The 143,614-nt window shown below is 35.6% G+C and overlaps 8 protein-coding genes across 9 annotated transcripts in view; 3 read left to right on the forward strand and 5 right to left on the reverse strand.

Annotated features, from left to right (window-relative positions):
* Positions 1-341: 341 nt before the first annotated feature.
* LOC136797534 (DPH4 homolog) lies at positions 342-1,558 on the forward strand. The gene is made up of 2 exons (XM_067054114.1): positions 342-505; positions 832-1,558. The coding sequence occupies exons 1-2, from the start codon at positions 394-396 to the stop codon at positions 1,143-1,145; spliced, it is 426 nt and encodes a 141-aa protein (XP_066910215.1). The 5' UTR covers positions 342-393; the 3' UTR covers positions 1,146-1,558.
* Positions 1,559-12,149: 10,591 nt separating this feature from the next.
* LOC136797536 (uncharacterized) lies at positions 12,150-20,719 on the forward strand. Its single transcript, XM_067054115.1, has 18 exons — positions 12,150-12,300; positions 12,624-12,698; positions 12,919-13,004; positions 13,391-13,452; positions 13,575-13,602; positions 14,489-14,558; positions 14,903-14,976; positions 15,152-15,188; positions 15,521-15,571; positions 16,365-16,427; positions 16,645-16,758; positions 16,882-16,940; positions 17,836-17,920; positions 18,293-18,399; positions 19,230-19,317; positions 19,456-19,530; positions 19,763-19,836; positions 20,217-20,719. Coding segments are annotated over exons 1-18 (1,269 nt in total). The 5' UTR covers positions 12,150-12,180; the 3' UTR covers positions 20,218-20,719.
* A 276-nt stretch (positions 20,720-20,995) lies between these two features.
* LOC136797537 (HAUS augmin-like complex subunit 6) lies at positions 20,996-39,255 on the forward strand. Its single transcript, XM_067054116.1, has 26 exons — positions 20,996-21,172; positions 21,469-21,564; positions 23,878-23,959; positions 24,376-24,433; positions 24,681-24,752; positions 25,845-25,953; positions 26,286-26,345; positions 26,751-26,852; positions 27,123-27,174; positions 27,612-27,734; positions 28,071-28,165; positions 28,478-28,533; positions 28,845-28,929; positions 29,277-29,400; positions 29,841-29,958; positions 30,364-30,435; positions 30,669-30,705; positions 31,092-31,392; positions 31,652-31,714; positions 32,125-32,173; positions 34,394-34,465; positions 35,958-36,098; positions 36,604-36,711; positions 37,195-38,091; positions 38,633-38,797; positions 39,048-39,255. The coding sequence occupies exons 1-26, from the start codon at positions 21,048-21,050 to the stop codon at positions 39,080-39,082; spliced, it is 3,297 nt and encodes a 1,098-aa protein (XP_066910217.1). The 5' UTR covers positions 20,996-21,047; the 3' UTR covers positions 39,083-39,255.
* A 2,779-nt stretch (positions 39,256-42,034) lies between these two features.
* Positions 42,035-79,974, reverse strand: LOC136797538 (uncharacterized). Its single transcript, XM_067054117.1, has 47 exons — positions 79,903-79,974; positions 79,112-79,218; positions 78,461-78,537; positions 78,059-78,125; positions 77,493-77,578; positions 76,932-76,977; positions 76,413-76,488; positions 76,116-76,151; positions 75,385-75,458; positions 74,743-74,841; positions 73,837-73,908; positions 73,120-73,298; positions 72,685-72,766; positions 71,963-72,038; positions 71,412-71,466; positions 70,895-70,979; positions 70,046-70,114; positions 69,434-69,541; positions 68,143-68,223; positions 67,596-67,649; positions 66,992-67,145; positions 66,441-66,733; positions 60,987-61,128; positions 59,975-60,141; positions 59,276-59,404; positions 58,937-59,012; positions 57,787-57,886; positions 57,061-57,168; positions 56,744-56,819; positions 56,028-56,117; positions 55,399-55,465; positions 53,742-53,924; positions 52,772-53,089; positions 52,201-52,404; positions 51,495-51,567; positions 50,880-51,183; positions 50,037-50,264; positions 49,509-49,618; positions 48,773-48,950; positions 48,249-48,415; positions 47,935-48,087; positions 47,423-47,571; positions 46,559-46,732; positions 45,217-45,477; positions 44,600-44,713; positions 43,126-43,441; positions 42,035-42,496 (listed from the first exon to the last, which is right to left on the reverse strand). Exons 1-47 carry the CDS (start codon positions 79,940-79,942, stop codon positions 42,322-42,324), a joined length of 6,078 nt encoding a protein of 2,025 aa, XP_066910218.1. The 5' UTR covers positions 79,943-79,974; the 3' UTR covers positions 42,035-42,321.
* Positions 79,975-84,570: 4,596 nt separating this feature from the next.
* LOC136797479 (uncharacterized) lies at positions 84,571-86,763 on the reverse strand. Its single transcript, XM_067054052.1, has 2 exons — positions 86,226-86,763; positions 84,571-85,052 (listed from the first exon to the last, which is right to left on the reverse strand). The coding sequence occupies exons 1-2, from the start codon at positions 86,706-86,708 to the stop codon at positions 84,636-84,638; spliced, it is 900 nt and encodes a 299-aa protein (XP_066910153.1). The 5' UTR covers positions 86,709-86,763; the 3' UTR covers positions 84,571-84,635.
* A 5,403-nt stretch (positions 86,764-92,166) lies between these two features.
* LOC136797539 (allatostatin-A receptor-like) lies at positions 92,167-95,982 on the reverse strand. The gene is made up of 3 exons (XM_067054119.1): positions 94,959-95,982; positions 94,094-94,301; positions 92,167-92,861 (listed from the first exon to the last, which is right to left on the reverse strand). The coding sequence occupies exons 1-3, from the start codon at positions 95,721-95,723 to the stop codon at positions 92,584-92,586; spliced, it is 1,251 nt and encodes a 416-aa protein (XP_066910220.1). The 5' UTR covers positions 95,724-95,982; the 3' UTR covers positions 92,167-92,583.
* Positions 95,983-102,771: 6,789 nt separating this feature from the next.
* LOC136797540 (matrix metalloproteinase-18-like) lies at positions 102,772-107,367 on the reverse strand. Its single transcript, XM_067054120.1, has 5 exons — positions 106,944-107,367; positions 105,912-106,428; positions 105,389-105,700; positions 103,926-104,140; positions 102,772-103,365 (listed from the first exon to the last, which is right to left on the reverse strand). The coding sequence occupies exons 1-5, from the start codon at positions 107,166-107,168 to the stop codon at positions 102,814-102,816; spliced, it is 1,821 nt and encodes a 606-aa protein (XP_066910221.1). The 5' UTR covers positions 107,169-107,367; the 3' UTR covers positions 102,772-102,813.
* Positions 107,368-134,081: 26,714 nt separating this feature from the next.
* Positions 134,082-143,614, reverse strand: part of LOC136797541 (ATP-dependent translocase ABCB1-like) — a 31,048-nt gene continuing 21,515 nt past the window's right edge. Inside the window, exons 15-25 of one of the 2 annotated variants that reach the window (XM_067054122.1) lie at positions 143,157-143,339; positions 142,764-142,868; positions 142,190-142,267; positions 141,085-141,372; positions 140,486-140,586; positions 140,039-140,179; positions 139,166-139,322; positions 138,259-138,456; positions 137,207-137,422; positions 135,703-135,849; positions 134,082-134,482 (exon numbers count right to left, since the gene is read on the reverse strand). In XM_067054122.1, coding sequence (XP_066910223.1) covers positions 134,291-134,482; positions 135,703-135,849; positions 137,207-137,422; positions 138,259-138,456; positions 139,166-139,322; positions 140,039-140,179; positions 140,486-140,586; positions 141,085-141,372; positions 142,190-142,267; positions 142,764-142,868; positions 143,157-143,339 — 1,806 coding nt within the window. In that variant the 3' untranslated portion in view covers positions 134,082-134,290. The remainder of the gene's footprint in view (positions 134,483-135,702; positions 135,850-137,206; positions 137,423-138,258; positions 138,457-139,165; positions 139,323-140,038; positions 140,180-140,485; positions 140,587-141,084; positions 141,373-142,189; positions 142,268-142,763; positions 142,869-143,156; positions 143,340-143,614) is intronic. The other variant, XM_067054121.1, reaches the window with a different exon arrangement.

Consider the following 143,614-nt stretch of genomic DNA (forward strand, 5'->3'; position numbering starts at 1 on the left):
AACTTTGAAAACCCTTCGAAAGTTCAATAAGATCTTGGGCTTTGCCAATATTTTCCCGCCAGATAAAACTTTGTCCCTAAAATATATATACAGATGACTGTCGAATTACAGAGAGATTCGAATTATAGAAATTATTTTAAGAGAGTTTCTCCTTGACGGGTACTGGGAATTTGTTCGAGTTATAGAAAGATTCGAATGATAGAAGTTCGAATAAGCGAGAGTGTAGTACAGTAGTGTACATACGATTCTTTCGAAATTTCTTTCGAATTGTTTTTAGTTCGAATTTAAAAAAGATTCAAAGAATTGTAAAAAATAGAATAAAAGAATTGACTGTGATTTATTTTTAGGAAGATAAGATAAAAATGAAATTTGAATTTGGATAAATATTGCATCATGGTGGAGAATTTTTATAAATTGTTGGGTATATCTTCAGATGCCACTCAAGAAGAGATCAAAAAGTCTTACCAGAAATCTGTACTGAAATGTCACCCAGATAAAGTCAAAGGTAAAATCTCCTTCTCAAGGTTTCACCATCAGGGGAATCTTTGCTTAGGCTTTTGGGGAAGAAAAATTATAGAATAATAATTACCCTACATAAAATTAGCCTCTTGGTATCAGGCTAAAAAATTGATTGCTTGACCTCTTAACCCCATCCTCAAACACTTGGGAACCCAGGACTTGCAAAGTAAAAATTTTTAAATTTATTACTTTGAAAAAAGGATCCAATCAAAGAATTGATAATTTGTCTCAGGACCAAAGAAGGCCTCAGTAGACCAAATATCAAATCTTGTTACCATATTCATTTCAATTGTTTGATTTCATATTCTTTAGATGATGATCAACAAGGAGATACAGATATGTTCATGAAACTTCAAGAAGCAAAAGAAATTCTTTTAGATTCCGATAAAAGAAAAGAATATGATCGAAAACTCAAAGAAAGCGAAGTTAAGAAATTCAAAGGGCCTTTATTTTCATCTGAAACACTCGACAGCTTGGAATATGAGGACACGGAAAATTATTATTATATGGAGTGCCGATGTAGTGGACTGTATGTTCTTGAAGAAAGTGAAGTTGACCAGACGAAAGATTTGCTGTACGTGCAATGTGATAATTGTACTTTCTATATTGAGGTCCAACCAACTTGATGTGATGTTGTGTCGCGGGATAAATTGGTGTGGAGTTAGAAGGTTTTAAAATATAAACCGTCACTCCCAAGAAACGAGGAAGTAACTGGTGACTGGTGATTTGCGTGTGATGATGGTATATAGGACCAAGGAACTTTAATAAAACAGTATAAAACATTTAAGTTTCTTGGTAGGACATTACCCAGCTGGCAAACGACGTTTTTTCAACGTTCATATTATAACGTTTTATGGAAGTTGTTTTGTAGATTTTTTCGATTAGGAATGGACTCTGGTGATTGTGGATGCGGTTTCGTCGTTGGATCCCGCTTGGCCGTCATTGGACCCCGCTTGGCCGTCATTGGACATTGTAAAGCAAAAAAAGCTTACTTGAAGACTGTTTTAATTTTATAAAATGAAAAATAAAATAAGAAATACGAATGCTCACAGGCGAATTTTTGAATTTTAAGTAACTTTATACTCTGCCTGCTACAGGTACTCATTCCCGATAAATTATATGACTATTTGCTTGATTTTCGGTAAGATTTTCGGTGAGATTTTTTGATAAGGCTACTATTTTTTTAATCTTAATTAAATAAAATTTTATACCGTTGGGAAGATATTTTAGAGCACTATAGTATTCGAGGAAAGAAAACCACAGAAGTTGTTGTAATATTTGTTAAATCCAAGTCTGCTAAAAATTACTTTTAAAAATTAGCTTGCTGGTCGAATTGGGGGGCAGTCACATGACATTTTTTTAACCCGTTGACTTTTATTACCAAATTTGTAGGGTTTCTTATTTGTAATTTTTTTCCTAATCGTTCTAAACTTGTCAGGCCGATTTTCTAGCTTACAAAGTTCCTGTGTTACCACATCCCATTTTGCTTATTATGGCGTCCAATAGACACCACTTCAAAACCATATCTAACCCAATACACAGACTACCTTCCCTGCTCCAATGGTTTTGTATGGACTATTAATCTGCAAAGGCGTTATTCTGGTACCAAATGTGAAAATTTGCAACACCATGCTTAGCTTTGCTCTGACGATCGGGCAAATTTTAACATCTGTTAATTGGACCGCTACTTTAGAGCTTTGGGTGTGTGCAGGGTGGCTGGCTATCTTGGTGTCCTATTTCGGAAATAGTCCCGTTCCTTGCTAGTCTTGCTGTGTTTTAAAACTTTAACTTGGTCGACTTGGGCGATCGAACAAACACTAAAACGCCGACTCTGTGTAATAAACCAGCCTTTTCACTGGTTGTTTAATAAAAATAGTAATGCCGTACTTTGCCTGAGAGTGTGGAGTAAAGGAATTATCCTAAAAGTCAGCAGGCAGGTAGGGCAGGGGCGGGATATTCTGAACTGTTTTCTTAACTTGTCCTCGTTTTTAAGACTATTATACACTTTTTATGTACATCTTTGCTCTTTCCGATTGCCGGAACAGCGGAACACTTTTTCGTCCTTTTTCCCGCGCAAAATCTAGGAATCCGATTTCCCGAAATCAAAAGTGTCTTTATTAATCCCGATTCGGGTCAAAGTTCCCCGCGAAAAAACTTCAGATTTCGTTTCAAAATTTTCAAACCATGTCAAGTTTTTGAAAAACCCATTCAACTTTCTGTCAAACCATAAGTGTATTGTTGGTAAGTTTCTTTTAACTGTCAGAAGACTGCTAGTTACTTTAATGATTTTCTGAGAAATCAACATAAAAGGGCTTGCGGAACGAGCGTTCTGTATAAGAAATCACAACGACTCCATTATTAATAGAGAATTTAAAAAACAAACTAATGGGCTCTTCCAGAAAAAAATTGTATATGGGGGTAGAGGATATAACAATTTTCAGTGATTTACCCCCGGACAAAGTGACTTTTGGCCCCCCGGACAACGGGTTTTACCCCTGGTCAAGCATCAGTTGACCCCACAGACAACCCAAATTACCCCCGGACAAGGCAAATTTTGATGGTTTTTCGCGACCCCCCCGGACAATATATCCTCCACCCGGGGTGTACGAACATTTTCTGGAAGAGCCCAATAAGAACTTTACAATTCACCAAGAATTTATCGCCAGTGAGTCATAACAATAATGTCAAAGAAGAGGATGTTGGAAAAATTAAAAGACAGATAAAAAGTCATTTGTTTATACTCGATTTTGTAATACTTTTGTAGCAGTTTCAAAAAATCTTCCTGGAAAAAGTATATAGATATCTGCTCAATACAACTTTTCGCATGGACTTAATAACATAAACATAAGGGGTTACAGTACAGTGGTATTTAAAAGGGTAACACAGAGTATTTCATACAGGGCTTTTAAACTGAAAATAATTTAATGAGTTTTAAAATATCCTTCTAGAATTTTTCAACAAACATATCCTGTGAAAAAAAGACTCTATTCAATCATGAAGTAATAAAAACAATAACACATTGATATGTAGTTTTAGTATAATGTAGTCTTTTTCGTCATTGTTTTGATTCTGTAGTTTTAAATATTACAGTAAATGTGACATTGTAATATGGACTTTTTGATAGTTTTGGATGTCATAACTAAAAGTGTTAAATAATAAAATCCATTTTTACAAAAATATCACTAATATATTCAGGGTTTTCAGTAAATTTTAGGAAGGTAGGAGACTGAAGGTCTGAGGTCGGCTACTATTTTAGTGATACAGCTATGTGAGAGTCACCTGAGGGCCCACCATGGTTGGGCCCGAAGCGAAGGGCAAGAAAATTTTGAAATCAGGCGGTTTTAAGTACTGAAAAATCTTTTTTTAGCAATAAAACTATAGAAAAATCTAAACAAGAAATAATACTTTTTAGGTAAAAGTGTAATATTAAAGTATACATCTAATATGTGATTAGATTATATACCTAAATATATTTATAGATTTTCCTTCAAGAGCCAACCATGTACGGCAACAATCCGCTTCGCCTTAGCATGGATAAAGAAAACGAAGGTAAATAAATGTTAACCTAAATAACTACACTACTGAATACACTACGGTAATTACACCAAATTACCTTCAATATTAGCTTCAAGTTATAAAACCGTTGAGGATGCAGTTACTAAAAAGCATGGCCCAATGTCGGGAGAGGTTATTGAAGAAGTCCATACCGGACCGGGCCGAAAACCTCATGGATCCTTGCATGGACCTATAACCATACTAATAAGTCTTTTAATCTATCTAAATCATAAGAAAATATATAAAATAGATAAAGAAGTTAAGTGCTTATAAAATGAGTATGCTAGCAGACGCTAGGCATGTTTAAAAGTAAACAAAGAGAGTGAATGAGAAAATATTACACTACTGTAAAAGATAGCAATATACTTCAAGTGATGTTTTAAGCTTCTGCACTTCAAAGTTTGTTATAATCATGATTCTTTTAAATATAAGAAGCCTGTGATTTTATTTGAAGAAACACTCAAGAGAATGATGTAAATGAAGTCTTTCATTAACAAGAAGATGTGATCACAAAAAATAAATTTTCAGAAACAAAATCATACATCAAGGATATCTAGAAAAGACTTTATGGCCAGCGACTTTGAACTCATATTGGGCTTTGAGGTCGGCGAAAATCGCCGGTCCCCGGCCTCAAACAAAACCCCTGATAATTCACTACTAGTTTTCATACATTCATGCAATCAAAAAAGCAAATCATGCAATGACTTCAAACCCCTTGAAACATTTCAATATTATAAGGCAGCGATCACAAACTTCTTCGGATGCATTTCATTTTGCCAGTATACATGTCCAAGAATTTTGAGGAAAATGCTGTGAAAGAGCTTACTTTATTTGGAAATTATTTAAAGTGTCTTAAACTGAATAATGACCACCAGCAGCAGTGAATTTGAAATTTTCTACTACTACTGACTTAAAAAGATTAAAAATAAAATGGAAGTGTATTTTCTGATTGCTGCCTTAACATGTAAAAGTTAATGTCATTAAGCATCACATGTCACACACAAAACATCCCATGTACCACCAAAACATTCACAATTTGTCCCCCCTTCTGTGTTGCATTATATTATACGTAGCTACATAATATTAATATTGAATCTTGATGGGAATCTGGTAATGTTTGTGTTTGCTTGATCTCAAACTACAACAAAGTCTTTCTTATGAAAAGCGATGTGTATTACAGTAGAATTCCCTCGAGGAGTTCCTAAGAGATATTATTTGTAATAGTTAATACACTTGAAACAATCCCACAATGCATCGCTTTTTTAGAAAAGTAAAAAACTCTGATAAGGTCCATTAAAAAATAACGTGTCTGTTCTTCGCAGCATACCTCCTCAACAAATGTTACTGACCACAATCACCCAATATTTGATAGCGTATTATGATCTTTTTCGTAGTAAAAGCGTTTACTCAAATACGTTGAACCGTGTTTTGACAACATGACAAAAAAATCATTGTTCGGCTGAATGTAAAGTTTAACCATTACATGACATTTCCAATAAAATTATAAAGTCTAAATGTTAAATTATTTCGAAATCCAAATGTTGCTTTAAATCTGACTTGACTGTTGCAGATATTTGGTTCGATCTCAAGCCATAAAAATAGTTTTCAATGAGATCAATTGATGTAATAGGAATGGTTACTCCAATCAATTGTCACAAAAATGTGCCATGCAGTATGGATGCCACAAGGTAAACAACCATCTGTCAGACCATTTATCGAAAATTTCAGTTGACAACAAAAAAAACAGCCACACACATTATTGTCACATTAGCAAGTGGATGGTAGGACAGCTCTCCTCTCCCAGAGGAAGTGGTAAAAACCTCAAGAATGATACTCGAGTAAAATTTACAATAAGTGTGAACAGCAGCAACGCTATTTTACAAGCAAATGATGCCTTCCAGCTTAAAAAATCAGCAGGATCATGCCTTGACAAAAATCGCCATTTTTGTTTTGCAAGTGTGCAAAAGTGAAAGTAGCAGCAACGACACAAAAACAAACATCTCGCACTTGATTGGATAGTCAAACTCGATATAATTTAAAAAACACTTTTATTTTATAAAAAAAAGAAAAGTCTACTTTGCTCGGGGTTTTTTCGTGAGCCAAATCGGTAGCATTTCTCGAACATATATACAAATTTACGTCCCGCGTACGCAGATCGTGCCAAAGGATGCGGAACGCGCGTTTGAGCGCGCTGCGCGCGCTCAAACGCACGTTCCGCAAAAAGAAGCCTTTCAAGTTTCAAGTGTTCACTGGTCTTTTAGAGCTCCCCCACTGAGGTGGAGAGCGACCATTTTTGGTGGAAATGATACTTAGGAATAGTGCCTAACATCTTTACTGCAACAGCAAGCAAGAGTAGGACCCTGCCGACGCACCGGACTGTCCAGTGTATTTGTCCGGTGGCAAAAAGTATCCTTTCGCTACACCGGACGCAATAAGTCCGGTGTTGCATACAGGGAATTTTGGACGCCGGACATTTATGAAACAAAAAATTAAGAAACACCGGACGCACCGGACTGGTCATGTCCGGTGTTTTGATTGTCCGGTGGAAATAAATATCCTTCTCCGACACCGGACATACGACTTCCTTAAGTCCGGTCTAGAGATTGTCCGGTGGTAAAAAGAATTCTCATTTTACACCGGACTTTCGTGTGTCCGGTGCGTCGGCAGGGTCCTGCAAGAGTACAAACTTGTCAACGCACTAGACAGTCTGGTGTTTTGTCCGGTGCCAAAAAGTATCCCTTAGCCACACCTTTTGAAACCTTTTGTCCGGTGTTAGTCTGGTGGTCTCAAAATTTGAGGTTTTCAGGTGCAAGTGCAGAGTTATTATAGTTATTTATTATTACAGCCAAAGTTTTCCTCGAGAGAGCAGCCTTCATGCCATACTCTGCAAACTGGCCAGATGATGCACTGAGATTGTACGGACTACGGTGTTAAAAAGTATCCTCATCTGACACCGGACTTTACGTGTCCGGTGCTTCGGCAGGGTCGTGCAGCAAGAGCTTCAAAAGTTTAAAATGACGTAAAATACCAATGGTTGGAGCTCAAAAAAACCCAGGCTCCAAACATTTGAAAATATTACAATACCCTAAACTTTGTGCAATGCCGACATACTTTGTTTATTTCCGTCATAGCAACTATCTACCGTAACTTGGTTTATTAATGTCGACACCCCTCCTCTAATTCCGACACCCTTTTTATTATCAGCTGAAATTGATAGAAAGGTTTAAACTGTTTTTCTTGGCTTAGTGGTCATAGAGGAATAATCCTTTTTCAATCAGTGATTCAAGCTTTCATATTATTCCTGTCTCTAAAGAAGGGTGTCGGAATTAGACAAGGGATGTCGATATTAGACCAACTTACGGTAGTTGTTTAAAATGTTTACAGCTTCTGAGTAAACTGTTTAAAAATAACTCTTAACTACTTTGCAGATCAGATAGAGACAACGCTATGATGGAATTAGAAAAAGTTGGCGTAGTTGGCATTACAAGTAGGGAGGTCAGTCAGATTTTCAAACATCATAAAGAAAAATAAAACTAGGCTCATCTGATAGTCCTAAGCCAGTAAACATAAGAGAAAAAATGAGGGGTTAGTTTCTAGAAATGGTTCAGTATTTCAAAAGATATAAGAAATATGGATAGTGAAAATCTTACCTTTTTGGTAAAAACGCGTCCTTACCATCCAAAGCCAAATCGCATATATCTAGAGCGCACCAAAAAGACTCAAAATGGCGCGAAAAATTAGCCTACAAGGATTACGTCATACTCATGCGGTCTGCTTGCGTGAGGTTGAAAATCTCTCAACCAACATTTTTAGAATTGCAATCGATAGTGAATCCCTTAAAATTAGGGAAAACAAACTTTATTTTAGAAAAGCTAGTGCTTGAAATCATCTAAAAAATCTAGTGGGTAAATAAAAAAACAATTCTAAGCCCTTGAAAAATCAAGATTTTCACCTAAGTTTGAAATATTGTAATGATCTACGCAAGGGCCAGCAAGGGCCCCTAGACCCACGGGTATCAAAAGACAGCTTATTCTCTTGCACGTCTTCTCCAAAAAAATCAGCCCGAACAATCGCTTCAAGCACGACGGCCGTTTGGAGACGACCCGTTGGAACATTTTTCGGTGCCGTCATCTTTTTTGTTTACAATTTTTACCTCAGGTCAAAGGAAATGTGATAACTGTAGTTGTAGAAGAGCAATTGACTTCATTTTTTTTATTGATTGTGTTCTCTGATAAATTTTCTACTGATTTGAAAAAAGAATGAACCTTTTTGATTGAATTATGGTAAAGATATGAAGAGAGGAAAACAAGAAGTCTCTTTTTTTCTTTTTTCTCTTTTCGCGCACGCAATAATCGTGAGTTTTGACCTCCCTATTACAAGTCAGCAAGTTACTGTATGGAATTAGACGTCACTGCGTAGAGAAAATATATGTATATAAAGCAGGCTGCATCATTTGAAAATTCCAGCTATCGCACCCCTCAAAATCTTAGGAAAAAACCTCCCTTTTTTGAGAAAAGTAGCCTTCTGTCAAGAATGATTGTGAGAAATCTCTTGGTAGGAAATTAAGATCCTAAATTGAAAAGTTTACAAAGTTTTTTGGTTGTTTACAAAATGCACATGATTTTGTTGAGACCCTGTCATCACCCAGTGAGCCTGTTATAGTTTCAAAGACAAGCGTTGTGAAATTTGGCAAAGGAAAATGCACTGAGAAATTTGTCAACGTTGCAGAGTTTCACAATGAACGCTTAAATTACAGAATTTTGCAGCACTGTAATTTTATGCAATTTTCCGCACTGGGGCAGGTGGGGCATTAGATTCGATTGCATTTGTGATTATGTTTAAACATTAGAATTTCTTCTTGATCATTAGTGAGGTTTTCACCTTAGCTTTCCCTTTTTTTCATTCAAAAATATTGATTATCCAGACCTGACCAATTAAACTTGTCGAACAAATCGAATAATCAAACAATCTAACAATCTAACTATTTGAACTCCATTGAACAATAAACCCAATTTTTCCCAAGTTTGTGCTACCCTGCGGAATATCAGCTTGTTTTCAAAGACAAATTCAAAATGTAAATTGAATATTACTTCCAATAAGGGATCACCCACTTTCCCTGTATCTTTTCAACACCATCATCAGGGCAGTAGTAGGGGTGTAGTATTCTGTGTGGTCGCAGAGCAAAATCTCAACAGAGGGGGCTACAGACTTTATTACAGATATATAGATATTAAGATCTGGTGGGATAAACCGTAAGTTTGGGAACTATCAAAATGATAACTATCTAAATCATATTACTTCAAAATTTAGAATTTATTTTTCTTTTAAAAAATCAAAAATATTACAGACTGTTTCACGCCAGAGACGATCATCAGCTGTATGAATTAAAAAAAAACCAAAAAAAACCCTCTACCTTGGTATAGAGCACTTTGTCACCACAAATTACTAAGGCGAGACCAATTTAATTTGTTGTTCTACGGGCCCAACCGACCCTATTTTTGCTAAAATCAAAAAAAAATAATAATATTGAATTTCCAATACAATATATATTTTACACACTACTTATTTGTAATAATCAAATTTGAATAAAGCTGAAAATTAATTCAAGAAATTGAAAAATTTAGAAATTCAAGCATTCCATACTAAGATTTTATTATGATCTTCATCGAAGATAAAAAAAGTGAATTTTTGAACCAGATATATTTTGGAAAACATTTTCGGTACTTTACCAACGGGCAGGTCTAAAATGCCTAATACCTACTACCTAATACTTACTACCTAATACTTATATTTACTGTACTGTATACATCAAAATTGCTCGAAAATACCTTTAAAATAATCAGCATGCCCAATTCGACCTAATTTGAAAATTTGGTGTTAAAAAAATTTCAACTTTTTGTCTTATAGCATTTTGAAGACATGAAAAAATTTTCTCCCTTTTTTTCTCCTCACTTTATTTTTCCGCACTTTTTCTATAAAGTTTACAGACCACACAGATTTTGTCAAGACACACTTTTTCGTGTAGGAAAAAAATATTTCGTTTGCTCATTCATATAGCTTTATTTATAAGAATCAGTCGATTTGAAAATTTAAGATAAGTGAGTATGCCCCTGTTTCATTGGAGCAGGTAACTGAAGTAGATGGCCGAGAATATTTTGACATGACTTGATTTTATTACAAACCTGATTACAAATGACCCTTTCGAGCCAGAATATTGACAGGGTCATTTAATATGACCTTTTTAAACTTCATCATAGTAAGAATTATCAATGTGCTGAATAAGATGCTTTGAATTCTCACTAAATTTCTAGTAGAAAATGCTAAAGGAGAGATTTTTGAAGGTGCCAATTGAACTTTTGCCTATTATTGATAAAGTGACATTATTTGACAAAAATATTATTATAGTTATTGAATATAAATCCTTACGAACCAATCTCAAGAAGTATTATGACACTACTCGATATGATGCAGATAATACAAAAGGATATAGTTAATGACCTATATTTAATCTCGAAGAGCGTTTAAATAACGTTTTAGCCAATTGGATCTTTATAAAGGAGACATAGATGTGTAAGAATAACTGATTTGAATATTTACATATGTTTTCTTATAATTAAATCAAAGTAACAAGAGAAAAAAAACTAAGATGATGACCTTTTGCTTTATACTTATATGGGGCGAAGAAAATATTTACTTTAATGCAAATATTTCTTTTAGATAACACATTGAAAGACTTTAGGTAAAAATATAAAGCAAAGACTTATGTGTTAGCATTCAAATTCCACGAAACTTAGTTAGAATAGAGATTTTGAATATTCGAAGGAGAGTCAGGGCCTGGAAGTTCTGGTCTGTAAAGTATCCAAACGGATTAGGTAGTCATTATTAAGTAGTAGGTATTAGGCGTTTTAGACCTTCCCCTTTACCAACCCTGATAAATGAAAAATTAATTTTTATTTTACCGACCGACCGACCCATATTTTGCTAACGATCTGCCCATGTAGAACAACAAATTAAATTGGTCTCGCCTAATGTTGTTGTTAAATCCTATTGCTTTGAAGATTTTAATTGTTTTATTAGGCTCAATTATTTTTTAAAATTGAACTTTAATTATTTGGTGGAGTTTGATTGGTTTGACAAGTTTGATAATCGAGTCTGGGCTAATACCCAGCAAGACAAGATTTACCTTTGTTTTTTTTGTCTTTTTTGATAAATTTCTTACCACAAACACACCTATTTATCCCAAGGGCTGTACATTTTGAAACAAATTCTCTATATACCTTTTGTAAGCCATTCAATTCAAGATTTCATTGTCCCAATACCTCCATAGTCTAGTTTTGAACCTGTTTGAACTAGATTATGCAGAAATGACATTGTCAGTTATGATTGAAAAAAAAGATTTGAGACATGAGTTGAACCCCATCAACAGACAGCCATTAGTAGGCCTGATACTCCCTGGAAGATGGTCAAATTTGAAAATCAAATTTAATTAATTCTGGAAGTACAAAGAGAGCAAGGCAGAAAGAACAACTTCAACAGAGGCAAGGAAGGCAATATTGACTTTACCAAAATTACAAGAAAAAGTAGTCAAAAAAAATCCTATATATAACATCTCACTAAATGATGAATCCATGAAAGTTTTTTGGGCTGGCAAAAATAAAATGCGAAGAAGAAAGACTGACAAAGGCTTTGGCTTGTTAGATGAAGGCAAATTAAAGGAAAAATCGGTAGGAAAGAAAAAAAGACAAAAACATTGTATTATATGGATATAAAATGGAATGGCCCAATCATCAGGCCAAAAGTATCAGAAGGTTTTCTCAAAATATTTTCAGAACCTTTCAAAACCATCATCTTCAGCAAGGACTCAAGAATTTACAAAAAAAAACAAAAAACTTATAATATACTTTTGGGATGGAATTTATCAAAAATCTTCTTTTTGAATTTTTTTTTTGTAAATTATATTTGGTACCAAAAAATTGATAACAGGAAAGAAAAATTAAGAGGAATTAAAAAGTTATTGGCAATTACCTGTTACATGCACTGCCCGTTTTAATCCCCCTCCTCATACTGCTGTTTCTAGAAAGATAATAGAAAATATAAAAAATAAAAATGGCATCAAACTATCATCAAATTGCTATCCCAAAGAATATATCTGACGATACTATTTTGTATTGTATTGAAACTGTGGCCAATATGAAATTGAGTCCAAATGATCTGAAGAATCCTACTGTGAGTATGTTTTTATGGCAAGACAAATAATCAGAAAATTTTAGATAAAAAAAAAAATTGACATTTTTTCTTGAGATTTTTATTTTCATCAACTCATGCATCGAAATAAGGGTTGGAAAGTGCATAACACTTTTTTTGGCAAGCATGGTTTTTGCATCCTGAAATGGATAAAAAAAATGGATTTTAAATTTTTAGCTTGTATAAAGTAATCCAAAAACGCATCGCAAATTGCAAAATGCGATACGCTAATTTGATTCCTGCAACTCTTGATAAACTTTAGACCAAATTTGTTTAGCTTAAATAACTTTTTGTTGTTTTGATAGTCTGAAATGGTGACAACAATATACAATAGTTTTGCGTGCAATATCCTCAATGTTTCAGTGGAACAAATCACACAGGTAATCCATATTTTGTTATTCAGAAAACTGAAAACATTCTTTATTAGAGCTTGGTAAAACTTCTGATAGAAAATTGAAAAAAACTTTTTATTAGGGCTTGGCAAAACTTCTGATAGAGGAATAGCAATTAAATATATGTTTGTACATCTATCTGTTCATATTTTGTCACTTATTAAGTTTTATTACACAGATTGGATAGCTTGTTCAAATTTATTTATAGGTTCCACTCCACATTTTGGAGACCATTTCCAATCCAGATCTTATCACTGAAGAAGCCATTGGTCCATTGATGTGCATGAAAGCACTGTAAGCTAATTCATGTGTTTTGTTCATCTTAAAAGTATTTTGTATTTTGCTTCTACAGTTTTAATAACACAATAGGTTTAGTTCAACATCTTTCTAGCCACAGAACATCAACGAAATTACCTGCAATGCAAATGTTCTTTTTTTATCACCTATTCCTTTTTGCCTACCAGGGACATTTAGAATTGATCAAAATTTTTCTTATTTTAAAATTAAAGGCCAGAAACTTTTCAATGATTTGCGATCATCTTTTACTGACCCTGGTTGAAGGGTGGGTTGACCCCACTACGTCACTAGTCTTATATATCATGTTTTAATTTATGGTTATATTTTATTTGGAAAGCTAAATTTCAATGCTATTTTGATTATACTGATTTTTATTATTTTAGGGAATTGTTATTCAGACTTTGTGGAGTAGGTGACTTTTGTATGGCAGATCTACGAGAGCCATGTTAGTATAGCTTTTCTTATTTGGAAGATACTGTTTTGTTGTTTTAATGCTTAGGTTGTATGGACAAGCTTCATAATTCAGTTTTTTTTTAATCTAAATATTTTGACTTTTTTACTTTCAAGCTAAGAAGAGAACAAGGAAATTACTCAGGTATGAGATGATTTAAAAGGAAAAATTTATCAAAATAATCTTTTCCATTCTTTTTCATGCAATACAATTTTTCTCAATTATGATATTTAGAAATAGCTAAATATGTATTTTCCAAAAATCAAAATGTTAAAAACATAACTAAAAGTTTCATGCACTTACGTACAATCATCAGATGTGACTAAAAACAGTGTTGAAAAGAAATTTATGTACAAGAAAAAAATTCTGATTCATTAAAAAGTGATTAAAACATGTGATGGGTAATTATTAAAAGATCGTTAAAAGATAAAAAAGACAAAGGTAGTAAAACTGTAAAATTCTCAAGGGTCTGGTGGGACCTCTTTGAAGTTTTTTAATAAATACTTTGCCGCATGGCGACACGTAGAAATTAATTCAGATCGTTTATTTAATAGTTTTTCCTTTGACGAAATAATGTGGTACTTTTCCGTAAGGCATAGGTCACATGATTTGCTTCCATTTTTGTACGGTTGGGCGTGGTCGATAACTTTCCACTTCAGAATTGGTTCGATGTTCTTATTCTGTAGAGACCATACATATTTTGAGAGCTCCGTGGAATTTGACTTGTCTTCGTGACGAAAAGTGTGTTTGTGTTGGTACCATCTTGTTTTGAACGTGTTTTCCGTCAAACCGATATACTGAGGTGTAAACACTTTTTAGAAATTTAGAAATAGCATAAAAACTGTTTCAAAATTTTGATGAAAGAAACCACCTCATTCTAGCTAAGCAAGGTGGATGCTTGGAAATACTTTTTACTTCATTTCTTTATAGCCTTCAAGCCTAAAACACAGTGTTGAGGGAAGCAATGTCAAGCTTGTTTCCTATTATTGGTTTGTTTGAAATCTAAATTATCATTTTTATCCTTTTTTAGTGCACTTATAAATTTCTACCAATTTTGCGTTCAAAATGAAAAAGATAAAAATGATGTCCTTAGCAAACTGGTAAGTGTTTTGTTATATATCAAGGACAATCCATACCTATAATTGTTTTCATAAAGAATCCTCTATATTGTTGGGCCTATAGTGAGCTCAACCTGGCCCAAATTTTGTCTTCAATACTTTCCACCAATGGCATTCTTATTACTTCTCCTTTTCAGTTCTGGCCCTTTTTCACCTTTTTCTACATAGGAAACTCTACTACTCTCAACCATGTATGTAAATGTGAAAGATTGTCATTGTTTACACCTATCATACATACTATCTCACACTTTGATGCTGCAAAGTTTGTCTTGAGATTTTGTCAAATATTGATTTTTTCATTGTTTTAAAAAATTTCTTGTGTCCAGGAACACCTATCAAAAGGAATTGAAGTATACACTGATAAAAGAAGAATGCTAAAAGAAAGAATTACACTATTAAAGTAAATATTTTTCTTCCTTTTACATCAAACTGCCTCTTTAAGATAGGTTTTTCAATAATAATGGTTCAATCATTAATGTTATAATATTAAGAAATGTTCAACAAAAATTTCTGTTGTATTTGAAATGCTACTAATAGTAAAATATTCTTACCTTTTTTATTTTGAAATATTTTAGGGCTGAACGAATGGAAAAACAAAAGGCAGTACAAGAGGTGATTTATTTATTAATTCAAGTATTCTTTTTGTTATTTTTGTCTCTGAAGGATACTAATCAAGGTTTCTTTTCTGTCTAGTTATTGAACCGCTTTTTCAATAAATGAGATCACCTGCGTGATGGCATAATTGACCCCTTCTTTTCGTGTGCCACAATGATCTTTGATTTCTAAAAGCGTGATGTGTGATTGATAGGATGATTATAAAATGTCGAGAGAATATTTTCGGCTTGTTTTTGGCATGTTTACAATTACTATTTTTGGTCTGATGTTGTCATTAAAATTTTCCACTAGGGGCCTTATAAAATTTCACAACCATTGTTTGATTTTAGATGAATCTTAGTGCTTTGAGAGGAAGACAAGAAGAAGTAGCAGCGTACAAGGTTTCCTTCTATCTACTTTTATTGGAATTTACAATTAGGTCTAACTAAACTTCTTTTCTACTATCATTTCTAATATTATCCATAAGACAAGTTCCAGGTACTATGTTGATGTTATTGTAATTAATCGCACGATGGGTTATTTTTTCTTATTTGGCACGCCCTCAAAGAGAACAATTAATCGTTAATTGCATCCTGTAGAGAGCAATTAATCGTTAATCACATTCTCCAATGCGGTGCCAATGTTTACAAAATTGATTTTAATGTTTTTTCTTACATTTTTTTTGCATCGAACGCTTTAATTGCATTCGAATTTTATTTTGTGAGAAAAAAAATCAATAAACAACAATAAAAGAAAGACATAAAGACAAGAGAAAAATATAAAACTGTCAGTGTAATTTCTGTAATTTACTTTCCTAACTGGGAAAAAGTAGTGAAAGCCATTGTGCGATTAGCTCGTAATCACATAATAACTCGTACAATTCGAAAATTGCACTCGTGATTTTTTTGTTTCGAATTTTCCTCGTCCTTTCGGACTCGGAAAATTAATAACAAAAAAACCACTCGTGCAATTATATTCGAATTGCACTCGTTATCATGTGATTACATATACTTATCATATTACTCTAAGCCATGAAATATTTGTGCTGTGTTTAATCCTCATCTTGGGTTAGGACCAATTATGAAGGTTATCAGGGACTGCTGATCAACAAGGTATTCCAACCTAAATATTTATCAGGCTTGGCTTGGCACTTGGCACGTATTACAGGATACTGTAATTTGGATTTATTTATAGGAACAAAATATACAAAAAAACAAGAAAATTATGCAAGAAACAGATGAACTTCAATGCCTTGTGGTAAGTGAGAAAAAATTTGAATAAATTCTATTATTCTATTTTTGTTGCATGGTAAGTGAACTGTTCACTCTATCCCATTTTCATTTTTCAAGTTTTTATTCATTTCAATTAAAAGTTTGTATAGAAATTGTAGAAATTTAACTGAATCAGCTAGCTACTATTTGTTTCATTTTACCGATTTACCTTGATTTACCAATACTTTTATTTCAAATTATAGACCGTCACCAAATCATCACGTCTCATCAAACAAGCTCAAGAGATTTTAGAAGAACGTATCAGTCGTGAAAATGCACTTAGAATAAAAGAGAACACTTTTACCAAATTTGGTGATGTATGTATCATTTGAAACGGTCAAGGAAACACTTACTTTTATTTTCTTATTCTTATTATTTCCAAATCCTTCGGAATTGGCTAACTAATTGTGTAACTAACAAGTGTGTTTGATTTTCCTTAGATTGCCCCATCAGCACTAAAAACAGTCCAAAATATCAAAGAAGATTTGAACAGATTGTCGTAAGAATCAAACTATCTTCACTTTCTTTCTATTCTAAATCTATCAAATAAGTTTAAAATGATTGTCAACAAAAACTATTCTAAATCTATTCAAGTAATTTACTTTTACTTTTTGTTACATAACAGACAACTTTCTTCTCTATCTATTCCTTGAAGGGATTTATTCTAATGGACAAAATAAAACACTCAATATCGCTGTGATTGGATAGCAAAATATTGGTGCTTTCACCAGTGCTTGCGAATGAACAAAATAAAGCCATTCACATATTTTCCCAGATGTAAATTTCAATTAATAAATCTAGTTTGAATCAATTCCAAGAGGTCTTCATTCATTCTCAGATAGTTAGCAGTGGCGTTGTGGCACTCCCCCAGTGGAGCTTTTTTGAACGCCCCAATCTTAAAAATCATACTTTATGCGCCTTAAATGGTGCCCCAAGATCAATTTTACTGAGATAATTTTGAATTACTTGAATTTTTTCGCTCCCAATAAAGTTAATTGGTAATTTCTTCGCAATCTAGCTAATTTACAAGTTTTTTGTGTACAATATAGCATTATTAAATGAAAATCTAACTGCGCCCCAAGACCAATTTGCTGACACTTATCCACTAAATTTTTCCTTCCTCATTATGCCTAGGCAAATGAATTAGTAAAAGTTTAGAAACTGGTGGGTGGGGGCGCCACTTTGGAAAATTGGGGGCAACATTAAAAAAAATTTACATTGGCCCCTCCTCCTTCCACAGCGCCACTGACAGTTAGGCTGCAGTTTTAAGGCTTTTTTATCGCTCTGGAAATTTCAAACACAACTTTGAGTACTTAGCAGCTGCCCTTATCTTTTTACCTTCAGACTGGAATGGTTAGTTTGTTGAAATTTTGCTTTTCTTTTGAAATTTTCAGGATCAATCACAAAAGAAAAGAAGAAATAACAGATTTGTCCATGGATCTGAAAAGAGAAGCTAAAGATGTTGCGGCTCAAATCGAGGTGAAGGCCTATTTTTCTATTAATAACTGTATGTGTGTGTCATCAATCATTTTCATTTTCAGAATGTATTCGATTTGTCTGCTTTGGCTGTTAAAATCTGGTTTATACTTTATTCACATTAGCCTTTCTTTTTTAAATTGAAAGCCTGTCTACATTGTTTTGCAAAAGAGCTAAAAAACAATAAAGATAACTTTGACTAAGCAATAATTCTCGACACACGTAATTGACCATGCAGATACTAAACGAGAGTAAAAATGGGTCAAACTCTTTTAATTCATTTTCAAGCATAAAATATTTCTAGATTTTTTTCTGATTCAATGAGGTATCATCACAGAAATAATTGTTTAAGTTTATTTTAACATTAATTTTTAGATTAAAAGAAAACTGATAGAATCAAAGGAAGAGTCTTTGGCACGGCTGGACACCAAATTAGACAATAAAGTTGAAGAGGAAAAGGAAAATATCGAAAAGTTCAAACAGTAAGAAATACCAAAATATCCTTTTAGTAGGGGGAATTTTGTTCGATTTTTTGGAATCGCTCGAATGTTTTGTTAGAAGCACTTGTTATACATTTTTGGAAAGCTAAGGGGTAGGGGAATCGAAATTACAATGTTTCCAATTTTTTTTCGGACACTTTGGTGTGATTTTCGGACAAATATGACGGTCTCAGGCAAAAATCATAGGGTTAAAAATTAATGAAAATTTTAGCTCGAGAAAACGGGTACCTGTTGTATATTTTTGGAAAGCTCTCAAAAAATTAAGATTACAGATATATTGCAAGTATAGGTGATTTCAGTACCTAACTCGAGATATTGAGCTTCAAAAAGCGCAAAAACTGGACAAAATAGCTGTTTCTGGCTGAAAAACACGGTTTTCAAGGGTTAATATCTACACAGAAATCACCTATACTTGCAATATATCTTTAATCTTAATTTTTTGAGAGCTTTCCAAAAATATACAACAGGTCTCCGTTTTCTCGAGCTAAAATTTTCATTAATTTTTAACCCTATGATTTTTGCCTGAGACCGTCATATTTGTCCGAAAATCACACCAAAGTGTCCGAAAAAAATTGGAAACATCGTAATTTCAATTCCCTTACCCCTCAGCTTTCCAAAAATGTATAACAAGTGCTTTGATCAAAACATTCGAGCGATTTTACAAAATGCCCTCTACTATTTCTTGCTTTAATTTATTTCATACCTTTTACCATTAGGTCATTGAATTTTTCTCATTATTGACTTGGCATTGGACATTTTTGTATAATTTGTAATTTTTTCCCTTTCCCTTAATTATCATTTATAAATTTTAGGAAAAGGTTTGAGGTGCAGAAAAATATTGCGGAAACACAAGAACTGCTTGATGCAACTCGGTTGGAACTCAAAGCTGAAACAGAAAAAGTATTTTTTTTGAAAATCTTGGTTTTGTCAGTATGGAATTTTGAAATTATCAGAAAAAGTTTTGAAATTGTTTGTGTAACTTTTATTTTAGAATTGTCCACTGAGTCTGAAATATTGATATTGAATTTTATTTTTCAGGAACTATTACAAAAAGAAACTCATTCAAAGAATATGAAGGTTTATGATGAACAGTTCAAATTAATAAAGGACAAGGTACTTCCACTAATTTAAATACTGTTGGGTCAATGCTTCTTGCTTTATATTATTTGTCTCTTCGTTTATGAACCACTACGAAGTTTTAAGTGACTTCTAAAATTACTGGCATCAAATATTTCTCAATGAAAAGCTTGGTAACTTGGTAACATTTTATGGAAATTATTAGTTTTTTTTACTTGTCTACTGTTAGAAAGATATCAATCCAATAACTGATTATTATTTTTTTTAGGCTGAAAAATTTGAAAAATATGTCGAAAATAATTGCAACAAACTTGACCAGAAGTTTGAACAACTGAGGAATTGGTGAGTTTGAGAATTAATTTATTTGCATTTGTTTAAACCTGTATAACACAGCAGATGTAACATCTCTGACTCTGTATTTATAAAATTTTCAGATTTCTTTCCATTATTGACTTCAATTATATCGGTCGAGCCTCTATAACTCGAATTTCTCCTTAACTCGAACAAGTATTCTTATCCCTTCAGTTAACTATGCTTTATAAACCTTTCCATAACTCCATAATAATAATTTCACAACTCGAAATTTTCTTTACTCGAACTTATTTCTGTTCCCTACTTGAACATTATTAAGTAGATTCCACTGTATTATATTTTTCTTACGTAGTTCTTCGTTTTATCCTTTTCTCTTATATAACATTTCTTGTCGCATTCTTCCATTTCAGAATGGCGTGGAAAAATCAACCAATTTTTTTGTAGATATCGATTTTGTACATAGTATTCCAAATTCGAGTGGATTCAAGGTACTCTAAGTAATTCGTAAATATTTTATCCTAATTGGATTGAAATATTTTCTAATTGGAATGAGTAACCTTTAAAGGTATTCTTGATTAAAATTTTGGCTGCGACCGCAGTCGGAGGCGACCCAAAGGCTCGTCTTTCAATAGCTATCTACCCAAAGGTAGGAGAGGTCGCCACTTTTTCTCCCTGGATTTCTCCACTTACCCTTGATCCTTCTCTTAATTGCTGAGTATCGAGCAGAGAGGCATCAAGTACCATTTTGAGAATCTTTGGTATGACCCAGCTGGGGGTTGAACCCACAACCTTGCAACCTTTTCATTATAATTATAAAGCATCTTTCCAGCTTCGTCTCTGTGTTTTGTATATTTATATTTATCCAACATGTAATTAGACTATATTGAACGAGCAAAAGAAATTTATAACCTTTTGAGCTAATCGTTAATTTCTGGCAAAAAAACTGTCAACAGCATCATGGGTTGCTTTGTCACCATTTTCATCCTGATTCTAATTTTATTCTTTCAATCTAAATGTAAATAATTGTAAATTTTACTTCCATACTTATCAGTATCTGGTTTAAGTGATGTATTATCAATTTCAAAAAATGACTTCATGGCTTTATGTTTTTCGTTTTTTTACTCTTTCAGCTGAATATGAAGCTTTCCTCATAACTTACTGACGCATTTGTTTTTCTTTCTTCAGAAATATCATATAATAAAATACACAATTCAAAACAATTAAGTCCATAATATTTCTCTATGATGGCTAATTTCAAGTTGATGCCGGATCCGTTGGATATTCGAGAGATCACATTCTCCAATTTGCTGTTACTTGGATTCGATGTGGAGGAAAAAGAAGCTCAATACAGGATACCTTTCACTAGGTCAGAATAAACTTCCGATTAACTATATACCCCAGGTCGCAACAACGTCCATGAAACTTCCACAATACTTTTATAACGTTATATAAATGTTTAACAACATTCTGCATGAGCTCTGATATAGTAGTGAAATCGGTAATTGTAAGTTTGATAGTCATTTTTAAATTTGTGATAGACTAGGGTAAAAATTTTTATACAGCATTCCAAAAAGCATATCGCAAATTTGAAATATTATAAAAATATCTTGCCCTAGTCTATTTTCTTGGTCTTTCTTAGTCTTGGTATATTTTTTGTTTCAGGGATATGTTTTCTGTTCCCAACAGAAAAGCCATGGAAGTTGTGTTTCATTTTCTTTTCTGCAAATTAAATGCTGACTCAGCAAAAGAAAGTTTCAGGTATCTAATCTTGGGGTATTTTTTTGTTTAATTTATATTTACCGGGTGCACCAAAAAAAAGTATACAGGTTTGTGGAGATATTTTGAGCTTCAGGATTTATATTTTTTGTTCATTCTTTTTTTATTGTATAGAGGATGCTCTAACTTGAATTTTGAGCTATTATACATTAAATTTGAAAAAGAAGTTCGAAAGTTATTTCCAAAAAACTGACTTTTTTTCCATGTCGAAATTTCAAAAAATCATTAAAAATAGCAATCACGCTATAAATAAGACAAAATGACAAAAACACAATTTCATTGTCTTTTTTATTCTTTTTCTCCTATCTTATATTTTGCCAACGGTTTGTCCATCTTATTTACACGTCATGAATATTTCCAACACCAGCAAACTCAATGCAGACCCAAGTTCTTTGAGCAACTAGTTGAGAAATGATGGTTTATTTTTTCAAAAATTTTCTCACGTAGCACACCACACCTCTCTTGGAGATTTCCAAAAAGAAATTTTCAGTTTTACTAAAAATATTTTTCCACATGGGAATAGCTTGTTTTACCATATTCTTAAATTCCGTAACGAGTTTTGACGAACACAGTTGCATTTTTCGGTATTTTTATGTGTAAAGTAGGTAAGTGCCAAGAGAAAAGTTTGCTCGCTGTTTTTGATGATTTTTTGAAATTTCGACATTAAAAAAAAGTCAGTTTTTTTGAAATAATTTTCGAATTACTTTTTCAAACCTAATGTATGATAGCTCAAAATTCAAGTTAGAGCATCCTCTATGCGATAAAAAAAGAATGAACAAAAAATTTAAATCCTGAAGCTCACAATATCTCGACAAAGTTGTATACTTTTTTTTGGTGCACCCGGTATATTGTCAGTTTTGTTTCATTATTTCATAACTAACCCTAATAAAATTGGACTATTCCAGAATTAGGGGGACCCTTTGTTGAGGAGGTGTGACGTCCAGGGTGTTCTGTAAATCAAGGTAGAAAATCCAGGGTGGCCCAAAAAGTCAGAAAAAAATGTTCCACCTTTCCAAGAAGAGACCTCCTCAACATATAGGGGATACAAATTTTTCTCCATTTCGAATTTTTGGACCTACCTGGAGGTCCTATAAATTAACCTCTGTTCGTCCGTCCGTCTGTCCGTCCGTCCGTCTGTTACCAACTTTTCTCAGGATTGAATCATAGGAATCTTTTGATTTTTGATGCAAAGATACAAAATGGTAGTGGCCAAAATGTGACGGAGCCCGATTTTCGAAAAAAAAATTTTTTGGGCAAATTTGGGCTAAAAAACGGCTAAAAAACGGGTTTTTTGGACTTTGTGAAAAATTGGATCATTAATTTTTTCTGATTTTTTGCATGAAAGTAGGCTAACATCATTGGTGAAAGATGGCTCAAGCAGATTTTTGCAAAAAAATTTTGTTGGCTCAAAAAACGCATGTTTATCTATAAGAATCACTATTAATAAGCATATATCAATGTTCTTAGTCAAATTACTCAATTTTTTTATGAGATAGATGTTTTTTTTTGCTCATGAGGGCTTACTTTTGAAGAATATGTGTGTTTAGACAGGAAATTTTGGTTGTTTGGCGTGTTTTTATAAAAAAACTGACCAAATTCGATATTTTTTTATAAGCACATTATCAATTACTTAGGTATAAGCTTTTCTCGAGATTGGCTCTTTCATTCTTTATGATTTTTTGCACAAAGATGCACATAACTATAAACCCCTGAATGTGACGGAGCTCGATTTTTGAAAAAAAAATTTTTGGGTAAATTTCAGCTAAAAAACGGCTAAAAAAGGGTTTTTTGGACTATGTGAAATATTGGATCATTGTATTTTTCTGATTTTTTGCATGAAAGTAGGTAAAAGATGGCTCAGGCAGATTTTTGTAAAACAAAGAATTTTTCAACTCAAAAAACGCATCTTTATCTATAAGAATCACTATTAAAAAGCATACATTAATGATCTTAGCCAAATTACTCAATTCTTTGATGAGACAGATGTCTTTTTTGCTCACGAAGTCTTGAATATGAAAGAATATTTCAAGAGCATGAAATTTTGGTTTCTAAACGTTTTTTTTATAAGAAACAAACGACTAATTTTAATAGATTGTCACTATTTGTGTTCTGAATGATTGCTTAATGGTCACGTCACGTAGATATCAATTATATGTGTTAAATGCATAACCAGGTAGGTCCATAAAAGTATCACTTGTTAACTCTAAATTCAAACTCTTCAAATATTTCTACAAACTAGAAAAGGCTCATTAATTTTGAAATTCAACATTGTAACGTAGGAAGTTTTCTTTTCAGACATTGTTGGCCCATAGTAGACAAAAAGAAAGAACAGGATTTTCGAAAGGTTTGCTCTGAATGGTTGACACGGATCAAAAGGGTAAATTCATCCATGTTAATTTTTGATTGATTTTTCATACCTATGAATTTCTCTGACGACCTAATTATTTCTTTTTTCTCAAGTTTGGTTACACCCATTAGTCTTTACCTTACTTACCTATAACAATCCAAAAGTTCCCTTAACAATCAAAAGCGCTGAAATCGCAAACTCGGATAATGCTGTGGTATAGCAACTTTTGGCGATTTTGGTGCTTTTGATTGTTAAAGCAACTTTTTGATTGATATAGGTATAAAAGAACGGTATGCTGCAAGCTGTGAGCATCCCTTGTTCGAATTTACTAGGATCATTTCATTAGTGGTATTAAATGGCTTGATTTTTATTCATGTCAATGCAATCCAGCGTAAGGAGATTCTGTTAGGCTTCACATCGGTTTAATGAAATGTTACTTCTTGTAGGATGATAGTGAAAGTCGTTTACCAACCATGGCTTCCTCGCTTCTTCTTTCGCCAACTGGTAAGCTTTTGAATCAGATTCGAATTACAACTGATTTATAATCAAACGAACTTTAAACTTAGGTCTCTTAGTCATGGGACCTTTGCCACACTGTAAGTGGATAAAATTTCTCCGAGACGAAGTTGAATGTCGTCAAAGTTAAGCTCAATTTGCCGATAAAAATGTTGAACATGAAATAGTTAGTCTCTCTCCTCAAGCGTTTGTAATGTATTGAACTAATCTGTTGTATATTTTCTTTCATTTTCAGGTGACAGATTCTATCAATTCCTGTTTTATTTTTCAACATACGTTTTAAGGCAACGAATCTCTGCACTTCCAAGTAAGTTACAAGTTTGATCATATTTCTTGTCTTGTCATTTCAAAAATCGACCTGTTAGAAAGCGAGAGATTGAGAGGAGCATCTATGTTTTTTTTCTTCTGTAATTTATATTCTGTCCCCTCTTTCTTACCTTACAAAGTATCTTTACGCTCGAAATTGCTCTTTTTGTAATCTTTCATTTCATTGTAATCTTTTATTTCATTGTTGGACCTACCCCGGTGGGCTGTAGGTCCTATAAATTAACCTCTGTTCGTTCGTTCGTCCGTTCGTCCGTTCGTTACTAGCTTTTCTCGGGATTGGCTCATTAGTTTTTCCTAATTTTTGGCACAAAGATGCAAAGTGGTAATGCCCAAAATGTGACGGAGCCCGATTTTCGAAAAAAATTCATTTCCGGCCGAAAATGCCGGAAATATGCCGGAAAAACCGGTTTTTTGGCATTTTCTCGAGATTTCATCATTAGTTTTTTCTGATTTTTTGCACAAAGATGCGTATTAGCAATGCCTAAAACATGGATTAGTCCGATTTTTGAGAAAAAATTCTATTCCGGCTGAAAATGCCGGAACTATCCCGGAAATCGCCGTTTTTTTTGCAGATTTTCATTGGACTTTTTCCTTATATTTCGTTGTTTTTTTTCACACAAAAAAACATTATTTGTAGCAATGCCCACCATCAAGCATGGTTTAATTGTCAATAAAAGTGATTTTTGAAGCCGGAACTTTCTAAAAATCGCCGGAACAGCCTATTTTCGCCGGAAAAACGGTATTTCTTGGATTTCTCGAGCTTACTTTTATTGTTACTTTATTTTTTTTATTTTTTCATGAAATTTTGCACACTGATGCAAAATGACAATACCTAAACTTTCCACCAGAACTTTCTATTAATTTTTCCCTACAACCCTTCCCTCTCCCCCCATCAACAATCAATGATGAATTTATTGCGTTATGCATTTTCGCTAAACGATATATTTTCTGACTGATTTTTTTCTCCTCGCATTGCTATCTAACTTTCATCATCAGGTAGGTCCATTCAGCATCTAGCTTGTAATCTTTCATTTCATTGTACTGTTTAAAACTTTCTGATTTTCTTTCTAAGGTAAATATGGAGCTTTGTCAGCCTGGCCCTCTCTGACGACCACTAATCGTAAATATATACCTCAAATTTTGCGAGCTCTCATCGTCACCTCCATTAACAAGAAAGCAAGGTAAATCATTTACTTCGTGTATTTTTTTCAACTTATGTTAGAATAGTATATTTATTTTCTTCCTATCGGCTATCGCGTTTAAATTTTTGAGTTCTGTTTTGTAGGAATCGTCTTAACATAATACATTATTACAATTTGCAGGGATGAATGCATGTAATGAACCTCTCTTAAAATACTGTAAAATGTTTATCTCTTGTGTACTCTTTCAAACCAAACAAATTGACAGTATATTTTAAGTTGCCGATAAGAATGATCAAAGAAACACTGAATCTCTATAATGGTAAAAATTATTTTTAATTTAGTTGATCATCCATTATCTTTCTATCTTTTAGTCTGATTGACTTTATGGAAACGATTGTAAACACTAAAGAAGAATGGTCGACATTTTCAAGGTGCTTTATACATTCTTCTTATTCTACTTCTTTCAATGCCGGGTAATGGTAGAGCATTAGCCTTACAAGCCAAGAGTTGGTGGGTACGATTCTCAGTCACTGCAAACTTAGCGAACGAGTAACTTGACTTGGGGAATCTGATCTAGTGGTAAAATACTGGGATCTGAGCGTAGGTATAGCGCTCCTCCTCAGTATTCGATCTAGCACAAATAGAATAGGGAATAGACTCCCTCACTCTCGGCTCCGCCGATAGCCATTAGATGAATATACTTGCATACGTACTTCTTTTCATTCGAACTTGAAACTAAATGTCTCTCTCGTACACTATTTAAATAGTAGAAAATTTGAACTTATAGAGTTACAGAGAAATTTCTGATATTTCATCTTCTGTTACCCTTTTTTCAGAGAACTGTCAAAAGAGCAGAGGAAACTAAGCAAAACGAAAAGAGAATACGAAAAACAACAAAAACAACTGCAACAATTCCACGAAGATGTTTTCGGAAAAGGGTGAGCGAAAATAAGAGTTTAACCTAGACGATTTTTCTGATATGCTGAATTTTTCCTCTCCACTTCTCATTTTAAAACGAGAGCAAGTCCAGGTCTAGGTCTAGGCTCATCCTATTTAACTTTATTTAACTATTTATTGGGGAATTTTTAGATAATATGATAAGTTCTCGAAAGATTATCATCTCATTAGTACGATTGCTCGACTTTCTCAATTTGTAGATGGTTAACAATTATGAACGCATGAGAATTCTCTTTCATTTTTCTTTTCAGGAACTTCATTTCTTCGAAAGATGCTCTTAGACGTACACAAAATCTACAAAAGGTTTGGTTACAGTTTGCTCTCTCTAATTCGATTCAAGGGACCAACAATTTTCTTCGGATCAGAGAAAGATTCGAATTACAGAGAATATTTTAAACCACGTTCTAGCTGAGGGGACCAATATCTTAGTTCAAATTACAGAAAGATTCAAATAATAGAAGTTCGAATTAGAGAAAAAATTAATGAAGAATCGTTTTATTTAGTTGAAAGGAATTATTTTATTTCATTTAATTTATTTAATGAAAGCTCTAATCGGATAAATCAGGCATATATTGTTTAAGATGGACTTTATTATTGAATCAAAGACATTTTTGGGTTCGTAAAGCTTTTCCTGTGCATTTTGACTCAAAGAACTTCACTCCAAAGATGAAGCTTTTGTATACATCTACACTAGGTTAGGTAATAAAAATCAGTGTTATCTTTGTTTCCTTCTACCTTAGATCACCGAGTTTTGGAAGACGATTTCTACTTTATTTGAGGCAGGCAAATCTTTAGAAGAGATCCTAGAAAGCGTGCTAAATTCTTCTAATAAATCTCTTAAAGGAGAGGACATTCATTTCAAGGTAAGATTTTTTCAAATTAACATGGCGTTAGAACGAATATATAACAATTTTTCAAGATTGTATAGATTGTTAAAAAGTCCACGTGGAAAAACGTGCCCTTAGCGTAACGCGTGAAGGGCTCGGTTTACGTACAAAATGCAAAACTTTACACCGTAGGCCCTGTTAAAAACACTGAATTTACTTCTGATTATGAAAATATTAGATTTAGAGTTCAAGCAGTCTACATAAGGTAAATATGAGCTCCAAAAGTGTTGTGGAAGCTCGGGTTAGGTACAAAATGTCGTTTTTTGCACCCAAGATGTTTTTCAAAATGTTTCTCTTCTCTTCTCCTTATAGATTCCAGACATTTTACTACGAGAATGTGAAAGAAAACTACAAACTGGGAAACGTTACAAGAATGTTTATGAGGGTGGTAAAATCAACCTGAACAGGTAAAATTTTCCTGAATTAATTGCTAAAAGATGATGTTCAAACTTGCTGATAAAAAAAAATCTTGCTCGTTCGTGTACAACAATTGTCAGGCTAATGATCAACTGGATAATAAATTTGGCTATGTCAGAGGAACGTCTATTTTTGAAAAATGAATAAAATTTTTGGACAAAGTCGAATCCAATATGCAAAAATTGAGCCTGTCAGTAAAGATTTTGGACGAGGCTTAACCTTAGTCGATTTTTATCAATATTCTTAGCCAGAAGTATAATAATCAATTGTGTTTTTCGAAATCCTGATTTTTTGCATTTTAGCTTGATTCAATTATGGAATTTATCTCTACACTTGATCAAAGAAGCTTATGGCCAGTGTAAGTATTTGCTTAATTATACCCAAAATTTCGTTGAATTACTTTTCTGTAAGCATTTACTTGACTTAATGATGATTTTAATCATGATTTGGTTAAATTAGGTTTCTAAAGTACCTTTAAAGCATCAATTATACCCAGAAATCTATATAGGGCCATTATTTACTCTGAGGTCAGTTCCATCTTTAGAATTCTCATTTTCTACTACTCGTGAATATTGTTAAAAATACTGTGTAAATAGATGGTTACTTTAAATAATGTCCTTTAAGTGACAGTAAATTCACTGGCATCGACTTCATATTATTGTTCTTTAGACCCTCTACCAAACGTAGAACACGACGAAGGATACATCAGAGCACACAATCATGCTAATAGTTTGAACAGGACAGTAACCTTTAAGTAAGCTATATTATCGAATATTACCCAGGATTTCCTTTTCAAAAATCTTTTTCTAGTTGCTCGATTTTTATAAGAACAAACTATATGAGAACATAAAGATTCGATGGCCTACAGTGCTCAATTGGTGAAATTAATAACAATTTTAAGAACATTTTTAGGATTAAAACTCAAGCCAAGATAATTGGAAGGCTTCAAAAAATTTGGATGTTCTGATAAAACTTGGTGATTGTAAAAAAGAATAGTAGTAATACGCACTCCGTGTCAGGTGCTTGATTTTTTAAGTAAGCATGTTAAAGTTCGAAAATTATATCTTTAAGCAGTGAAAATAATCGGTATTTCCTTCTTAGCAATACACTCGGCCAAAAAGTGTTACCAGATTTGAAGATGTCAATAGAAGAGTTAAAAGAACGAATCGCTGAGTCAGCAGAAATATCTTCAAACCAAAAACCCAAAACACCAGGATTTCCGAACGTGAGTTAGTCTTTTCATCCTTTACTTAATAGTCTTGATACCTAAAGTGTTTCTTTAACCAAGAACCCTTTGTTTGACCATCGACCTCTTTCGCCTTCTTTTTATCCCACTCCCATTCCTCGTAATAGATCTTCATTTCTAAATAAAATATTTAACTCCACACTCGAACACATATTACTCGGCTGGTTTTCTTAGGTAATCTGGCTACGGTGCGCAAGCTCGTTCGATCCCCTGCCCGGTCATACCAAAGACTTCATACTTAGTACCAAAATGGTACTTCATTTCCCTCTCAACTTGATGCTCAGCAATTAAGAGAAGGATCAAGGGTAAGTGGAGAAATCCAGGGCGCCCTCCCTGCCTTCAGGTAGATAGCTATAGAAAGAGGAGCCCTCTCTTTAAAAGACCAATCCTAAAATGACAAATATTCTCCTTCTTTTCAGAAGTTCAACTTAGACTTCCTCCCTGCAACACCTCCTGTTCGGTTTCAATTCAATTCGCAATCAGCACAACGTAGTGCTACCACGGATGGTGCTAAATTTTCTTCAAGAAATTTTCAAGGTATACCGGCCGTCTTTTCGGTTTGTTTAACTGTAATAACCCCTGAACTGCAAAACTCCTCAAATTTAGTTTCTGCATAAATTAGTCCCGTGAGGTTGTCAAAATTGCAGACAGCTTTCTTTGTGTAATTCTTATGAGTCGCTGTTTGTTTATTAACCTGTGCTAAAGTTCTAAAGTTGTGCTCAGCACAACTTTAGAAGTTGAAGGCCAAATCTTCCTGAGAAACTTTTTGCTTTAACAAAGTCAATAGTGTAACATAGTCGGGTAACTTAACCAAAGCAAATCATATTATATTTTAAAACCTGTTTCGATATTTTATATCATCATCAGTAATACTCAGTGACTAAATGGAATGAGTATTTTTTTTTAAATCATACTCATTTCTTTTTGTGTTCGTTCTTTCAGAAACTCCTGCAGCAGTTGACATGCTTTTACACCAGTTCAAAAAGAACACAAGCATGAATATGGACCAACAAGGTTTGTCATTTTTTCGAAGTTTTTTTATCTAAAATAGCTGGGTATAATAAAGAGCAAAATCAATGACGATTTGACCAATTTTTACCAGGCCTAAAAAGCGGACCCTCTCTCGATAAATGATTTCGAGATAGAATCTGTATAGTAATTCATATTCATTAGAAGGTCTGCTGGTTAGGCCAGTGGCACTTGATGGGTTAGACGCCTAGATATATTTTATTTATTTGGTATTATAGATGACACACCAGTTCGTGGTTTACCTCACAAAAGAACGTAAGTTAATTTGTTTTATTTGCGTAAAGCAGTATTTCTTTCACACTCTTGAATATAACTTCCTCTAGTTTGGCAATACACGTTTTTTATAAGAATAAACCATATAAGAAAATAACGCTTCGATGGCCAAAATAGTAAGAACAAGTTGAGAGCATTTTCAGGCTTTATGGACTCTAAAACACCAAATTTTTTTTAGGAAAAATGGACAAAGATACTCTCAAAATGGTGAAAACAAGCACGTTTTAAGAAACATCTTTGCTCAAAAAGTTTAGAACATCTGAGGCTGGAAAAATTTTGGATGGTCTTAAAAAAGCTTGTGGCATCACAGTATTGAATAAAGATTGATAATCGGGTTATTATGGATTGTAGGTTTTTTTTTCTTTTAGGAGTCAAACAGCTCAGAAGAAGAAAGATGGTGCTTTCACTCAAGAAAAAGTAATGACAACCCAGAAGGCGCCTCGCTCCACTCGAAAAGCAGTTGTCAATAAAGAAAATAAAGCCCCATTCACACGAGCGCCGGTTTCGGAAGTTAAACCTCCATCTTCACGTCAATCAACTAGTTCAAAAATCCCCATTCCGAAGCAAGTACCACCACCCACAAAGACACCGTCTAAACCTAAACAGATTACTGAATTAGACGGACTGCTAGCAAAAACACCGAAAGCTCAACAACTGCTTATTGATGAGGTATCGGTTGAGTTAGTGTTCATTCTTTGGATTCCCCTGGCGGTTTAATTGCGTTTTTAAAGAAAATTGTTTTTTGAAAACTTTACTGTATTGGAAAGCTTAAGCATATATAATTGTTCCGACGTTATTTCGACGTTCCTGCAGCTTAAGTGTACATGAATATGATCCGACGTTCTTTGCCAATTTTGCCACTTTATTTTCATTATTTTCAAAAATTAAGACAAAATTCAAATGCAACTTATATTTTATACGATTTCAGATTGCACAATCAGTTCTGAACAACACTCAGCCGGATGATTTATCCAGTAGTGATACTGAGGAAGTGAGTCATGTTAATTGATTTAATGAACTTTTGCATTAAACAAATTCTTGATATGCACCACTACAATGACTTCACGAAAAATTATGCAACTTTTCTGTTTTTGTTCCACCCAATACTTTTTCTATTGTTTAAGTGACGTATTGGGTGGAAATTTTCAAAAGTTCTCAGAAGACTCTCCAGTGGTGCATATCATGAATAAAACAGTACCCTGGACCTTCTGAGAGTTTTTCTTTTATTCAAAGTGAGTTGCAGGCTATTTTCGAACCCAAGTCTCACGATTAACTTTAAATACCTTAAGGAAAAACTCTCATCTTTTTGGGGCTCGAATCACAATTTCATTTTATTTTAATAGAAAAAAGTTTTATTTTCAAAAAATTTTCGAATCTGGAATTTGATTTATTGTTTTTCAGAACCAAAGTCAAAATGTCCACGCTTTAGATGAGCCAATGGAAGCTTTTAGTAAGTGAAAAATCTTTTTTATTGGTCAGTTAAATTTCATAGAAACACGTTATATAAGTGGCTGGTTAACATTACCCCTTTAAAAGTGGTGGCTTTTAGCAATTCGGTATTGGGCTTTTCCAGAAAAAAACCGTGCACCCCCTGTTGAGGAGGTCCAACCTTTTGTGACCTACCCCCTTGGAATTCCAGGCAATTTTAGGATCATACCCCTCTGGAATTCCGAATTTTTACAAATTTTCAACCATTATCCCCTTGGAATTCCGCTTATTTTTGACAGATTTTCGTCTACCCTTATGGAATTCCACTGCATTTCACTGCATTTCAAACCTTACCCCCTTGGAACGGAAATGGACCTCCTCAACAGGGGGTGTACGATTTTTTTCTGGAAAAGCCCATTTGGTGAAAAAAGAAAATCTTGACTTCTAGTATTTTTGAAGATCAGGCTTACTACAATCGTTGCCAATATATTATGGCACATTTCCGGTGGTCAAGGTTAGAAATAAGGCAATATTCTCTCTTGTCCCTCTGAGCAATGTTGGCGGGAAAGAAAATTTTCTTCGCCGGTCCTTATCCCTCCCGGACAACACTGTCTGGGGGGAGTGGGTGGACTTGCAATTTCAAGGCATTGTGCCATGAGTATTGGCAACGATTGTAAAAATTAAAGGTTTCAAAATCTTTATGCCTTTGTTTTGTATCGACATTTATTCTGTTTAGTCTTAGTGGTGACTCCCCAAGCGATTTGAAGTACCTGAAAAGACCGGTTCAGACCGATCGGCCAAAAAGCGGTAGAAAAGCGGCTTTTTAGCGTCCAAGATTTTACTTTTACCGGTCACGCCTCTATTTCTATCGGCTATGGATCGGCCACTCTCGTTTCACTTTAAAGCGGCTTTCTAAGCGGCCTCTGTTTTTCACGTCCGCGGCCAGCCGCTACCGATCGGGCTAAAGTTTGGTAAAAAGACCGGTCAATGCATTTGCCGGCAACCGAAAGAAACAAAACAAAATTTTTGGAAGCTTCCTTGACGAACAATCTCCAACAGTTTTCCCCAGGGATCTACCACCTTTTTTGAGTTCTTCCTTTCTTTCTTTCTTGCTTTCATTCATAAAGTTTTAAAGACCTGAATAATGTTTTAATAAAATTAGACAACTGTAATAATAGGGCTGCCCCAACTCAATTTATTTTGTTTTTACTCTTTTCGTTTTAACAAAAAGACTCCCTGCCCCAATACGACTTCCTCTAATTGTATTTTTCTCGTAAAAAAAGACAACCCTGCCTCAGTTTGACTTCTTCTATAATTGCGTCTCCTCTGTGACTAAGCACATGCCCCTGTCTCAATTTGACCTTCGTGACCTCCTCCAATTTTGATTTTTCTCGTAACAGAAAGGCACCCCTGTCTCTCTTTGACCTCCTTTATATTCTCAATATTTCGTGTGACTTTCGAAACTATAAGTTACCCCTGCTCAGTTTGACCCGCCTGTTTAACCCTCTTCTGTTTTACCAACTCTGCTTTTATTTTATATACTGTTTGCTTACAGCCTTCTTTCCTCCTAACCAAAACAATATAGAATAAAAATTATTATCTTACCTTTCTTCTTGTCTTTGAAAGGATCTTATAAAATAATCTAAATTTGCAACTAGTTTTTAACTGATGTTTTCTAAAAGGCCTTATATAATATAAAACAAAAAAAGAAAACCTTCATACTTTTCGGAAATTTTCTTTTTACCTCTTTTCATCAGTTTAATCTTTCCGCTGTCCAAGATTTTTAAAATTTCAAATGCTTTTTGTCTTATTGAACGTTTTGAAGAGAAAATTCGAATGTTTAAAACATTCGATCGTCAAGGATCATTCTGTGACAAATTTCATGCTCAATACATCTGAAGATTTTTTGTGCTAACAGCTTTTTGCAGTATACATAAAGCCGGCAAACGAAAACAGGATAAAAGCGGCAAGCAAAAACAGCAAACCGGTAACTTGGCCGATTTATTAAGCCGCTAAGGCCACTTTAGTAAGCCGCTTTCTGTAGCGGACTTTTATCGGCCTTTAATATGGCCCGAACGGCCTAAGCGGGCAAAAAGCCGGTCACGAACCGGTAAAAGAAAGTGCGGTCTTTGGGCCGATCGGCTTTTCATGTACTTAAAATCGCTTGGGGAATCACAGTTCTATCTACTGATCTACTCGATTTAGTCAACCATTTATGATTCTGTTCCTTTCCTTGTTTCAGGTACAGGAGCGTTTGAATCACGTGATAAAGTTCCTAGAACACCGGCCTTTAAATCAAAAATTCACAATCGAAGTAAGGATTCACACGATTATGATGATTCTTGAAGGCTCTCTTTGTAAAAATATGAAATTCATTTTCAGAAAGTGTACCCTTTCGGTCACAAATTCCATTGGAAATTCTTGAACAAATGGTCCATAGCTCAGTAGCGTAGACAGGAGGGACGCAAAATTTGTGTAGGAGAGCAGATTTTTATGGCACAATAATTATCTTTTTGGACCTACCCCGGTGGGGTGGAGGTCCTATAAATTAACCTTTGTCCGTTCGTTCGTTCGTTCGTTCGTTCGTTCGTTCGTTCGTTCGTTCGTTCGTTCGTTCGTTCGTTCGTTCGTTCGTTCGTTCGTTCGTTCGTTCGTTCGTTCGTTCGTCGTTCGTTCGTTCGTTCGTTCGTTCGTTCGTTCGTTCGTTCGTTCGTTCGTCGTTCGTTCGTTCGTTCGTTCGTTCGTTCGTTCGTTCGTTCGTCGTTCGTTCGTTCGTTCGTTCGTTCGTTCGTTCGTTCGTTCGTTCGTTCGTTCGTTTCGTTCGTTCGTTCGTTCGTTCGTTCGTTCGTTCGTTCGTTCGTTCGTTCGTTCGTTCGTCGTTCGTTCGTTCGTTCGTTCGTTCGTTCGTTCGTTTTCGTTCGTTCGTTCGTTCGTTCGTTCGTTCGTTCGTTCGTTCGTTCGTTCGTTCGTTGTTCGTTCGTTTGTTCGTTCGTTCGTTCGTTATTAGCTTTCCTCGTGATTGGCTCATTAGTTTTTTCTGATTTTTTGCACAAAGATGTTTAACTATAAACCCTCGAATGTGACGGAGCTCGATTTTTGAAAAACAAAATTTTTGGGCAAATTTGGGCCAAAAAACGGCTAAAAAACGGGTTATTTCTTTTGGACTTTGTGAAAAATTGGATCATTAACTTTTTCTGATTTTTTGTGTGAAAGTAGGGTACCATCATAGGTAGAAGATGGCTCAAGCAGATTTTTTCAAAAAAATTTTGTTGGCTCAGAAAACGCATGTTTATCTATAAGAATCACTATTAATAAGCATACATCAATGTTCATAGCCAAATTACTCAATTTTTTGATGAGATAGATGTTTTTTTTGCTCACAAAGTCTTGAATATGAAAGAATATTTCAAGAGCATGAAAATTTTGGTTTCTAAACGTTTTTTTATAAGGAACAAACAACTAATTTTAATAGATCGTCACTATTTTTGTTCTGAATGATTGTTTAATGGTCACGCTCACGTATATACCAATTATATGTGTTAAATGCATAACCAGGTAGGTCCATAAAAGTATCACTTGTTATATTATGAATAGACAATTACAATGTCATAAAAATCTGCTTTCCTACACAAATTTTGCGCCCCTCCTGTCTACGCTACTGATAGCTTGCGAATTCTTAGGTTCATTTTTTCATTTCGGGCACATTTGCCTTGCAAAGCCTAGAACCTCTGGATTGTATTTGTATTTAGTTTAGTTTGTGAAACGCATTCTTCACAAGCATTTCAATTTTTACGACACATCTTTAGGATCTCCTTCAAGGACGTCACCACGAAACATTGAAGAATCACCTATGCGTACTAAAGAGTCACCCGTATACACCAAGGAGTCGCCTTCTTTGTCACCTACCGAGCATACACAACATCACGGATATAGTGAGCCTACAATCGGTAAGAGTTTACTACACTGGTCTTTATGTAAAACTGTAGACTAAGCTTTATTTGTTGTCTTTAATCGAAGTTTTCAGAGTTGCACTAATGTATTACTCGATGTGGCTCAATTTATAATACAATGATGTTGTCAGTTATAATTAGTGATGACTCACATCGAGAAGTGGCACCATTAAAGAACCACTTACCACTACCACGAAAAACCCGATCAAATATTTGATTTACTTTGATTGGTGCTCCAGCATTCGGGGGTACGCCAAGGCTAAGCGCATTCCCGAAATTGTTTTTAATATTATATATATTATCCGAGAGTTATCCCCGTCTTTCTGTTTTTGAGGGGTTTATTTTACCGAACAGACGAAACGCTTCCCCTCTATAAAAATGCGTACGAGGGGATGCGAAGAGCCTGGGGTACATCCCTGAAAAGAATTGTTACTAAGGTTTGTTGAGTCTACTTTAGACAGTCTTTCAGTTGAAATGACTTTGAATTTGATGTGTCTAATAGCGGAAGACGAAAAAGACTTGCTGCAAAACCTGTCATCTGTTGTATCGGAGAATGTCTTCAACTTGAAAGCGTTGCAAGAGAGATTACGAAATATCACTGCAGTCAAAGGTTTGTCTCGCGATATTTGTTCGGTTCAGGTAACATTTGAAATTTGGAATCATTAATTCAGGATATGCATCGTTGCAATGTCTTATGACATTTATACATCACCGTGATGTTGACGTGACCGTTTAATGCATGGACCCAACAGCTGATTGGTTGCTAGTGAAGTATTAACTGGTTTTGCGTCACTTACAACGGGCTTATAACCAATCAGCTGTAAGGTCTATAATGCAATGTCAGATAAAACATTGCATTAGTGCTTGTCATGATTAGGATTAGATTCAGGTTTCATGGATTAGAAATGTGGAAGGTCAATGCAACGGCTTTTAGAAATTAAATTCGACTAGATCCAACCCTGGTAAAATTGATGAATTGAATAGAATTAATGCTGCTTTTGATGCAAGATAGATTGCTACGAATGATATTCAATTTGACTGAAATATGAGTCTCATATGAGTATATAACCAATATGAGTCTTCTTTATCATAGAAACGACGCCAAGGCAAGAAAGCGAACAACTCGATAATTCAACGTTCGAAAATCTCACTACCAACCTACAATCAATGAACATTAATTCAACCACCACACCGTATCATGGTAAACCCAATACCTTAGCTGGATTTATCGATATCAACCCGATAACACCTTCAAACGTTCAATCAGTATTAACCGACTATAATCCAATTACACCCCTACGCCTCCCGTCATCTTCTTCAGATGAAGAAACGCCATCGAACCACCATCGAAGCGCCCACACGCCCTCGATTTCAAACGATGTTGATTTCACGCCCATTAAAACACCTTGGCGTAAAGAACCAAATGGCCTTAACACGCCAACTGATTCTGTTCGCAATACTTTCTCGATAACGGGCGAGGTTGATTTTACGCCCTTAAAAACACCATGGCGTAAGGATTCCCCTAACCCAAAATCAAGAACAGATCTCAATTCTCCGGTTTCCATCAGCAGTCAAACGACGGAGGATCTATTATCCTTCACTCCCTTTGCTAAGAACGAAACCAGCGTGAAACCGAAATCGAAACTCGATTTGTTTCTCGAAAACAATAGAAACGTGTTAAAGGACATTGGCACAGTGGAGCTTACAAAAAAGAATATTCAAAAAGTGGATGCAATGCAGTCTTTATTAGATGATTCTACTCCCGTCAACTCAAAGACGAACCGCAATAACAAAGCCGATATAGATGAATTTAAGAGAAACAACATGATAGACTTTTTGACACCTTTTAAAAGCCCTGTAGACCAGGGGCATACCAAGAAAATGACGTCACCATCTGGTTCGATGACGTCACCTCGTTTAAATATTTCGTCACAAGACGTGGATGATTTTATCGATGAAGTAATGATCAATACGAGTCGCACGCCTAAAGGTTAACGAAACATTTTTATTTTCATAAGGTTGGACTTAAAAAAATGTTGGTTTGCCGTCAGCCGATCGACTCTTCTCTAAACTTTTATTGCTATTTCGACAAAGAAAGTTTTTTTTTTCAAAAATTACAAAATGCAAACGAAAATTCTATGAATGACCAAAATAAAAATTTTTTTCCGACTCACCTCCAAAATCTAGGGTCGGGTGACGGCAAACCAAGAATTTTTTAAGTCCATCCTAAAGTGAAGAAATTTTGGTGGAGAAAATTTTTTTTTTATATCCTTCAGTTAAAATAGGTTTTTAATGCCCAATTGCTATCACAATTGTCCACAGTCAGCCATTCACTCCAGACTTTTTTTAAATTTTAATTGTAGGTGGCTAAGTAAGGCTCCTCGAAAATCTCAATAGCATACATTAAAAATCCCTAATACCTGTATAATTAAGACAATAAATCCCGGCTTGTTTGCTATTCAATGACAAGGCATAATGTTTTCATAATAGTTTTGCTAGTATTCCATTAAACCAACATTTTTATGTTTTAGCGTTTTCATCTTTAACGAAATCAATGGGCGGTTTTCAATCAACCTCAAAAACACCGGGTTTTCTCGCCAAAACACCTGGATTGTTTGATGACGATGAAGGTCCAAGTTTCAATACTAATGACTACACACTGATGACTCCGGGATATAAATCGGCTGGACCATTCAGTAAGTAAAAAAATATATCGATTGCTAACAAAAAAAGATATCTACCTTCATCAGGAATGCCTCCCTGACTGGTTGCAAAATGATAAGGGTTACCTCATTTGCAATTAACTAAGCTTTAGCGTACAATACATTAGTCAATTAATAGGTTTACTTAATTAGTGAAAGGTTTATTGGAAGCCGAAGCTATATTATCCTTAGCTCTTCTTGACTTTTTATCATCCAGTCCCGACATTTTCTGCTTTTTTTTCAGAATTGGATTTCAGTGACGAAGATGATGAGCTTTAGAAGAAAAAGTTGACAAAATGCTGGTCACTTTCATAATTACTGCCAGGTCAAATGAAATAGAAGCAACTCCAGGTTTTATCTAATTTTCTATTTATCCTTTGTAAATAACATAATAGGAAGGGCTACCAGCTTGTTTTTAGGAGAGAACATGATTATAAAGCTGAAACATTGCACAGACCCTCTCTATGGTGTTTTCATGCCTCCGAAAAAAACATCTGCCTGAATTTAATCTCTGATAACTCAGCTCATGACACGCTTTCACTCTAAAGGCCATGTCAATACTATTGTACCGAAACAAACCCTTTTCCTTTTAAGTCAAAAAGTAACGCGGTTTTGAATTTTTGTTTGAAGAAGCAGTAAGAACATCACATTCGCCACATTTTGTTAGAGCAGAGCTTGGTGTGCGCAGAATGAATGATCTGTTATGAAATTACCTATAATCCCAATTGTAGACGCTTTTCAGGTTTATATTATTTTCCCTACAGACAGTCCTTTTTTCACTAGCAAGACCCTACCATACTTTTAGGTTCCAAATAAACGGGGGGGGGGGGGGTGGGGGTTGGAAAACGTTTGAGATTTCACATCTGAAAACCCAAAATAAGGGGCCTTCTCTTTGACAGCTGAAAATATTCTTAAGGTGGGAGTCACATGAAGGATTGAGAAAATTGAAATTTTACATTTTTCATCATATCTTTTGAAGCAGGAAAGATTTCTATATGAAACTTTCCAGAAATGTAATATAACTATAGAGAATGTGAAAAATTAAAAAAAAATTCTAAAAATAGCCAAGACGGGGGTAATATCAGCCAGGGGGTAATGCACTATCAAAATACTATGGCAGCCTTTTAGAAAAATCTATGAAAGCTATTCCAAAAATTTTTTTTGGAGGTTGCTAGTATTTGGATAAGCTGTGGAATGAATGGAAATTTTTTTCAAAATTTCATTCCAGGGGGTCTGGAACCTAAAAAATGGAAAATTTAAGTTTTTTCGAGTTTTGAAATTGAAAAGTGATTTTTTCAAAAATCTACTCCATTCATTCCATAGCAAACCATAAATGGAGCAACTCCTGAAAATTTCATGATCATAGCTCTTTCCAATCCTGAAAAAACGTTGCCAAGGTGTGCTAAAACCCCCTGAAACCTATTTTGAGAAAATGGTCCGTAAAGTCAGAATTGAGATATATATCTCTATTTCTCTGTAATAAATCAACTGTTTTACAAAATTCTTTCCGTGTTTGACTAAAATGGAATAAAGTACTACTTTATATACTTTAGAAAGGGCTCTGAAATACCAAAATAGTCCAGAAATTCCAAATTATCACTTTCACGTGATGCGCGCCAATCCTTAAAATTTTGCGCCAAACTCCACGTCAACATCGATTTAAGTCAATTTTAATGTGTTTTCACAACAAAAACCACATTTTCAATGTAATAGATCATCCTAGTATATTTTCCTCACTGCATCTGTCAGTTATAAGTTAATTTAAAGTTTATCTGTAGTAATACAAGAATCCACTTGGACGTTGGACATCACGCCGTGCACAATTTCTCCTCGACCTCGTGAATGTAAATAATCCAGAGGGTGTCCCAGACCTTCCATAATTCATCACACACAATTGTTAAACCAGCCTCCAGGCTTTCAATATCTTTAACACATGGATCTTTGAATAGATACATCATTAAATATGCCTTCGGTCCATTAAAGTTTGTTCTTCGAAGTTTTTCGGTGTTCATCAGAAACGTTGAGTTTGGGAGTCAAGCCTTTGGTTTCACCTAGCTCAAGCTTCCTTAGTTGAGAAGAATGACATTAAAGAGCTAAAAATGTCATCAGTCAGTCCAACATTTCCAAATTAAAACAGCTTTCATAGTCAAAAACACTGCTGACAGCCTACAAATTTGTGTGTTTTTTTAAAATATTACTTTTTTGGCTACCATCTTTAATCACGTCATATTAGGAAATCCCGCGGAAAAAAGGCGGTATTGACTTAGACGCCCGAAAAGGGCGTAAAAAGATCTTTCGTTTGGTGGTATGCAATGATCTTATGTTTAGATCAGCGATAAAGAAATTGGGCCCTAGCAACGGGTATGATTTTTCGTTGCTAAGGAAAATACTTCAGATCAGGGTCTAGAAAAAACCTTATATCTCAGGAAATATAAATGCTACGGCCTTAAAATTTTCAAGGTGTGTTCAGAAAGGGTATAGGGTCATGAAACGCGCAAAATCTAGAAATCGATAATTTTTTCACCAAATCTCAAAGCTTCATGTGACTCCCACCTTAAAGATTAATAAACGGGGGGTCCTAATAAGGTCCGGGGGGTTGGATAATTTTCGAAAAATTAACAAGCGAGGGGGACCCGTTTATTTGGAACCTAAGAAGAGGTACATAATGGATGTATACAATACTGTAAATAGCGCAAATATTGTTTGGCTTGATATTTTGTAGGCTCTGACAATCAAATATTTATCACTTTAGAGTATTTAAATTTTGCCGCAAGTAATGGGCTTTTCCAGAAAAAAATCGTATACCCCCTGTTGAGGAGGTCCATCATTTTGTGGCTGGAAATGCTGTAAACCCCTGGAATTCCAGGCAATTTCCGGTTTAAACCCCTCTGGAATTCTGAATTTTAGTAAGATTTAAATAGCTACCCCCATGGAATTCCAGTTATTTTTGACAGATTTTTGTAATTCCGCCACATATCAAACTTTACCCCTTGGAACGGAAATGGACCTCCTCAACAGGGGGTATACGGTTTTTTTCTGGACAAGCCCAATTATTGTCTGGAATAATCTTTTTTTTAATTTTAGGTTTAGTTCTTTACTCGAATTATTTTTTGTTCTAAAAGTTTCAACAAATTTTTAATTAATTACAATGTTTCGTTATTTCAACTGAAAAAAATTAGTTATAAATTAAATGAATAACAAAAAAAATAGATAAATACATAAAATGCATCATATATCATAGATAAAAATTTGCCTTAGAATTAACATGCCAAAATGAAATAATGAATCTCATAGAAGTAAAATTTAAAAAGTGTAAAAGACTTGTACAGTCAGTGCGTTGAAATTTCGAGCTGAGATTGATGCCACAGTAACAATAAGAAGTAATAAAAGTCTCAAGCGTGATTTTGCTTTATAAATGCACTGCTTAGACGGGCTGTGATTTGGTTCATTTCGCATAGCTGTCTGTTTATTGAATCTCATTGTTTAATATAGACTGGCTTCTTTCTCAAATAGAATTTTTATTCACTGTTGCTATGGAGATAGTTTGTTGTGATCGGTCCGACGAATTTTCCATCGGGGAACTTAACAGCGACTGTGAAATGGTCAGCACCTTTGATTTCGCCTGCAATCATCTCCATATAGTATTTCTGTCCTGCGATCAAGTTGATCGGGTGTGAGGTCTGTGAGGGATGTCTATGATTGAAAAGAAAGATTGGTAGAGTTAATTTCAAGACAATAAAGCGACCGTAGTGCAGAGGTAGATGATCCGGTGTGCAAGGATATGGGTTCAGCCCCAATCCGGGTTATACCAAAGATTGCCAAAATGGTACTTGCCTCTCTGCTTGATGCTCAGCATTTAAGAAAAGGATCAAGGGTAAGTGGAGCATTGCAGGGAGAAAGAGTGGCACCCTACCCTACCTTCGGGTAGATAGCTATAGGAAGAGGAGCCTTCGGGTCGCCTCCGACTGTGGTCGCAGACTTACTTACTTAAGAAAATGATCTAACAAGCTATTTTTCTTACAATACCATCAGAAAGTCAAAAAGAAAGAACTATTTTACATGATATACTCAAAATATTGGTAAAGTTGAATATAGATAGGATTGTACCAAAATTGTTAGTTCTTTGGCTTAGCATAGAAATGCATCGCTTCAAAGGATAATATCAGTTCTTGTATAATTAGATGGTTTTAGATCATTGGCTTGATCCCTTCAACGGTCCTGAACAAAACCTCCAAATCTTTTTAGTGAAGAAATTATATTATTGAAGACAAATTATTATATATTAATTTTAGATAAAAAGGCTCCGTGTTTGTCGCACATACCTGTTCCAAACATAAAGTGGCACCCATGAAGTAAAAGTGACAATTTCTTCTGTTGATTCTTGATTTTCACCCAAAAACAAGCTACAAAAATCATCACATGATACTGAGAATCTATATTCCCCTGTCTCCGGCGCTTTGAAGTAGGTCCACGTTTTGAGGGCGTAGTAGGAGCCAATATCATGTGGAGCGTCAAAGTTATCTAAGTGTGTCGAGAATGATGGAAAAGCTGGATACTTCGGTAGAGCTTTGATTTGTGCAATGTTTTTAATGTTTGTTGGCATATTCAAGAAGAAATCGGAATTGACCGGACCATTTGCTGGAAAGATGAATAGAAAGAAATAAGCTCTTCTACATTATTCAAATCTTTAATCTATAGTTAAGTATGCAAAATTTGGCTGTTTTTGATAGAGTCTAAACAGAGTTACCTACCGGGTGCACCAAAAAAAAGTATACAGGTTTGTCGAGATATTGTGAGCTTCAGGATTTATATTTTTTGTTCATTCTTTTTTTATTATATAGAGGATGCTCTAACTTGAATTTTGAGCTATTATACATTAAATTTGAAAAAGTAGTTCGAAAGTTATTTCCAAAAAACTGACTTTTTTTCCATGTCGAAATCTCAAAAAATCATTGAAAACATTAAAAACATCAATCACGCTATAAATAAGACAAAATGACAAAAACATTGTCTTTTTTATTCTTTTTTCTCCTATCTTATATTTTGCCAACGGTTTGTCCATCTTATTTACACGTCATGAATATTTCCAACACCAGCAAACTCAATGCAGACCCAAGTTCTTTGAGCAACTAGTTGAGGAATGGTGATTTATTTTTTCAAAAATTTTCTCACGCAGCACACCACACCTCTCTTGGAGATTTCCAAAAAACTTTTTCAGCTTTACCAAAAACATTTTTCCACACGGGAATAGCTTGTTTTACCATATTCTTAAATTCCGTAACGAGTTTTGATGAACACAGTTGCATTTTTTGGTATTTTTATGTGTAAAGAAGGTGAGTGCCAAGAGAAAAGTTTGCTCGCTGTTTTTGATAATTTTTTGAAATAATTTTCGAATTACTTTTTCAAACCTAATGTATGATAACTCAAAATTCAAGTTAGAGCATCCTCTATGCGATAAAAAAAGAATGAACAAAAAATTTAAATCCTGAAGCTCACAATATCTCGACAAAGTTGTATACTTTTTTTTGGTGCACCCGGTATAAATTTAAGATAAGATTTGGAGTATAGATTCTTAATACTGTCAAGTAAGAAAAAGTCTTTCTATCAAATAAAGTCATGAAATAACCCGAGTTTCCAAATTACTACATGGATTATCTCAGTTTGCGCAAGTTACAAAAGATTTGCTGGGAGCGATCGGTCTGAAACAAAAAATTTAACTTGTTAGTTTAACTTGTATTCATTTGTTATTCTGTTTTCCATGTGGAGCTATTAAGGATAATAAAGACCCGTACGTACCTATTTCTGGAAATCGCAAAATATCTTTACAACTCGAATGAACTTTGATTTTCGAATCTTCAGTTTCACCGTTCGAAAGGCCAATACAACGTTTGTTACTCGCTCGTAGAAAGTCTAAAAAAATGAGACGATTAGTTGGGTAGTAGTTCAGTATAATCTTTTATTGAAATAACTGTCAGCTCCAAAAAATCAATAAAATATAATTTTCAGGATGTGAATGTACAACTACATTCACATCTAGAGGTAGATTTGAGAGATTAAATCTCAGAAATTATCGCGATCAATTTTAATTTGTACGAATTCATGATATTCATGACGTAATGTTTTCTACGGAAATATCCCGGTTTTGGCCAGTAGTGGCAAATTTAAACTAGACGAAACTTGTATAAAATTTGCCACTACTGGCAAAACCGGGGTCTTTCCGTAGAAAACATTACGTCATGAATTGTATGTTATCAACCTATTTCTGAAACCTTGAATTTTGGAGACCAACAATCCAACTGAAGTGATCTCAATTCTTCCTTATTTCAGAGAAAAAAATTATGAAAGAGAAACACTAATAATATTATGATAGTACGTTAAAACAACGTTATAAACTGGCATGAAATCCTACTTACCAAACATTCTACTAAACTGTGCACCAGATGAACCATGTTGGCAATTAACATCAATCCCAACCGTCCAATCTTTCTCACAAACTAATTGTTGACTACACTGATGTCTCAATTCACCATTTGACGGATTGTAAATAAACTTTGCTTCTGGTTGGTCACATCTCGATGAACTTAAGATGAGATCTGTCTTGGTGGTGATTTCATCACAGCCGTTTGTTTTTGGTACCACACAATATTCGTCACTCTTCGTTCGGATGATACTTGCTACATAAAGATGAAGAGGCATGTATTGGGCTTTTCCAGAAAAAATTAAATATTGGGGTGGAGGATATAACATTTTTTGGAAATTTACTCCCTGGGCATGATGACTTTTGACCCCCCGGACAAGCATCAGTTGACCCCCTGGACATTCAAAATTACCCTCAAACGGAGCAAAATTACTCCAAAACAGAGGAAGTTTACCCCTCGGACAAAGCAAACTTTGCAGATTTTTCAATACCCCCGGACACTATATCCTCCACCCCCATGTACGAACATTTTCTGGAAGAGCCCATTTTTAGCTACTTGACATGATTAAATTGTAACATTATCGCTCAGAGATTTGAATATACACTCTGTTTTATAATATATAAGCATAACATTTTTAAGTATATTGAGGCTCAAATTCTCAAAAAAGAAATAGCATAGCTCGAAGCTGGTAAAATCCATACCATTCAAACTTTGTTTTGAAAATGAGACAGGATCAATGAGACAAGGAGGTGGACGACCAATGTTGCCAAAATTGACAACTTTTCTCATATGCAAAAAGAGTTCGAATCTTATAAATCGAATATTTACACCTCAGGCGTTGAATACATTTTCCTTATTTTCCAAGTTACAAACTTGACTGTTAGAAGTAAGTTTTAACAAAGTTTATATGGTTCTAATTTTTCGAAGAAAAATAATTTTGCATACCGTACATGAACGTCAAGGTAACTTCTTTTTATAATTTTTTTTTCTTTTTTAAAAGAATCAGATCGTTGGACGAAGCTCTCGATGTACAAGACAGGGTACCGTTATTGGATTAATCGAAGTAAGTGTAATGTTATTTTTATAATTGGTTTTGTCCTGCTTCTATTTAATGAAGCTTTAAAGATTAACTTGGCGGTTAACTTGAAAAATTAAATTTGGCGGGAATTAAATTTGGCGGACGAAGGACATTTTGGTCCAGGAAATGCCATTAAAAAGGAAAAACTGTTTTAAAGCGTGAAATAGCACACATTTGGGGGAATAAATGAAGCAACTTAAATTTGGCGGATTTTGACCAAATCCACCAAATTTTCTTCCTTTAATGTATTAAACTTACTGGAGCATTCTCCTTGGCATTCTCGTTCTTGAAGCCTTTTCTCTTTTGGATCGCAAGGATCTCCGCCACATTTTGGTAAGGGCGTGTTACAAAGTCTCCGCCTTACTTGTTTCCCAACGCCACAGAAAACAGAACATTGAGACCATTCACTCCATGGCTCAAAACCACCATGTACTAAAATTGATGACAAATAATGTTGGTGAAAAGGCTCTCCGGAGCTTTGTCTTGATCGTGAACTAGACGTTTTATTTATAAGAACATAAGGATTTGATGACCAAAATATTAAGAACAAGGTGAGAACTTTTTAATGCTCTGTGGGCTTTAAAATTTCGCAGGAAAATGGTGACATTATAAGAATGAGAACATGTTAAGAATATTTTTAGGTTTAAAACTCAAAAAGTTAAGAACAACCAAAGGCTTCAAAATTATTGGATGTTCTTATAAAAAAACGTGTAGTCAGCATGACTGTTAACAGATTCATTTTGTAATTCGAACAATCCTAACAATTTAAACTAGCCGTTCAGTCCAGTTCAGAACACTCTTCATAATTCGAACTTTTCTCTAATTTGAAGAAAATATCATTTGATCTCATGAAAATCGAATCGTGGAGAAAGAGTTAATGAGCCTTATTCCGTATCCGCTCTGACTCTGTAGTAGTAAACGTTGTCAGATTTGGAGGCTTCATCCTTCTGCTGCCTACCGCCACTGAAAACCAAAGTGAAAAGTGCGCCATCCTAAAAAGATGTCCTTACAAACACGGAGTTTTTAGCGCAGTGAGCGGAGCAGCAGCGGATACAGAATTCGGCTAATTATCCCTTTGCCGTTATTCGATCGGTCCGAACAAACACAGATTTAGTAACATACCTGGTTTATAATCATCTTCACAATCATTCTCATTGATCCAGTACCAGATAACACCTGGGCTTTCTTTTTGTGGCGTGATCCACTTAGCCGGTACATAACCTTGTGAGTCATTCGCTACGATGCTTCCCCACTCAGTATAATAGGTATACCTTAATGGAGACAAATACAGTGCGTTCGATAAATGCAGAACAGAATGTTTAAAGTAGAGAGTCATCGTAAATTTTGGAATAATAATAATGCGAAAAAGAGTTTCTTTTCAAAAGAAATGTACTCAACAATTTTCACGTTGGAAATATAATTTTGCGCGGACGAATTCAAGACCTTAAAATTTTTCGCTGATATAATAATTGGCAGCAAACCCAACTATTGTAATTATATGTAGTACTTAAGCTTTATACTCAAAAAGCAATCATCACCTGCGAAATGTTGAAAAATCGATTGATAGTTACCAATAATAAATGCAGTTCATCAAACTACTCAAGGTCAGAGCTAATATAAATTAAAAGACATACGTTGCAGTAGTTAAGAGAGCTTTCTCTCTATTTCCCGATGCCATGTAAGGCATACGTTGACGGGGGTTTTGATACCATCTTTTCTCGTAATCCCATTGGCCAAATTGCTCCACCATGGTTACTTCATAACGAGCTGACGATGTTGATGCCAAACTAGAAAAAAAGATTTTTCGTCAATTTTGGACTATTTTGAAGGTTTTTTTTCAACTTTGACCTCACTTACACATCGAAACTTTGATTTTAAATTGACTAAATATTCGATGTCTTTCGTTTCGAATTCACTCATTCATTTATTCACTAGCAAAGCAGCTTACGGATAGTTAATAGGAGCTCTCCAAATACCACCCCAATCGGCTCGTGCTGTTGCATCTAACATGTATTTAAAGAAATCAGACTGGCTTAGTTTCTTGATCTTCTCTGCTTGATTAAGAATGGAATAATCATCATGTAGAGATGGCCGATTTGCGTTCCTTGATTTGACCTGAAAGAAGATATATTTTTAGTTTACCTTGCCAAGCTAGAAATTTTTAAATTTTGATTGTCGACCGCAGAGAACCGGCAAAGGACCTCCATATTTTATTCCTTTTTTACAATATTTTATAACCAGATTGGCCTTAAAAAGTCAAGTTTGAAAGCTGCTACGCCAACATCACACATTTGGTCGTGGCTATATCATTCTCCGATGCATGTATGAAAGGAAATTGACTTTCAGTTAACTGGAGTTAGATGGCGTCTTAAATCTAATACACATTGGTATATTTTCAATTAGTGTCAGGGATGAAAGACGTGTTTATAAGTGTTTAACCAACTTATTCCAACTTTTACCGATTCTACTGACCTGATCCATATTCCATCCCGACGTTTTAGAAGTCAACACTAAAGTCCATCCTTCATTAGGTGTTGTAGTCATATCACAATACACGATTTGTGAATTTTCGATGCGATAATATCCATCTTCGTAATCAAGTTTTCCTTTATGATAGCCATGGACTTTAATGTCGTTACAAGATTTCCGGCTTAAATAAAAAAGATATAACGTGTTGAGGTTGCAAGTGTCAGCTAAAATATGGGGAAGATAAATTTTTTAGTGCCTTGATACGTTTGTTGATCTGTCCAAAATTAGAAGTGTGGTAGATTGATTGAGGTGTACTTAAATGTTAATGAGACTTTGGGAATGGGATTGAAACCAGCACTTTCTTGAATAAGATTTCACGCTTTTTTATAATCATCATGGATATTCTTAACTTTTTGGTCGAAATCATCTCAAAATATTCTTACAGTATTCTTAGAATAAGATCAAAACCTAAAATGTATACTATGCATGTTATGATGTGACCAGTTTTATGGATTACATGAAATAACTCACTTAGTAGAGATTTCATATTGACGTTTTAACATATATATCGTCGATACTTATTTCCGTCACAAAACCCCGACAGTTTCAGTATTAAAAGTCCGTCATATTCAAGACACCATATATTGCAACCTAGCCGCTTTTTAGCCGAATTTAAGCTTCATTTTCTCATAAAATAACTTTGATAATTAAGAAAACTTTAATATGGGCAAGAAAATACCTTCCACCCTCGCGTATCCACACTTTGACAACTTCAGCGCTTGGCAATGACTTCATAAATACGCCATTGTTATTATCAGAAATGATTGTACCCAATGTGTCGGAAGGTTTCTAGAATAAAGTTATTCCATAGCTTTTTCTAATTTTTCTCGGGCACACCTGAAGTCTACCAGTTCAACAAATTGGCTAAGAAGTTGATTTTCTAAAAGAAATATTATTTTCCTAATGTATACACCTTTTCGACCGTAGCCGCCAAGGATTGGATCGAGTTTGAGGTGGTAAATTAAATAATAAAGCGGCACACGCCTGACCGCGCGACTACGGTCGAAAAGGTGTATTAGTTTGTGATTTTTCAGATCAAAGTGTTTAGAAGCCTATCTGTGGTGAATATAGGAAAAAGATATTATGATGCGATGACACATTTTTTTTCGGGCACAACTACTGCAGACTAGCTAAGATTGCAGTGCAACATTGTTTCAACACCAAACAAAAAGTTTTTAAGTTTTTATATTTCAACTCGATTACTTACATCAGAGCTAGCGGTGATGAAAATCTTGTTATCTTTGTTCGCAAAATAGACTGGATACTTTGCAATATTCTCTTCTGTTTCATTCCAAACGCCAATCTTTTGAATAAGTTTTGGCGTACTTCCATGTGGAGGGCAGGTTAACAAGCTATATTTCGTAGATGACGTGAAAATTCCACCATGTTTATTTCCCTTGCTGTCTTCAGCTTCAATGATGTACTCAAATTCAATCTGGAATAAAGTAACATTTTTTCAATTCATTGTTTAATTTTCACGCCGAAAGATTTATTCGGCTTTAAATCTTTATGAATTATTAACTTTTAGCCAGGTAAAGATTGATATTAGTAAGGTTAAGTATCGATAGATAAATCACGACGACGGACGAATTTTCTCTAGCCTTCATTCGCGCCACGGCACTTTTTTACAGGCTGATCGGAAAGTTAACTAGACTTATCCCGTGTATCCCACTTTGCTTCTAGAACGGAAAATCAAGCGGAAAGGGGACCCTTTTATTTGGAACCTAAGAGTACACGTTTTTTTTTTTTTTAAGAAACTAGTTTTACCAAGCAGCCTCAATGTTTCTTAAGAAATCGGCCTTTTGAGCCTTAAATGTTTCTTATATGTTTCTAAACTTTTTGACATAATCAGCCTCATGGAAGGCTGGACTGGAAGGTTCTTAAGACAAACCTAATAAAAAAATGTTATTTTCTCATTCTCAGCCTCAGCATGTTTCTTAGATGTTTCTTAGTTTTTAGGCATTCTGAGCCTCATGTTTCTTAAAAGTGTGTTTCTTAAAAAAAAAAAAACGTGTAATGCGTTAAATTGGAGTTGGGAAACGACACTAACCTCGGCTGGGTCTCTTTGCTTCAAATGGTCTACCAACCCAAATAAAGAAAATTTGTCTCCTAACGGATCAGTTCCATTAGCTAATGATTCATCTTTTGTCCATCGTGAGCCTCTTTTTGAAACCGCCAATAACGCCCATCCGCCACCATGGCGTTCGAAATCACAATAAGTTTTGACGGTTTGGTCTCGTTTTGGTTGGATGTTGTAGACACCTGATTTGTACGGTGTTTTAAAGTTCATACCACGAAGCATGATCTCCAAACATGAGCCAGGGATGTCGACATCACTCTCTCGGACCCAGTACCTTTTCGGAATAAGGAAAGAGAGGAATCGAATTATTGCATCCGTTCTCCCTCTTCTATTAGAGAAATCTATGACGCAATGAGAATCTGAAAGTAGCTGATCAATGTCATCATTGTATGTCATCCCTAAATATTTTGATTTACGAGCCTTTCTATTTCTTCCTATACAGCCTTCAAAATTATTTAAATTTCCTTTTTTTGCTCTCGGGCCAGAAAGTGCTTGATTAATAAAGACCACATCATTCAGCTTTGGTATGTATAAAATGATTTTCATCTCAGATAGTTATTTCTCTACGTAAAAAAGTGTACAAACCATATTTTGTTTGGTGCTTCCATTTTTTGTTTGCCTTGAATCCAACTTGCTGGTACAACATCTGTTCTGTTATCTATGAGTGAGCATGGGTATGGTTTATAATGATTGGGTTGGCCGGTTTCTATTAATTCCTGTCCTGAAAGTGTCCTATTATTAAGTTTCTTATTTACCATCGTAAAGTTACTTAGAAAGCTCCGTGAATTTTTTCAGACAATGTTTAACGGAAGAGTTGGTTGGTCGTATATTCATGATGTTCATGACGTAATTTTCCTAAAGAAAACGCCTGTTTTTGCCAGTATTGGCAAATTTAAGCTAGAGAATATTTTTTTTTAAATTGCCAATACTGGCAAAAACCGGGGTGTTGCCGTAGAAAACAGAACGTCATGGATATCATGAATTGATAGATAGTGCCGCTACGGAGAAAAAAGTTTTGTATCTTATTTGTACCTTACCTAATCTACTAGAATCAGATTCTGGCATTTTGGTTAGGTTGAAAATTTATTGAAATGTCTTCCGTCTCTTTGATTTCTGTCTCGGTGAAGTACATATAAAGAGGCTTTCCCGTCACAAAACTCAGCATCTTTCAGCAAAAGTTTAAGAATTATGTGTTAAATTGATGTTTAAATTACATTTTCCGTCTCATACGAAAAATCTTGCTTTGACCACTGAATGATGTGGAAACCACAAACAAAAAGACAATTCTCACCTGTTATAGTTCCCCAAAATACTTTATCGGGTTTCTCAGACATGGTCAAACGCTGATGATATAAATAAGGGACACGCTGCACGATTCCTTTGTTTGAGTATGACCAATCACTGAACTTCTTTAACAGACGAACGTTTGATTGGTAACGGTCTGTTGATTTTAATGAGTAATCACCATCCGCCCTCCATATACCGCCCCATTCGTCTGATAGAAAAATATTGTTTCGTCAATAATAAATAAATAAACGGAAGTAATTGTGGCGAGAACTTACTCTGGCGAATTTGGCGAAAATAAGTTCTCGCCAAAATTACCTTATAAGAGAAGAAATTTTGTCGAGAATTAATTTTGGCGAATGAGCCCATTCACCAATTTTGTTGAAATTTTGCGAGAATTAATTTTGGCGAACGACCTATTTTTGTTCAATATTTTATTTCCAAAAGTTAAATATTTGATTTTGAAAACAATAGAAATCAAAGGTCCGTCCAAAGTTTCAATTTTATACAACAGTTGTAGCTTAACTTTGGGAAACACGTTATTATTTGGTTTAAGAAATTATTCACAGAGTACGAACCTGGGTTATGCGCTTCCAACATGTATTCAAAATGTGGTTTCATCATATACGAAGATTTCTTAATCGCATCGCCATATTTCAAAATTGAATAATCCTTAGATAAAGATGGCTCCTTAATATTTCTTTCCAAAACATTCTCAGGTGTCCATCTATTGTTTAAAGAGGTGATAAGTAGTGTCCAGCCTCCTCCATGCCGCGTCATATCGCAGTATGCTTTGATCTTGATACCGTCTGATGGTTGTATAAGGTAGATACCATCAAATGCATGTTTCCCTTTTGATTCGAGTTGACTTTTCATTTGTTTACATGAACGAGCGGCTAAAAGGTTTGAATATCAAAAATATAGTATTGTTAAACTGATTATATTTAACTACAATTGACTTAGAAAAATGCAATGTCTGTCTGTCTGTTTCTCTGTCTGTCTGTCTGTCCGTCTGTCTGTTTACCCCTGCATTATTACCTGTACCTATTTATTCATTATTTAATAATTCTTCGTTTTTTGATTCCTCAGGGCTACGGTTTGAATCAACAAGAAAACTGAAAGCACCGACTGTAATAGTGTTGCAGCTCGGGGAAATATATTTTTTGATAATGGTAACCACAGTAGAAAAATCATTAGAAAATCACCGTCACTTTCTAGGTAGGTCATTTATAGATGGTCGATTTTTTTCACCGGTAATTCCCCTATAATTCATATTTTTCCTGTATTACGCATCTACATCTTTTTTTAAGGCTCTGACTATAGTAAAAAAATCAGTTATGAGCTATGAAGATAAAGTTGTGTTTTGAGTTCCTTAACAGACTCGGCGGAACAACCGTAAAAGTTGGGGAGGCTGAAGGCTCAAAATGAGATAAAATTTGCTACATCAGTCAGAAAAACACATTTTATATACGATAAATAAGAAAAATTCACTATGGTCAGAGCCCTTAAAAACATAAGATAAGTTGAGAAATTTATTTGAATATTTACCAGGACATGGTTCTTTATTACACCCTTCATATTCTTTCCAATCTCCTTCACATTGTTTGCCACCGTGTTTTGCGATTGGTTGATTACAATATCGATGTCGTATATGTTGACCACTACCACACGCTTTGTTACACAAACCCCACGATGACCAGGCTGACCAACCACCGTTGACAGGAATTAATGCTGTAAACAGAACGAGGTGCTGTCAACTCCTAATTCGAAACATGTCGGGAAAAATCAAATTATAATAGCCGCATTCTTTTTCACCGTTCAAAATAATTCGAACTTCTATAATTTGAATCTTTCTGTACCTCGAACTAATATATTGGTGGTCCCTTGAGCTGGAAAGTGGCCCTTAAAGTACTCTTTGTCATTAGAAGTTTTCTCTAATTCGAAGAAGGTTTTTGGTCCCAGAAGTTTGGATTAGAGGGGGTCAACGGTATTAGCAAAGTTAAGTATCGGTAGATATTTCTCGACTGTGAGCGTGTTCACGCCACGGTTGTATATCCGCTTTGTTTCTAGAACGAAAATCAAGCGGGAATTCGTTCTAGAAACAAAGTTTATTTCTTAATGGGAGAAGTCTGTCTTGCTCTCGTGCTGTAGCCTGTAGAAAAGTGCCGTAGGTGAATGAAGGCTAAAGGAAAAACACGTTCGTCGTCACAAAATGTCTATATCAATACTTAACCTGTCTTTTATGAGATAGAATTCTGTAAAGATTTAAGAAATTGACAGTTATTGCCATGGACATGTTATTCAATTACATTGAAATCGAAACTGCACCTCGGTTTGATTCTGATAAATCCTATCTGACTTCTTATATGGACCATGTTGTTTTCTTTTAATGAGGACTTGCAACCCCCTGGGGGGGGGGGTACTTTGGCAAAATGGGTGCCAGGTATGTGCGAGCCATAAGGGTCCCTTTTTCACATCCTCGAAAGTCTCTCAAAGGGGTACAAAACTCATTAAAAAGCAAATCTCTATAAGGGTCCAAAATTCACGGAATCGAGAATCTCCCCTCTCAAAGGGTCGTGGTTTCAAAAATCAAGACAAAAATCGAGTGAAAATCGACAAAAACTTTAAGAAAGGTCTCTCTAAGGGTCCCAAAAACGCCAATTTTTTCTCTCTCTAAGGGTCGATTTGTGACTCGGACATACCCGTCACCTCGCAAACCTAGTACCCCCAGGGCCCACGAACCGATAGGAACATCAAAGAAGCAGAACACCATTGTTTGATTATCACACGCTTTTTTTATAGGAATATCTTCTATAAGAATATCAGGGTGAAAATTAGCCAAATCGTAAGAATACCCTAAGAATACCCTCTAGGGTGAGTTTCACAGAATTTGATAAGAATACAGTGATTTTGTATTTGGTCAACAGAAAAAACTGCTTTCATTGCTAGACTTGAATTTAAACTTTGAGGCAGAAATGTAATTTTAGCTCCAAATGTTCATTCAAAAGTCCAAAACTCTCAAATTGATCATTTCTCATGTTTGTAAAAAATCAAGTCTAAAAAAGTAAGAATACGTCAATTTTTGCGATTTCTTAAGAATACTTGACCCTCATCCAAAGTACACTATTCTTATAAAAAAAGCGTGTATGATCCTATTATCGTTTATAAAGTTGAAAGCAAAGTTGAAATCTAGTACAATCCTTACGTGTTTTGCAGCCAGTTGATGGATCATATCCACCATGACAAAAGCATTTACCATCTGAACGGCAGATCTAAAGCGAGGATAAGCAATCTTGATAGAAATCTTTATTGATCTTGTAAAAAGTGAGCAAGATAAAAAATGAAGTGGATTCCCCGTATTACCTTTTAAACCCATGATTCTTGAGTTCTCTTGGTCAAGCTTTTAGTAGCAGCCAATTCATGATATGCACCACTGTAATGACTTCACGAAATTATGCAACTTCTCTGTTTGTTTTTTTTCACCCAATACTTCACTTTTTCTATTGTTTAAGTGACGTATTGGGTGGAAATTTTTAAAAGTTCTCAGAAGACTCTCCAGTGGTGCATATCATGTGAATCAGTGTGAATAGTTTTACCGAGTTAAACACAAACAAGGTCTTCTTGGGATTTAATGGTAGATAGATGTATTTCAAATTAATCCCACTGGTCAGTATTAAAACGCTAGGCTACGAAACCTACTTTTGGTTTCTCGAGATTGAGTAAGAGTTTCTTTTATATAATATCATCATTTTTGATTCGTTTTCAGAGTAAAGTGTATCGGATGTAGATGCTAAAACATCAAATCTTCCCAAGAAACATCACTTGATAACTCACCCCTTTACCGTTGCATTCAGTACCATTGATGAACGGACAATGTTTGATACCGTGCTCCTCAGATGTTAGACATTTCTGGTTCATGCACATCTAAAGTCATAGAAGGAAAAGGTGATACAACTTTTAATGAATTTTTCGATCAGATAGGGGCTCTGACTTCCGGGGGGAGCACTCATATGGACCAACCCACTGCATGTGTCGTTCCGAAATCCTTATGCACTGTAAGGGCGTACTTTTGATAGAGTGCACTACAAGGGTGTTCTCTTAGCTGGATACGCTGCAAAGGTGTGTTTGGAACTGCAATTGCAAGTCTGAAAGTAAAAATCTGATGTTTTGACTTGCATCCATTTTGATTTGTTTTGTACACAGTGTCAACATATCAGGCTCATTTCCAGGTGGCTTTAGCAAAATAAGATATGAAATCAAGCTACACTGTAAGAGTCAGAATTGTTCAATAAAATGCACTGTATGTAAGGGTACCTTTCACTGAACAACGGCTGCACTGTAAGAGTCCGATTTAGAAATTTATTTTTTGGGATCTGACCAGTCAGAAAATTAGTTTAAAATATCTTGAATGTTTTGAAATTTCCACCAGTAAAAAGCTTTTAACTTTTCCGGGTATATAGAGTGAAAAGCCGAAGTTTTTTTGATTAATTGCAGCTTTTTCACCGTGAGTATATCCAATAATTCATCGTATGATATTTTTCTCTATTTACCTTTCCCTGTCCACATTTTGTGCCATCTGACACCATCCCAAATCCTGATTGTTCACTTTTCATAATCGATGCCGCACTTCAAAAAAAAAGAAAAAATAGCGTTATGAAGAAGTTTTGATTTTATTGTATTTTTTTCATGTCATTACCGAAACATTCATTATATCAGCGATTTCGTTATAAGTAAGTTGCAAAGAAATTTGTAATTCCCCTTTTGGAAATCTGAATTTAACTTGATAAGAAATTTTGCTTTCCTTTTCAGGCTTTCTTTAGTCATTCAAGGGGAGATTTGACACATAAGGAAATACATCTTAAATTACCTGCACTTTGAAGAATTGATCATTTGAGTGGTGTAACTGGAGCCATAATTAACATAATAAGGTACTTGATATTTTGATTCACACTGTATTTGACCACAATACATATCTCTGTGCAAAATTGAATATTAGGTAGGATTAAAATCTTTACTACGGAATGGTCTGGGATGAAGGTTTTAGAAGCCTCGTGATATCCATAAATATATTTAAGTGAAGAGAAGATTAAATTATCATAAGGTAGTCAATTTATCTTTAATAATGTCATCAAGATGAGACAAGCATCATAGTAGGACGGATCACAAAATGATACAAGTCATCTGGATGATAGCCGGTCATGCATATCAGGAGTTGTGATAACAGAGGTTATATGATTATTAGTAGAGTGTTAGTGGGTCGATTTATCCAGTATGATAAAGTAAGCTCTATTTATTTTCCTGCTTAGCGAGTGCAGTGTACCGGTGTTTTCTATGACGAAGACGGTTAGCTCTTGATTTTTCTAGAACCTGACTGACTAAGGGCGACGGTAAATCAGAAATCTTTTACCGTTACGTCATAAAAATTAGCGCGCGCTCGAAAAAATAGTTGAATACATTTCAACTTTTTTTCAACCGTTCCGTCAGATCGCGCCAATGGAATTGCTTCATTTTTCTTTTGACCAATAGCGTGGAAGCTTTGCTAGATAAAGTGCGATCGCAGTGCGTGCAAGTGGAGACCGGCCCTAAAGCATACCTTTCTTTACAGTATTCATGTTTGAATGGATCACAGGTACCAAAGGTTTCATTTTTCACGTTCATTTCTTTCCAACATGGCTCCTTTGCTTTCTTTGATGCTAAAATTGAATGTTCAAACTTGACGAATTAAATCCCCGCTAATTATGATTTTATATGTTATCACACCTTTTTAATGTACTTTACATTCAATTTCCTGAATTTTGTGTTTCGAAATTTCCAAACGCAAAGTTAAATCCGTCTAAATTTTGCAAATTCAAAAAAGCATTTCAGGCAATGGCAAATCAAATTCAAGTCAGAATCGATCAACTCAGAGGAATGTAAGGAGATGGAAAAACAGCTATTCTGATTACTCAAAGTTCAACGATCACTTCTATTGAAAATTCTATTGTAAAAACGTTGATTAGGTCATTAATGAAAGTCCAGAAAAGACGGCTCGCCATACAAATCGGACGGTTTCTACATGATTTGACGATAAAAATGAAAATTTGTTTTTCCTTTTTTGCCGATTACTAGTTCAATTTTTAAGAATAAGGAGCAATATTTTTACCAATGTATAGCAAAAGAAATTCTTAACGCAATGATATTAAATTGGTTCTTGTAAAACTGTCAGAAGTCAAGTAAAATCAAGATAAAGTTATAATTTTCTCGAGCTCTAGCTTTCCATATTATGGTGCGGTCATGTTGCAGTTATATTGGTAGAATCGCTAGGAAATTCTGAGCAAGAAGATATAGGTACCTTCTCGTATAGGAGAGGTGTACCCAAAATATAAGCCCTAAAAGTTTGCGCATAATCAGTCTTGAAACAAAAGAATTTTGTCACAACACGCTAATTATGCAGATTTTTTATAGCGACAACAAAAGAAACCTATTTACTCGACATAAACTCCCTTAAGGGCAAGAGACCTGGTATATGACGAGCCGTTTTTCCATTGTTTTCAAGAAGCTGTTTTTCCATCTCTTTACATCTTTCCTCTGGTCAACTTAAGACTGATCATCTTCTGTCTGTTTACATTGGATCCAGTCTCTTCAGCTTTCTATGATAGATATGGTTTTAAGCCGAATTCCACAACTCGTGATAGACTGACTCATCACATCACCAGACCATTTGAGTACGTTCTAAAACTATTTTTGTTTGTTAAGGAAGTTACCTGCAGACCATAGTTGTTGACATTGATGGTCGTATGTTTTGATGCAATTCCCTCGGTAACAAAAACTGTTCATGTCCTAAAACAAGAGATGCAGAATTCATGCTCTAAGGTTATAACAGGAGTAGCTTTGAGAAGAGCCCACCAGAGAGATAATGAGATTTCGATAATGTATTGGTATTGCATTTGATAAATTGGATTTGATTTATATTATAAAAGACCTTTCCAGATAAGACTTTTTTGGTGTTGGTATTTACAATTCGATAAACTGCTTGGTAAATGAGAATTAATACATAAGAAAAGCTTCCAAGACAAGCTGGTCGAATTAGAGAGAGGCCTTACCTTCCATGAAGTAGCGTGTGATTCTTTGTAAGCATCCCAATGGACACCATCGTTGGAGAACATCAAATAATATGACATGACGAATCCAAAGTAACAACCTTTCACAATGATGGATGAGACCTTCACCTCCTGTCGAAAAAGAAAAAACTCGAAAAAGTTTTCTCGTCCCTTCAGTTAACAATGCTTTGTGAAGTTATGGACTTGAAATTTCTTTAACTCAAACAAATATTTGTTCCCGTGCGTGTTCGAGTTATGGAGACTCCATTGCAATTGAATTTAACGAGTGATTAGATTTTAAGAGGATAAGAGCTTGTAATTTTTTTTCATCACCCGGTACCCCCAAACCCCCGTGACAGTTAGTTTTGTCATGTTAAGATTAATTCCTTTCAAACAACCTTTTTCCTTTAAAGCGTGGTGAGACTGGATTCGAGTTTACAGCAAGGAATGACGTCAAAATGTCTGAAGTCGTTGCATTTGATATGATATGCACCACTGGAGAGCCTTCCAAAAAATTTCAAAATTTTCAAAATTTTCTATTTTCTAAGTGACGTATTGGTTGGAAGTTCTCAGACTCTCCAGTGATGCATATCATGAATAGAGAATTAATTTTGATGTCATTTCCTTGTAAATTCCTCACCAGACCCCTTAAAAGCTGACCGCGCCGTTAAGGGTTGATATGTGTTTAGTAACAATCTCTACCTTTCCCAAATCAACTTGAAGCCATGTTTCATCTTTTTTTGATTCTCCACACCATGTTCGCCTAGAGTATCTGGCTTCGTGTGCACTATGTATTCCCATGTGTGTTTTTGATGTGAATGCTGTATCAGGTAATTTCCCGTTGGTAAAATTCATCGGTAATACGCAGTCTAATATGAAAAGGAAAAAAATATTTCTCTTGGGGTTTATTGGGCTATATTGGACCCAAGAATTCCTGTTAGTGGAAAGGGGTGTGTTTTCTAATTTTTAGTTTAGACCGAAGTTTGTATTCTTATATGACACGAGGCGCTGTAGTGTAGGTTCAATTTCCACTCGGTGCTGTGATTCACTTGGCATGTGAATGTACCTTCGCCCGGGAAAACCCATGCCATGTGAAGGGAATTGGGTAGACAGAAACTCAAGAAGCTTGTCGGTGACTGTGCTAGGTATCATTTTCACAATGCATTCTGGATGAGGCGAGAGTGCGCAAGCCTTGTCCTCTAGTGGTTTACGTCGGATTAACGCACTTGACCCGAACACGTGTGTCAGTGTCTCGCAACTTCAGCGTAAGGCGGTTCTAACGAAACGACTCATAGACTGCTCAATGCAGAACTGGGCATCCTCTGTAAGGAAAAGCCAGACATCATGACATTCAGTAGTAGAGACAAAGGTGTATGGTCAGAATGACAGGGGTATGTATACGTATCTGTCAGTAAACAGGGCCGCGTCTACTTGTTTAATATCTTGTCTCTAGCAATAGATAATGTATACATTTTTTATAAGAACATCCAAAATTTTTGAAGCCTTCGGATGTTAACTTTTACAGATTTAAGCCTAAAAATGTTCTTAACATTTTCTTAGTTTCGCCATTTTGTGGGTATTTTGTGCGTTTTTCTAAGTCCCCAAAGCCTTAAAACGTTGGCCATCGAAGCCTTATGTTCTTTTATAGTTTGTTCTTATAAGAAAAAACGTGTAATGTACGAATTTACATGATGTTTGATAATCTAATGCTTACCAGTGTTCAGGAAAATCAGTTCAGTTCTTTTTGTTTCGACTTCATCACATATTCCACGCAATGCCATTATGTCGTTCGAATGCGGCCAATGGTCTTCTGACAGTGCACACTTGTTACTCTGGACATGTTTCAGAGATTTTTTCTATGAGAGGAGTGGGTGCTGTGTTAAGATGGAAAGATAAACGTTACACATGATGCCATTTTACTTGAGCTAAAGTCTCCTCCAAAAAATTGGTAGTTTGTACCTTTTCAAACATTGCTCTTAATTCTCAACTTCAGTTGAGCTAGAATCTGAGAATGTCTGTGTGTATGTCCCAAAACTTTGGGCAGCCCGGAGACTTCAAAAATTGTCGGATTTGACTGAAATTTGTCAGACTTATTCCTTGAGTGAATATCTGGCGGTGTTTTTTTTTCATTTTCCAAAAATTTAGATTTTTGGGGCCTGGGACGAGTTTTTCGCCAAAACGAGGCCAAAACGAGGCAACCTGGAGACTTCAAAAATAGTCGGATTTGGCTGAAATTTGGCACACTTGTTCCTTGGTTGAATATCTGGGGATATTTTTTTTTTCATTTTTCAATGAATTTGATGTTCGGGGCCTGGCTACGAGTTTTTCGTCAAAGCGAGGCTGAAACTTTGGGGCAGCCTGGAGACTTCAAAAAAAATTTTGGATTTTGGCTATTCAAAGATATCTTAGTTCTTGGGAAAATAAGTTCTCTTAAGGTTCTGAGTAACATTGATTTTAAATTTGGAGTTACATGTAAATTTCCCGAAAGTATACCAGCCATTCATTTTGGTTTTCTCCGTCGCATATTCTTTCAGCTCGGATTTTATACACTTAAAACTAGCATCGAAATCGAAATGTTTACTGCTATAATCTTTTTTGGAATTGACTGATCTTTATTAAATAAAGGATTATATCTTTTTTGACTTCAATAATAAGCTTTAAAGTTAGTTTGTTTTGCTACAATCGGGCTTTGAATAATTAAAGCTACTGATAGCTACTAGGCTCAACCAGTACGTTGCGCATGTTCGATGTTGAAACTAACGAGGAGAATATAACCTTGCCAGTCCAAGGAACTGATGTTCTCTTGACCTATTACCGAGTTTATGTATCGGAGGATATCGAGGGCGACGGTAAGTGAAATCGATACAAAAAAAAGTCGATAGTTGATGTACGGCTCTACATCTTCTTTGCTCACCTAAACAGACGACATTTTTACCGTCGTCGAGCAAAGTGGACGGTGATTTTGGAGACATGTCAACTTTGCTTTATACCGTCCTCCTCGATTTATCTCGAATACATAAACTCGTTTCTCACACCCCTCGCTCTTTTCCGTGACTGGATTAAGTTACACAACGCCCCTTAACATCTGTAAATTGAAAATTAAAAATCTACGGTGTAATAACTTCAAGCAAATGCTATTCGAAAATCGTAATAAAAGTTCGAGTTTCTCTTCCAGGTCTATATGTTCATAATCAGCAGGAAAAATTGTTATACGCGAATAGAAATTTGAGCAAAACCAGAAAAGCTAGCAAATTTTCGCTCTAAAAATTTGAGAAAAAATGTACTGTAAGGGTATGAATTTCACCAATTTTTTGCTACACTGTAAGGGTGCGATTCTAAAAGCAATTATTTCGCCGCACATACTGTCAGTTGCTAAACCCACTGCCCCTCCCCTGGCCGTTTTTACAATAGAATACTCTTTCGGAGTATACAATGTTATATTTTTTAATATTTACACTTGGGTTACGGATAAAATGAAAAAAAATTAAAAAGAAAATAAATTTGACAAATATTCTGATCAAATTATTTGCGTCATCAAGATCTAACGTCAAAATAATAGGCGAAAAAATTGACAAACTTTTTGAAAATCTTTAGGTAGGAACTAGTTTCTGAAGAGTGAAGACCCTTTCTGAAAGCTCTCACTCATTTCATCGATATTATCGATTTGAATCGCGCGAATCGAGTCGAAATCGGTGAAAATTTTATTGGTAAACAAAGGATGGAATCCCCTTTAGCAATGGATTCAAACGAAATTATTTTTGATAATCAAAAACACAAACAACGCTCCATTATGCAACCCTTTGATTGCAAAGACACGTGGGCTGATCTACACAAACAAATGAATGATTCTGTTGAATACACAGACTTCTTCCGATTCAGTCAAAGTATTTACAAGAATAGAATCAACAATGATGTCAACTTTCTGGATATCATGGAAAATCCGAACGAAATGAAAAGCGGATTCAGATATCTCCAATCTAGGTAAGCAAAAGTCGACAAATATTTCAGAAAACCGTTTAATAAAGGGTTAGTATAAACCGTTACGAGGCTTCTTTGGCCTGTCAAGACCAAAAGGCAGCCTTCGCATGTTCTTGTTTGAGTGTAAGCTCTTCTGACTTTATTGAACTATAAAGAACTAAAATTATAACTTCAGATACAACGAACTTTACAACTATGTCACAGAATTGGAGAGTGATGTTGACCAATCAATTCATCGAATCAAACAATTGAAAAAAAATGACTTCAAGCAAATGTCTTCAGTCGAGAAGAAACTTTTGAGCAACATGTTCAACATTTCATCAGAGTCGAAATATTTGCGGGAGAATTTTCACGGTCATCAGTTTGTTTACATCGATAATTTGGTGTTACTTGATGAACGATTGGATGATGTTGAGGATGTTGACGTTTTGAAGAAAATGTACACTTATCTTAAACACAGGTGAGGAACGTTTGGGAGGAAATATCTTTCATTTTCATGCTTTTAATATACCTCTCCATAAGGGAACCGGTGAAGTTAAAGGCGGCTACATCTTAAATTCCGGGGTTTAAATTCAAAATCTCCTTGTAGTGATCGCAAAGAAACCTTATTAACCTCATTTGCAAGTGATGGCATCAAATCAATGTCTTAAAATTGATGTTATTAAATTAACAACATCTTTCTCTTTCTTGTCAGATTCGTTGAATTGCAGAAATATTCATTGATTCAAGAATCGAAAATTGAAGATTACAAAAATCTTATGGATGAGTTGTTTGGGAAAATCGATGGAGAAAATGACGATGATACATCTCAATTTCTTAACTCTCCTGAAGATCGAGTTTTTCACTCTCTCAAAGCAGAAAGACGAGTTGTTCACTCTGCCAAAGCAAAAGAACAAGTTGTTCGTTCTCCCGTAGCAGAAATACGAGTTGTTAACTATCCCGAAGCAGAAAGACGAGTTGTTCACTCTCCCGTAGCAGAAGGACGAGTGGTACACTCTGCCAAAGCAATAGGACAAGTTGTTTGTTCTCCCGAAGCAGAAGGACGAGTTGTACACTCTGCCAAAGCAATAGGACAAGTTGTTCGTTCTCCCGAGGCAGAAGGACGAGTTGTACACTCTCCCGAAGCAGAAGGACGAGTTGTTCACTCTGCCAAAGCAAAACGACAAGTTGTTCGTTCTCCCGTAGCAGAAGGACGAGTTGTTTACTCTCCCAAAGCAGAAGGACAAGTTGTACACTCTCCCGAAGTAAAAGGCCGAGTAGTTCACTCTCCAGTTTCTTACCAACGAAGAACACCAGTGGATGTCGAACAAAGGAAAGTGACGTCACCAGAACACGTTATGAGATACACACCACATGATGAAGATGATGACTCATCATTTTTTGAAGATCAACGAGCCTACGAAGAATATGAAGAATACGAAAATGAAAACGAGTTTGACGATGAGCAGACGTACTATGATAACCGTTCTGTGATTCGAAAACCACAAAGAGCTGTCATGCCGGAAGCTGTCGCTCCAAAGGGATTACCACCAATCCCAACTCACGTCTTTTCAGCCAAGAGAGCTGCTCCTGAATCCAAAGTTAAAATCTTCAACGAGAAAGTCAAATCTTACAACAATATTGGATCTACTGGTTATGGGAAATCTAAACCAAGACGAAACGAATTCAACAAGGCCACTGTTTTGCCACCTGTTCAAAACAGAGTCGTCAAACGCCAGCCAAATGTTGCTGAACCACAACAATACATACATTCTGAATACGAACTTGCCATCAAACGTACATCCATCAAAGGAATCGTCAAACCAAGCCTTTTGAACAAAGATATTTTCCGTTTACGTGATCCGACAGTTCGTCTACGTGGTGCACCAAAACAACAAGACGTTCGCCAAGAGTTGAATAAAACTCCAGTTTTACCATCTATCCCTCAACAAAGAGATCTGATTCAATCCACCTCTCCACAAAACCAGATTCGCCGGAGCTGTGTTGCTTCACAAAACCAAGTTCGCCAAAGCTGTATTGCTCCACAAAACCAAGCTCCTCAAACCTTAGCATTGCCAAGGATTCCTCAACCACCAACTCAACCAAAACAATCCATCAAACAAACTGGCTCTAGAATTCCACGACTGCCAAACATCCAACAAACACAACCACTACAAGGACAAATACAAGGCCGTATTCCACAGCCACCAAAAGGCGAAAGCATGAGACATACAGCAAACAAATTCATGAAACGCAGAATCGCAAGATTCCAATGAACACAAAAACAATAAAAACACTACAAAAAGCTAAAAAAAAACTTTCGTAAATAATTTTTGATAAAAATTTCAACACCGGGTCTTTTCTTATCTTACAATATATATCTTTCTCCGTATAAATATATCTTGTGCTTTATTCCCAGATTCCTTGATATAATTAAAACTAATATCTCTTTGGAGGTAAGATCATTTTTAGTGCGTTTGATGTATTTTGAAGAATCTTCTGAATTTGAAAATGAAGATTGAAAAGGTGTACTCTTAAGTTCCAAATAAACGGGGGGGGTGACCTAAATGCCGGGGGGTTTGGAAATTGTACTTCTAAAAACCCAAAAATAAGGTAATTATAGGCTAAAATCACGCTATTTAGAGAAAAATAAGGGGCCTTCTCTTTGAAAGCTGAAAATAATCTTAAAAATTAATAGACGGGGGGGTTCCTAATAAGGTCCAGGGGGGTTTGAAATTTTTTTGAACAATTAACAAGCGGGGGGGGGGGTTTATTTGGAACCTAAGAGTAAACGTACGGACTGCCAATTTTTTTTCACCTTCCGCAAATTTATGAAGACCTTGTTGTAGTGAACCCGTTTTTCGAAAATATACCTTATCGGGGAAAACTTCGTCGGGGAAAAGTGACGAAATTTTGGCCAAGTGACGAATATTTTTCCCCGACGACATTTTCCCCGACGACATTTTCCCCGACGAAGGGATGATGATGATAGCCTTGGATAGATAGATACATTAATCATTAACGTTTGCCGTCGAATGTTCTTAACTTTTTGAGTTTTAAGCCTAAAATGTTCTTAAAGTTCTTTTTTTTAAACATAGGTGTTTTAGAGTCCGAAAAGTCTTAAATTGTTTTTAAGTTGTTCTTAATATTCTGGCCATATCGAAGCCTTTTCGTTATATGATTCGTTTTTATAAAAAAAGGGTATTCTTACCTTTGTTCTTGTAAATTTTGAAACTTCAAGTTCACATTGACTTGAAACGACCAACTGTCCTTTATCATTGGGACACACTCTCTTCTGACTACAGTGATGAGTTAAAGTACCATCCACACCATGAACAAATAACATATGTTCATGATTGCAATCGTGGTGTTCTGTTGTTTTGTATATGAGAAGTGTACCATCTGCAACGTGTTGACATGTGTCTATAGCCTTAAGTTTGATACACATTGGTGAGTGGTAGTATAAGGCTTTGGTAGTGATTGGTGTAGGTGTGACGAATTGATCTGCGAAAAAAATAAAGGGTAAAGTCTTATGACATTTTGCCATCACAAGCGACTTTTAATACAAATGAAATATAGCTTTCAGTTTTAAGGAACGATACAGACGTCCTGGGACACTAGAGAACTTCCTCGAAAGTTAAAAGCCTCATTTTCCGTTACAATATACATAACCGATAACTGATTTTTTCAAATCTTCTAAAAAAAACATTTTCACGGAAATTTCATTTTTGCAAACATCCCCAACGTAATAAATCCACTAACCATCATCTTTTCCGCAACCAAACATTTCAATTGCCATGCATGGGTAATCTTTTTTGCCCCAATATTTGGGGATAAATTTGAAATATCTGCCATAGACACGTGGTGAGAGTTGACTGAGGTGACCTTTATATCGTTCCTCTGTACCGGCTATCAGCTATTGAAATGAAGAAAAATAAACGAAATATGTAGGGATATTGAGTTAAATAAATCCACCCGTCCCAACCTCGACGAAAATCATCCAGGTGCAGTTTTTAATGAGCTCTGTGATTAGTTCGTATCAGTTACAAACCGTTATTACTCCCTCGATTTTCTGATTCAAATCTAATAACCACTACTCGAACCCATAGCCACTATGAGTACTATGTTGGAATGGCCCTAAATCAAGATTTAGGCTATATATTGGACGGAGGATCGAGACGAAAATACCATTAGATGCTAGGAATTCCCAACATGTTTCGGCCAGGGCCGTTTTCAAGTTCAAGATTTTAGCTATATGTTTATGAAGTTATTTTGATATTTGATGAACAGTGGTATATTAGTAGCAGAGAATTTTGTTGAAACACAGAATGGTCAATGAAAGAGAGAGGAAATCTTCCAGTGAAACCTTTTTGCTATCACCACAACTTGATCCATCTCTCATAACTTCGTCTTTTGGACACTAAAAAGCAAGGAGATAATCAATATTTTAACAGATATAATTATTGAAATTTGTTTATCTTACAAGAATAAGTTTTGGCAAACGGATAAATTTTCAAATTTTCGTACAAATTTTTAAGGAAATTCGGCAAAACTTCTTCTCGCCAAAAACTTCTACCTTAAATGTAAGCATTTATTTTGATCGCGTAAACATTGATAAAACCCCTAATCTACCTTAAGTGGATAAATTTTGGCGGGGATTAAATTTGGCGAATTTGGCCAAAATTTGGCCAAAATTTGCCAAATTAAATCCTCGCCAAAATTTCCAAATTCGGCAATTCGCCAAATTAAATCCCCGCAAAATTTAACAAAAAGAGAATTATGTGAAAAATCACAACTTTTTAGTATATTTCAGTGTAACAAAATTTCCAATTCGCCAAATTAAATCCCCACCAAAAATCGTATTCTGGCCGATCGCCAAAATTTATCCACCTAAAAATTCTATGTTTACTTACTTTTGCTGAGTCACCTGTACAAAACTCTGGAAGATCACAATTACTCTCGGATGAGCGACATAGTTCGCCTTGCTTTTTGAACTGAAAAGAGAAAATTGACAAGAAGTAGAATTGAAGTTTAACATTTAAACTGAAAATTTAAAACAAACAAAATGCTTCCGTCAATTTTTTGCAATGACAACGCCCGTTAAATGAACTTAACAAGTACTGGGAAGGGGTTAAGGCTCATGGAATCCTTATGGCTAAAAGAGCCCCTCCCCACCGCCCTTTAGTAACGCCATCATGTCAAAATGTTCGATCATAAAAATCAGGAAAGCTAAGCATGGCCGAAGTAATGCATTATTTGGCATCACGCCATCACGCCAACCCCCCGAGGGTTTCAATATCTTAATATACTAAATGAGTTTATGAAAAATGTCTGTAACGCTAGCCCAGTAACATATTAAGGTTTCTAAAATTTGAACGCCGCGGCTGGAAAACCTATCCTCCTTCGATACAAAAAGTCTCGCGCTAAGTTTGACAAGCGTAGAAAACTCGGATAGAGAAGACTCGACACTGCTATTTGTAAACGAAAAAAGTTCTGACGTCAATTTCATGAAAAACTACTGTGACGTCACAAAGTTTCAAATAAAAAGGTGTGGCATTTTTGTTGCACGATTTCGAATTATTTTATATCAACACACGCAACGAAATCCAACATTGTTGTTTGATGATTAAACTTCGTCTAACATTATTTAAAAAGGTTTCAATGTTGGTTGCATTGCATATGCGTCGGTCTTAAGCTGTCCGCATGTGAAGCCAACAAACGGAAAAACCTTCAGTGCTCAATCGCAAAGCGCGAGCCTCTCCTTCACAACTAAGGCTTTTTCTTTCCTAGAAGCAACCCTCTCATCAACTCAGACACCTTTGGGCGTCTGCAACGACGGGTACCCTCGATAATTTTGACAGGGTCACTATGGCATTTCATTGAACACAAACTTCCGTTATCTTAAAAAGACATATCATCGAGGGTTACAGACACAAAATTTTGACTAATGTAGAAAGTTTAGAAGTATAATTTTTATTATTGTATTCGGCGGCATTTTAAGCCAAAACTATGTCAGGAATTAACCCACATTATAGTATTTTAAAGGCTTTTGATGTGCAAGCAAAACCGTTAACCGGCGTTTGCGACGACGGGAACCGTCTAGTTAGAACTAATGATATTTCACTGAATAGAGGCAATAATTGCAACGTTATTCTTATAAATTTCAAATTGAAGTAAAGTAAGTTGTTATAAAAAGCATCCTACCAGGCACTTTTGACTACAGCACGTGGGTGAGTTTTGATAGCTGCACTGCGCATGTGCTTTGAGTCGACAATGGTGTGGTTGACAACACGGATCGATCTTTGAACACATCTGAATAGAGAAAGAAATATTCATATTTATATCGTATCGTTAAGTCTGGAAATTTTTTAATAGGTCTGCTAAAATAAGATGCTTGGTCAATGTTTTTTTGCAAGGAAACTGAAATTTGTTGGCTACTTCTTCCTTTGTTATGTAAACTATAAGTTATATTTTTTTTCTCAATCTAGGATACTCTAGGGTCTCTAGGGTGGAGCCTGGAGGTTACTATCTTCCCAATTTCGGCCCAATCTAGTATATCTCTTGTTCTCAGCACATATACGTCTAATTACAGTGGCTTTCGTTAATTCGAGCTTCTATTATCCGAACCTTTCTTTAATTCGAACTAAATCTCAGATCCCGTCAAAACATTAACAAGAATGACACAAGTGATGTAAAAACGTCTAGTTAGAATTAGGCTCCATTTGATTTTTGATTCGGTGAATTGTTGTCCTGCCGATCCTGACTGGATCCAAAATGTTTCACAATATGAAGCGTGTTATATCAAATTCTGTATACCTCGGGTGTTCCGCAGTCACATTCTTCGTTCCCTTCGATGATTCCATTGCCACATACTGCTACTACAGTCTATGTGTAAAGAGATAATGATAATCTATCGTCTCCGCATCAAAATTTAAATAAATCAAAAACGGTTACAGTCAGAACCATCAAGCAGATTCCTTTGTGTCAGAACCAACCTAGCTGGCACACAACGTTGTTTCAACGTTCATCTAACGTTATATGGACGTTATGAACATTAGATAAACGTTGAAACAACGTTGTGTGCCAGCTGGGAGCAAGTAGACTTTCTTTGTTTTGCTTATTTGAGAGAATGAGGAAGCACACCAGTGCTGAGTACGTCGTTTCACTGGCATAACTCATACTCCTTTTTGGTTTTAATGCAATTAAAGTGTATCAGAGGAAGCACAAAACTGTGGGCTGTATACATTAGGAGTCTGAACCTTTCATGTCGATTTTTATCTGATTGGTTCAGACAAGACACTGCAAGAGCTTCAAAATCGTCCTTGAAAAACACCTTGAACACCAGAGAAAAGACTGAATGGTTCAGAAACTTGCCGGTGTTTGAGGTAATGCATTTTGCCTTGGATTTTGTGGAGAAAATTGATAGTTGATTTATGGAAATCCCAGAAACAAAAGAAATGCTTAAAACACATCACTTCGGGAGGTGAGGTGTTTTTGAGAAAAAGTTTTTGCCAAAAACACCCGACAAATCACGAAAGGTTCAGAAAAAGTGTTTCAGACAAAGTGTTTTCAGGGTTTTTGGGACTTTTTGACATGACGAAAGGTTCAGGCTCTACCTCTAGTTGTGTACTTTGTTTTGATGTTTTTGATTTGGACGAGACTTACTGATTTTGGATAATTTGATAGACACGCGTAATCCTTTTTGGCGAAATACTTTAAACTGCAATCGGAGAACCCTGGTTTACTTGATCTAAATAAATAATAGTTAGAATTAGTCTCCCGAGTAATTTGATTTATTTGACTTCTCTGATATTACTTCGAATGCTGATAATTTATTCAAAGCATTGACTGTATTCTAGACGACGTCATATTTTCCTTCGTTTTGAGTGTAAAACTCAGACTCTTCAAGAATGAGGCCTAAAAGCCTGGAGCTGTCTACCTTATCGGCCAAAACTTAGTCGACCCTAAGTGACTAAATTTTGGCTTGGTGAGTAAAATTAGGGCCGACTAAGTTTTGGCCGATAAGGTATTGTAGATTAGTGTTGATGTCACAAAATGGATCAACATAAAAAGTGCTAAAAGTTGAGTTTAATAAATCAGAAGACCATTGTGATCATAAGAAATTCAGTATTATTTCTTCACAGATGATCGTAAATACAAAAAATTTCATTTTTTGACTTACTTAGATCCTTTCATGAAGCACCCTCTTTCTGATAAACATCGACATGTATCACCATCTGAAACATAAAGTTCCGTGTTCTGTTTATAATCTACATTTTTTTTCTGGAATAGCCCAAAAGTAACGCTAATTGCAGGACGGGATGCCACCGTTGATAACCACAGAGGGAATGAGTGATTTAGACGATTTAGCAAATGATTTAAAACTATTGATATGCTGTTCCAGAAAAAAACTTGTACCCCTTATGTTCAGTAGGACTTGTTTGGGAAAGGTGACCCACCCTGGATTTTTTGTTCAATTTTTAAGGACCCCCTTTGGATTTTTTTTTCTTCTTTTGGACCACCCTCGATTTTCCTCCTCATTTTATTAACCACCCTGGATTTTTTCACTCGAAAAATCAGACTACCCTGGATTTCGGATTTACACCTCCTCAACATGGAGGTACAGACTATTTCTGGAATAGCCCAATGTATGAGCAAACTCAATAAAAAGTCATCCTACGCTTAAATTTTATGGACCGAAATGACAAAGAAAAGTCAAAGCTACTAGCTTACCATGAGGAAAGTTTAGGGTATGACCAATTTCATGTCCCAACACAAATACTGGTCCACTGATATCGTAAAATGACCACTAGAAACACGAAAAGAAGGATACTCAAAGTTTGAACCGGGAATATAAGCGAGTGAATATTATTTATTTATATAAAGTAATAAGTTTCCTGTTAGGAATTTCACCCAAAATCGGTGAAGTAGAATTCAATTCCCCAAATCAGGATAAAATTCTGATAATGTTTGATTATCGGTATTAATAACGGAGGTTTCCGGACTAGCAGTTACCAGTAATTTCATTAATCAGACTAACAAAGAAATCTTGCCGCTTAAAGTGATCAGATTCAAAGACAATCCTACATTCGAACATTTGCAAATATCAACCTTTCCATCTTTTGGACAAATGGAATTTCCCAAACAACATTTCAGTTTGACATTTTTGCTGACCCAACATTAGAGTCAGATAAATATTGTTGTACTGGGGTTTTGCTTTGTTTTTGATAGACTGGTGAATGAAAAATTAACTCAAATTCTCAAATTCTTGTTTCTAGGCCGGCGAATTCATAGCAAGGCAAGTGTATTGATTAGCATAAAAATATACTTGAGGTGGCAAACCACCAAATTTTTAAACCGGCAAATGGTAATTTTTTTCGTGCCTTGGACTGGGCGAAATTCGCCAATAAAACCCCTGGTTTTAACATGTTGTATCAGCTTTATAATTCACTTACTCCGACAATGGAAGTAGCGAGTGATGAACAAGTTGCTCCAACAAATGCTAAACCGATCACTCCATTATGCCATGAGCGATGACTAAAAAGTTAAAATACAGTAGCATTCATTTTTAGAAAACCCTAATTTCATACTTCAGTTGGGCTTTCTAACTTCTAACAGTCTTTTCTAAAGAGTCACCAAAATCATAAATTTCAAAATTACATTCATCGACGTTATTAAGGTTAGAATTGAGAAAAATGGTCTATTTTTTTAAGGATCAAGTAAAAATATATTTTGTATTGCTTTTTGCAAGAGCAGCAAACAGCTTCATATGTATAGATTGGCTTTAAAGCATCAAGATATTGTAGATGCCGTTGATATCGGGTCTGTGTACAGACTAGGTACATCTATGGCTAGAATATTTAGGACTTACTTATTTAGGACAACCTTACCTTAGGAAAACTGCATTATCGATGGATAAAAAAGACAAATCTTTCATGATGACATCTTTGTAATATTTCGAGAAAGCTCCCAATTCTTCGTGAGCCCATAAAGAACGTGTAAAATGTGGACCCTCTTTTTGAATCTCTATGGCAACCAAAACCAGCCTTATATTGATGGCTTGATATGACTGAAATGGAAATTATTTGGAGGAATTTAAATGAGTTTTAACTAGTTCAAAATATTGGTTTAAGGTTTATTCGGTCAAGGTTTAAACACTACACGAGCACGACAATGCTTGTTTTAAGTCTCATGGGTATTCCTAAAATTTGGAGTTTTTGGCTAAAAGTATTAGATTAGATTAGAATTAGAATATAGAATTATTGCAGGCTAAGCTGAAAATCCCACCAAAAGAGCCATAAGGGCCCCTTTTCACACCCTCGAAAGTCCCTCAAAGGGAAACAAAAACCAATGAAAAGCAAATCGATTCTCTGTAAGGGTTCCAAAATTACGAAAATCTAAAATTGACTCCCTCAAAGGGTCATAAATTCTTGAAATTTTGGCTGAAATTTTTGGGAAATAGTCCTACAAAGGTTGGCAGAAACACAAAAAATGGACAAAATTTTCGAAATTCAGTCTCTCTGGGTCTATTTCCAAACTTTGGCTCGGACATACCCCTCAATCTCTCAAACCTAGTACCCCCCCTGGGATTAAAAGTTATTCCTTACCATATCAAGTTGTGAAACAGTATGTAGAGCTTTTTCAATGACCAACTTTTCATCTCGACCATAATATTCAAACTGGAAATTTAGAAAAATTAGAAATCGATAATATACCAAGCGCTTTTTTTGATTCGATTTTGACGTTGTAGAACCATTCGCTGGAAAACTGCCAACATACTTAAAAAGACAGTCATCAAGTCACGAGTTAACCTTAGAAGATTAGGCTGTTCTATTTACAATTCATACTCTTAGGTGCCGAATAAACGTACCCCCGCTTTTTTCCAACCCCCCGGACTTTATTAGGACCCCCCCCCTAAATTTAGTCTATTTTGACCCTTTTTAGGCTTTTTAAAGGTCCATTTTCCAGCCCCCCGGTAATTGGGTCCCCCCGTTTATTTAATTTAAAAATTTTTTCCAACCAACCCCCCCCCCCCCGCTTTATTTTGACCCCCCAGTTTATTCGGCACCTGAGAGTACAAGGGGAAGACGAACCTTTTCAAGTAAAAAATAATAATTATTGAAAATGTGTAGATACCTCCTGCAAAATAGCCCTAGGTAAAAATTCTTTTTCATACCTTAAAAGGAGGGTGGACGAACTAAAACCAGTGTTTTACCCGCTAGAAGTTTTAAAATATTTTTTACCCCCTGGAAAGTAAAAAAAAGCTTTCCTTAGACCTCATGGATAATTCTTCAAAAAATAATTTTTTGCTTCAGACTGCAATAGATTTACCGGGTGTCCCAAAAAAAGCTTTACATGATTTCAAACGGGTATTAACTGACGTTTTGACTTCCAATCAACACAAAATTTTACGCAAAGTAGATTTAGGCCATTTTACTTATTGTGTTAAAATCTTAGACATCAGTACATAATTTGCTTTTTACGCAAGTATGTTTGTATTATTTTTAACTTACAATTTGCCTGTCAATGCTGACAAAGATCTCAACGAACTTAGTTACATTGCTTTTGAGATATGGCATGTAAACGTTTTCTGTATTCGCCAGGTGCACTGTCTATAAATAAAAGAAAGAATTGGATTTTATATTAAAATTGATTACTGGCCCTTTAAAATGACATCAGCCTGAAAATTCGTAAAATAAACTTTCTTTATCAAACTTGTTACCTGTTATTGTCTAAGACAATGCAGTTTTTCCCTAAAACAATCAACCGTAAAACTGCGACCGAGCAAATAACGTCACTTATTTTCTAATGTGAACGCACTAGACCAATTAACCGGGGAAGTTTAACCCAGATTGCTTGTGATTCTAAGCATTGATTAGAGGGTTTGTTTGTTTGTAATTGTTATTTATCGTTGACATAAAAACAAATAGCTACGAATCTAATACAAGTCAACCTATTTACAACTTATAGTTCTTAAATGAAGCCGACACCATCAATGTACACTTTACATATTCTACACGGACATAACGTTGGTTTCCAATGCTTAATTTTGTCTTTAAATTCTTTAAGGTCATTAAGATGTCGAAGTTCTTTGGGAACTAATTCCCATATTTTTGGGCCTTAAAAATAAATAAACTACTATCTTGAAATCTTACATTGTCTTTAGTTACTTTGTGTGTGGTTATGATTTTGTCTGGATGCTCATCAAGTGCTGGTGCATCCTCAGAATCTGGAATGAAAGGTTGTCACGTGTCAAACCTTTTTTACTGTAAATTATACCTTATTACACGAATATTACTAGGCAAGTATTCAACGGCCTTGAAATTGAAACTGTTTTTTCAAGAACACCATGGCTGGTTTTGATTAAAGGGGTTTTTATTAATACAAAATTTTTCACTTCATGTTAATAAAATGACTAGTAATCTTCGTGTATAATAAGGTAGATAGTACCGTAACTTTGTGTAATGCCGACTTACCTTGTCTAATTTCGTCATAACAACTATCTGGTCTTTAAAATGTTTAGATGAAACCTTCTGAAGAAGCTGTTTAAAAAAATCACTTAAACTACTTGTAAATACTTTGCAGACCAGATAGTGGCTAATGTGCGTGGAAGGTATGTCGACATTACACGAAGCTACGGTAAATTAATAGTGGTTATAGGATAGTCCATAAATAATGATACTTGGTTTTTGATTATTCGAGAACTGTTCTGTCACTACAGAATAACCTTTCTTACATTCACTCTCAGCGATAAAGTCGGTTCTTATTTGGCCGTCATCTAGGGCAATTATTATACAAAGAGACCTTTTTACGATGATCTAATGACGTGGTGTTTGAACCCAAATATCTTTCCTATCAGATCCAAACAACAAAATTTAAATCTTACCGAATCTTTGGTCTTCTGGATGAAAAATCTCATGATCTAAAGTAATAGATATTTAAGTAGCAGGTTATGACAAAATTTCTTAAATATGTAGAGAGATTTCATTGAATATAAAAGGGTTAAAACTGTCACTGAATCTCTACATATATTTAAGAGACAATGGACTTTTACAGAAATACAGTACATCATGTAATCACAATCTTCAGGTGAACAGAGTTGAAATTCCCTTAGATTCCCATTCAATTCCTCTATGCTCTGAGAATAGCCAAACTTCGTTTTGTGAAAATAGACTAGCTTCACCTTTATTGACTTGATGGCTTGCTTTTTTGATGATATCTGCTGCCTTGATAAATTTGTGATCTCCTTTTTCATTGTCCTGTTTACAGTAAAGAAGAAGTGAGATTTTTGAAATGAATCTACAGTTGACGCTCTCTAATTCGACGTTCTACTATTCGATAAGCTCCCTTGTTCGATAATATTGAAAGTCCCCGTCAACAAAATACTTGCATAAACGACGCTCTACTATTCAACACGCTCCCTTATTCGATGAAAATCCAATTCCCCTTGAATATCGAATTAGAGAGTGTCAACTGTATATATGTTTTCTAGGTGTTTTGAAAGGAATAGTTTTACCTTTTTGTAAAATGAAAATTCAGAAATAAAATTGTTGTGTGACTAGTTGAACGTGAATTGTGTTCTTTTTCATTTTAAATCCTCGTTCCAGTTCTTTGATCGAACTTAGGCCCGACGTACTGACCCAATTGAACATCATTTCCGACCACTATTACGTATTGCGAGCTGGCGTAAACATAAACTTACGTGCGGCAATATGTCGTACGTCTCTTCTCCATCTTGTATTGTTCCCCTGAAGACATAGAGACGTTTGAAATACATTCTTACGATTCTATTCTATTTGAACTTCAAGTGTATTGAAAATTAGTTAATATCTAAAGCATAATAATCTTGAAATATCTCGATACCTATTTCACTAGCTAGCACCTGACAACCATTGCTTTTTATTGAGCAGTGAACAAATACATTCGAGTTCAAAGCCCTGAAGGGGCTAGAGAGGAATCTTCAACTTTTCTCAACCAAGAAAAGTGAAGCTTTAAGATTTGCCTGCTGATTGAATCTAGCACTTTCTTTGTTTTCACGCGGTACATTTCTCGAAACCCTGCGAGAGGATTTCATTTCCTATCCGACGTTTGTGTGAAAACCACTTGGGTCACGCGTTTTGGAAGGGAAAAAAAGTGGCTTCATTCTCCCAAGAGTTTCCTCACTAGACCCTTCGGGGTTTTTAAACTCAATTAACAAATAGATACAAGCTGCAGTGGTGCAATGGCTATTCGTTTTAAGCCTTTTTAAAGCAAGTTTTCTTACGTGACACCGTGACAGGTGCTGATATGTGCGTGTGAATTTGGATGATCTTTGACCACTCCAATGTAGTGACAATCTTCTGGAACTGTCTATAAAATATATACATAGAGTTTTTATCACAATTTTGTTGCTAATACATTTTAAAGGATCCAGGCTGTTAAAATTGGCGTGGAAAAAAGCATCCCAATTAGAAAAATAAGAAAACTAGTCATAACTGCGGACTCCTGGCGAAAAGAACCGCGCAAAAATGAATTCACGGAAATGCGGGATACTTGCTCGAATACTGCCCTATCCAGTCAGTTTTAGAGCTCCGTGAGAGGCCTGCTTTTACCCTGATATGATAAACCTTACAATACACATTTCACTGGGTCTAAAGAAAAGTAAATTAAGCAAAAATTCTAAATGGTAGCAAACTTTCCGATAAGGGGTATATAAAATATTTTCAATTTACAACGAAACCAACCTCGTTCCCTGCGTATTATCAGTTTTTTTATGCTTATTGAATGGCGTTCATCAGTAACGTAAATAAAGCCTGAAATACACGGGGACGAGGTTGTAACGAAGCTTACTGTTTTATGTTGAGATTTTCCATTTTCATCAAAGGTTCGAACAGTGATCCCTCCGTCGCTGAAAGTCCTGAAAATTACCAAACAAAGAACCAGTAAAATTTTTCTGAGGCTCGACTGTCTTTATTCTTTTTAGCACTTTGAGCCTCAAATTGCTCCATCCTGTTTTTATTTATGGGGTGTAATTCTAATTGAGGTATTTTAGACGTTTTACCTAATTTTTACTACTTTGACCCCTAAATTGCTTGAAATTGAGTAATTTTAGGCTCAGCATTGTTCTTTAAATTGTTCTTATTTTTTAGCAATTTTGAGCCTCATTGTTCTTATAAAATTGTTCTTATAAGAACAGTGTAGCAACTAAAGCCGGATTTATGTCATCTTTTTGACGCGATATTTTCTTCATACCTTTTTTTCTTCAGATCAAGAACGAAGTCTTTTTGTTGTGTGGGAATCTTCAATGTCAACTTGTCCACGTGTTTATCCTGCTCAAGTAAAGGAAGAGAAGAATTGCTTATTTAAAGGTTTGTGTTTGTGTTTTTATTAACACTAAAAGCCTGGTTACCGCAAATTGGGGCAGAGTTGGAGAGCAGTACAGTATTCAGTGTCTGTAATAAAAGCGACGTAGCGGAGGGGGGGGGTGGGGGATGTGGTGAACATTGAATTGTTTAACTGAAAACTCAAGTTTGGGTGGGGTGGGGTGGGAGCATTAAAGTGAAATTAACGAAGCGAATATACTTTTCTCGGCGACCTTTGCACCCCTCCAAAAATTGGACACGGGGGAAGGGACAGGCTTGAAGAACTTTGATTCAGGGCCTTCCGTCTGCTTGCCCCAAATTACTTATAATACTAGCTAAAAGACGATCTTCAATGGAATAAGTATTGGAGCTAGGGAAGCTTAAAATCAATATGTTTGATCACTACAAGGAGGTTTCCGACGTGATGGCTGTTGGTACTGTTGTTTTCTATTGACCAGTATCTCGGTAATTGGCGTTAGAACTACGGGTTTTCCGATTTTGCACCTTCAGAAGCCCTACAAGGGATATTATACAGACTCACCTCGTCTGGTAACTTGGTATAAATGCTTCTCCTCATTCGGTTGTGTTGATGATCTAACATTTCTGGACGCACTATTTCGTAGTCATGTGTTGCTGGTACTGGCAGCACTGAAAATATTCAGTAAAACTTGAGAAAATGATCTTGCGGAACAGGTTTAATGGTATTTTAATTGTCTTATTAAGTCATTGAGTTTGAAGAAATGAATCTTCAAACTTTCTCAAGCAAGAAAAAATGAAGCTTTAATTTTTCCCAACATTTAAAGAAAAATACACGGGTCACGTGTTCTGGACGAGAAATGAGTGGCTTCATTTCCCATCCTGGAGTTTCGGATCTAGCCCTTTGGAGCTTTGAGATCAATGTATTAAGTAGCTTTAGCCGAGTGAAACCTGGAGAAACTTATGATTTGACAGATTTGATGGATTTGACATAATATTTTAGGATTGTATTGAGTAGCTTACTACAATCTGTGACTAAATATTGTAACAAGAAAGTTTCCTTCCCCCAATAGTAATGTTGATGAGTGGAAAGGCTGCCACCATGCTCAGAAGAAGCTCACATCAACACTGATATTAGGGGGGAAGGGAGTTTTCAAGAAATTGCAACATGTTTTGTCACCGATTGTAGATATCAACAATTAAAGATTCAGCTGCCAAGAGAACTTCAAGGATGCCTAAACTTTAAAAATAAACCCTTTACAAATCTGGCCAATTAAAGTTTACGGGGGTCGTGATTATATGATAAAAGCCAGCTTTTTAGTTCTCTTTAAATCTTGAAATTAAAGCTATACATACCTTTTATACACAACACCAGTAGAAAAACATTGAACTCCATGACCAACCTACCAAATTTATCTAACTGAATTTTCTTCTATGGAATAATGGAAGTTTTGATTTTGAAATGCTTCCTTATAAAACATGGTTATAATATAAAGAAAGCCAATCGGGCTAGTTACAAGTGCCTTTTATCATTTAACTTAACACGGAATACTGCGAAAAATTCTTTATTTCATCTTTTGCGCGTAAACTTTTTTTGATTTTTTGTTTTTTGACGGAAGAGTGTTAATTAAGAATTCAATTGTTTTGAATTTGCTTTTACTAAACTCTTGGCGAATACTACCAAAATAGTTTGTAATACTGTATGTATTACATGCAAGATTTAAGCTGGGTTGGGCCCTAACCTAAGAATACCGTAAGAATATTTTAGGATGATTTTCTCTAAAAAGTTAAGAATATTCATAATGAGTTGAAAAAAAAAACCATTCTTATAAAAAAAAGCGAGTTTAACTTTTTTTCTTTTATAAGAACAATGAGGCTCAAAATCACCAAAAGTAAAAACAATTTAAAAATAATGCTGAACCTGAAATTACTCAACTTCAAGCAGTTCAGGGTTTAAAGGGCAAAAAATCGAGTATAACGCCTAAAATACATCAATTACTCCCTATAAATAAGAACAGGATAAGAACAATTTAAGGCTCATAGTGCCAAAAGATAAGAACAGCCGAACCTCAGCAAAATTTTACTGGTTCTTAAAATAAAACAAAGTAACGGTTCACGACATTTGATTAACGGTGATCGGTACACCTCCTCCGTTTTATCGCCTATGAAAAATTGCCAAGAAAGAAAAACAAAACGTTTTCCTGCACTATATCTGCATTGATGATACAAAAAAATTCTAAATACCACTGAGTCTCTCTAACTCGAACAACTTGTTTCGTCGTTACAGCAAAAACCTTATTTTATAACTCGAATGGTTCTTTAACTCGGACAAATTTGTGTTTCCCTTGCGTGCTCGAATTATGGATACTCCATTGTATAAATTAGTTTGTACATACAACGAGATTAAAGCCCCCCATACATCTCAGAGCGCTCTCAGCACTAACAAATCTAAAAGTTGAAAGACCATTTCTTTCTCAGGGTTTGTTTTGATATTTAAGGCCGAGATCGTGTGAACTTAACATCAATAAGCCCCCTTATTTTGTCACTTTTATTTTGCTAGCGAAAAATCACTTTTCTTCCTTCAAATTAATGACGGAAATTTTGGCCAGTCATCTCCCAAAGGACATCGGGTTCATGAATCATGGAAAGAAAAAAATTACGAGCTTAGATTCCAACTAATTATAAAGGGCGGAAATTTGTAAAAAAGAAGGCGTTTTTTAAAGTGGAGGAAAAGTTGACGAAGTTAAGGTCATTTTAAGATTGGATCCCTGATTGCCTTATTTCAAAAGTTCAATCTATGCAAACAAAACACATAATTCAAGTTCCTCGCAATTATGTCCTTACAGCCTCAACCATTGCCGATATGTTTATTAAAGATTTCACCATTAATTATAGAATGTCGAATTTCGAAAATCTAGAAACAATAGTTAGGAACCTTAACTTCAAATATAACCTGAAGGCTTGTTTCATAACTTTGTCTATGATGATTGTGTGAGTTTTGAGTAAAAGGGGGCAGTCTTAATATTATTAATAGAATATCGCCTAAAAATTTACTTATTTATCACACTTTCCAATATAGTCGTTTGAATTTTTCGCTAATTATTTTCAACTCAAAAACCTTTTTAACTTGAAATATTTGATAGACAATATTTTGTTCTCAAAAGAAAATGCCAACAGGACAAAATAATCTACGAAAAAAAAAAAGTCATGTTACGAATCCTATCTGAAGCTGAAATTGTTCTTATTTTTCGGTTTTGGATTCCAGGCTTTTATTTAAAATATTCTAGGCTACGTCATATCTTCCTTCGTTTCGATCGTAAGTCTCCTACTCTTCGGGTTATGCGCACTGATCTTGTTTTGAATATTGAATTTCTCCGGATACATTGCATGCGCACTAGAGAGTTTCGAAACCTTAGCCAATCAGCTGTGTTTTAAACATTTTTTTTATTTTAAACCTCTATTGATAAACTTCTTTTGTTTAAAATTTCTATTATGTTTAATCCTATTTCCTATTTTAAAAGCGATTTCCCGATGGGGGTCACTAGTGGCCGCCCATAGCAGTGCCTATAAACCAAGAGTAAGGCGTAAAAGCCTGGAGCTGTCTATTATGGAGTCTGCTAAATCACGGGCCTTACGCGCCCTATATTTTGAACACGCGCCCACGCGCCTCGCGCGCCTCGCGCGCCTTGCTTTTTCACGCGCCCAAATTTTTTTCACGCGCCCTTAACTTTTCACGCGCCCATATTTTTCACGTGTCTTAATTTTTTTCACGCGCCCTTAACTTTTCACGCGCCCCTATTTTTTCACGCGCCCTTAAAATTTTCACGCGCTTATAATTTAATTGCTTTTTGGCCCATTCTCACCTTGAAAACAAAAAGATGTACATCTCCTTTTTCTAAGCGTTGTGAATCAATAATATCTGGGTTGTTCTAGATTTTATCTTAAGATTTTCCAAAATTTTCGGTTTTCCAAATTTATTCCATTTACATAAGGGGGTTGCCACTTAAGGGGGTTTTTGCAGTAAATAAAAGTAAATAAAATACGCCACTGTCCACCTGTCCATGCAAATGGTGCAGAGCTTCTTGATAAAGTTTTTTGTAAGCAGACAAAACATTAGACTATACACGTGTCTTATATTTTGTTCTTTCATTTTGAGCTACGAAATTTTCTGACTCGTCTATTATGTAGACTAAAATATTCTTGATATGTTGCTTTATTCACTTATGTCTCAACAGGGGTTTAAAATCATATAATTTTAATTTTGTGATGCCCTTGACCTAAGCTGAACATTTTTTCACTATTGGAAACTGGTTAAATCCAGTAAGAAATATTTCCCTGTCTTGTCCCCAGCCTTTTTACGAGAATATTTCCTTTTTATTACTTGTTGTGAACAAAGGGTTAATCTTTCTCGATAACTTACACACAAAATGATAATTAATGTCTACTTAGCTCCTCCTTTTTTAACAGATTGTAATATCGCAAAATTACGAGTTTCGTAATATAATAACCTGAGATCTACGGACCGAGAACACATATAATGAGTTTATAGAGCCCGTCACAGAAAACCTCAGTGGCGGTGCAGCGCAACGCATAGAATTATTTGGCCTTTGTCCAGTCAAAGACTAAAGGATCCTATCCTGCCCTATCTTAAACATAAAGCTGCTAAGAGCTGGTAGTTTTTAGACTCGACTTTTATTGTATTTTTTGGTACTTTAGACCTCAAATTTTTATTATCATGTACCAAATTCAAACTATCAAAAGTTATTCCTCTAAATACACGTATTTACTTTTTTTATGAGAACATTAAGGGATTTTTAATGAGAACATTTAAGGCATTGCGGGCTCTTAAAAGTTGAGAACATCTGAAGGCCTCAAAAACTTTGGATGTACTTATAAATTTTGAAAACGTGTATATGTTTTACTAACAGCTAATCTGGAAAGAAATTTACTCGTAAACATATATTTCTCAGTTGCTAGGTGTGTTCTGATTTACTTGGGTGGCCACCGCACAATTATTAGAAAAATTCTTTAAAAAGTAAAAAGTTTAACCATCATAATCATTATGTAGTACTGGGTTATAACAAGATGTGGTTTTTTAGAAGAACTTAGAAATCGAATGAGTTAATATATCAATCAATTGTAGCTTATTTACTGTTTATTGAATAGCGCTTTTTTTTCTCAAGCATTCTTTAACAAATAATTCCGATAATTTTTCTTATCGCTGAAGTTGTGAAAAATAAATTTTTCTTCTTTTGCGCTTTTTTCTGATTCATAAACGGCTTGGCGACTCACTGTCGCCATGTTACATTGCAGAAAATAAGTCTTATTTGCTGCCAATCGTGTTATAGACAGTTACGGTCATGTCTTTTTCAATGTTGCTAGTCGGCAGAGTTATACACGTTTACATGGGCATATGGGTTATAATATAATTCCGATGAGATGGTAGCCAATATAAACCACTGACCTTTATATATCCCTGGACCAAAGCTATATCCGCCATCTTTGACCGAAGTTTTTTTGAAAGTTGGTACCCGCAAAAAAGCCATTATAGTTTTTGAAACTTTGCCTAACGACAAACGGCGCTACATCATTAGTGTACAAGCGAAACTAGATCTAGCGCTCTCTCCACGAGTACCGATTTCAGAAAAAGCTCCGATCATAATATTTTGCTTGACCGGCATTGAGAAACTTGGTCCAGGGATATATAAAGGACAGTGATATATAAAGGTCAGTGATTATAACTGATAAAAATGATTATTTCTGTTTTTACGCACTCATTAATCGACAAATTAAACTGCGAACATTTCTATGAAGATTTTTTTGCTAAAAAGTAAAATTGAATTCAAAATGAGTGAAATGATAATGAAATTGTATTTATACAAAAAGATGTAAAGTAAAAAAATAAAATTAGGCAAAAATAAAAAGATTTAGTGTTTCCGGAATGCTGGTGAAGGAAAAAAGCTCTCATGTGACCGGCCGGAAAATTTTGTTGTTGCTATTTTTGATAACTTAAGATCATTGAAATAAAACTTTCTAAAAAGCTATCCTTAAATTATAATTTTGAAAAATTTGTATTTGTACTTTTGTTTTTATTTACCACCATCAGCTGGTCTACCGTTATTTGCATACTTTTTGCAGATTTCCGGAATACGGAATTGATTAACATCAGGTTTGCCAGTATAAAAATAATGATATCGCAACTCTAAACTTGTTGTTGTTTTGGAAATCGGACTTCCTTGTTGGAACCTTCGAAAGGAGACTGGAACATAGGGTTGTGTGAAATGTGTCTTTCCAAAGCGCCATCGTTTCTCAGTGAAACCGCCTTGCGGGAAACTAGGGCCGTTACGTAGAACGTATTCGTCTTTACGTGAAGAATCTTTTACGGCGAAGCGTCGTAAATCGTAGAATGTGATTGCTTCGTTTATGGTGACAGTGGATTGTGTGCATAGTTGATTGATTACTTGTTCTTGAGGTGAACTCTCGTTGAAGCGTTGAGTGAAAGTGTACTGAAAAATTATTGACTAAGCATAAGAGGTTTTGTAGATGGATGATTTTTACTTCTCAAAGAACACGGATAATCTTTATATACCTTTCTCGACAAACGCAACCTCGTTTAATAGTGATAAACGAGGGAGTCCTAATAAAATCTAGCCTGTTAGACGAAAACCGCTTTTTTATCGTGATTTAACAGAGAAAAAATTTGGTTTGTGGGAAGGTACTGGCTAAATAAAACCTGGATATTTCACCAGTTTGGAAGGCTTCGGAAGTTTGAAGTGACGTCAAAAATCTTTGGAAAACCTTTGCTACAAACATTCGAAAAAGACGCAAAATGAAACAGACGTCACAATGAAGAAATATAGCTTTGACGCCGAGTATAGGCTACAGTAGTAAAACCCAGGGAACCTAGTACAACCTGGAATACTTCAGTATAGTTCATAAATACGTTCTGAGCATTCTCGTTTGAGTATCTTAAAAGCTTTTCTGTGCTTCAATATCTTGACTATTGTCACTGACCTTTATATATCCCTGGACCAAGCTATATCCGCTATCTTTGATCGAAGTTTTTTTTGAATTGGTACCCGTAAAGAAGCCATTGCAGTGTTAAAAATTAACGTCTAACCACAGATATCTAAGCCCGAAGGGCTAGATTTGCAGCTTTAAGCTTTCTCCAGCAAAAAAAAGTGAAGCTAAAATTTGACTTTTTAAATTTCGTGCCGATGGATAGGATCTAGCATTTTGATTGTTTTCGGAGCGCGATATCAAAAAAATTAGGCGGCAAACGCTATTTCACATCTCTCAAACCGGTGAAATTGCATATTTTAGTCACGTGACTCTGGTAGGAAATCCTTCCACAGATGAGCTTCACTTTTTGAACAAAGCTGCAAATCTAGCCCTTCGGGCTTTACAGATATCTGTGCGTCTAACGGCGCTACATCATCAAAATTTTTCGAGGAAAAGTAGATCTAGTGTGCTCTCGATGCATTTGATTACACCGCTATTGATAAGGATACCACTTTTCAAAAAACTCCAATCAAAGATTTTGCTTCGCCGGGATTGAGAAATTTGGTCCAGGGTATATAAAGGTGAGTGACTATTGTGAATAAGTGGTTTTGAACACTGAATGGTAGCCAGCTTACTGCATGATAAAAAACAGTCGGCGAAAATACGTCAAATCTTACCAGAACGAAGATGCCATCCTTCCTGATCGTGATTCGTGATTGTCTTTCGAATTCTTTCCCATTCATTCGTTTACGTGACACTAAAACTCTTTGTTTCTCATCACCTTCTGTGGAGTCCATCCAAATAGCACCGGAGAGAATCTCCCGGTTGAATCCTTGCGGGAATGAAGTGTTTACAACTCCATTGAAACTGACTGTAAAGTCTGACGGCACCTGCTGCGACGTGAAATGAGACCGGTCCACACAAAATGGCTTACCATCAGAACATTTTCGATCAAACCCACATGAACAGATTTGTTTGGGTCCGCATGCGCTGAAAGCACCGAAAGAGTCAGTTCCGTCACATTCGTAATATCCAATCAGATTTTGTTCCTCACAAACGACTCCTTTACCAAAGAAATCGCATCTTCTCGGTTCTGATACAGCGCATGCGTAAAAAATAAGACACGCAAAAATAGTCAGCGTGAAGTGTTTGCCCATCATTGTTGCTACCTCTGATCAAAATTCCCAGCCCTTTGATTATATGTCCTACTTTCTGCAGAATTCGTCTCCCTTTTTATACACCCATCAGGAAGTTCGGAAATTGCCGTCCAATTTCCAATTTAGTTATTTCTTGATTACATTTTTGCAAATAGGAAATTACTTAATTTGCTTGTAATTTTAACTAACCAGTTTAGACAAGATGTTGATCACTTTTTAATTTGTTACCATTTGAAATTCTTGTTCATTACTTGTGGAGCTTAAAATCGATAAACATCTGTTTTAAATACGTGCAACATGATGGGAAATGTTTAAAGGGAGGGTAGCAATCAACTAATCTTTTAGTGTTCATGGTTACTCAGGCTAATCTTGTTTTTTTTTTTCCTCATTTCCACTTGTTCACTTGGAAGGGTGTGGGAAAGCGCATTAAAATCATGCAAGCTTTATTTAAAAACCGCTCGAATAGGTTTTGACTGAGATCAAATTTATCACTTAAGGCTCCCACTTAACCCTTTAAGTGCCAATGTCGTATATATCAGACATGGGCTATGTAGCTGTAATGCCCAGTTTGAGTTAGAAATCGTCATTTTTAGTCTAACTGGTAGGAATTGGATTGTGCTTCATGGTCAAGCAAAATTAAAATCAAAAGTGAATCTTTCTAGTGAGATTTTAAGCCAAAAAGTTAAAAAAATGTAAAAATTTGACAAAAATCCACTTTTTAAGATTTTGTTTATTTAACAATAAGTAGTTAAATCGTAGTTTAATTTTAAATCGTCTAAATCACTTATTCCGCCTGCGGTACTACCGGGGCGTCCCGCCTGCAAGTAGCCTTACTTCTCACTTGGTTCCGTGCGATATTGGCTATACTCTCAAAGCACAAACAAGGTTTAAGATGGCGGTGTTCAAGTCCCAGAAATTTTTTATTGTGCTTCAAGAATCGTATTATATCCTTCGCTATCGATTCGAAAACATCATGTAATTGAGAGCAGTGGATACTTTGAGCATGGAAGTTCGTAGAGAGTAAAGTATTTTGTGCATTGGACCGTTTACTTTGCACAATAAGACACTGTTTTGTAGTGCAGTATAATGGGCTTTAACAATCTCGTATTCATGTTGAAACGAGTTGAGTATGGGCTTTGTGGTGTCCTGTTGTAACGGATTTTTTGTCAAAGCGTTACAGAAGAAATTTTGTTAGAAATACATGAGACACCAACCAATGAGATGCCAAATGACATGCTGAAATGGCTAGGGAGATTGTCGCTGCTGGGCGTGGTGGGATGTTGGCCTAGGAGATTGTCGCTGGAGATGCTGAGATGTTGGTCAAGGTGATTGCCGTTGGATATGCTGGGATGTTGGCCAAGGTGATTGCCGCTGGATGCCGGGATGTTGGTCAAGGTGATTGCCGCTGGATATGCTGGGATGTTGGCCAAGGCGATTGCCGCTGGGGTGGTGTTTCGAGAGAGTATACTTAGAAATAGCTGTCTTGAAGACGGAACTGATGACCTACATGTTAGTTTGGTCTAACTAAAACTTATCACACCTGACCACTTAACCTATTCTCAAATATTGCATCATTGCATGTTCACTTTGACATTTTGAAAAATGTTCTTGTGTAAGGAGAGATAGATATTTCAAAGTACTCATAAAAAAAACAACAACACATGTTTGAAACTTCAATTCAGCTGGGTGGATTTTATTATGAGATTCGACAAGAGGATAAGAATTCGTGGCTCAGGCAGAGCTCAAAGACTCTCCTTTACATCTAATTTACAATATAATCTTACACTGAGGCCCCCTTTTGGTTTGGATTAAGGTCATTAAGAGGTTAAATATACTTATAATATACTATTATAGTTATTTGATTATATATTAACTTAGTTTCTGATTTATATTTATAACTAACTATATTGACTGAGTGTATAGCATAGTCATGAATTTCTATCTAGAGGCTAGAATGAAGAGGCAGTTAACATAAAGGGTCAACAACAAGTAATCAAAATTTTATACAGACAAGTAGTGTATCTAGAGTATTTGTTGATCAACTAGAATTTTCTTCTTCAGAAGAGGCTGGTTTAAATGTACAGAAGGTGAGTCAAGGCAGAAGATTGACAAAAGCCAATACAACTCGAGTAGAATAATACACGTTTTTTTTTTTATAAGAACGTCAAAAATTTTCGAAGCCTTCGGATGTTCTTAGTTTTTTAGATTTGAAGCCTAAAAATGTTCTTAAAATGTTCTTATTTTCAGCATTTTTTGAGCATTTTGATGTAATTTCTTAAGCAAATGCATGTTTTTAAGTCTCCAAAGCCTTAGAATGTTCTTAGAATGTTCTTAAATTTTTGGGCCTCGAAGCCTTATGTTCTTATATAGTTTGTTCTTATAAAAAAAAAAACGTGTATATGGAAAACCAGGAAATCAGTGTTTTTGTTTTAAAGGGTGACAATTTAGTTGAATAAAGCTTGGGCTATTCCAGACCAAAGTATACACATCGACCAACATTAACAGGCATAAAATGAGAGTTTAAGGGAAAGTTCCGTTTATTTACGCATCCTGCAAAATCAGTTTTTTTTTTTTTTTCTGCAGTAAAATTGAATCTTGGAAAATCATGAAATTAGTTCTTGGTTAATTCAAAGGCTAGGCCAGTGGCACTCCAGATGTTACAATAAATACGAGAGCTTTGTGAGTGTGTTATGTGTGTTTATGTCCCAGGTCGGGTCCAACTCAAGGGGAGTCACTTCTTTGAGGGAATTTCGAACGGCGGTTCGGTTCTCTCAGAAACCTCGACGGCGGTCGGGTTTCAACCCTAAAAGTGTCTCAGGTCGGGTCCTACTCAAGGGGAGTCACTTCTTTGAGGGAATTTCAGACGGCGGTTTGGTTCTCTCAGAAACCTTGACGGCGGTCGGGTTTCAACCCTAAAAGTGTCTCAGGTCGGGTCCTACTCAAGGGGAGTCACTTCTTTGAGGGAATTTCAGACGGCGGTTTGGTTCTCTCTCAGAAACCTTGACGGCGGTCGGGTTTCAACCCTAAAAGTGTCTCAGGTCGGGTCCTACTCAAAGGGAGTCACTTCTTTGAGGGAATTTCGAACGGCGGTTCGGTTCTCTCAGAAACCTCGACGGCGGTCGGGTTTCAACCCTAAAAGTGTCTCAGGTCGGGTCCTACTCAAGGGGAGTCACTTCTTTGAGGGAATTTCGAGCGGCGGCGGTTCGGTTCTCTCAGAAACCTTGACGGCGGTCGGGTTTCAACCCTAAAAGTGACTCTGAGGGCGATGTGTGAGTGTATTGTGTGATATAGGTTTTATCGTTTCCTAGGGATTTTTCTAAGATTTTTAAGTTACATTCATTGTATTACTTTAGACTGGAATTATTTAATTGAAATTTTAAGGGAATTTAGGGGTACCTGGTTCCCAGATAGCTAGGTGGTAGTTGGGTTTCAGCCCTCAATATGGTGGGCTGGAAATCTGGCAAGATCATCATAGTTTGTATTATATCGCAGGCTGAGTTCGTTTTCTAATAGACTATGACAGGTAGTTGCTTGGCTCACGTGGTACAGGGCAAGTTTTTTTCGTCACTACCTCTCACAACGCTCAGTGCTTTGGCGTGATGCAGGCACAAGTTATTTATTTTTTTGTGTTTTTCTTTTTCTGTAACTTCTTCATTTTTAATGGTACTAGGTTATTGGCAAGTAAGAATATCAATAGAACTACCAGTAGCTAGATAGTTGTATATAGTCGTTTAATTAATTTAGATTTCATCATATTTAGGATTTATCATATTTTTTTATTGGTTATTTCCTCCCTTTTATTGTTACGTTGTCTGGTCAGTCTGCAACCATTGTCTTGTTTTGGGGATACCTTCGGTTGGGACTAAATTTTCCCCAAAACTGATTATGGGTTAGCCAAATATGTGAACGCCAAACTTAATTGAAAAATGTCTCAATCTATTCTACTCCCCTCCAAACAGATGAACGAATTTGGAAATTAAATGACCGGTTTTTGACTATTTTTGGTCAACAAGTGATCCAAGAACCTCCAAATTTGGCCCAGCTTTACTTGGTGCTGTCTTCCAGCGAATTAGTTTGGAGTTTTACTACTGGACACTTTTCTATCATTCAGGCAGGTCCGCGCAGCCGTGGTCGCAAAATTACTAGCTTTAAATTTTAATTGAAATGTCTTTATGTCACAATCATTACTTTAATTTACCAAACCTTCTTTATCAACATCCAATTTTTGACAGCCTATTTAATGATAACTGATTCAGCATCAATTGCGAGTGCACCTGGGAATGTTTAAGGGATCATTAACTGAAAACGTTGCAAAGCCTTTTTTGACAATTATATGATACAGGAAAACTTGTCTCGTGATTAGAATCCCCGCTCCTTCCAATAGCCTAGCCGGCTGGCCGTGGACCCTGTAAATACAATCGAAAATACTGTTTAAAAGTCCAAATTTACTTGCCTACTTTCGTAAAGAATCGACTCTATAAACTTTAGTATGAACTTTCTTTTAGACTTTTGTCTAAAAACTTTAGGGTTATTTATCATTTTAAATCGAGTCAAACGGTTGTAATCAGTTGTAAACAAAATGGAGTCTGTCAGCACAAAGTAATGTTTGTTCGTTTGTTGTTCATTAAAAGGACTAGTTATCGCATGACTTCGAGTGTAATACGACAAATATTTTACGGGTTCTGAGATTTTTCCGTAATGTTTTTTCCGAGCTTTTAGGCGAAAAAAAAATCCCGGAAAATCTTCGAACGAGTACGACAAGTAATAGTACTAATATACCTACCAACATATAACCAACAAGAGATTTTTGGTAAATAATCTTCGGGATTATTTGTCTGTCACCACTATTCATCATGGTATCTGTGTCTCGTATGCACAGAACTAGCGGTGACTGGACAGCTCTAAGCGTTCCAACTTGAAAAAGGAGGAATTCCTACTTCATTCCCCAGTGAGGAGGGCTCATATCATCAATCTTCAGGATTTGAAATTGCTACAATTTTATTTAAAAATACTGTCGGTAAGCCGGATGAGGAAAAAAAAGTTTAAACTTCGTGTCTACTGAAAATTACGTGAAAATTTGCCCTGCAAAATGCCATACATTCTGACGATTCTTAAAAGTCTTCGACAAAAGGTGGGTGCCAACGACGAAATCAGTTCCACAAAAAATGCTTGAAAGCTCTATAGTAACAGCAACAGACAATTGAAATTTATAAGAAAGATATTCTCTGATTTGTTCCAGACGAACGTGGAATCAGGACCATGCAACCTAGTAAGGTTGGGTTTAGGTTGGCCTAGGATGTGGTCTGTTAGAGTGTGGTCGGCTATCGTTCGGCTATTTTTAAACAAATGAAAGAGCCATCCTTGTTGGGAAGATTGTAGCTCTCAAGATGGCGTGTATTTCTGCATGTATACCCGTGCCTTAAAAAGCTGAATAAAATTTTCCGGTGATCTTTTTTGTCAAATCTACTTTTCCTTTTTTTCCTTATCAACAACCAATATTTCACAGCCTTCTTAACGAGAGCTGATTGATGTAGCTACATGGCGAATCCACCCGGACACTAAGGCGCTCTTTACAATAGCGTGATGAAAAATTGTAGATATATAGAGTACATATATGAATAACTTTAAATTTGAAATTTGATAAAGATTACAATCAAGCAAAACCCAATGATTCACTCAACTGAAAATTTTAACTCTAACTGGCCACTTGCCATTGGAAATTTTCGGAATGTTAAAGTGGCATTCGAAAAGATGCGAAATTTGGAGTATAAAATAAATCCCGTTAGGTCATCGTTATAACAAACTTAATCCTCCAGTAATTTTTCTCTCTGATAACTTTAACACCTTTGATGGTATAAGTAAATTCACCTAACAAACTTTAGTAAAATGGTTCTTTATTATCGGATGAATTGTCTTCATCCGAGTGAGTCTTCTCAATTACATCGTGGTCCTTTGAAACGCTTTGCATTCTCATATCATACGATTCTGACGCACTCTCATAACTTTTGACGGGGGTTGGAGCATCTACATGGTCCACTATGTTTCGCTGTGCAATATTCATCATAATGTTATCGTTTGGACCCCCTTCTTCGGGTCCTTCATCTTTTGGCTGCTGTATTGGATCATTTGAGTTTGATGTATCTTCCATTACCTCGCCTGTAAAGAAAAAAGTTCATTCACCATTTTTAGACATGGCGTTTAAGCACGAAGGGCTAGGATGTCGTACTTTTGCTGAAAAGTGTGCCGTGGTTAGTTAAGAAATCCTACCTAAGTCACGTAACATTACAATAGAATTTCAGCGCTTGACCCATCAGAAGTTTCACGGGTTTTCGAAAAAAATAGCAACAATATTTTTTGCGATATTCACTTTTTTTTGCCTGCGATGGCTTAAAGCCTGACATCTAACCCTTCGGGCTTTATAAATCTATGGTTTTCGCCTGTTATAGCAAAATTCATAAAACATCAGCAAAAACTCGATACAGGTCAGAGCAGCATTACAACACTTCCTTCTCACAGACCCACTGGGGACCTCCTCAAACTGGAAAAATCGGCCAAAAAATCGTCCCCGATTGAAAGTTTCACTCCAGTTTTTGTGTCGCTGAGAATAATCAAATAAACAAATCCTCACAGCAAGCTACTGTGCTATTTTCTATCCTCACTATTTTAGCCAACGAAGTCTTGTGTTCCTATAGAGTTTTCTCTTATTTACTTTTATTAAAAAAACGGGTCCGAGATTTTAAATACAGGACAGTGCATGAGATTCACAGTAGCTCTCAGGGATATTTCGTTTGCTGTGATACACTTAAGTGGATAAATTTTCGCGTGGATTAATTTTCGCGGTTTTCGCGAATTTTGGCCATTTTCGCGAAATTTAGTCCACGCGAAAATTTTGAAGGCCTTTGATTCGCGAAAATTAATCCACGCGAAAATTTTGAATTTGTGTTTTTTGCCCAAAAGCCCTAGGAAAATGAAAGAAATCAGGTGAAAAACAGGCGAATAAAATAAAATCCTCGCGAAAACTTTCGAACAGGTTGATTCGCGAAATTAAATCCTCGCGAAAGGTAACTTTTTTCGCCTCGCGAAATTAAATCCACGCGAAAATTTATCCACTTAAGGTACACCACATAGCCTTGGCTCAACAACTGATATCTATTTGTACTAGAATGATATTAAAATTGTTTTACCTAAAATTGGCCCGAAAAGGAATAGAAATGGCTTCGAATAACTGAAGATCGAATAACTAAAGTTCAAATAACCGAGAATGTTTTTGCATGGGTTTGGTAAGCAGATCTAAGGGGAACACTTTTGCATTTCGAATAACCGAATTCTTGGGATAAGTGCAGGTTCGAATAACCGGGAATCTACTGTATTCTTACAAAAAGACTTACTGAGTGTGTTCGAAGGTCTATTGATCAGCGTACAAGTCATATAATACAACACCAATGTAATATGCCATACTAATGCATTACGAAAACGTTTTCTTAGAATCGGATGTAGCCATGGGTTTACCACGCTGTGCAATGCAGCCAATCGGAACGCGAGCATTGTATACCAATCGTCAACCGGCACTTTTGCTAATCCAAGGATAAACAAGACCTGGAACGATGAAGTACCGTTTTTATATTCTACAGAATCGTCGTCTTAGTCTGTTTTAATAAGGATCAGTGATGAATGGCTCTTAACAAATGCATACATTTTTCATGTTGATGGTGAAATAAAATATTCTTTGCTCGATTCTTGATATTCATGACGTAATCTTTTATACGGTACGGAAACACCCGAGAAACACTGGGAGTTTGCCACCAGTTTTGAATTTAAACAATGAAACTCGTGGCAAACGCCCGTTGTTTTCCGTGTATTTCCGTATAAAAGATTACGTCATTAATATCAAGAATCACTGCTAGTCTGTTAATCAGACTCGAAAAACTGTGTCGATAAACAAAAGTTGAGAAAAAGTTGGATTCCAAAGAACCTAGGTTAGAAAAAAACGTTAGAAAGACGATTCTCATTTACTCTGACGTTTTTGGGGTTACATGTGAAAAACGTGAGAAAATATCAATTACAGTTGACGCTCTCTAATTCGATCTTCAAGGGGAATTGGATTTATTTAATAAGGGAGCTTATCGAATAAGAGAGCGTCGTTTATGAGAGTTTCTTGTTGACGGGGACTTTAAATTTTATCGAATAAGGGAGCCTATCGAATAGTAGAACGTCGAATTAGAGAGCGTCAACTGTACTTAGAAAAAGACTTACCAACACTGGAACCCAGACCACCATTGAAACCAAACATGAAACAACACAAAGTCGAATGAACAAGAACTCTTCGCTATGTCGATTCTGTTGTACACCACCAATCGAATGTTGTTGTCTAAAATTCGACATCTTTCGAACTGTACATACAGATAGCGTATTACCCAAAACATTTAACAAAATAAATATCGATAAAATGACAACGTAAAAGATCACATTAAATACGATTCGTATTGCCGAGACATGTTCTAAATCAATCATGCAAAACGTACCAGGAAAATACACAATGTTATTATGGTTATTTTGAATAATAGTCGGTAAGCTAAATACCATAGATACTGATAAACAAGCGATGTTAAAAAGTGCTAATTTTCGTCTGGAATATGTCATATGTTCTTGGTATAAGTAAGGTTTCGCTACCGCGTAATACCGCTCAAATGTGATTGTCAATATCAGAATCATAGATTGAACGTTTGTGAATATCAAAAAGAAGGTTTGGATATCACACAACCAGCTGCGTGCTAGATATTTATTCATAACGTACATTATACCTGGGATGATATAGACGACAAGAACGCAGAATAAGTCAGTCATTGTTAATATAAGGATTAACATGTTAGGTGTGTTTTTACGGTATTTCAAGATGCATGATATTGTGGAGATGATAAAGATATTACCGATGAGACCAAATAAGAAACTCATGAACCATGATACTGCTGCTAAGATGCGAGCATTGCTACCGAACTCATCTGCAAGTGATAATGTCATCGTTTCTTAGAAGTCTTTTTGAAGAATCTGATGGGTTTTCGATTGTTTAAAATCAACGCCGGTGAATTTCCGTCTCGATATATCTTTCGGTAAGCTGGTAAACTTTGTTCCTTTGCTTTACTTCTTTTTTTCTTTGGCTTTGGGTTTCATTGACTATTCTGGGACTTCTCCATTAAAAGTCACAATTTTTCGATTCCCAGTTTATTGAATACCTGGTTTCTTTTTGTTTTGTTTTTTGTTTTGTCTTGTCACTCCCTTTTTGTTCTTTTCCAATCAATTCGAATTTTTTACAAACAAAATAAAAATCCATCTTTTTCTGCATGATATTTTTTTTTGAATGAAAAGTATGTTTTTCATTTTGAAGTCGCACTGTGTTCAAAATCAAAATATCAATCATATTGAGCATTTCGAATGCCAATAAAATTTATTAGGAGATGAATAAAATAGCAGATATTAAGTTAAATCTTGACATCTGAAGTGTTGTTCGGTTACACCGTTTTAGGAGATTTAAAAATTTTCCCAACGGCTTCTTATAGTTCCTAGGACGCTTTTTTTATAAGAACCATTAACATTTTTCTGAGGCTCGGCTGTTCTTTTTTTTTGGCACTTAAAATTGCTCTTATCTTGTTCTTATTATAGGGTGTAATTGAGGTATTTTAGGCGTTATACCCAATTTTTACTACTTTAACCCCTAAATTGCTTGAAATTGAGTAATTTCAGACTCAGCATTTCAACGGTTCTGGTGGCTGGTCAGAAGACAACATGAGAGCGACTGTATTCACTTCATTGTAAGACTCAGCATTGTTCTTAAGTTGTTCTTATTTTTTAGCGATTTCGAGCCTAATTGTCCTTATAAAATTGTTCTTATATGAAAAAAGTGTATTCACAAGTTCTTTAATAAAAATCCACTTCATCAATCTTCATGGAAGTTGTGATGTAATATTTTCACAGTGCTCAAAATCTGAATTAATGTTCTTCTGATAATTGGATGAAAAAACATGTGGGTTCGGTGATACAGGCTACAAGATTGTCAGAATTTCTTTTTGGAGTTTAGCTTTTGATAAAAGTCTTAGGAGATTTTTTATCTTTGTTAAATCTTTCAGCCTTCAACTTTTTGAGGTTGACCTGAAAATCATCAAAAAGTAATGTAAAAAGAGAAGATTTTCTTACACGCTTTTTTTTTATAAGAATGGTATAAATCCATTTCATCATGGATATTCTTTACTTTTTTGGGAAAACCATCCTAAAATATTCTTACAGCATTCTTATTACTTGGGGGTAATTGGCAATTTATAATTTAGAATGCTCTAAAAATGACATTCTTTGCTTGAATAGCAAAACTCCATGATGGTGATATTCTTAGCATATTCTTAATTTTTTGGCCATTTTCATCATGGACATTCTTATAAAGTGTATTCTTATAAAAAAAAAGCGTGTATGTGTATGCATTAAAGAATAAATACAATGTATTAAATAGCTGTGTAAAGTTCAAAGTTTAGAAAATTATAAAAGCAGAAATATATACATAAAAAAAAAGAAACGAAAATTTTCATCAAGGTAATATTCTTACGATATTCTTAATTTTTTGACCATTTTCATCATGAACATTCTTATAAAGTGTATTCTTATAAAAAAAAGCGTGTATTTTCATGCATTAAAGAATAAATACAATGTATTAAACAGCTATTTAAACTACAAAGTAAAAGGTGTGGAAAGGAACAGCTAAAATAAAATAGGTCAGCTCGAGAAGGTTTTAGATGCCTTTGAAAATATATTCATAAAAAAAATGATGACAAAATTCTTATCATGTTCTTAATTTTTTGGCCATTTTCATCATGGACATTTTTATAAAGTGTATTCTTATAAAAAAAACGTGTATAGCTTGCAGATTTCCTTCAGAATGCAACGCAAAAAGATAGGCACGAGTCTCGCATTGAGAGCTTGCATATCGTAGTAAGCGCTTATCAAGAATCTTGTTGAAATAATTGACATTTTTTATGAAAGAAGACCACCTTATTCATGACCATCAGAAACAGAAAGGTCATCGAGATATGTTGTAATTGATCCAGAAATCGTGTCAAAACTTGAAACATACCGTTCGATTTCCAAGTGACCTGAACATATTTATTGCGCAATAAATGGTATTTGAAAATGAATCCATTTTCCGCAGTTTTCGGTTGGTTAAAAAACATTTATATATCTTTAATACAGGCATATCTTACGATTATGTAGAACTTATTTTCGGCTATTTCTGAAAACAAAGAATCATAAACCATCATTTATGTACGTTCAAATGGTCATTCTCCATATAAATTTTATTTTAAACAATATTTCGACAATATTTCCTGATCTTCCAGAAATTTATTTTAACAACGCAGCCATTGCTCGACAAGATCATCAAAAACATCTTGGTCTCATTCTTGATCATGAGCTGGCTTTTGACCGTCATCTTGATGAAAAAATTAAAAAAGCCAATCAAGGTATTGGTCTTATTCGTCGGCTTCGTGCATTCCTACCTAGGGATTCACTAGTCACGATATTTAAAACCCATATTAGACCACATTTAGATTATGGAGATGTCGTGTATGATCGTCCAGGTAATTCCACTTTTTCTGAAAAACTAGAATCAGTTCAATATGATGCTTGTCTTGCAATAACTGGATGTTTCAGAGGAACTTCCAGAGAAAAAATTTATCTTGAGTTAGGTCTTGAAAGCCTGTCGGACAGGCGACTAAGTCGAAGACTAATTTACTTTTATAAAATAATCAATGGCTTTGCACCTGCTTATCTCTCAAATGTTCTTCCTCCCCAAAGAGGGGAGGAGGAACGTAGGGCAGGGCGGAGGATACAACCACCATTTGAGGCACCATTTTGTAGGACTGAACGTTACCGTGCCTCATTTTTCCCCTTTTGCATCAATGAATGGAATAACCTGGGCGAAAATATACGAAATCTTCCTTCTATTTCATTATTCAAACAAGCCATTCTTAAATTTCTCAGACCTTGCGCTAACTCAGTTTTCAGGGCTAGTGACAACGATGGAGTGGTTCTACTTAACCGATTAAGGGTTGGTTTCAGTCATCTTCGGGACCACAAATTTAGACATAACTTTGCAGACACAATCGACCCATTCTGCAACTGTCGAAGTAATTCTGTTGAAACGACACAACATTTCCTGATGCATTGCTCTGATTACTCCAATAACAGACTTGTTATGTTCGACAGCCTTCTTCAACTTGACATAACCTTGTTTCCATTTAATCCCAAAACATTGTGTAGAATACTTCTTTATGGCGACCCCGATTTTAGCATTATCCAAAATCATGATATATTGAGTATAACGATAAAATTTATCTGTGATACAAGCCGTTTTGGGGGACCGTTATTTTAGTCTACTCCAAATGCTCTCCTAGCTTCTTTTAGTTTTTGTTTTTTATTTCTGTTAGTATTTATCCTCTGTAGTTTGTTTTCTTTTTTCCATTTATTAGTTAATTTAATAGTTTATTGTTAGCTTAGTAGGGTTCCTACCTCCTGGCGGTATGATCTGGTGGTCCTTTTGCGGGAGGTTAGGAACCTTTAGTTTTGTACTATTTGTTCGTGTTACCTATATATAGAAAAAAAAAAAAAAAAAAAAAAAAAAAAAAAAAAAAAAAAATATTTCGACCTTCTTAGTGGAGCTCTTCATCGGATTTTTACCATTGTGTTTTTTGATTGGTCTTCGGTGGTCTGGTTAATCTAGTACTTAATCTGGAAATTTTGCTTCAAAATGCACTTTATTGTAAAGGGTGAAGGACTCGAAATCTTGAACGTTTGGATAAACGAGTTTGAAGCCTGATCAGTCTGCTTTTAACTCATGCAACCAAAACACCTTTCTCGAAAAACAGTTCATTCCTATTTTTCAGCTCTCCATCAGTCTTTGCATGCGTTTTCTTAGGGGAAGTTGGTTGTTTGAGTATTTTTTAAGTTTGTTCGAACAGAAAAGTCTTTCAAACGATATCAAACCACCTTCCCCTCGCCTCTTCACTCATCAACAATTTCATACATTGTTTACTATTTTTTCCCGGGCCATTTCTGAGAAGTTGAAATTTGTTGGGATAGGTGTAATATATGAATCTTGAAATATGGTTTAATCTAGAGGAACTTTTATGGATTCTTGAACAGTGTCTGTGCCTCGATCGAAGGGCATTGCCGGGTATCTATTCTCACAGAAATCGAACTTACAAATTTAGCCAGGCTTTGTAAAAAGACAAAAAATGCCCTTAATTTATGTGATTGCCTTTGGTCATGCCCTCAATCGAGTGAAAATAAGTGCCAATCGTTTTCGTCAATCAAAAGGGACTTTCGTCGGCCGATGAGGGAAAACACATGGCACTTTAAAAGAAATTTACTAGTACTGCAAGAGAAAATGCCACGTTAGAGCCATAGTCTCCGATTACACTGTCCATTCATTTTACTTTGTTACAGTATGTGTAACTTTCTTCAAGAAGAAAAAACACGATAACCCTGTTTTGTTTTAATACCTCAGCGCAATGTTTCAGGTTCTATAACGCACTTATTTTTATAAGAACAGTAGGTTTTGACTTACTGTGCGGTTGTTCTTAATTTTTTGAAACTTTTAGGCTTATGCTCTTACGATGTTCTTAATATGCATAGTTTGTTTACTTAAAATCTGTTAAAATCAGTACTGTCTTATTAATTTCTAAAATCTGAGGTTTAGATTGTTCTCAATTTGTTCCTAGGTTTTGGCCAATTTTTAGCCTCGTGTTCTTATAAGATTGTTCATATAGAAAAAGCCTATACACCTGCATATCATGGAAATTTAGCATCTAATTATGTTTTTGTTTCGATCTTCCGTCCAATATAAACATATAAACCGGCTGTTTAATTTTTACAAAATTTGGTATCAGACTTTTTTCCTTCTTTAAATGCAAGGGACCACCTCAAAGATGGAAAAGGTCACCAGAAAGGTCCTCACGAGACTTACTTCAAATATGTTATGTATAGTGTTAAGTTCTCTGTGCTTTTAGGGGATTTATTTGTCCGAAATTGATTTACTAGTCTTCAATGCATGCGATGTAGTTCAATCCTCGAGCTGGCAACTACATAATTTTACGCTTAAAGAAACATTTATGGGCATTTCAACAGCTTGTCATGACTCAAAAACGATTGCTCTTTATAAAAAAAACGAAAAAAAAGCTCTTATATATTGTTTTTGAAAGCTGAAGCATAGCCACATAGGGCTTTCAAACATTTCCAAGGAATTGCATATTTGAACTCTATATTATATCTGGATATAATACATTTAGTTGAATTTGACAAGGTGTGCATAGTCCCCTAGCCTATGATTCTAGGATTTTAATACATATTTTTTGGTTTTATTTGTATTTTCTTCAGGAAAACTTGGCACCTTACATGTTTTTTTTTTTTTTTTTTTTTTTTTTTTGTAGCATAGTATTTGCAATGATAAAAAGATCTAAAAATAGTACAACGTAATTCTGCTAATATTGATGATAAAATAAAAATCTTTCCTTAGAAACTAAAAAACATTCGCAGGAGTAAGAAGAAGACATTACTGTCTTTTCACCTAACCCCTAATGTTCGTGAAAGATCAAGATCTAACTATGTTGCAGCCCAATATCACCTTGAGGTAAGAGTTTCACTCAAGTGCTCAAAAGTGTTTGAACCTTTGAATGTGACTGCCATCCGTACCACTTACCCGATCAGTACCCTACCAAAATGATTCAAATAGCGCTAAAAATTGGTCCCCCTAAAATTCCCCCAATTATCATTGAAAAATACGAAATTTCGTGGCTGAATTTTCATTCAACAGTTAAAAAATCCCCAGTAAATCTCACTGGGTCACTGAGTGTGTAGGCTTTATATTTTCTATAAGAACAAAGTATATAAGAACATAAAGTTTAGAGGCCAAATAAATCTAACAACTAAGAACATTTCAAGGTTTTGAGAGCTCTAGAATAATGCAATCCCTTAGAAAATTACATCAGATACTCAGAAAATGCTGAAAATAGGAATGTTTCTAGGCTTGAGAAAGCCCAAAGGTTTCGAACGATATTGACGTTCTCATAAAAAAAACTCGTTGATGGAGCGGAGAAAAATTAAGACAAATGTATACAATATTCCAATGTATTTCTTTTGGTGTATTTCATATTGATGACGTATAAACAAATCGAAAATGAAATCTAGAAGATCATAAACCTAACAATTTTACATATATACACTAAGGCACTACATGTTTTTTTATATAAGAACAAACTATATAAGAACATAAGGCTTCGATGGCCAAACTGTTAAGAACAAGTTAAGAACATTTTGAGGCTTTGCAGACTCTAAAATGGCCAATTTTTTTAAGAAAATAAACAAAAATGCTCACAAAATGATGAAAATAAGAACATGTTAAGAACACTTTTTAGGCTTGAAACTCAAAAAGTAAAGAACATCCTAAGGCTTCAAATTTTTTGGATGTTCTTATAAAAAAACGTGTAATGCTGAGAAAAAGGTTTTCTAAACTACCATACTATTTAAGAAAATTTCCAAATAATATAACATTTATTATAAAAAAAAGTTTCTTTTAAAATATTACTTTAAAACTTTTTTCAATATTATTTACAGGTATTATTTAACAAAAACGACAAAAAGGGGCTGAAGAATTTTTTTAGGTTATCTAAAAGCATGACTCAAGTAGAAAAAAAACTGCTGACTTTGCGCGTTTTTCATACATTTTCATTATACTTTCACATTTTGGCGAGTTTGCTAAGTATCACTGATTTCAGTGCAGTGTGTGATCTAGGGGTTCTACAATAAGGATATACTTATAACACATATTATAAATAAGGTAAATTTTGGAACAAGAACAAAATGTTTTGGGAAACAATATTTAAACTTTCAAAAAAAAAAGAGTTATGTACAAATAAAAATTTACAGGGAAAAATATTCTTTACATATATCTACAAATTTTTAGTTCTGCCGATAATTTGATTAATCTGGACGTTTAGCCACAGTTAAAATCTGGTAATTCCTAGCTTTGTACTAGGCAGTTCGCTAACCCAATCTAACAATCTAAAACGTTTATTTAATTATGACAATAACCGTGACAATTATCCATGGTTAGGTCCCAACTCTCGCAATTGTAGACATTAGGTGTGGGCGCCACTTGGCAAAGATATATCTCACATACATTCTGCCATTGATAAGTTGGGTAAAGTCCATCGGCAATATTTTTCACCGGATCCCAAATATAAAAATATCTACCAACAAAGAAATATGTTCTACCATCATAACTCCATGTAAAAGCAGTATCAATACGCCCTGGAAGCCCTGGGAATACATTTCTAATTAATTTTGGCCAACCGTCGGCTACTTTTTCGGCAGGGATGATGCTACGTTGCCAATTAGTTTCGACTTTGTCCCATTTGTAGACCCATTCGTCTTGAAAAAGGAAAGAAGTAGGTTTTGTTTTGCCGGTTATGTCGTCTTTGTAATCCATCACCATAGCTGCATCAATATATTTGTGATGCTTTAGGCCACGGAATCCTACATCGTAACCGTTCTTGTTCAGATTGAACAAAGGACTGCGGTTTACTGTGGGATCGTTGGTTGAATCGTAAATGTAATAACCGTCTTTCTGTAAATACAAAAATGATAGATGTTATGGATTTATTGGATTTCGAATTCTTTAATCAATACATCAGAGCTAGGTAACTGGTAAGAATAATGGCAAGAATCTATCGTTTAAAGTTACCATTTTGATTCAATTTAGAGATAAAACCCAGGGGTTAAGTAAAAGGAGCTACGTGATGTGCTCTGGCTTTTTCAGCCAGTCCATGGTAGGGATACAAAAACATAGATTTGAAAAAGACAGCACTTTGAAGGACCCACGTGAGATCCATTTTCCGAACTTGTGCAGTGCATCGACTTGATTTTACCATATAGGAATCTGTTCCGCTTTTTTCCGGACACACTGTACCGTAGGTTGGTCTAATGTCGATATCCCTCATCTAATTCCGACACCCTTCTTTGAACCTGGGAGGAATAATAAAAGGTCAGAATCGCCGATCGTTGAAACATTTTTTCAATTAGTGATTCCGATATTCCTTTTAATCCTATGTCTAAGAAGGGTATATAGGAATTACATGAGAGATATCTATATTAGACCAACTTACTGTTTAACACAACACTACTTACATTAAAAAAGTATAGGAAATGATCAGTATGCCAGAAAGCTTCGTCAACAAATGTAGGTGCCAAAAAGGGGAGAGTGGTTGCACGTGGCCATGACTGAACAACTTCCCGTTTTCTTTCATCCATTTGATAAATAAAGGGACCTTTAATTATGTAGGTTTTTCCATCAAGAAATTTGTTAACAAACATAGCGTCTATCACATCTGGCTCACATCGTCCTATAACATTGAAGAGAGTATTATTACACGTTTGTCGTTTCATATGTGTGTTATCTTATGGGGCCCGAGCGGTTTGCGTGAATCCGTGAATGGGCTTTTTCACTTGCTTGATAAACAAAAATTTTCAAAAAAACTGCGTGAACGCGTGAATTTGACTTGAACGTCCGCTTATGAGGCCTCTCTAATTAGGTAAAAAAGGGTATTTTTCTTCAATTTAGGATCGTATAACATAGTTTTGGGACAGACTTTGAATAGTTCAGTTTTATAACAGTAACTTGATCTGATTTTAAGGATCTCTCAAGTACATAGTGTGTACATTGCAAGATTTTTCTATGCGAGCTCTGATGACCCTTCTCTCACCTATCGAAATGGTGGCGCTTTGTGGTGTCAGTCTGTACTTTGAATTTTGAAGTGTCGATAGAGGTAATTGAAAAAAAAGCTTTTTCTTGTTTGTGATCAAGTTTTTTTTTTCCTTTCGACAACCCCCTTGTAAACAAAAACCCACCAACAGTGTTTTCTACTCAGAATCGAATAACTAGTGGTTTTTTGTTTTGTTTTTTTTCTCCCTGTATGTCACATGAGGCGACTCCGAGACAAGAGGCTAATGGCTTAGGAAAAACTTTCCGCCCAATGTGTAGAGCGATAGTATAATATTCAATTAGGTCAAACAGTTGAATGTGTTTAAAGAAGTATACACACAGCACTAATAGTAACCCTTTGACAATGTTTGTAATCAGAAACTTCGCAAAATGAACACAGGATATCTTAATCCTTTTTTGTGAAAACAAACACAATCTTTGTTTGTTGAAATCCAGGAAATTAATCTATCCCTTGAAAAGTGATTTGTAACATTTTTTCTGACTTAAGTTAGCTTATGACCTTTATAATATCGGTATACACGTTTTTGTGACCATTTTTGCCCATTTCCCTAAGAAATCGGGTGTTTTAGAGTCTGCAAAGCCTTAAAATGTTCTTAACTTGTTCTTAACATTTTGGCCTTATACAGTTTGTTCTTATATAAAAAAAGAACGTGTATGTCTACAGTGTCTTGTTCTTTAAACAATCGCGTCACCAAGGGAAAACAGATGTTATTTGTATCGATTCATTGGTGAAGTCTCTGCAATTTGTGTCAACCAGGGCAAAAGAACTCAAAAATATTGTACAACAGTTTCGGGCAACACAATTTTGAGTTATAGAGAAGAAGGCCTATTTTTCGCAATGATAAATGATAAATTTCATGGAACTTACCAAACGACGATTTAATTCTGTTCATGTCACTTGTCGATAAGCTGTAATATGATAGTGGTTGGAATTGTTGTAGTGTTGGGAACATCACCGAGTCGGAGTCTTTATCGTGCGATAAACCAAGAACATGACCGATTTCATGAATGGCAGCTTGAATGAAGTCTGTTCCTTTACTAGGATGTAACCACAAGAAAATATCTTCAGGTTTTGCACCCCAGTTTTCCTCTTCGTCAAGATGTACGTTTCGGTTGGAGACGTCAGCATGGCCCACCGTACCACCGGGGCCGTCAAATGGATTGCCATCACCATGGTCCTCTGAAAAGAAAGTGCAAAATTATATTTAGTTTTCCCACTAGAGAAATACATTTTTTTTTATTCCGCAAACTAAAATATGGAATTTTGTTGTTTACCACAGCTTCAGGTGCAGCTTTCAGCTGAGGGTCTTTCAAGTTTATCGATGATGAGAGAAGTATGTATAGATTCAAGGGTACCAAGATTATATAAATATCAACAAAAAGTATCTTACTAGTCCAGAACCCGATCAAGATATCACTCCAGTTTAAGCGATCGCCACGAATGAATACAGCGTCAGTGACTGAAGCCCACCGGTTGAATGCATATTCCAAACTGAGCCATATATTTGGTCTCAATAAACCACCATATTTAGGTTTTGGATTGATATTCCAGTAAAATCTTCTGGTAGTTTTCGATGATGCAAAACCACTGCCTTTCTTGTTTTTATCGACCTTCTGTAAAACCAAATCGCGTTTCTTGCGTTGTCCCGTCGGCGTCAAAGACATCTTAAACGTCGTGTCGTCCCGTCGTACTTTATCCGGCATTCCGCATCGTTTTTTATGTAACGCTTCCATAGTCCGTTTATCCAATCGTCCGGTTGTCGGCAAAGTCATAAAATCTTGGTATTCGCGTAAACCTGCTTCGAGTTCGGAACGCTTGTACGATAGTTTGTCGGCAGCGTTGAAAGGTGTTTTGTTTATTTTGTAGGCACGTTTTTCATCCATATAGCCATAACGTACCAAATAGTCCTAAACGAGAATATAGGTTTTAAATTCTAAGCTAAAGACATCATTTATTGGTTCCAGTCAAGGCTTTGACCACCCAAGTATACTTTAACTGTCGGCTTGTGGCTTATTCTTACCCACGCCCCTCTATCTCTAACCTTTTTTTTTGACAAACAATTTTTCGGTTTCTTCCAAGGATGATGTAAGCAAAATGGGTTTAAAGGAAATCGGTTGGCTTCTTATATCGAGAGCAATAACAAAAACAACGATCCGACTAAAATGTCCTGCTCCTTATTATATTAAATGTTCACTGATTTTGATACACGAGGGAAAAGTCGATGTGATGAATCTCTGCTGGGCTATAGTATAAACATCGGTATATTATTTTCAATGTCCACCCTTTTCTGCTAATCAAGAGTTTATTAAATCGTTTTTTTTGTCATAACTACGCAAAAATGAAAAAGTGAATTTTGAAACCTCAGTATTGCAGACGAAAAACTATCGAAACAAAATTCCAAAGAAACTACAAATACACTTACAATGACCCATTCTGGGAAATCCGACAAAGTGTCAATCGTCGTTGAAGGTCGATGTGTCGTGTTAACTGCTTCTGTCGTCCATAAAGTCGTCGTCGTATTTACAAAGTCGTTAGAAGTTGTCGGCTTACAGTCAGTCAAATATGTAAGCGTCGTTAGTACGAGAATGAAAATCATTAATCCTGTTGTCATTACGGAACAAGATTTGTTAAATACACTGCAAATCATAATGTCGAATGTTCAATATCACGCGCCAATGTATACAACAAAATATTGTAGTATCTTCTTGTTTGTAACAAAAATCAAAATATTGTTATTTCGTAAAAATCGTACGTTATGTTTCAAGAGAAAATGATTATTGATGTATGTGTCATGTGAAAGTGTTGTGTTGCTGTCCCCTAAGTTGACATGTTGACTTGTGTGTCAATTGGGTTTCTGATTTGTAAGGTGCGTTAGAAGCGGTCTTTATAAGTTTTCAGGTCTATTGTAATCTGACCTATGTCAACATTGGTACTTGACAATAGAGACAAGAAAAAGAATTATTGAAAAAATACAGAACTTGAAAGGGTTCTTTAGGTATGTAATTTCTTTTGAATGCCATTGAAGCAAATTATTACGCTTTAACCTTTTTTTTTCTGCCCTCTCAAAAAATCTCTCACAGCAGTTTTGAAGAGACTATACTATAGACAGGAGGGGCCTCAGGAGTAAAAATGCTCTCTACTTTGACATTTCGAAGTGGTTCGAGAGAGTGAGAAAGTATCCTCGACAGTCTAGAGTTTTGTTTTCTGGCACTAAAAATACCCAATTACATAGGGTGAAGCATTCGGTGCGCAAGATTATGGGCTCAGCCCCCATCGGAAAACTACCTTACTCATGGCCCCATCTATAAAGGGGGGAGGCAGGATTCATGGCTACCTAACTTTTTTGGAGACCAATTTTTTTCTTAAGTTAAAAACCTGTTTTGTCCAATTAGGTTTTTAGTTTATTAGGGCTTTTTGGTTTTCAAATGTTGTTGGTGTTAAAATGTTGTTGGTGTGAGAAATTTTCTTTATCCATTTTTTTACAATTTTCCCAAAATTTTGGCTCCTCACTTCAAACGACTCAATGGGGCGGGCCCATGATACCACATTCTTACTTAGATTTAACCCGAAAACAATACTGAGAGAATTACCTAATACGTAGGGCATACGACTACTGTCTTTCTTAAACTTCGTCCGGGTACCCCTCTTTTTCAAGAAATCCAAAGTCTTCCACTTAATTAACTAATCAACGACTGTGGTATCCTATTTAATACCATCATCAATCACAAAAAGAGTCATGAGAGATGTCCCCTTTAACCCCAATTCAAGTATATTTTGACACATTACGAGTTGTTGTGTCTCTCTATCGTGTTATACAATAATTTCGAACCTCCCAAGTTGTTATGTCACTAGTTAGTATTCAAACTATGGGTTTTGCCAGAATGACAGTTAATTATTAAAGAGGCCACTCAGCAAGAATCACGCATTCACGCATTTTTTTTCAAATTCACGCAATCAAGAAAATTTTTCTCCAGTTTCACGCAAACCCGATTTTTCAGAAAAATCGACCTCGAACATTATTCTGAATCAAAGTTGGTTTCAACATATATGGTTTCAAGAGTACTATTTTCTTCAAATTTCTCTGCAAATAAATTCTATCAAATTCGAAAGATAGCTTATTTGCCTACCGTGAAAAGTACAGGTCGAAATCATATATCGGCGCTGCAAATTTTTTTTCCGTACATGGACGGGAGTATCATCGACGGTCGGGAGTATCATCGACGGTCGGGAGTATCATCGACGGTCGGGAGTATCTTAAACCTATCTTAAACCTTGAAATGTCGACCCGACCGGGGTTCGAACCCACGAAATGAAAGAGTTTCTGATCAGAAACCCAGTGCGCTATCCGTTGAGCCACACTCGCACAGCAAAACACAAAATTTGGAAGTACTTAAAGAATGACAAAAAAGACGGGGGTAATGTTATTATAATATGGGTAAAATTGCCCCTTATTTAACATGACTGAAATTCGAGCCGTTACTAGCAACCCTGCGGGGCCCAAGGCGCCGAGTATGCACCCGGCACAGTGACAAGCCGTTACTAGCAACCCTGACATAACCTATTCCAAACAACAAAACCAAACAACAAAGATGAGATACTCCCGACCGTCGATGATACTCCCGTCCATGTACGGAAAAAAATTGCATCGGCGCTGTGCCGACGAATCGAGATTCTATTCAGCGCGCAATCAACGAAGACAAAGGTAACCATGACGACCATCCAAGGTCTTGGATGAAGTTCAAAGTTGATATTTTTATTCCCGTCGTTGAAAACACAACTAAAAATTGTCATCAATGCTTTTTAAAAAGAGTCAGTGATAGAGAATCATAACATAAAGTCTATTATTTCGATTCAATTAAAGTGACATTTTCATAATTAATAGTTTAGTAATTACTGTTATACATTTGGGGATCATGTAAAAGATTTCTTTCGAAAGAAACTCACTTCAATTACACTTGGAGGTTTCTGGGGAATTCGTAAATAGTAAACTGCACACTGATACAGTCTGCTAGACATTAATATGGTAATATTTGCTCTTCATCTTTGATTCTTTCTACAGTGATTAGATTGACACATGCGCGATAAAATTTCTATTATTGGTCTTCAGAGGTTAATATATTCTTTGAAAACTTAACCTCTGATACTCAGGGTATTATTTGCCTGCATAGCTAACATAAGACTAGAAATTTACTTATACTTGAAGGTTACAGCAGACCAGGCTTGTCATCCATATAGAGGTTTTACCCATGGGATAACTCTACGCCCCATATAGATATAGATTCATATCTACACAAAATTATCTACCGTTACAATGTTTTCGGACATTTCTTTTTAAACACTCTGTATGTGTAGAGGCTTGAGCAGGATTTTCTGCCGAAGATGTCACTTGATATTAATGTCACAACCCTTTCAAAGCAATTTCGCCAAATTGTAGAGCTCTGGAAACCCTGTCCAGGATATTGAGGCTGAAACACCGGTATGATTTTTTTTCAGCCAGTAGGGTTAAAAATAATGGACCAAAACTCAACGGGGATTGATATTCCCATGTTTTATATGGCTGGGGATTTGAATTCTAATTTTTCAACTTAGAAAATTCAGTTGGGATGAAAAAAATAGCATAATTTTTTGCAGTGAGGATTTGCTTAAATGATTATTTTCAGCGGGAATAAAGATTTTCCGATATTCTGGCCAATTTTTCTTGTATGTGGGAAGGGGTCCCAGTGGGTCTTTCCCCTTTTTTTTGTAAGAATAGTGTACTTTGGATGAGGGTCAAGTATTCTTAAGAAAGTGCCAAAATTGAGGGTGAAATATTGTTAACGTATTCTTACTTTTTTAGACTTGAGTTTTTTACAAACATGAGAATTGATCAATTTGAGAGTTTTGGACTTTTGAGTGAACATTTAGGTTAAAATTACATTTCTTCCTCAAAGCTTCAATTTATCTCTAACAAAGGAAAGGAATCAGTTTTTTCTGTTAACCAAATACAAAATGACTGCATTCTTATCAAATTCTGTGAAATTCACCATAAAGGTATTCTTAGGATATTCCTTACGGTTTGGCCAATTTTCACCCTGATATTCTTATAGAAGATATTCTTATAAAAAAGCGTGTATGAGAAGGAGGTGTTAAGTCTGCCCTCAAAACTAAAGTTGTTCAAAATTATCTTTCCAACATCACTTTTTATCTGTATCCCTCAAGAGGAATATTTGAAAAAATTACTGACTGTCATTGAACCATGGAACAGACTTTGAAATGGTGAGATGACTTATTCGCGTGTTCTAATAGAAAACATTTACTGCATCTTGCAAAAATAAAGAGCTTGAGCCAAAAAAATAGTAATATAGTAAGCAGAATCAAAGTGTACTTAGCCAAAGGCTTTTTTTTGCAATGAGTTGAAATTTGAGGTAAGCTTAAGACACCATTATTACGTCAGACAGATTAAATAGACAAATGATCTGTTTTTCCTTCCTCAAAATTTAAGCCTGTTTCCCATTTGTTATTGCAGCCCACTTAAAACAGTACACGCTTTTTTCATGTAAGAATGGTGTAAATCCATTTCATCATGGATATTCTTAACTTTATTGGGAAAATAATCCTAAAATAATCTTACAGCATTCTTAGGTTAGAATCCTAATTCAGACTAGATTTAACATTTAGAACATACGTCTCAAGCATAAAATGGCATTTTTGTGAAAGGAGTGAGCTACTTAGGGGTAATTGACAATTTATAATCGACAGTGCTCTATAAATGGCATTCTTAGCTTGAGTAGCTAAATTCCATGATAGTGATATTTTTAGCATTATTCTTAATTTTTTGGCCACTTTCATCATGGACATTCTTATAAAGTGTATTCTTATAAAAAAAGCGTGTATTTCAGATGTGCAGTGCAATCGCGTATTTCTTCAAAATGGTGCTATGCTAGGTTAGAGTAAAATTGTAAGAAATAAGTTAAAAGGGGTGTCGCTTAGCGGGATCTATTCTTTCAGCACACCCCCTTCTCACAGACCAGGTAGGATTTCTTCAGCCAGTAGGGATAAAAATAACGGACTGAAACTCGATGGAGATTGATATCCCCATATTTTTATGGCTAGGGATTTCAATTTCAATTCATTTGTTTGCAAGTTAGATAATTCAGTGGGGATGGGAAAAAGGAACCATATTTTGTAGTGAGAATTGGTTTATTTGATTATTTTCAATGCGGACAAATATTGGAAGATAATTTTCCAATGGGGACGATATTCTGGAAAAATTTTCCAGTGGGAAGGGTTTTCAGTGGGTCTGTGAGAAGGGAGTGTTTTTTTCCAATTTGTAAACTTAAATGAAAGTAACTGAAATAGAGCTTGGATGTTAAAAAAACATTTACTTTAAATTATAGCTATTTATGGTGGGCGGGCGATTGGCATAACCAGAACCTGGCATAATGTTAATCTTAAAAGCTTTCAATAATTTCGGACAAATACCCCTTTTACAGCAGAATGCACGTGATTACGAAGCGCCAAAAGAACATTAATAACAAATTCATTTCATTCATTAAAGGTTTTGTTTTTAAATAAGAGTAATATCGTTTGCTTACTCATCAAGTTTAATTCACAAGCTTTTTTGCATTGGATTGACACGGATGTGGAGCAAGATTGGTCAGAAAAAGGAAAAGAAAAACATTTTTGCTTATATCATAACAATAGGCAGACACTGCCCTGATATGAAATATGTGTCTGATATGAAACAGGAGTATTTATGTAATAACAAAGCCTTTAAACATTTAAAAAATAGGTCAGGATGGCATTTGGTTAGTTGCAGACCAGTCTGTAAAATACACACCATGGTTAATTATCCACATTGACCGCCCTCTCAATCACAGTGTCACTCTCTTATGCAAAAAATGCTTCACAACTACATTAAATAAGCAAAAATGCTCTGTAGTAACCTCTTGGAGAGACAATTTCATAAGAAAAATCTCGAGACAGAATCAAAACAAAATAAAATTGTAACATTGTAACATACTGTGATGTTTTCAAGTCTAAAAAAGAGGAAAAATTCCATCATCTTTGACAGTAAGTTGCTCTCCCAAAGTCAAAATAGTCTTTGTTGTGGTGGATAAGAGGTAGTTTGAAAATTTATGATGAAGTGTTGATTATTCCAATCTCTCCTATATGGATATATATTTATATATAATGAAAGTTGCCACGCCTTTGACCCGTTTCTGCCATGCCCAACGTTGTAAAAGCATACTATAAGGGAAGGAACTGAGATTGGATTGCCATAGTGGCGACCCACCCTGTCGCTCTCACACAAATTTTACAGTTCAAAGAAGAAGACGGAAAGAGTGGAAAAGTAATGAGAATTCCCCGGGGGGGGGGTACTACCCATGCATGCTGACCGACGAGGGTGCTCCGCTGAGATTCGAAAATGGACCCTACGTGGGACTCGTTTTTTCAAAAATTTTGCCGAAATTTACGAAAAAAAGTGACCCTGAATGGGACTGAAAATCCAAAATTTTCTATTTTCCCCAAATTTTCCAATTAGGCACCCTACGAGGGACTGGTTTTTCTATTGTGGTGTTTTTGCGACCCTAGGGTAGGGCGCATCCCCGTAACCCATTTTGCTCTAGTACCCACCCTGGGGAGAATTTAAATCTACAATCGGTGCCATAACATGTTGGCACTTTTGGCTAATTAACCATTTTTCGAAAATTGAAGTTCGAGCGAGAATGTCAATTTCAGGCCTTCAACTTGATTTCAACTATTATTTCGATCTGGGAGGGATTTATTGGTTTCTAGGCTATATTTCAAGCCCTACTGGACCATTTTTGAACTGTTGGATCCTTAGATCCTAAGGCCCTAAGTCAGAGTTAAAACTCTACCCTCCCAACCTGCTTTAGAGCACTTGCAGATCGATTGTGGTTTCAAAACACCCCGGTGGATTTCCTTTTTGTGCCAAGTATTTCGTCACCGATTGTAGAACCTGGTATGAAGCTTCGTTCAGGTTCTGGTTGGTTCTGACAAACGATGATTTGTCAATTGCGCAATCCTTTTTTTTTCGGGCGACGGATAATGATTTTTTTATGAAAGCTGTCTTTTCGATACCGCAAAAAATTCTTTCTGTCTGCATTTTTTTGCATCAATCTTCAACAGGCCTTAGCTTGCTACGTCAGGCAGTCCCAACATCAACACAACGTTGCTTTAACGTTCATATGACGATCCATGAGTACTTTGGATGTTAGAAGGCGACTAATTTAACCCTTAGATGACGAGTATAGTCGACATTATCCAAACCTTTGTACATCGTCATATTAGGAACTATGGCGTTATTAAGTGGTAACGATGTCATTAGTGAGCCATAATTCTCACCCCCCCCCCCTGTATGGAAATTTAATGGAACAGCCCAATTGAGTAGTTTTTCAAAAATCATCAAAAGTCTTTAATGAGATGAGGCAAGGCATGTGACATCTGTAAAATTGCGTCATTGTCTTACAAGGCAATATTTTTGAAGCGTCACTCACTCCAGAGGAATTTGGTGTAAAAAATGGTTTAAAAATAAATATACCCCAACTGTGATTAAAGGAAATGACTGCCGCTCAAGGTTTGTTTTGTTTTTGTGGTTGCCATGGTAACTCGTCAGACTTGTCAGCCCCATCAGGTCGCAACTTGAGATGATTTTTACAAAACAACCCTTTTTTTTGTTACTGGTTTGTGGTTTCGCGTGAAGTTTTGAAGTGCGGCTCTTCCTTTGGTATTCTTTTCAGTTTCGACATAAGAATGAGGACCTTTTCATTGTACCTTAGTTTCCAATAACACGTGATCACAGAAATATGAAGCTGGTAGGTAACCAATGCATGTTAAAATGAAGAGGAATTGCGGGAAACGGACCATTAGTTCGACGACTGTAAATATCGCCCGCTAAATTGTTCATAGCCATATCAACATGATATTAGCTATTGAAAAGCGTGTTAGGGAGAAAGCTAAGAAAGGGCGTCGCCCCCTTTTGTACATTAAGGACTTACTCTCGGGTAGATACCTGTCGACTTACCAAAAAGTTTGGTTGCTTGTAGGACTTGGTTCACGTGAAATTAATGACATAAAAGCCATCATAATAAACCATAACCATCATCATTACAGTTCGCACTCCTCGGAAGTAGAATTTCCGTTGCTGAAAATAGTCCAGACCTTTTTTTTTCCTGAAAAAAGTACTTTACTTTGAAGTGCGCCTTAAGGCGTTACCATAGAACAAGTGTGAATTCATTTTGGGTAATTTTTCTTTTTTCTTTAATGAAGAGATAGATGCACATCCATTTTATTCGAATCCATCGATCAGACAGGGGTAGTTCGAAGAACCTTTTCTCTCCTCAATCGAGACCATTGGTTAAGAAGAACACACTTTGACTGAATTTTTAACTAATTGCTTTAAGTTTTGACTTGTCTAGGTTCTAGTAAGAACGATTTGCGACCGCAGTCGGGAAGCAAACACAGTCGGGAGGTCACCCAAAGGTGATGGCTCCTCTCTTTTTCCTGAGAGTACACTCCACTTATGTTATGGAGGTCATCTGTGCCAACTTTAATGCTTTGATCCTTCTCTTTTTCCTAAGAAGACAAGGCTAAAAGTTTAACCTTGAAGCAAGTTAAAAACAAGTTAAAATCTTCTGAGCCCTTTAAAGTCGCAAATGAGTTATCCCAGTTTTCCGTTTTATTTTCCTATCTTCATAATGTTTTGGTTTATCCACTTATGCAAGCAGTTTTGTTTTGATTTTGTTTGTATAGTTACTAGTACTATAGCAAGAGATGAAAAACAGAGGAAAAAATCTGTCAATTTTTTGTCATCGGAAATTTTGACTTGACAAATAGAATGTAGGCTGAATGTAACAAATTGACAAAATATTTAGTTTGTATAATGTTACCGCCCACAACGGATTAAAACCATTTCTTTGAATTCCTTTTGATGAAGCATAGTTACTTTCTAAAGGAACCACTCCTTTTTCAGTCCTAGCTGAACTGTTATTTTTCATAATTTTTTGGGACAGGATCCTGCTTTGAAACTCTTTTCTTAAATTGGCTTTGTTTCCTTAATTCAAGGGCTTGAAATCATGAAAATCTAACTCATTCATGGATTTTTCATTTCATTCATTGATTGCTTATATGTTGCACTTACGGTTAAGCCTAATCGAAACTCATAGCATGTTCTTAAAAAATCAGGCCCGGTGGAGGCTGGGGAGAATGGGGAGACTTCAGCCTCCTCACTTTTGAGCAAATGAGATATTTTTTTTTCTAATTCCTAGCGAATTTTATCTCATTATTTTTAGCCTACAGCCTCCCCACTTTTATGGTTGTTCCACCGGGGCAGAAAATTTTTCAAAATGCTTGAAATCAAAGGGATCCATTTGAATGGTTAAGAACTTTAGCCCTCCAACGTGGTAATATGCTACTAACGCCTATGTTTTTATTCTTTTTCTCAGCACTGATAGGTAAGGTGTCAAATAATTTTTCTATCTTTGAAATGAATTAGCTCTTACATTGATTTTCTTTAGAAACTGATACCTTGAAAGAAGCTACCAGTTTGTCTATTTGAGTTAAAGAAGAATTTAGGCACATTCAAGGCTGTGCGAAAAAATTCATTTAGCATCGAATTCGGCCATACAATTTACACGTTTTTTATAAGAACAAACTATATAAGAATGTAAGGCCTTGATAGCCAAAATGTTAAGAACATGTTAAGAACATTTTAAGGCTTCGCAGACTCTAAAACACCCGATTTCTTAAAAAAATGGACAAAAATACTCAAAAAATTACGAAAACAAGAACATGTTAAGAACATTTTTAGGCTTAAAACTAAAAAAGTTAAGAACATCGGAAGGCTTCAGAAATTTTGGATGCTCTTATAAAAAAAACGTGTAGTCCACTTAAGTAGGTCCATTTTCATCATTTTTCCCATATGTATTGTCCCAAGATTCAAATGAGTTTTTTAAGCTTCTATAAAATGAATAGGTTCTCACGACTTTGACGGACTTTCCAGGACTTCTTAAAGCTTCTACAGAGCTTAAGTGTGAAGTCGTATCAGCATTAACTAAAGTTAAGGGATTTACTGTTGCAGAGACCTGGCTCTAATTGGTACGGTGAAAGTCATTCAGCCAATTAGCAGGGTTTTGTAATTGTAAAAACCAAATCTTCGAAGGGAGTGACCAAAATTTAAGAAGTAATCTTAGTGTAGTTTCCCGATGGGGACGAATACAGGCCCGGCAGAACAACCGTTAAAGTGGGGAGCCTGAAGGCTCAAAATGAGATAAAATCTGCTAGGAATTTGAGAAAAAAGTTTTATTTGCGCAAAAGCGGAGAGGCTGAAGTCTCTCCAGTCTCCCTCCTTCCGCCGGGCCTGTAATAGGATCCATACCTATCCCTGGATGGTTTTTGTCCAATTCTTTCCATAGGAATATCCTGATTCTGTAGCACAGGGTTTATGTTACTAAAAATCCCTTTAGGCCACCCACTTTAAAAAATAAGGGGTATGTTTTTCATTATTGATCAATGAATAAAATTATGTAATTTCTTCTTCATAGGAGGTGAAATTGTTTGATATTCAATATCCAAATTCCTCTGTGTTTTTTTTTGTTTTTTAACCAAATTTGGAAAAATCGTAGGCGTTTAGTTTGTTTTTAAGCGTGGGCGAAAGATATGAAATTATATGCCAATCAATTCATTAATATGACTTGCAAAGGTGATATTCTGTGTTTCTCCTTTAATCTTTTCAAAAAGAAATTGCGGAACTTTTTGACAGTGCTCAAAACAAATGTTGACACTTAATTTTTTTTAAAGTACTAATGTTTGGTTAAGTAAACTTTGCTGGAATTTCTTTTTTCGTTTTTTTTTTCTGTTTCCGGCCGTGTTACATATCTTGACATGACAACCGGATGTCAATTGATGTATTTTCCACTCGAAACTGTATAAGCGTGTTTTTTTACAAACTATCCAAAGTTCCAATTTCTACGTACAAAATGGTACTTGATTTGGACCTGTCTATGGCAAGCTGTACTTATAAAGATGCTTTTTGTACCAATACGACTTAACATGAACATTGAAAAGACCTTTTCTGTATGAACACCAAAATACTTTCTTATCCGGCTTATCCGGCACACAATGTCAAAACAACGTCAATTTAATGTCCATGACATTCATATAACGTTAGATGAACGTTAAACGACAATGCATATCAGTTTGGTTGATAGTGTAAAGAATGTGTTGTTTGTTTCAACCACTTATGCAGGCAGCCGTAAAGAAATCAAGAAATTAATTCATATTTGAAACAAAATTTACATAGCAAACAATTTGCGGTTTGACCACTGTCTATCTCCTTCTTTACAAAAAAACACTAGTAACAAAAGAATTTATACCACTAATTAGGCAATAACAGTCTTGGTTATGGCATAGTTCGAATTGAAATTGATGACATTAGCGTTTTTGAACCATGCTCGATTTTTGGCTATAAATGTATGAGATTGTCATTTCCGGGTGAGTGTACTACACTTGCTGACTGGCGGGGTGTACCGCTAAGGTTCAAATATATTACAAATACGTTTTAATAAGATTGCAAAAGAACATTAAGTACAACAGTTACAGTCACTATAAAAATTCTGTAGGGAGAGGTTTCCGAGGGTACAACAAAAAAGTTCCGACGAGTACCGGACGGAATACTGGATTCGATACCGTAAACCAGTCAAGACCGGATTCTTGGAAGCCGTTTTTTAGCCTCAGTTTCTTAAACTAAGGTATGTGGATTAAGTACTTAGAAAATTCTTCAGTTTGTTTATGTGTTTTTGCACAGTCAACTCACGCTCACTTGACACGTTCGACTGTAGGATTAGATCGTTAATCTTCACACCTCTCACTTTAGAGATTTACAACTTTAAGTGCCTCTAAACATGTACGAAAAAACACGTGATTCGTATGTTGATGTCTGAAGTGGGATTTTTATGGATTTAATTTTCTTTTTTGAAAGGATTTAATCTCAAAAAAACTTCTCTAGAATATGCATTTAAAGTCTGTGGCCTCAGATCGATTTATTGTTTATGTTTGGTCTAGAAAGTAAAGAAAGTCTACAGACTTGGAAAATGTTTCTTAAGATTTAAAAACAACGGTATTTTGCAATTAAGGATGTGTTCATGCATAATTTCAACTCTAAGTCTTCGATTAAAAAACTCCAAAAAATAAGAATACTTTAAGAACAAAGCCGAGGTCGGAATAACATAACTGCAAAGATTGAATGTGAAGCCTAAAAATGAAATTTCTAGTTTTTTTTCAAATTGAGGTTCAAAGTGCCAAAAAACTTAATGTTAAGGAAGGAGGAAGTTGGTTTCTAGGCGGGGGGAGGGGGGAGTTCTTTGGCGAAAATAGGTGCTGGGTATCTGCGGACGGTAAGGGTCGGTTTTTCACTTTCCAAAGTCTCTGTAAGGGTAACAATAATCAGAAAATTTCAAAGTAGTTCCACTAAAGGTCGACGATTTTAGGAAATTCTTTTTAATTGTGAGAGAAAAAATTGTAAAAGAGTCTCTCTAAAACATACAATCCGCCTACCCTAGTACCCCATCTTGGTTTCTAGGTAGTGCCTTTCACTTCCTTCCAGTATAGCTACCTGCGGTAGCAAGACTATACCAAAATACAGTGTTTCCGACTAAATTGTCATAAATGTTTCACCAATTTGGTTAGAGCTAGAGAAAAAGTGCATTCTTATGAATGACATAACGGATTTACAATTTACTATAACCATTATTTTACAATTTTGTTTTTGTTTACGTTTTACAGTTTTGTCTGTGTGGGGGTCTAAATATGCGATGATTCAATGAAAAAAACTCCACTTAAGATGAACGATAACTTCCCATGGAAATAGAACGTCTTTCATGTTTGCCGAGCCTACATATACTATAGTAAGTAGTACATAGTTTTGTTTGTTTCAACTTTATTTATTTGTTTTTGTTTCCATGATTCACTTAACATAAACATACCCTCTCTAATATTTTAATCCTTTGCATAGCTTGCATATGGTAGAACGATATTCGTGGTGCGAACTTAGGTGTCCTGTATAGTCCTAGCTCTACACTTCTAAATGTAAGGTAAAGTATGACATTATAAAAAAACAAGTATGGCAGTTGGTATCTGTTGGTTTTCCAGAAAACAACTACAGGACTGTACAGGAGTTACTATTTTTAATTGATTACAATATACAAATGGACAAAATTCATAATAAATGACATACCGTATAGTACTACGAATAAACGCCCCCTCTAAAAAACACCCTCTAGGGAAAATTTTCAATGAACGTCCCCCTCCGATAAAACGCCCCCCCCCCCCCTAGGAGAGGCGTTTAATTGAAACAGGTAGGCGTTGGCTTTATTCCCTGAAAACTCTGATTGAAGATGGCGGATATAGCTTTGTCAACGATCAACCTCCTATAACATTTAGAAGAATATGAATATGACGTTGTGTGCCAGGTAGCCAGTTAGGGAAAGATAATGCTAAATCTTCTTTAAATCGGTCGGCGTGAAGATTTGAGTGTTCTCCTCCCGGGGGGGGGGGCACTGGGTTTGCGGACTGACGGTATGTGCGGGCCAAAAAATTGGCTTTTAAAATTGCACCCTTACAGTGCAGCAAAAATCAGTGAAAATCATATCCTTAGAGTGCATTTTCCCCCAAATTTTCGATCCCTTTCGTGCAAAAAATGGTCAAAATTCTTGCATTTTTGGTCAAAATATCTAGATTTTTCAAGAATTTTCTGAAATTTCTACCCTTACAGTGCATCTCTATTTTTTCCGACCCTTACAGTGCATTTTAAACATATTGGAAAAGGTACCCTTAGGACCTGCACATACCCGTCGGTCCTTTTACCCAGCTGCCCCCCCCCCGGGGTTCCCCTTGAAAGTCAACTGTGGACGGTCTGCTTATTTCACTGTTTACTACTTAACACTTTATTTTTGGTACGAATTTTGGATGTTTTTCAGTGCCCTACCCACTTAGGGTAATTCATGGGGTTTGGTGACAGAGGGAAGTTGTGGTTTGACTATTGCCTCTATGGTTAATACTTTTGTCCAAAAAACCTTTCTTTATCATTCTTAAATACCCCGTTAGGAAATACTTGAAAAGAGAATTCTTACCTCGGCGAATTTCACAAACAAACAAATAAAGAAACAGACAATTTTTTGAATATTTTGAGTACAGTAGAACTTCCTCTTTTCGACAGTGCTATTGTCCTCTACTTTTACCTATATACAATAAAACTGGAGAACTTTCGTCAATTTGATGACTTGCTGACGTAGAAAATGTTGTTTACAAATAAATAAGGCCTAAAAAGTGTTCATCCCCTTTTTTATTTTGATTACGTCTTTCATACAAACAAATTTGTTTATGAAAGAGACAAAATTATTGGAAAATAGATTATTTATCTGACACCCCGATGGTGAAATCTTCATCCGACACGCTAAAGCTCTAAAGGTCGGGAAAATTTCCAACATCTGGAAGGTTTAGATTACGGAATTTTGCGAGATCGCGTCAAGGATTTTGCAGCGGGAGGCCTAGTAACCCAACCATTGTTTTCAGGGATTGGCGGGTCCAACCGAAATATTGTTACCTTTAGGTGCAATGGTAGTTGAACCCAACTGGGGATGCGGAGAATCAAAGGCAGACTTTCATTCCTCTCCGATGGGAAATTGGCCCGCTTCTTTAGAGCTTTAGCGTGGGCGGCCAATCCGCCAATGTTGATAATTTAATTTCCGCGATAATTTAGTTATCAAAATTATAGACACAGTATAAAAACTTTTGAGTGAAATTGATAGCTCGCTTTTTAATTCTTCTTTTGGCCAAAAAAGCTCTACTCTAGCTGCACGTCTACGTTGACTAACAAGGTCAGTGCCCCCCCCCCCACCGCTATCTCTAAATGCATTGTATTGAGAATTTCTCTTGTTCTTCTTTGAAGATTTTTAGTTTCTACTCTGGCATATAACTTAGTGCTATGAAAATATGATATTGCTTAATTTTCTTGGTATTCTTATGCATAATCTTTTATTGCTAGCGAGTTGAGCCGTACTATAAAAATCACGTGGTTATGAAGTTTCTGATTTTTTAACACGTTTTTGCTTGTAAGCTAACATTTGCTTGTGATCATGATACAAGAAGTATCGAAACGTCAAGGATGAACAAAATTTTGTTTTTTGTCTTCACTTTTTTTTTGAGAATAATCTGGCCCAGAAGAAAATTTTTTCATGAAGTTTCTGTTCATCAAAATTTTCCAATGTCGTTTGAAGTACTTTTGGAACCAATTAATAAAAACACAAATAAAGTCTCGACCCTTCTTATACCTCCTTCGGTCCTAGGTTGAATATTTGAAATTTATTAGCCGAAGTAAGGTGTTATCAGGTATTTTGGCATTAAATTTGAAAAGAATTTTCTCATATGTACTAGACAGACGATAAGAAATACTTCAGTCATTTTTGACAGAAAGGTTTTACTGCTGACAGATTTTCAAGTGATGTTTAAGAAGTCATGTGCACACTGCCTGCCCTCTCCAGAAAGAAAACTTTTATTCTTAAGAGCCCTTATTTCCCTTCACTCAAAATTCTTTTTATTAAACCAAGTAGTCGCCGAGTTCCAAGAATTTAAGGGAGTGGTCAGAAAGTATCTACTAGGGGGGGTGGAGGATTCTAGGGGGGGGGGGTTCCCAAAATTTTTTCGCAGGTTTAGGGGGGGGTTTCAAATTTTTTTTGAGGGTTTAGGGGGGGGTTCCAAATCTTTTGGGCAACTCAAGAGAAAATGTAGGAAGTCTAATTTCATAGTTTTACGTTTCAAGATTTCAAAAATTTTTCGGCCTGACGGCCCACAACTCGGAAATTCTTTTATTGGATATATGTACATGTTATACTAACATTACTTGGGCATCATCGCCTTGCCCTTTAGGTTTGTAGCATTGAGCTAGATGAGGGAAGTAGATTAGTAGCTTTCACAGCTCATCAGAGTGGTTTGGAAAAGTACTTTTTAGAAAGAAATTTGTCAAAACAAAGTGTCTTTTAGCTAAAATGGTGGTGAAAAACATCGAAATTTTCTCCCGTCGGCGCAAACCATGGTTGTGCCTCCTTAGTCTACTAATATCTTTAAATTACATACACAGAGCTTTGACAGACCCTGGAAAATATAGGTTTATAGGGAAATTTCAAACTCAGAGAATTTTATTTTTCAGACTCCTTTTAACAACAGAATAGCTTGTATTTTAGGGTCTCGAGTACCTGATCTTCAAAATTTTCTCCCTTCGGGGTCAACCATGGTGGCCCCTCAGGATATTTTGAGTAATTGAGATGCCTCTGTAATGTAGGGAGATTGTGTATCAGGGAAAATAAGCCGTAATTTTCTCCCAAAACTTAGGGAAACTCAGAGAAAATAACTCGTTGGTTCTTATTTTAACCCTGGACTATTCCTTTAGGAGTTCACACTACCATTTTGATTGACGTTTACACCACGGGTTTTTTTCTTTTGTTTACTTCAGAGAAATTCCGTCGTAACCATGGAAATTGACGGAAAAAATCCCGTGGTGTAAACGTCAATCAAAATGGTAGATCTCCTAAAGGACTATACTCGACTTTACAGGGCTAAACTATTTCCCTTACCTAGTTTTAACATAAAAAACTGTCATACAAACAAATAATACTCTTTGTACCGCATCTGTATGAATTCTTTTTTTGCGTAAAAATTTTTCTAGTAGGAGGGGGGGGGGGGGGGGTGCGAAAAAATATTGGGCCTTATGAGGGGGGGTTCGAAATTTTTTTCCAGGCTAGGGGAGGGGGTGCGAAAGTTTTTTGGGATTTTTCAAAATATCCTCCACTCCCCCCTAGTAGATACTTTCTGACCACTCCCTAAAGAGGTTTTAATGTATTTTGTGTGTATGTTTTATGGACCTTAATTGAACCATGTGTGGTTTGAGATCACTTGAAATTTCCTTTTAAGGACCTTATTGAACTATGGCCTGAGGATTCGTCGATTTTAAACCTGTATGTTATATTAAAATCTATTTTTCGAACAATTTTCAAAAGTTGAATGGGCTCTTCCAAAAAAAATTTTGATAAGGGGGTGCAGGATATGACATTTTTTGGAAATTTACCCCCGGATATTGTGACTTTTGATCCCCCGACAACCACTCCCCCCCCCCGGACCAGCATCAGTTGGCCCCCGGACATTCATAATTACCCCGAAACGGAGTAGTTTTGCCTCCCAAACAAGGCGACTTTTGTAGATTTTTCACAGTATATCCTCCACACGAACATTCTTTTGGAAGAGCTCAATTGATACCTTATCGGTAGAAAACCCGTCGGTGGCAAAATTGGTCGAAATAGGGCGGTCCCGAGGGCGGTCCATGTGCTATTTATCGATGAATAGTTTTCGCCGAAGAATGTTTACCAGAGCAGTGTCGCATTTTTTAGAGGAATTAAAAGGGTTCAAAAGACGGATAAACTGAGCAATTATTGCATTTCCTAAAGCCTCTATACCAACTTCGTCGTAAGCGCACAAGTATTCAATTTCAGACGAAAATATAATTAAAGTAGCCAAAAATCGTTTGGTAAAAAATATTTGTCTACAAAAATTAATCCGATCAAAAATAAACATCGGGATAAAATTTTTCGGTTATGAAGATTCGTTATTAAAAAGTTTTGTCACCAAGCGAATTTTTGATTTCTTGAAAAGCAGTTTTTTGTAAAAATTGGCCAATATACAAATAATCTATTTCGAGTGTGGTAAACCCGCTTGCCCGCATACGTTCGAGAAAAAAAGGAAAGTAGTTTTGCTCAGCCGTATGAAAACATCGCCAATAAAAAGCTGAAACCTTAGAGTGATGACGAAAAACCAAACCAAGATCGCAAATCTTTTGCCAAACAAAACTAAAATTATCATTTTATTTGGCATCAAAAGAGATTAACATGACAGCTCTCTCATTTTTCGAGGGCAGGATATGACAGTCGTGTGAGCATGTACTCGGAAATTCCTCATCAAAAAAAAATCTCACGCTGGGTTCCAAGTGAGAAATATTTCTCACGTTTTATCTTGTAATTTTCTAAAACTGAAATTTTAGTTATATTCGATATCACGTAAAGCTTTGTTTATTACTCTAACATCTTTACCAAGGAAGTATAAGCCCGAATGGCTAGAATTGAATCTTTAACCTTTCTCAGGCAAGAAAAAGTGAATCCTTTAAAATGTCTGCCATCTTTTTTATGACGGATTGAATTTAGTGATTCCTTTGTTTTCGAGTGGTATTTTTTTTAAGCCTGGATATCCAGACCTGAGCTATTCACCGTCCTACTCCTCGCGAAGTAGGAATACCGCCTCTTTCGATTTGGAAGGCTTAGCGCTGTCAACGCGAGACACATATACCATGATGCATAGTGATGACACTCGAACCATGCGAGAGAGCATATAGCTTGTCGCAGGCGCAGAACGGGATGAGTGACACCACACACCACAATGTCTGGGATATAACCCACACTCTTGTATCAGAGTAGTGGTACCCAATTCACCTCACATGGCATGGGTTGACCCGGGTGAAGGTGTGCTCATTTGCCAAGTGAACTGTAGTACTACAGTGGGAATCGAGGTCGGGTCTCCCAGACGGGAGTCCAGAGCGATGACCACCACACCACTACGCTTACGGGTTTTTTAAGCACACGCAGAATTTATGGGAAAAGCTGACATCGAAAAAAAGATAAATAAATGAAAATGAAAACAAAGGTTTAATTCTAAATAAAATGGCCGATGGCAAGGAGCCATATGCAGAATGTGGCATATTAACCCCAGGTCTCGCATGCACTACTCGTCATAAATTGAGTACTGCACCTTGAGTACAGGTGCAAAGTATTCACAGACTTTTAACATTCAGGTGTTATTTTACTGCAGGGGAGGCGGATGATTTTATTTTCTGATTTTTCCAACCCTTACGGGGACTTCCAGGTTCCAAAAAGGCACCCTTAAGGGTGAAACAAACCCGTACCTTCACTTGCCTAAGTACCCCCCAAGTTCTACTTTAAGTGCAGAAAACCTATAGCCATTTATAGCCAGACAGCTTTGGGAGAATTTCGAAGACTTGTAGGTACACCTTGTCCAGGCTAATCTTCACCAGGCACACTCCTCAAGTGCAGTAATCAAAACCCTTGCACTCATTTGCGGAACATTGTCAAATGGGTCTACTGATGCGACATACTTTAGAATTTTTGGTGCTGCTTGATTTTTATTGTGACACCAGGATTTTTTAATGTCAGGATATAAATGTATGAATAAATAGCCTTATTCCGGCCTATATCATTTGTTTCTACTGCGTATCGATTCAATTGTCTTTTATCGTAGAATTTTACATAATAACTGATAAGATGTGTTTGGAGTAATGCTATTATTTCCCTATTTTACCATCCGTTTTTGCGACGTGTTAAAGATTTTCAACATGGGGATTCGAATTTTCGTATTAAGACTACCCTAGCAACCAAATAATGTGAATTTTTCTGTTAATTCATTTGCTGTGAATACAAATGTAAAAAACGATAAAAAACATTTTCATGTTAAACGTAATCGTAACAAAAAAAAAAGTTTTCGTTCATCTATATCAGAAAAACTCTTGTTAACTGAAGGATATAATTTTATGAAAAATGGCTTCAGAGACCTTGGCTTCGACTGACGAAACTATAAATATTTTGGCCACAACAAACCAAGACCATTATGAAGCTGAAATTGCTATTAGAACTTTGAATAATTCAAAAACTGTTTCATTTCTGGTAAAAGACTACGAGCCTTCTGATATTTTATTTCCAACTCTGATGCAAAGATATCTAACAGGAAGTCGAGCTGAATTTCTTTACACAGACGAATCAGATTACGATTATCTCTATGAGATAGGTCCAGGAGTTGTCCGTGATTTTCGTGGGAAGCGAAAAGATGATCCTTCAGGATATTTTTATTGGCAACCAACAGAAAATCCTGGATTTTATACCATTGAAGACAAAAATGGCAAATATTTGTATTCGCAAATTATTCAACAGAAGTTAGCACCTTTGTTTTTGACGGGCCAAGATCTTCATAGCAAGAATCGATATGATTTTGAGGATACATCAAAATTGAGAGCTGCTATCAGTTATTCCAACAAGGATTTTGTGATTGGTTTACGTTTAGCTGAATGGCCTAAAGAACTCATCCAAGGTTTTCCCATGAAAGAAAGTGTGGAACAACTCCAGACGATTCCTTTATTTTTGATCGCTAAAAGCTGTCCTGGAAGCTCTCTTGCTAAGCTGGAATGGAGGATTTCATTTTCACTGGTCGAGCTAGAAATCCTAATCAATTTACCATATCAAAGGAAAGCTTTCCTTCATTTAAAGCATCATCTAGAAAAGGTTGAGGAGATTCCATCATATTTTTTGAAAACAACATTGTTAACAATATCTGCATATTTTCAGCAGGAGTATCCCCAGGAAGAATGGAATACAGAAATGTTTTATAAAGAATTAACTGATAACCTAGAAAGGGCCATTCTTAAGAAAAACATACCTAACTTTTTTCTACCTGAACAAAATTTGTTTTTACTAGAGGAAGAAGATTTGAGTTATGGAACGAAAACGAAATCTTGGGACGATATCTATGCTCAGATAATAAATTCAAAGTCGATTGACTTTAGATTTCCTGTTGCTGGAAACAACATCGACTTGAATGATAATGACGCTCTACTTGCTTGTTTGGCCGAAACATATCTACAAATTATACGAATAATTTCCCAAATTGTTGATTGGAAAAACAGTGTTAAAGTAATTTGTGACACACTTCCACTAACATTTACTAACCAGATTCGAGATCATTTTCAAAACTTGGTCCGAATCAACCTCTATTTTGATGATACACATATAAGTGAAAATGAATTTGCAGCATATATTACAGATTTAACGGTGATGAATTTAGGAGATTGGGAACAGTAAGACATATGCGCAATGTGTTGTGGGAAGGGTTACTTTTCCCATAATGGTCATGTTGCCCAAACCACAAATCAAATCAATGAGAAATACAAAACTCTAATTAATTGGATCGATCGAATCATTACTCGAATCAATGAAGACATTGTGAAAAATAAAACTTCATCTATACTCACAAAAGAAAGCAAAGGATCGTTGAAAAAACTTTTGAAAACCCCTGGTGAAGCGTTGAGAGACTTTCATATAAGTAAAAATATAGGAAAAGCATGTAAAAGGCTGTTAAAAGTTTGTTATTTCGCGTTCAGCCTGCTGTTTATCATCAGTAGTATTGGTAAATATTTATAAATTTATCAATGATTGACTTTAAAAATCATCAAAAAACAACAAAAAGAGCCCTTTTTAAAGTCAACCAGGGCAAAGTTTTGAGTTGTATTTTTTGATTGAATGAATATTTTTTGAACTTTTTTTCGCATTTATGACGTTCTAAGATTGAAGAGTTTCTGATGCACAAATGAAGATCAAAGCATTATTCTACAAAAAGTTCATTCTCTTCTTCATTCTTCATCTTCGTTTTTCCATTTTTTAATGTTTTTCTTTTTTGATAATATGCCACTCTGGATTATCTTTTTAACGAGCACAAAACAGGTTTGAAAAAACACTGCCAGCTAATTTGAAATAGACTTTATGTTCGAACAACAGAGGAAATATGATAAACTAGCAGTCAATCCCAGGCCGTCGTCACAGACGACTTGTCACTTATTCATTGCCTACATCGAAGAAAAAAACACAAAACTATAATATTAAAGAGTTTTAAGTTAAAAAAATCACCTTGAAGAGCTAGTTTCCACCACAAAAGATTTGCTCCCAAAAATACTTCAAAATAAGCAAAGGAATTCCTAGCCAGCGTGGCTAGCCATCTTGTGTAGACATTTGAGTGTGACTTTGAAAAACTTTGAAAGACTTGGAAAAATCGTTGGAAATGTTTCTTGTAAAAATTGAAAATGAAGTCTTAGTCTAATTTCAAAATAGTCTTCCATGGCATGAGAAATAGAAGAGGCGCTTCTGAAAGTCTTTAAAATACCACAAATTTAGAAAGACGACGGATCACTCAAATTTCAAGGTGGAGTATTGCGTAGGTTTACAGAAGCCTACTGTTAAAATATATAAAAGTCATGAACACTAATCAAGGGAAAGAATTACAAACACCATCTGTTTTAACGCTTAAAAATGTTGATGTAAATGTAAAGCCTATCCCCCGGAAAAAGATTTACAGAAATCTAAAATCGCTAGCGAAAATTAAACCCTTCAGAGAAAGTCTTTAGACACGTACGGCTATTATTATATAGATAATTCAAAAGGCCCACTCTGGTTAACACCTTGTACTCTAAAGAAGACCCCTTCTTCCTCTACTTTACCCAGTAATAACCCTTTAATATTAATCCCAGACTTTTCCATTCGAAATTAGTGAAAATCCTTTAGCCAATATAGCGCACTACAATACACTCTTCTCGAGATGTTTTCGCTCGGCATGAAAACGAGGCCAGAAATGATAAAAATCAAAACAAACTTTTTTTCTAGCGGGAAATCTTATAAATTCCCATAACAGTTTACAAAATATGTCTTCTTTTCCCTTTTCTTTTCTCATTCCTTTGAATTTTTCTTATTATTTATTCTTTATATGTTTACACAAGATATTTGAATGAAAATAATATGCTTTCTTTTGTGAGAAAATTGATCTTTCTGTGAAGTTTTTATGGGATATAAAAAAAACTGAATTTAGTGTTTGTTTATAGAAGAAAAAACCAAGATGAGTAAAGATTTTCAGTGAATAGAAACAAAATTTTATGTGTCTTTAGTTAAAAATGGCTTCTGAGGAGTATGCTGGATCGTCTGCTACGCGACCTGGAAAAGTTTTGAAAGGAGGAAAAGGTGCATATTGTTGTATACCCGAATGCAAGAGCAGCTTTTATAACAGTGACATGACCAAAACTGAAATTGGATTTTTCAAGATCCAAACTAACCCTAAACGAAATCAAGAATGGAAACGAATCATTTACCGGTATCGACGAAAGGGAGGAAAAGATAAGTTCAAAATCACATCTACCTGATCTACAACAGTTATCTGTGAATTTCATTTTAAAGCAGAGGACATTAAAGTCACCCTTGGAACACATAAAAAGGTTTTAAGGAAAGGAGCAATACCAAGAGTGTTTTCTTTTAAAAAGCCGAAAAAAGTAACATCAAGAAAATCACCTAAAAAACGTTTATCCAAAATTTTCGACGATCCTGCTTGTAATACGATTCAAAAGGAGCCAGAGAATAGAAACGTCAATGATATAAACGTCAATGATATAAACAATGAAGTAAACGAGATCAATGAACTGAAACAAAGAATTGAGGAACTTGAACAAGAAAATTTATCTTTAAAACTTGAAGTAGAAGAACTAAAGAAAAATTTTTACAATTATGATAACCTTTCAAAAGATAAGAAATTCTTCAAATCGGAAACAGGGCTAACGGTGGAAAATTTTACAGAGTTGCTATCACTCCTGGATGTCAAAGAAAACTGTGAAAATATCAAATTCTATGATTCTAAATTGAAAGGCTGTTTGCTATGCAATTTCATGTCACCATTGATTAAAAAAGATTATTAAGAAATTAAAACATTAACAGTTATTTACGTAGCTCAATAATATGTCTTTTTGTTTTAAGGTTCTTTTGATAAAATTTGATTATTTTTGCAAAATCTTATTGCTTATGATTCTACTTTCACAGTTTTCTTAATTGATACCACAGGTTTTTATCAAATGAAATAATAAGCAAAAAAGTTTTGCCTAAGCCTTCCTTCCATGGTCGTGAGTCACAATTGTAATTTAAGGGTTTTTTCTAATCAACAATGAAAATTGAGGTGAATTTATTTTCAAGACTTCCTCTTAGATTTTTTTATAAAGTTTTACTCAAGACCATATCAGGGGGGGGGTTTCATGGTTGGCGGAGGAGCGGAATCGGCCCTTTTTTCGGACGGAGTGGCGGAATTTGGCGAAAATTTAGACGGAATTACGGAAATTGGGTTCTCTGACGGAGACGGAAAATTAGACAATTTTAGTGCGGAAAAACGGAATTTAGCAAAAAGATTTGCGGAAAAACGGAATTTAACAAAAAAATTTGCGGAATTTCGGAATTGGTAAAAGTATTTCAAAATTTGCGGAATTTTCGACAAAAATATTGAATTTCAAAGGAATTTTCGGTGACGGAATTTTGGTTCAATTTAAGACGGTGTGACGGAAATTGGAGAAAAAATTGGCGGAATTACGGAATCGGGTACCCCCTGAAACCCCCCCCTATCAGGTGGATGCAGGCATCATTTAAAATCTTTTTAGAGAGCTTTCGTTTTGGTAGGTCTAGAACTGAATACTCTCTTTGAAAATCAGAAAAAGGTTTATGCAAAATAACTAGAGAATATACAATATGTAAAATGCTGCAAAAATGAAGAGTTTCTCATAAAAAGCTTCTCAAAACAAAATATTCAAACAATAGGTCTTTTATGGTACACTCTAAATATTGAATATTATTAAAGATGTTTTAACAAATATTGTTTGTAGAACTTATTTAGCTTGGTCACAAGATTCCGAAAATATGGCTCATCAAACTCTGTTCTCACTATCATCAATCCTTTATAGGTGTAGACAACAAAGTAGCAATATGATAATTGGGATAGCCCCATAGCCAATTGAATTTGACTGTAGTAACCAAATTTATGTTGCTCTTTTAAAAAAGGTTTCCCATTTTCATCTTTTCCAACATAGAAAGTTTCATCCTTTAATAACATATCAGGGGTTGAATTCCTTTTTGTTTTTGGGCATTTGATTTCAATAAGTCCAGGAGAATCCTCGTTTTGATCAATAATTAAGCCATCAGGACTTGCTGCAAGCCAAAACAAAAAAGGTTGTACTACAATTCCAGTTTCTCGAATTTCAATTTTTCGTTTCAAAGTGTAAGACATGTATTTTTCAAATTTTTCCCTGGCCACTGGCTCAAATTTTCGACCAAATTCAAACAAATCTTTCAAGAAATTGGATATGGGCTTTTTTTTGCCACAAAAGTCGTTTACTAATGTTTCAAAATTCCTCTTGCGAATTAAAACTTTGTGACAGCTGCTTGAAGTGATTCTATTTTCTCGCTCTTTATGCCAAGCCTCATTCAAAGCTTGTCCAATGGTGTTTTGTTCAATTTCTCGACATTTTTTCTACAGTCTCTGGAAATATTTTAGATAATGTTGACAGTTCTGAATAGTTCAGTAAGCCCCAGTCTTTTGGAAAGTAAGGACTTTTTGTGTTTATTACATTAATGGGTAAGAAAATATCTTCAATTACTTCTCTTCTTTCCACTGAAGCCTTGATACCAGCAAGGTTTGTGATGACCACAAAATTCTGTTCAAATACACCCAGTTGGTAAGATAAAGGACTTCCTGTAAAAAAATCACCGAAAGTTGTTGGTGTTGCCCCCAATGAAAAATTCATAGTGTGTGCATATCCTATTCTTTGGTCCTGTTGAAGAAGGTTCAAATGGGCTTTGGCAGCCCTATGTACCAAATTGTCAATTTTTGTGTTAATACGTGGGTTGTAAAGAGTGCTTGAAACACCTCTGCTGTTTCCTTTTCGAATAGAAATGTCCATGACCGCCTCAGGATACTTTAACTTGTCCGAGGGGTGGGTTCCCCATTGCCGTGGCCCGCTTGTGCAGGCAATATCCTCAGGAACTGTCTTTATCTCACGTAACGAAAAATCTGCTAGTTCAAATAACAGAGCCATTATATGATTGCAATATGAAGAATTGCCTGCAGCGTAATCACACGTTCCAGTGAAAACTTCTCCATTAAGTCTATTTAGAACAACTTCCAAATGTTTTTTTTCTTGTATCATGCTCGATCTACATTCAGCTTTGACAGTGAAAAATAGTGAGGAAGTCTTTGTATACATTTGATCTTTTATAACATATCCTTCGTTTTTGAATTTTAAACCTTGATCTCTTGTTTTGATGATTGATCGTGCATTTTTGCCACTCTTTTGTCGATGTAATTCGATCTCTCTTTTTGTAAACAAAGGAAGATTAGTTAAATCTTTAGTCCATTCAATGTTTTGTTCTTTTTCAACAATGATTTCAATAGATCTTTCAGTGTTTTGAAGAAGTTCATCCAAAAGCTCTTGAACAGCACCGCTTTCGTTCGCCATTTTGTATAATGTTTACAAAATATCATTGCTGGCCTCGTTTTCATGCCGCGCAAAAACATCTCGAGAAGAGTGTATTAACCCAGCTGGCACCCAACGTTGTTTCAACGCTCATTTAATGTCCATAACGTCCATATAACGTTAGATGAACCTTAAAAAACGTTATGTGCCATCTGGGTCTACTAGTCTACTCTGCTTTCCCCGCTACCCAGGTGAACGATTTTGAAGTTAAATCCCAATAATAAGGGCCCCCATAATACAAAGTTTGCTAAATATCTTTACCTAATGGTTTAACTACAAGTATAAAAATTAAGTGAGGCTTTTGAAATATCTTAATCTATTTTCTTGATGAAGAATATTATCTTTGCTTGTAATTAGGACAAATTAGTTTATATATAAAACTGGCAGCAACTGAATATGAAATGCTACTGTAACAAACGAATAAAACCAATGAAAAATATATACCTATCGTAAAAAAATTGATGGCATCTAAGCCGGCTTTTGTAGAGGGGATAATGTAGTTAATATACCAATATAATACAATGTTATAATATTTACAAAATTTAAAGAAAATTTGAGGAAAACTTTAATTCGAATGTGGATAATTGAGAATTTACTGGACATTTCTACGGTGATACTAACTTTTACTATGCGAAACTTAATTTGTGGAATTTTAACTTATTTTCGGGATCTCACAAAATACAATTTCAGAAAGTTTTCCTTTTAGTCTTTTCCATTGTAGTTTTGCTTAACTGAAATTTTTTTATTAGAGATTTTGCTAGTTTAGGACCAAATACTCCAACAAAACTTTCAATATTCATAAGAGGCCCCCCAGCGGTAACTCTGATCACGATATCATGCAATTTTTTGTCTTCGAACACGATCACGCAAATCAGCAAGAAAAATGGACAATCGCGCCCCTTTGAAAAAAGTCCGAATCACGTATCACGGCTCAAAAATCTTTCAAATCTTGTTTTGATCTTTCATCACGCAATCACGAAGATAAAATTTCCAAATCACGTAATCACGCTTCAAAAAAGTCCCTACCACGTCATCACGAAAGCCGCTTTGGGGCCTCTTGTAAGAAGTCCCCTAAAGATAGTTAATATTCCAACAATTCTCTCCAATCATTCAGTAATGCGGATTTTTTCACAATATCACTAATGTATTTTATTTGGACGTTATGGACTTTAGCTGTATGTTTCATTGACATTTTGCGCCATCTGATTCCTTGATGAATTACACCCCTGTCTCAGCCCCGGTGGAATTTTTTTACTCTGTTGGGATAAAAACCTAATGAAATCTCAATGGGGATATAGAAATTCTATTGTTTCATGGTTAAAAAATCCAGTGGAGATAAGAAAAAATTTAAATAGAATTTTTAAACATTGAATTTCAAATGAGGATGAAATCAATGGGATTAAATTCCAGGGTATTTTTCCAACGGGGACGAAATTTTTGCAAAATTTTGCAGTGGAGCTCCAGTGGCTCTGTGACACAAGGGTGTAAAATTTATATAAATGTTCTCTTCTTCAAGATCTTGGCCCCCACAGGAGGGTTTTACAACGCTGTAGGTTCGTGTCTTACATCTGAGCTGAGTTTAAAACATAATATGCTCCCCTCATTGTTAATAGTTCTGAATGCGTCCCCCATTCAATAACACGACCACCTTGTATAACTGCAATGATATCAGCATTTTGGATTGTTGATAAGCGATGAGCTATAATGATTGATGTACGCCCTTCCATGGCTCGGTCGAGGGCGTCTTGCACCACCTGAAAAAAAGTGAGAGTAAATAAATATATCAGGGAAACATGGATTAAAGGCCGGTCTCCGCTCGAAATGAGCGAAAACCTTTTAACGTTTTTGTAAAGTCATTGGTCGGTTGAAAAATGAAGCAATTCCATTGGGCAAATCTGACGTAACGGTTTAAAAAGTTAAACTTCTTTCAACTTTTTATATTTTCACTCGAAACTTTTTTAATGACGTTTCTATAGGCGAAAACAGTTGAGAAAAAAGCTGTCACCATTTTGCGCGAAAGGGGAGACCGGCATTAAGTCCTTTTTTCTAATAAAGTGAAGTGGGATTTTAGAAATTAACACGCTACTTAGTCTGGTAACATACCTTAAGTGGATAAATTTTGGCGTGGATTTAATTTGGCGATTTGCCAAAATACGATTTTTGGCGGGGATTTAATTTGGCGATAGATCAATTTCGTAAAATTTGGCGGGGACTTAATTTGGCGAATTGGAAATTTTGTCACACTGAAATGGGTGAAAATTACTCAAAAATATACTAAAAAGTTGTGATTTTTCACATAGTTCTCTTTTTGTTAAATTTGGCGGGGATTTAATTTGGCGAATTGCCTAATTTGGAAATTTTGGCGAGGATTTAATTTGGTGAATTTTGGCAAAATTCGCCAAATTCACCAAATTTAATCCCCGCCAAAATTTATCCACTTAAGGTAGTCTCTACTCTCTTTTTTTCCTCGCTACTCTCTTCTGCCTTTCCCTTCCCCTGCCCCCATCAATGCTTTTCTTGCTTTCTATGCTTGTATACTCTGTGAATGCTGAAATTCTGGGGAAATGCATGGCATGAAATCATTGATCTTTTGCTGTAAAGATAAGGATTTGATTTTAAAAGTTAATTCTTTTAACATCACATGCTTTCCGCTTGATATCCTAGTGCGCTCCTCCGGAAATAATAATTTACAAAATTTCTCGCAGTCATATAGCGCGTTTTGCTAAGCCTGCATGAGATTCCACTTTCAGGATTAAGTTTTCACTACCACTCTCATAAGACCAGGATTCCGTCTTTCACGGACCCTACAGCTTTGGCTGCAAGTGACGTATTGACTGATTTGACAAGGTTTTTTCTGTATCTTAGGAAGCGAGTCCTTTCTATTTTTTAGTCGGTTATCTTGGTAAAAGCAGTGGAAAAATTCCGGAAAGTGAGTGATATCTTAGCCCGGGAATGGAAATACTATAGCCCTTACCTTTTCACTTTCAGAATCTAGCGCCGACGTAGCTTCATCTAACAGTAAAATCCTTGGGTCACGAATAAGTGCTCTTGCAATAGCAATACGTTGCTTTTGTCCTCCTGATATCAAGGTACCTTTCTCACCGACAAGTGTCTCGTAACCCTAGAAAAATATCAAGTTGTTAGGTTATGCATTAAATACAGTAAGCGATCAAATATATAGAATTGAGTCTAGGGTGGACTTAGGCAAAATTGGGTATGGGGACGTGCCGCTGGTCGGGATCCCTTTTAAAGGCTCTGAAGATATCTGACAAGGTCCCAAATTTACTAATATTCAAGATGTGTTCTGGTAGGGTCGACTTTTGGTAATTTTTGACAATTTTCAGGGTGAAAACGGGAGAAATTTTCGATTTTTCGTTCTGAAGGGTTCCAAATTTACCAAATTTTCATATCTGACAGGGTCCATTTTGCAAACTTTAGCGGCACGTACCCGTCGGCAGTCAAGGTCAGTGCCCCCGCCCCGCCGGGATCGTGCCAAATGATTCTTGGCAGTGTTTTGCTCATGTTTTGTTGTGCGTGTTATAGTGGCGATAAGAACATATAGTTATGGTCAGGAACTGGCTTATCTTCCCAGTATAAAAAATGGACCAACATTTTTAAGTTTCTGGGTTTGCGATCTTTACAAACTTCTCATTATTTTCATTAGAGAAAATTTTTAACGACCTACGAGGTCAACAATTATAAATGAAATTTAAGGAATCTGACAAAAAACTGGTCTTCACGTAATTATTGGAAAGAGTCACTTCAAATAGACTGTCAGATTCTTGTCAGATTGTTCTAACTATATGCCAATCGAAATTTTGAAAGTGCTCTTGAAAACCTTTCTCATTGAAATGTTCGAAATTCTTTTCAAACCAAGGGAGTGTTTGTAACTCGAACATGCACGGGGAGCGTAAACACACCAAGCACCTATACAACGGCGTAACTCAAATATTCACGGGGTGCGTAAATGCACCCAGTAACCTATATAACGGCACCGCCCAGATTTTGAAAGAACTGCTAATAAAAAACATAGGGATTTTTGTCAGTTATGATTCCTTAAAAAAACAATACAAAACCCTACTCCATGTCCCTGGGTTGGAGCCCAGTGTGCAGAGGAATTGATCGAAAAATTGGTTGAAAAGATTTTGAATTTGTCGGGGCCTAAGCACGCAACAAGTTTTAACAAATCCAGAATATATATCTTGAAAATATTGCTTCATTTGGGGTATTTGAATCAAGAATAGAAACTCTTCTTCGGGAAAAGGGAAAACGCTACTGGATCTCCACACCACCCAGGTGTTCTTTTTGTTAGTTTTCGAAAAGCCTCACTAAATTTGAACCTAATAGCACTACTAAGTCTGGTAACTTTTTTACTCCGTTGTTAAGGGTTGTGTATTTTGTTCAAGTTGGGACCGGAGAATTTTTTCGAGTTTTAATAATTCGAGTTAAAGGTTCTAAGATATAGAAACTCCATTTACCAACGGTAAAGTCATGATGAAATCATGAATATTTGCGTTTCTGGCGCTCTCTTCGATTAATTTTTGCGGGATTGGCTTTCCATCATCCATTGTCAACCCGTACGTGATGTTATCTTTGATGCTTTTGGCAAAGAGGACGGGTTCTTGAGAGACGATACTGATTTGTGAACGTAACCACTTTAAATTGTAATCAGAAATGTCCATGCCATCTATCGTCTACAAAGAAAAAAGTAGAGAAGGTTGGTCTAAAAAGCAGGGTATCCCAGTTGGGCTAGGTTGTGGGGTAACCCTTTTTTGCCCAAATACCTATACCCACAACCCTGATTTTTAGACCAACCCAAGAAGGGATTAGAATTGCTTATAATATGTGTTATACAGTAAATAAGGTGTTATTTGATAATACGATAACTGTTACGGGGTAATGTTCGTTTGCAAAGTAACATACTCCTGTCTCACAACCCGAATAAATTTTTTCCCACAGTGGGGATTTCATCGAAATCTAGATGAGGATAGAATTTCAAAATTGTTGTTGAAAAGTCCAGAAATCCAGTGAGGATGGTTTTGAGTTTTTCCCTTGAATTTCAAATGGGAGTGAAGAAATCAAAGTAGACTTTGTAGTGGGGCTGAAATTTTCGGGTAAATTTCCCACCGGGGACAAAAATTGGTTGGGATGGGAGTCCCAGAGGGTCTGACACAGGGGTGTAGAGAAATTCCCTTAAGTTCTCTAAGATGTCTGAAGTCTAGTCGTTCATCACCACCCACCCACGCTTAGACTTCATTTCGAAGCTTCAACTTATGCAAAACGCAACCATGCGTTTCTAGTGTTAGAGAATAGCCTGACAAACACCCTCGGTGTGATCTAGTGAGTACTCAGCTTAATATCTGTGAAATACAAAATTCCCTTGTTCAAAATTTCATTGTTTTCGCGTTGAGCAAGTTTGTAATATTTGGTAGTCAATGAGCCCCTGTTCCAAATCAATCCAAGCCGGGTCAATCGACCATCATATATAGAAAGAGCTTGAGACTGGGCACGAGATTACAACCATACTTACAATATCGCCTTTCTTTGGATTGTAAAACCTCTCTAGCAATCCGACCGCTGTTGATTTGCCGCAACCGCTGGCTCCCACCAACGCCACTTTCTGTCCAGTTCTTATTTGCAATGACAATCCCTGCAACACTGGAACATCTGGTCTTGTTGGGTAGTTGAATTGAACATCCAGGAAGTCCACATCTCCATCCAAGCATTCCTAAAGCAATTTAATTTTTGGAAATCGTCACAAAATTTACAGCAGTTGTTTTTTCTTTTATCCTCGTTATTTTGAGGCAAACTTTATCTTGCGCTATGTGCTGAGTATTGAAGAACCTTTAACAACGAAACGCCTTAAAAATCATATCTAAAAAATTCATCAAAACCTTGAAAATAGCGAAATATATTCCGTAAGGACCCTAAAAAAGGATTCCCTAAACCCTGTGGTAAAAGAAAACTAATTTCTTAGAAATCATAATCAGTCAGTTGGATAGGTACACGCTTTTTTATATATAAGAATATACTTTATAAGAATATCCATGATGTTATTCTTAAAAATTAAGAATAATGCTAAGAATATCACCATCATGGAATTCGGCAACTGAATCTGCGAATGCAATTTTTAGAGCATTTTAACTGTAAATTGTTAATTATTACCCCTATTTCAATACTGTCACAAAAATTCCATTTTATGCTTTAGGTGTGTATTACATGTTAAATTTCATTGAATCTCGTTCCTAACTAGTCTGAACTGCAGACCTTTATAGATATACTTCCTATATTCTATAAGAAACTGTTTTTGCTAGAGGATGAGCAGAAGCCTAGTTCCTAACCTAAGAATACCGTATAAGAATATTTTAGGAAGGTTTTCTCCAAAATGAAATGGGGAAACACCATTCTTATAGAAAAAGCGTGTAAAATTTTTGAACCTTGATTTTTCCACCAGGTTGATTGACATCGATTTTGGATTCAGTATCGAAGAGCTTGAACAAACGACCAGCAGCCACTTTTGCTGAAAGGTAATCTGGTGTAAAGGATAACGCTTGACCAGCGATCATGGATCCAAATGTGGCTGCGATAATGATTCTACAATCAACAATAAACATAAGGTTAGACTTTTCGATCTTTTTTAATTTGACAGGTTATGTTAATGTCCACATTTAATGTTACGTGTTAGTGTTCATGCCAGGCTCCAATGGAAACGAACAAAATAATCCATACGAATTATGATTTACAATTAATTCAATCGAAGTAATCAAAGTCAATCAACTGACTGGATGGAATTGAATGAGTTCATCCAATGAAACCTTCATCTAAGGGACTGGACCTATACGGTTAATCTGCGATTAACTTGCGAATCAAACTCCTAGATATTTCAATTGGTAAACCATCAATATCAATCAAATCCAAATCTAGCTAGCTATTGAATCCAACCGAAGCCAATCGGGAAGCGAAGTAAATTTGATTGATCAGAAGCTGTTAGAAGGGGGCTATTTCAGAAATATTCTTTACCCCCCATGTTGAAAAGGTGTGTTCGTCCAGGGTGGTTTGGAAATAAACAAAATCTGGGGGTCTAGTTTTTGGAGTGTAATAATCCAGGTTTCGGTAAAATAAGGTTGAAAATCCAGGGTGGTCATTAAAACAGGGTCAAAAATCCACGTTGTTCAAAAAAAATAGAAAAAAAATTTAGGGGGTCACTTTTTGCAAAAAAAAAAGCTCCTAAACAAAGAGGGTAGAAATTTCCAGAATAACCCAATTCATAAAGTCTTGCTTAAGATTTTGACCTGAATATGATTACTTACTTGAAAACATCTTGAAATCCCAATTCATCATTTTGAACCAAATAACCGCCCAATGCAAAGGCGGCAGAGTTGGCGAAGAATGATAAACCACGTGCGGAACCAAACGTTACACCGTACCAGTGTGCTTGTGTTTTTGATTTTCTATTGAAATTAGAATGAAAAGAAAGTATTGTAATGCTAGCAGAACAGTTGTTAGATTTTTCATAGTTATATCGCCTGAACTTAGAAAAATATAAGCTATCACAACTATGTATGTTAGAAAAGAAAGCGACAAAGATTTCACCATGAGAGCCAGTCGATATGTACTGATATGGAAAAATAATTTATATAGGAAAGATTAGTGATTTCTCCGAAGACTCCAATGATATCATGGTATCAATATGGTTATATAACCAACCAAGGTAATCTTTGCTACCAAAAATCTCAATTATCCCTTCAAGTACTTACGGATAAGGCTCTTGTAAAAGGCACGAAAATCGTTCATAAAAGTAATCTTCTTTGCCCAAGGATGCGACTGTCCGAATATTCATCAAAGCTTGTTGTGATACCTGTCATCAAAACAAAACAAAGTTGATTTTGAAGATCTTTTTAAGACATTTTCTATTTTTTAGAATTTATTCTTCATTGGGTTTACCCTTTACCTTATATCAATCCCCATCGAGGGTCAGTCCAATATTTTTATCCCCACTGGTTAAAAGAATCCAACCGGGTCTGTGAGAAGGGGGTGTTTTCTTTAAAGGCATTATTTAAGATGTATCTCTAACGTAACATCACTTTTTAAAGCGAGGCTCGAATTGTTTGTGGCGTAGTCAAGAATGAATGTACACCCATACATCTGTGAATCTGTTACCAAGATCCGCCCGGAGGATAACTCGAAAAAAATCGCCAAAATAACCTAATTTTGATCTCCAGTGGGGTGTTGAGTGAACCCTGTCAAATTTGATGTTTTTCCAACCATGGCAGAATTGTAAAATCTAACTGGGTTTTAAAACGCCACCGGGTCACTGAGAAAGGGATGAAGTAATCAATTGTTAAAATGTACTTACCGCGCTTGCTTCCAATAACCGTTTGCCTTCTTTTGCTGCAAAGTTCTTGAACCTACTGGCCCTCATGACGCCGCCGAACACCAAAAAGGGAACGAAGGCGATGACCAAAAGCGTTAGTTTCCAAGAGTAGTAAAACGCAACAAACAGGGCGGACAAAGCTGTGAATGAAACTTGTACTAAGACACTAATCCGTGAACTAGTTGCCCCTTTGACTTTAGAAGCATCAGTGGCGAGTCGCGCTGTCAATTGTCCGGTGCCATGGTACGGGTCATCAAAATATGCAATATCCTAAAACGAAAGACATAAATTCATTAAAATTTAATAATATCAAACTTTTCCTACTACATCACAGTAAAGAATTGTGCGCATGTCACGGTTGTTTATAAAACCCAAATAATCGGGATTTAGTTTGTATAAAATTAGAATTTACTTTTTTGCTTTATTTCTAATATGTCTGAATTAGTCGTCTAGCTTGCTAGACTAACTTCCTTTAAGAAACTTATTTTATGTAAAAAGTATGCCAGATGACGGGAATGTCTGAAACAAAAATCAACCCTTTACGAAAAAATTGTTTACACGCTTTTTTTTTTATAAGAATACACTTTATAAGAATGTCCATGATGAAAATGGTCAAAAATTAAGAATATGGTAAGAATATCACCCATTGAATTTTGCTACTTAAGCTAAGAATGCCATTTTTAGAGTATTTTCAATTATAAATTGCCAATTACCCTCAAGTAAGGCTCACTCCTTTCACAAAAATGCCATTTTATGCTTGAGACGTATGTACTAAATGTTAAATCTAGTCTGAATTAGAATCCTAACCTAAGAATGCTGTAAGAATATTTTAGGATGATTTTCCCAAGATAGTTAAGAATATCCATGATGAAATGGATTTACACCATTCTTATAAAAAAAAGCGTGTTATGTTTGTAAGACCCTGAGATTTTTGTTGATATTATTGTCGAACCCCTACGTCATTTTGACTGAGTAGGTCGATGGTAGCTCCCACTCCCCGGGATATTGGCAAAGTCTTGAATAAAAAAGAAACCACTCTTTTCGTGCAGCCAGTTGATTATAAATATTTTTTTAGCGACTACTTTACCTGTTTGAGAATGCATTCAAAAGCTTTGGAACGTAAGCGTCTTGTTAACCGTTCACCAGATTTTCCAAAGAGATAATTCTGAATCAAAGAAGATATAAGAATAAACTTTTGATTTAATGTTTCAATCAAAATTGCTGTACCCATTATCTGAAACCTATAAAAAGTCGATAAGCAAAGGATCTGGTAAAAAGTCGTGGATACATTCAACAGGTATGGGCAAATCTTAAATTGCTGGGTGTTTTGCCCAGAACTTTTGAAATAGACGAAATAATAAAGGGCTACATACACTATAGAATATCTTGTCTGGCAATATATTAACGAAATCTTGCTGAATTACATATTGAAAATATATTCGCAATATAGATTTGCAATATTCCAGCAATAAAGGAGGAGTGTTCACAGAAAGAAAACTCCTTTTTATAATAGAGTACCAGTTGTTTAGTTCGTACATTACGGTCCGCAAACCATATTGTCGAATATTGTGTAGTCTCAAGTAGCCCTTTAGGCCAAAAATCGCAAAAATATCATAGACTAGACGGATTAATTGTTATAACGTTAAAAGACTTGGTCTCACCCCCATTCCGTAACCGATACAATTAGCAGCCCCCATAGCTAAGAAAACTAAACTCCATTTCTTTGATTCTTCTTTGATTTGCTCCTTGTCTGGTAAAGCTAGTGCCTGAAACAAGAATTTATTTATTTAAAATTTGATTGATTGATTCATTTTTTGATTTATTCTTTCATTCATTTCTCTTTTCATTAAATTTGTAGATTGTTTTGTAGATTAAGAATGTAGCTGACCGTTCCATACTTTCATCACAGTATAAGAAGGCTACTGTTTTCGCGAACCTGTCCTTTCTGAATGATGAAGTAAGAGAAAACAAAGTGAAAGGCTAACTATTGACTGAAACTCACTATAAGTTCATAGGGCTAAATACTTCGAAAAACATGGAATATAATTACTTACCCCGAGGACTTGACCAATGATGAAAGCAAAGAATATAGGAATACATCCATGCATTGCTGAAAATATCAACCCCATTCCCATTAAATGCCATTCAGGTTTATTATAAGATAACACTCGTGAGATGGGTGCTGGATCCACTGCTTCTTCTATCAAAGCCTCTTTCTTCGATTTCTTCTTGGCTTTCTGTTAAAAATAAAATGAAATTTGCATCAAATATGATGTTGGAATGTGTTAAATACCCATCCAGCTGTTTGCGTAAATGCGTGAATGGGCTTTTTCATTTGCGTGAATGCGTAAAAAATTATTAAAAAAATGCGCGAATGCGTGAATTTTGAAAAAAAATATTTGTGTGATTGCGTGAAGTGAAGGTCCGCTGTGGGGCCTCTTGAATAGAAATTTTAATATATTAGTCAATTTATCCGTTCTAATTGCCAGGGTCTTTCAATTTTCTTTGAGAA

The sequence above is a fragment of the Clytia hemisphaerica genome, unplaced genomic scaffold (genome assembly GCF_902728285.1).
Source record: "Clytia hemisphaerica strain Z4C2 unplaced genomic scaffold, Clytia hemisphaerica genome assembly, whole genome shotgun sequence".
Lineage (NCBI taxonomy): Eukaryota > Metazoa > Cnidaria > Hydrozoa > Leptothecata > Clytiidae > Clytia > Clytia hemisphaerica.

Excerpts from the sequence above, each read along its gene's own strand:
- LOC136797537 (XM_067054116.1), top strand. The coding sequence starts at position 21,048 with ATGATGGCTAATTTCAAGTTGATGCCGGATCCGTTGGATATTCGAGAG. Across the intron at positions 27,175-27,611 it reads GTACACAAAATCTACAAAAG|ATCACCGAGTTTTGGAAGAC; the intron begins GTTTGGTTACAG and ends CTTCTACCTTAG. Across the intron at positions 28,930-29,276 it reads AACAGGACAGTAACCTTTAA|CAATACACTCGGCCAAAAAG; the intron begins GTAAGCTATATT and ends TTTCCTTCTTAG.
- LOC136797479 (XM_067054052.1), bottom strand. The coding sequence starts at position 86,708 with ATGATGGGCAAACACTTCACGCTGACTATTTTTGCGTGTCTTATTTTT. Across the intron at positions 85,053-86,225 it reads AGGATGGCATCTTCGTTCTG|TACACTTTCACTCAACGCTT; the intron begins GTAAGATTTGAC and ends ATAATTTTTCAG.
- LOC136797534 (XM_067054114.1), top strand. The coding sequence starts at position 394 with ATGGTGGAGAATTTTTATAAATTGTTGGGTATATCTTCAGATGCCACT. Across the intron at positions 506-831 it reads TCACCCAGATAAAGTCAAAG|ATGATGATCAACAAGGAGAT; the intron begins GTAAAATCTCCT and ends CATATTCTTTAG.
- LOC136797536 (XM_067054115.1), top strand. The coding sequence starts at position 12,181 with ATGGCATCAAACTATCATCAAATTGCTATCCCAAAGAATATATCTGAC. Across the intron at positions 13,603-14,488 it reads AGAACAAGGAAATTACTCAG|TGCACTTATAAATTTCTACC; the intron begins GTATGAGATGAT and ends ATCCTTTTTTAG. Across the intron at positions 19,531-19,762 it reads TCAAATTAATAAAGGACAAG|GCTGAAAAATTTGAAAAATA; the intron begins GTACTTCCACTA and ends TATTTTTTTTAG.
- LOC136797539 (XM_067054119.1), bottom strand. The coding sequence starts at position 95,723 with ATGACATTATCACTTGCAGATGAGTTCGGTAGCAATGCTCGCATCTTA. Across the intron at positions 94,302-94,958 it reads TGGTCTGGGTTCCAGTGTTG|GTCTTGTTTATCCTTGGATT; the intron begins GTAAGTCTTTTT and ends TCATCGTTCCAG. Across the intron at positions 92,862-94,093 it reads TAGACCTTCGAACACACTCA|GCGAGGTAATGGAAGATACA; the intron begins GTAAGTCTTTTT and ends TTTTCTTTACAG.
- LOC136797540 (XM_067054120.1), bottom strand. The coding sequence starts at position 107,168 with ATGATTTGCAGTGTATTTAACAAATCTTGTTCCGTAATGACAACAGGA. Across the intron at positions 106,429-106,943 it reads ATTTCCCAGAATGGGTCATT|GACTATTTGGTACGTTATGG; the intron begins GTAAGTGTATTT and ends ATTCTCGTTTAG. Across the intron at positions 103,366-103,925 it reads ATTTCCTATACTTTTTTAAT|AAAGACGGTTATTACATTTA; the intron begins GTAAGTAGTGTT and ends TTGTATTTACAG.
- LOC136797538 (XM_067054117.1), bottom strand. The coding sequence starts at position 79,942 with ATGGAGTTCAATGTTTTTCTACTGGTGTTGTGTATAAAAG. Across the intron at positions 67,146-67,595 it reads GTTGTGGTGATAGCAAAAAG|CTGATAGCCGGTACAGAGGA; the intron begins GTTTCACTGGAA and ends TCATTTCAATAG. Across the intron at positions 47,572-47,934 it reads GCTCTCTTAACTACTGCAAC|GTATACCTATTATACTGAGT; the intron begins GTATGTCTTTTA and ends GTCTCCATTAAG.